The sequence below is a fragment of the Glycine max genome, chromosome 2, assembly GCF_000004515.6.
Source record: "Glycine max cultivar Williams 82 chromosome 2, Glycine_max_v4.0, whole genome shotgun sequence".
NCBI classification, from domain to species: domain Eukaryota; kingdom Viridiplantae; phylum Streptophyta; class Magnoliopsida; order Fabales; family Fabaceae; genus Glycine; species Glycine max.
This window is the reverse complement of record NC_016089.4, coordinates 37850063-37994241: the sequence shown is the minus strand read 5'-3', so window position 1 is coordinate 37994241 and position 144179 is coordinate 37850063. Positions and strand designations below refer to the sequence as shown.

The window sequence follows — 144179 nt, the reverse complement described above, 5'->3', positions numbered from 1 at the left end:
TTATGCACCTTCACTTGAGGAGTGGAATCAAGTTGAGAAAGTTTGTAAGCTGCTGGAAGTTTTTAATCTTGCTACTCATGTCATCTCAGGTACAATAACAATTTTTTTTTGTATTTTATTAGATCACTCTGTTATCCCTAAAAGTCTTTAATATAACTATTATTTAAACGCAGGTAGTGAGTATCCGACTGCAAATTTGTATTTGGCAGAAGTTTGGAAGGTTAAACAAATACTTGATAAGGAGATTGAAGACGAAGATCTCTTCATAAGGGAAATGGCAGGTCCAATGAAGAAAAATTTTGACAAATATTGGGGGGAATGTAATATGTTGATGGCTATCGCAAGTGTTTTGGATCCTAGGTGCAAATTTCATATGGTGAGTACATGTTTTCCCTTGATATATTCTAAAGAAGTTGCTAATGAGAATATAAAGAAGGTGAAAAGTTCATTATCCTCCTAATTGAATACTTCAGTTGTCACTAGTTTTGACAAAATTATGAGCATGCTTTGTGAAAAGGAGGTAGTTTCTCCTATAAAATCAGAATTGCAAGATTATCTTGATGAAGGTATTTATGTTCCTAACACTAATTCCTTTACTGTTTTGGACTGGTGGAGGAACAATAGCATGAAATATAAGATATTATCCATAGCAGTTGTGCACAACAACTAGCAGTTGAGATATATTCTACTTCAGTAGTAGATAAGGTAATTATGCCTTGTTTCTTGCAAATTTAATGACTAAGTTTCCATTAATGAAGTGACAACTTCTTCTTGTGCTTTTCCCTTCAAGCTTGTCACCGGCATAATCATTATCATAGTAACTTTACTAACCTAACATATTTTCTTTTCTTAAAGCAAAAACCAAGGTTAGGAGTTCCAATACGATATTTAAAGATTCTCTTATCAACAATTAAGTCAAATTCTCTTGGTTTTTTTCTTGAAACCTAGCACACATGCATACACTAAACATGATATTAGGTCTAGACACAATGAGATATAGGAGTAATCCTATCATAGCTCTATATTGGGTACCTTCTTTGATTCCTCATCCATTCCAAGATATGTGGTTGGGGTTCTTGTAACCCCAACTTCTTATACACAGAATAAGGTATCAGATTAATGTTGGCACCGAAATCACATAAAACTCTATTAATTTGCATGTTTTTGATAATACAAGGAATTAAAAAAATCCCTGAATCCTTAATCTTAGGTGGCAACTTCCTTAAAACTATACCAGAGCATTCTTCGTTGAGACCAATTGTAGCAAAGTTTGTCAACTTTCCTTTATTTGAAATAATTTCTATTAAATATTTGGCATACTTTGGCATTTGAGAAATTGCCTCAACGAATGGGATATTAATATGGACCCTTTTAAGCATCTCAAAAAATCTATCAAATTGTCCATCCTCACTCTTGTTTTTCAATCTTTGAGGGAAAGGGACACTTGCCTGAGGAGGTTTCAGTACCTCATTCTCATCCTCTTTGTTTGCCATTGGATTCTCATCAGTAGGAACCTCAACTTTCATAGATGCTTGGTCTTTCTCAATAAGGACATCATCTACAACTTTTAGGAAAAAAACCTTCCTTCTCTTTGAAGTCTTCTTAAGCATTCTTGCTTCTAGTCATCACATCATTAACATCCTTCTTCTTAGGATTTGATTCAGGTTATGAAGGAAGGTTGCCCGAATGTCTTTGTGACAAGAGGGATTATATGTTGGTGGGTTGAGACTCCACCAGTTTCTTCTTTGATTATTCTGGGCCATATATTGAAGCATGGTCTCTTGAAGAATCAATTGTCTTTTCTCTTGTCTAGGCCTCTGCTTTTACATGGGTTGAGGCCTATACATCCCTTGACTTTGCCTAAAGCCTTGTTCTTGATTGAAGTTGTTGGGGTATTGATTATAAGAATTATTTCTTCCCCAATAAAGTTTATCTCATTCATGGTTGCATCAAGCTCTTCATCAATAGTGCATTCTCCCACATCTATCATAGTTTGGGAATAAAGCTATAGTGATGGGGCTTGGTCTTGAGATCTCATGAGTTTCTTAATCTTCAGTGTCAAAGCTTGCATTTGTTTTCCCAATTCAGTTTGGGAATCATTTTCCACTTGGTTGATGCCTCTCTTCATAATCCTCCTATCCCCTGAGTTGTTGTAGGGATGAAAGCACAAATCTTCAAGAATCCTAATGGAATCAGCCAGGGGTTTTAAATGAGGTTAGCCCCACATGCAACATCTAAACTTTTCATATTATGTGAGGACACTCCACCATAGAATATGTGAACTAGCCTCTATGTGGAAAAGCCATGACGTGGACATCTTCTGATCATCACTTGCAATCTTTCTTAGGTAGACTCTCTTGTTCCCTCTGTACAAAGTTCCCAATGTCCTTAAGAAGGCACTTGTGCACTAGTTTCATGTAGTGATGTTGTTCTCAGATAGTGAGCGCATCCAATCCCATGCCTTCCCATTTAGAGAGAAAGGAAAGCCATAGAGGCTAATGTACTCTGTTGGTACATGGTTCTATCTCACCATGTTGGTCAACTTGATGAACTTCCTTAGGTGCTGCATAAGATCTTCATGGGCAACATCACTAAACAGGTTGTTCTCCAACATTTATAGGAACCTATGCTTGAAGTCAAAATTGACTCCTGGTAGCTCGAGCAATAAGATGGGATTAATGTCCCCCAAGGTAGAGTGAGTTAATCCATTAGGGTTTGAGCTTGATTAGTTGCTATTGTTTTTTCTCTCTCTTCACAGACCTGTACATGAAGTTTTCGGATTCGCTTGTCAATATCAGATTCATATTGCAGTGGTGGATTTTGGGACCTAGTTTGCATGCACTACAAAACAGAGGAGAAGGTCAAGTGCAATGAGAAATAAAAATATAAATAGCAGAAAATTAAATAAAAAATAAAAGAAAAATATGTTTGGCTCACACAATGGAAAGTGTATCCTACGCAATAGTAACAATGGACTCGAAAGTTGAGATATCGAATTCCATTAAGAACAAGAAAAGCACTACATTTGGACAGTTACATCATAATCCCTGGACTAGAGGGACTAGCCACTCATGATCAAAGAAAAACTAGGAAACTTATTGTTAACGCGTTGGCAAGTGCACCAATTTGTCTAAAGTAGTAAAGTACTTGGAAGTCCAAGTGTCGAATCCATAGGGACTGATGTAGCTCCATGTGGAGCTTGTAGGCCTTGGATCTTCTTCATCAATGGAGTCATTTGCTTCTTGAAGATCAATGGTAGTGAAATGGAGAAGGAAGAAAAATGATTGGAGATGCCACTTCAAGGAGAAGATGAGTCAAGAATAAGCTTACCACCATAGGAAGCCATGGATAAGAGCTTGAAGGTAGGAGAAGATGAATGGAGGGAGAAGGAGAGGAGCACAAAATTGTGCCTCAAATGAGGTCTAAACTTTGAAGTGTAATTCTCAAATGATCAAAGTTGAAAAAATACACACACAAGGCCTCTATTTATAGCCTAAGTGTCACACAAAATTGAAGGGAAATTTGAATTTTTATTCAATTTTCACTTGAATTTAAATTTGAATTGGTGGAGCTAAATTTGGAGCAAAAATTTCACTAATTATGATTAGTGAATTTTAGCTATGGTTCAGCCCACTAATCCAAGATCAAGTCCAAGATTCTCCACTAAGTGTGCTTAGGTGTCATGAGGCATGTAAAGCATGAAGGACATGCACAAAGTGTGACTATATGATGTGGCAACAGGGTGTAGCAAGCAAATGCTCACCTTCCCCTTAAGGTGGTCCAAAATTTAATTGGATTGGGCTTCTACCAATCCAATTAAATTTATCTTCCAACACACACATCAAATAGTGCATTTAATGCATGTGAAATTACAAATCTACCCCTAATACAAAAACTAGTCTAGGTGCCCTAAAATAGAAGGGCTAAAAAATCCTACATTACTAAGGTACCATCCCTACACTATGGAGCCCTAAATACAATGCCCAAAAATAATGAAACCATAATCTAATATGTAGAAAGATAAGGGGGCTCATACTTAGCCCATAGCCCCAAAATCTACCCTAAGACTCATGATAATCCTAGGGCCTTCTTCAGTAGCTCTGGCCCAATCTTCTTGGAGTCTTCTATCCAATGCCTTTGGGGGGTTGGATTGCATCAAGGACTTTGTTTATACTTATATTGACGCAAACCCACTTTACAAGTAAGAGATAAGAAATTTAAATGTAAAATTTAAAGAAAGTAAGAGAGAGGAAGGATAAGAAATTTAAAATAGAAGATTAGGAGATAAGATAAAAATTAAAGAGATAAGAGATTAAAGTAAAAGATAAGAAAATTAAACGATAAAGATAATGATAAAAAGATGAATTTAGAATTTAAAGTATGTTGGGGCCTAGGATGCCTAACTACCTTTGATGCAATATTAATATTTTTCTCTATTTAATGCTTTCCCAATTTCCACCCACATCTGCTAAGACACTCAACCTTGATCCCTCACAATGAAAAGCCTAATTTATCTATTCTCTCTCCCAAATCCCTTTGCAAAGATAGAATAGTAAATCGCATGGAGATGTATGCAGAGGCAAAACAATGTCACTCTATCCCTAGCAATGAATTGTTTAGATGCCCTTTCCCAGTTCTTTAGAAATTACCATTTCCTAATGTATATCCCTTAAAACTAATGTATGGATGATCAGGCCACACAACAACAATAAAACACATGAAAGAAATAATAAAAATTGGCATTGCTTTAAATATATAATAAGGAAAAATTACATTACAAGGGCATTTGGCTGCTAGGCTCCTAACAATGGGGGTTTTAGCCTCTCATTGTCATGAGAGGCTTTTACACTTTAGGGGCTGATGTGAATAGAAGAAGAAGGATGGATAGAGGAAGAGAGGGGGATAATGGACATAGAAAGAGGGTTTTCCCTATTAAAGACACTCAAGCTTAGGATGTATTCATTAGAGAGCTCTGAGTCTTTGTGTCTCGGTGTGTAGGGATTGGTATCCCGGTGTGTATTTCTCCTTTGCTTTCTACTCCTTTTATAGGCCTAAGGTTGCTTAATTTCCATGCGACCTCGTGCTTAGCATGGGCATTCACGTTAACCGCACCTTTGGGCTTTTTGGTGGGCCTTCTTCATGCTAAGCGAGAAGACGCACTAGGCTTGTCTTGCTCACTAAGCGAGTTGTCCCAATCTTCAACTTTTTCTTCACATTTTTGCATCAATTTTCCTCCAAAGCACTTGAAATTTTCTTCTTATAATTCCTGCTGGTAAAAAATTACAATGATATTAATTTCTTCATTATTTCATTAAAAACAACAATAAAGTGAAGAAATTATAATCATTCTTAGCCAGAATTGACTATCAAATTAACTCAAATTTCGCAGTTATAACCTACAAAAGGTAAACATAGACATACCAATAGTTACATCATAAACGTAGACAATGATCATGATCTGTCCTAATGGTGTTGTACATGCTCTCCAATTATCAAAAGCCTTCAAGGTTCTCTCAAAATCATAAAAGACAAGAATAAAACTGAATTATCAAAATCCCCTTTTACAAAGATAGATACCTCTATATATAGTTTCCTAAAAATATTTCACGAAAAGGCACACTATGGCTCTCTTGGGTTGACAACAATTATGGTGAGATGACCACAACCGTTATTGGATCCTTGACATTGTTTTGGGAGGGTTGTTATCTTCTTAGAATGGTCATGCTGATTACCATGGCCATAGTGAATGAACCATGTTGATTATCAAGTGCAAGTCTTCAAATCTTCATAAATTTGTGCAATTTCCAACTCATTCACTCAATTGAGCAACTATACTTTTACAATAAAAAAAATAGTGTCCAAACATGAGTTTTGCCAAGAAATGCATGCATAATGGCACAAAAACAAACACCAAATATCACCCAGAAAGTGGTTTATTAATGACCTTGTTTGGATTCTTTCTATAGGGTCACCAATGATTTGGCTTTCTGGGTGGTTCTTCCTCATGTTTCATCCAGTGGGTCCTCTTACTTCTAGCTAATGATCATCCAGTGGTGGATTGGATGTTGTAGCTTCTATGTTTTGATTGGATAGAACTGAGATACTTATCCAATCTTTCATCTGCAAAAGACTTTTCCAGCTCTAATAATTTTTTATCTGGCTTAGTGTCATTAAACTTCACATGGATAACTTCCTCAACTACTAAGGATCTAGAGTTGTATACTCTATATGCCTTGGATGTTTCAGAGTACCCAAGCAATATTCCACCATCACTCTTAGAATCAATCCTCTCATTTTGGAGTGATTCCTCTCTGCCAAAGTGAGCTTACAGACAAAAAGTAGTTTGCTTCTTTGATTCAATTTTGCTATGGCGACATCCCTCTCTGCCAAGGCAAAATGACTTATAGTGCTTACTTTGAATTTAAGAGGTCCATTTGCCACGGCGAGATCCCTCTCCTCCAAGGCAAATGTATGAAATCTCAAAACATCAAGGTAAAGAAGGTTAAATAGCAACAATGAGGTGTCAATTCACTGGGGTGATTTATCCTTTTGCACTCTTACCTCAGAGAATGCAAATTTACTAGTAGGTTAGATGTAGTTGAGAATAAGAGATTTGAGGATCTCTTTCTTTGATGCCCTATGGATTTTCTTCAGTCACAGCTGAGAATGTCTTGTTGTTTATCTCAACTAATTGTTTTCACAGTTAGCCTACTTGAAATTCTAAGCATTTAATGGAGGCTTTAGTACTCTTATGGTTGGAAAGTATGCCTAGGCATGGAATTGGAACTACATCCTTGGTCTTGACCTTGTCCTGTGCTAGGGGTGATATTTGTATCCTTGATTTTTGTAGTTGTTGTATTTCCCTTGCCTTTGGTTGTTCATGTGTTGAAGTTCCTCATGAATCATGGCACACTGTTTTGTTGCATGGCCTCTTCCACATGATTCACAAACAAAACATTTAAGTTTGGGAGTAGAGGTAGCTAATTCCAACTTGAATTCCTGACATAAATCAGTAATTTGTTGAGTAAGCTCTTCAATTTGCCTAATGAGAAGCTATTGTTGGGCTAAGATATGATCTTGGGTATTGACTTCCAGTAGTCTCTTTGATGGAACCATGGCTTTATCATCTTTAAATTCAATAACATTGGCAATCATGTTTTCAATGATCTTTATTGCCTCCCTATGAGTTTTTAGAGATATTTTCCCACCAGTTGATGCATCATGCATCACCTTGCTTTGAGCCCTCAACCTAATGCAATCCTACCCAAGGGCACTGGATAGAAGACTCCAAGAAGATTAAGCCAGAGAGGCAAGAAAAAGCCCTAGGGTTCTCATGAGCCTTAGGGTAGATTTTGGGCCCATGGGCTAAGTATGAGCCCACTTATATTTGTACATATTAGATTAGGATTTCATTATTTTTGGGGCTTGTATTTAGGGCTCCATAATATAGGTAGGGTACTCTAGTAATGTAGGATTTTTTTAGTCCTTGTATTTTAGGGCACCTACACTAGTTTTTGTATTAGGGGTAGTTTTGTAATTTTAGATGCATAAAGTGAATATTTGATGTGTGTGTTGGGAGATAAATTTAATTGAATTCGTAGAAGCCCAACCCCATTAAAATTTAGAGTGGGAGGTGAGCATTTGTTTGCTACACCCCATTGTCACATCATATAGTCACACTTTGTGCATGTCCTTCATGCTTTACATGCCTCATAACACCTAAGCACACTTAGTGGAGAATCTTGGACTTGATCTTGGATTAGTGGGCTGAACCATAGCTAAAATTCACTAATCATAATTAGTGAAATTTTGGCTCCAAATTTGGCTCCACAGATTCAAATTCAAGTGAAATTTGAATAGAAATTCAAATTTCCCTTCAATTTTGTGTGACACTTAAGCTACAAATAGAGGCCTTGTGTGTGCATTTTTTAAACTTTTCTCATTTAAGAATTACACTTCAAAGTTCAAACCTCATTTGAGGCATAAAATTTTGTGCTCCTTCTCCCTCCACTCATCTTCTCCTACCTTCAATCTCTTATTCATGGCTTCCTATGGTGGTGAGCTTGTTCTTGAGTCATCTTCTCCTTGAAGTGGCATCTCCAATCATCTTTATTCCTTCTCTATTCCACTTCCATTGATATTTAAGAAGCAAAGGACTCCATTGATGAAGAAGATCCAAGGCCTACAAACTCCACATGGAGCTACATCATGTGGTATCAAGAGCATCTTCGTCTAGGTGATGTTCTTTTGCTTCCTCTATCTTTTTGTTCAATCAATTCACTTTAATTCCTTGTTCTTCATCTTATTCTCCATGTATATCCTCCATTGTCTTGTGGTTTGGTTTTGTTTAGAGTAGATTCAAAAAAATAAACTGATTAAATCTTAGATCTACACGTGTTCTTGCATTTCTATGGTTCAAATTTTATAGATCTACTCTTGAATCATGTTTTTGTGTTGATTTTAGGTTCTATCATTTTTCAGTCATAATCTTGTTGTGCTAAACCTTTTAGATCTCAATTTTCTTTCAAAATATTGATTAGAAAAGAAAACACAAAAATCTAAGTGTAAATCACTTCATTCATGTTGTCTTAGAGTCATGTTTAGTCATAATAATTGTCACATTATGTTCTAAGTTTGTGTTCGATTTTGATTTTGATGGTTGAATTCTAGATACATTTGTTCATGTATTCCTGCAATTCTTATCCTATCATTTGAATTTTGAGTCTAGTTCATGCATGTTATTTAGTTCATAACATGTTCTAAATCAATTCCTAGAAGTAGTCTTGTTGTTGAATTTTATTTTTCTTTCTAAGTTTCCTATACGAAGCCTATGAAGAAATTAAGTTGTGGTGCTGAGTTGTAGCTGGATTTTTGAATCAAAATAAGTCTTAAGCTCTCTTGAATTGTTTTATTCAAGACAATTGAGCATAAGCAAACACAAATTGTAACTATCTAAGCCTTAAGCAACATAAACAATACTCTTGATTTCAAGGTTGAAATCGTTGGTACGGGCAACTTGAACATACGAACTTGTACAAATTATTGGGAATTGGTCACAACTAATTTTAAGCTGAAATTTTTACTCAAGTTTCTAGATATCTGGACAAAAATTAGTAAAAAAGAACGTGATTTGGATAAAAGAAAAACATACAAAAATCACACAAGTTGGCAGGAAAATCAGTGTCCAGGAAAAAAAAGTGAAAGGGAAGTGTGCTTGTCGTTTTGGCTCAAAATTTGTTCTGTAATTGGTGTCTATTTTATACCAATCTTAGTTCTAAAATTTCAATTGAAAATTATTGTGAAAACAAGTGCCAAAACTAGAGGTTTCTTCAGTCTTTTTTTTTTATAGTTTTTTTACTCTACTCTAGAGTCATTCTACTTTTCTCTTTGAGTCCTAACTTGCTTTTATGTGCTTTTCATTGCTTTAATTGTTGAATAATCCTTGAAAATTTGTCTTGTTAAAAATCTACTGGGTTAGATTTCATTTCATTTTTTGGTCTTTGGTTATTGTTTGTCTCTTTGTTTCCTTGTTTGTGAGTTGCCATAGCGGGAACTGGAAAAGAGGATTGGTGCCATCCTTTGAAGAATTTGAGTCAAGAAGCAAGGGGCCAACCACATTAAAAGCCATTGGAATAAGAAGCACTCCAAATTGAGTGAATCACCAAAGAGAGCATAACCACCAAAATTGAGGACTGTTTTTGTAATTTTGTAATTGGCAATTTACTTACCTTCATTGCTTTCAGATTTTGTAACAAAAAGGCATTTCATTAGAAGTGTGTTGGGAGCCTCCAATAGGTTACCAAACATCCATTTGTGTGTAATAATTTTAGGCAATTTTCCCTTAGGATAGTGAGTGTATTGTTGGGAACCTTAAATGTGGTCATCCAAACACTCTTAGGGTTCACCTAGTTTACATTTCTTGCACTTTAATTTGTTGCTTACTTTCATAGCTTATTTTCTTTGCTAGTCACGCCTAGTGTATCTTGTAATTACATAATACTTTCTTCTTGCTTATCACGCTTATCTTGAGTTCTTTTGAACCCTAGCTTTTACCTTTTACAAACTCCAAACAAGAAAGAACCACGACTTAAGAACCAACATGAGTCATCATTCATCTAGTGTTAATGGTGAGGGTACTAGTCATAGGGACCCTCTATCTAGAATCTTCGATGAGTTGAGTTCCCTCAAGTTATGAAAAGAAAAACTAGAAAGAAAAGAGAGGGTAGAAATAAATCAAGATGAAAGGGAGCAAATAAGGGATGAAGAAAGAAGGAAAATACTAAAAGAGTTAAGAAAAGAAAAAACATGCCACCTATAGTAGTTATGACTCTTGTAAGAGCCTAAGTGAAGAACTTTGTGACTATTATGAAGGAAGGCATAGGTCACATCTTAGACCTCACTCCCATAGGAGAGAAAAGGAAAGAAAGCCTCAGGAGGCTAACATTAACCTCCCATACTTCCAAGGGAAGGACAATGTAGAATCTTACTTAGATTAGGAAATAAGGGTAGAGCAACAACTTAAAAGAAAGTCTACTTCAAAATCTTATGGCTCTCACTCTTATCCAAAGAAAAGCCAAAGTCTAGGCATCTTAGGGGCGACACCTTCTAAGCCCAAAGATGATAAGGGGAAGACAATAGAAAAGCAACACCCTAAGGCTAGTATGCAAGAGAAGACTAGCTCTATAATGTGCCTTAAATGTATTGGAAGAGGACAAATTACTTCTCAATGCCCTACCAAGAAAACTATGATTTTGAGGGGCAAAGACATTTATAGTAGCCAAGATGAGGCTACTACTTCACCTTTCTCTTGTGAAAGTGAAGAAGCAAAAGGGGAAGGATCTAGCGAAGAAATCTACCCCCAAGAAGAATGACAACCTTTAATGGTTAAGGAGGAGCGTAAGGAGGTAAGTGTCTCCTCCAAGATGTTAGCTAAGAAGGAAAGTCATTTTGCAATAAAGACAAATATTAAAGAAACTTCCCCTCTTAGACAACCTCCACATCTTCTACTTTGTAAAAAGAAACTTGTTAGCACTGCCAGACCTCTTGGGTTTGATATTATTCCTCAAGTAAAGGAGTTGTTGGATGAGGGTTTGGTTCATAAGAGCTTAAATCCTTGTGCTTTGTTGGTGCCCAAAAAAGGTATTATTAGGCATTAAATCCCTAAAATAGGTGATATGATGAATGTGTTGAGTGCTACAACCCTCTTTTGTAAAATCACTCATGCGCCCAACATCTTTAAGATTCGTGTAGATAGGGACTTATTAGGTAGGTTTGTTCTTATTTTTGGTTTCAATACAAACCTAGGTGCTCATATGGGACACCTTAGGTTTGTTGTAATTTTTTGTAGGAATAATCATCATGAAAATAAAGAAAAAGGTATGTTTTATTCCATTGCTTTCCTTAACTTTTAAATAGTGATGAAGGGGTTGCCATAGACCCTAAGAGAATAAAGGTCATTCATGTGTGGCCCACTCGACCAAGTAAAAGGGAAATTTGGGGCTTCAATGACTTATCAAACTTTTACAAAAGGTTTGTCCCATACTTTTCTATACTTGTAGCACCACTCATTGAGTTGGTGAGGAACCATGTTCTCTCATGGGAAGATAGCCAGGAAAGGGGTTTCAGTCCTTATCCTACTCTAACATACCCAACACCACTAATACATATGTTTTTATTCTTTTTACAGGTGTTGAGGAAAGAATCCCGGAGTTTCAAGAACCTTTATATTTGAGGTCAAATCCTTTTCAAGGGGGTAAGGGGAATGATGCATTCTAACCCCCCAAGGGCATTGGATAGAAGACTCCAAGAAGATTGAGCCAGAGAGACAAGAGAATGCCCTAGGGTTGTTATGAGCCTTGGGGTAGATTTTGGGCCCATGGGCTAAGTATGAGCCAACTTATCTTTGTACATATTAGATTAGGAATTCATTATTTTTGGGCCTTGTATTTAGGACTCCATAATGTAAGTAGGGTACTCTAGTAATGTAGGATTTTTCAACCCTAGTATTTTAGGGCAACTAGACTAATTTTTGTATTATGGATAGTTTTGTAATTTCACGTGCATTAAGTGAATATTTGATGTGTGTGTTCGGAGATAAATTTAATTGAATTGGGAGAAGCCCAATCCAATTAAATTTTAGAGGGGGAGGTGAGCATTTGCTTGCTACACCCCATTGCCACATCATATAGTCACACTTTGTGCATGTCTTTCATGCTTTACATGCCTCATGATACCTAAGCACCTTTAGTGGAGAATCTTGGACTTAATCTTGGATTAGTGGGTTGAACCATAGCTAAAATTCACTAATCATAATTAGTGAAATTTTGGCTCCAAATTTGACTCCACAAATTCAAATTCAAGTGAAATTTGAATAGAAATTCAAATTTTCCTCCAATTTTGTGTGACACTTAAGCTATAAATAGAGGTCTTGTGTGTGCATTTTTTCAACTTTGATCATTTGAGAATTGCACTTCAAAGTTAAGACCTCATTTGAGGCATAAAATTCCATGCTCCTTCTCCCTCCACTCATCTTCTTCTACCTTCAAGCTCTTATCCATGGCTTCCTATGGTGGTGAGCTTGTTCTTGACTCATCTTCTCCTTGAAGTGGCATCTCCAATCATCTTTATCATTGATATTCAGGAAGCAAAGGACTCCATTGATGAAGAAGATCCAAGGCCTACAAGCTCCACATGGAGCCACATCATGATTAGTGATTAGTGAATTTTAGTTATGGTTCAGCCCACTAATCCAAGATCAAGTTCAAGATTCTTCACTAGGTGTGCTTAGGTGTCATGAGGCATGTAAAACATGAAGTACATGCACAAAGTGTGACTATATGATGTGACAATGGGGTGTAGCAAGCAAATGCTCACCTCCCCCTCTAAAAACCTAGAGATAAATGGACGGAAGAGGATAGAAGAAGAATCCAATATAATCTTAAAGCCAAAAACATTATTACTTCTGCCCTAGGAATGGATGAATATTTTAGAGTGTCAAACTGTTCAAATGCAAAGGAGATGTGGGATACTCTCCAACTTACACATGAAGGCACCACTAATGTGAAAAGATCTAGAGTCAACACCCTTACACATGAATATAAATTATTTAGGATGAACACTAATGAGAACATCCAAAGCATGCATAAAAGATTCATGCACATAGTCAATCACCTTGCCTCCTCAAGAAAAGCCTTTCCTAATGAAGATTTAATTAATAAAGTTTTGAGATGCTTAAGTAGGGAATGGAAGCCCAAGGTAACTGCCATTTCTGAAAGTAAAGATCTTTCTTCTATGTCTCCTGCCACTCTTTTTGGCAAATTGCAGGAACATGAAATGGAACTTCAACATCTCAACCAAAATGAAGAGACCGACAAAAGGAAAAGAAGCATAGCACTTGAAGCCTCCTCCTCAATGCAAGAAGAAGAAGAAAAAAAAGAATTTGATGATGAAGAGAAATTCTCACTCTTTGTGAAGAAGTTTCATAAATTTGTTAAAAATAAAAGAATGGAGAGATGCCATAACTTCGATAATGGGAAGAGATCTCAAGAAGGTTCCCCAACACTTAAATGCTATAAGTGTAATCGACCCGGTCACATAAAGGCACACAGTCCCACAAATGAATCATGGCCAGAGAAGAATGAGAAGAAAACCCATAAAGAAAGAAGATCCAAGAAGGCGTATATTGCTTGGGATGACAATGACTCATCCGATGGTTCGGAGAAGGAGATTAACCTTCTATCCAAGGAATATGAGAGCGATGAGAACATCTCTCAAGAAGATTAAGCAAAAAGAAAAAGTCTGACTTTCATCTTTGAAGATCTAGGCACTTAAATCATGAAAAAGGTAACATCAAAACCATTCTCTTTTAAATTAAGTTGATTGAATCTTTGCTTTCAATTAACTTGTTTATATGATGACTAACAAAATTTTATTTGTTTGTCTTGGTTGATTGCTATTGTGAATTTTGTGCTTATATGTTTGTTTGAGTTAATTTTCTTTCTCAAAGCATGAAGTTGTTTTTACAAATGTTTGATAATGTCTGTGTTCTATATCCTTCAATCCTTGTTTGATTCTTGTTTGGTATATTTGAATATACATGATTAATTTAATTTATTTTTAAAGATTATGTTTGAAATGATTATGCATAGTTTGACATGATTGAATTTTTTAGAATTATATTGGTATGCAAAATAGTTGTATTAAGTAAAGAATTACCATGATATGTGTTGATAAGTTTTACTTAGATTTTAGGGGATAGTTCTCTGGTAATCGATTACAGTCTACATGTAATCGATTACATGAAAAATTTTAGTTCTGGTAATCGATTATAGGATCTATGTAATCGATTACAGCGCGTCTCCCTCTATAAATTCAAAACGTCAAAAACGCAGTCATTCGCGATTTCTTCTCCACGACGAACCATTTTCTCCCAAATTTCAAAATCACATAACTTCCTCATTTCTCAACCAAATCACGTCCCACAAAGCCCAAAATTCATCATTTTTTATTCTCTTTCATATCCACCGATCAAAACTTCCAAAAAATCCTTCAAATGGCAGAACCATCAAAGAAGCGAAAGGGCGTTTCGACTTCATCCATAATCATCGGAACTCGAATTCACGGATCATCCAAGGCGCAGACAACCCAAATTCCTCCCTCCATATCATCTCCTACGTTGTTTTCCTCAGAAGAACAATGTATCCTATACAATTCTCTATTTTCTTCTTGTTCCATTATCGACCCTAAGTTCGTTGACTTAGCTTTCTTTGATGATGAAGTGTTTGATTGCTTTCAAGCATTTCTAAATTCTAGTTTAATTTAGTTTATCTCCATGAAACATCCTTTTTACCGTGAATTGGTTAAAGCCTTTTATTCTAACTTGGAAATTCAAGAAGATTCCTTGATTTCCAAAGTTTATGGGATTAAGATGGTCATAGATCAGTCCCTTTTCTTTGAACTCACTCAATTATCCAGTGACGGTGTACCATTTGAGGGTACACTTGATGATGAGTGGAAGTTCAATTTTTGTGTTTCTGATGCCCGCCAGATGGTTTGCACCAACCAAGTGGATATGACTGGAAGGCTTCTTGCTGGTTCATTGGCATTCGAATGCCGCATCATACACTTCTTGATTGTGCGTATCCTACTCCCTAGATCATCCAATCTTGCACATGTTTTTGAGGAAGATTTAATAGTTATGTGGGTTTTCTTAACCGGTCGTCAAATCGATTGGGCCCATCTTGTGAGATATCGCATGCATAAGGCATTGCGATCAAATGCTCCACTTCCATATCATCATTTGATCACCTTGTTCTTACAACATTTTAATGTCCCTCTTGACTCTGAACCTTTTGTTAAAGTCAAGAGATCTTTCTCTATCGGTGAGAATGTGGTCTCCTCTTTTGGATACCGCAAAGAGAGAGATGTTTCTTGGGTGAAGAAAGACGCTTCAGTACAGGTCGTTGAAGACCGTTCTCCATCACCACCTCCGCACAACATTCTTGACAGGTTGGATGGACTCCACACCTTCGTCTGTGAATGCTTTGACTCATTGGACAGTCGTATTGATGTCATGGATGCATGGTTTGCAGGAATGGATACACGCATCACCAAGCTTGAGGAGGATGTGAGTTATGTTCGTCAGTGCTTCGACCTTCCACCTCCATCCTCATAGATTTAGTTTATTATTATTATATTTTAATCTTAAGCCTTGTATTTGGCTATGTTTTTATGACATTATTCTCTGAACATTTGGGATTTTTTTTAGTATTTGCTACGTAGTTAATTATGACTGAACATGGTGATTATATTTATTTGCTCTTAGATGTTTACGATTATGTGTTAGTTATTTTCATGATATATGTCTAGTTGTATGTACTTGCATTTGGTATTATGCTTTGTGTATGTTTTAAAATTATTTATGTATGATTTTATTTTACGCACTTTGGCTTTTTGATGATGCCAAAGGGGGAGAGAAAATGGGTATTTTAAAAATCAAGATATTATATTTTCAAAGCTTTAAAAATAAGCATAAATTCAAAAAGAAAGGAGGAGAAAGAGATGAGTGAACGGTAGAACAAAACTTGTATGTATCCTCTTGATTTCAGGATTGTCTTCATCAAAAAGGGGGAGATTGTGGAAGCAATGCCTTCCAAGATTATTTTGATGATGCCAAAAAATCAAGAGTCAAGAAAGTTTCAAAGAATCAAGAGTCAAACAAGTTTCAAGAATCAAGATCAAGATCAAGATTCAAGAATAATCAAGATCAAGATTCAAAAATCAAGATTCAAGATTCAAGTAAAGAATCAAGACTCAAGATTCAAGAATCAAGAGAAGACTCAATCAAGATAAATATTAAAAGAGTTTTTCAAAAGCTATTGAATAGCATAATTTTGTTCAAAAGAATTTTTCAAAAGAAAATTTTTACCAAAGAGTTTTACTCTCTGGTAATCGATTACCAGAAGGCGGTAATCGATTACCAGTAGCCAACATTGTTTTCAAACTGATTTACAAAGCTGTAATTGATTACCATAATCATGTAATCGATTACCAATGTTTTAAAACATTAGATTTCAAATTTCAAGAGTCGCAACTTGTGATAAAACATTTTCAAATTATTTCAAACTTGTGTAATCGATTACACAATACTTGTAATCGATTACCAGTGTTTCTAAACGTTTTGATTTTCAAATTTAAACATGAAGTGTCACATCTGTTGATGTGTAATCGATTACACTATGATGGTAATCGATTACCAGTGACTTGTTTTGAAAAATAAATTACCAAAAGTCACAATTCTTAAGGTGACTTGTTTCTGAAGATTTTTTCAAATGTCACAACTTTTTAAGTGACTAGTTTTCACAAAAGTCGCAACTCTTAAAATGACTAGTTTTAAAGAAATTGCCAAGAGTCACAAACTTTAACTTGAGTCATCAAATGATTATAAATATATGACCATGGCACGAATTTCAAATACTGATTCCTTTTATGCATAACAGATTTCTTTCATCTTTCTAAAAGTTTTTGTTCAATACTTTCTCTTTTCAGAAAAGTTCATTGACCAAAAACTTGTGTTATTCTTCTTCTTCATTCCTTCTCTCTTGTCAAAAGATTCAAAGGACTAACCACCTGAGATATCTTCTGTTTCTTACAAAATATTTCAAAGGACTAACCGCCTGAGATATCTTTTTCCTTTCCCTTTAAACAAAATATTTCAAAGGTCTAATTGCTTGAGATATCTTTTGTTTCCCCTTACAAAGATTCAAGGGACTAACCGCGTAAGAATTCTTTGTCTTAACACATTGGAGCGTACATCTACTTAGGTTGTGATATTGATAACAAGAGAGGGTACATCTCCTGTGGATCAGTTCAAGTAGAGCGTACATCCACTTGGTTGTTCAAAGAGAACAAGGGAGGGTACATCCCTTGTGGATCTTTGCTTGTAAAGGATTTTACAAGGTTATTGGAAATCTCAAGAACTGGTGGTTGCTTGGGGACTGGATGTAGGCACGAGTTGTTGCCGAACCAATATAAATCTTGTGTTTGTCTTCTTCTTCCCTACACTCTTTATTTTCCACTGTGTACATTTTATTTCTACTTTACTTTTGTCTAAGTTATTGTTTCTGTTCATTACTTTCTCTTAACTTAGTAGTAAAGCCTAATTGAATCTAGTAATATTAAGAAGGATAAATTTTTAATTAGTCAAGACACGTTCATAATTAATTTAACCCCCCCCCCCCCCCCTTCTTAATTATTCCAAGGCCACTTGATCCAACACTTCTCAATGCCCCACAAAGAAAATCATGATCATGAGGGGTCAAGACATTTATAGTAGTCAAGAAGAGACTACTTCTTCTCCTTCCTCAAGTGGAAGTGAGTGTGAAGCCAAGGGTGATGAGCATATTGAAGAGGTTTACCCCTATGAATAAGGTGATCTTCTAATGGTGAGAAGGCTCCTTGGGAGTCAATCTTGTGACCTAACCCAAACCCAAAGAGAGAACATATTTCATACAAGATGCAAGGTTTTAAACAAAAATTGTTCTCTCATTGTGGATAGTGGGTCTTCCTGCAATTGTTGTAGCACAAATTTGGTATCCAAGTTGAGTCTCACTATTATTTCCCACCCAAAGCCTTATAAACTTCAATGGCTCAATGAGCAAGGGAAAATGATAGTCAATCAACAAGTAAAGATACCCTTTTCTGTAGGAGACTATTGTGATGAAGTTTTATGTGATATAATCCCTATGGAAGCAAAGTACATATTGTTGGGTAGACCATGGCAATTTGACAAGAAAGTAATCCAGAATGGTCTCACCAATGAAATAACCGTCACCCATGGAAGCAAAAAGTTCAAACTTGTTCCCTTGACAACTTCACTAGTGGCTGGGGATCAAGTACAAATAAAACTCAAACAGGATGATGAAAAGAATAGAAAAAGAAAAGAAGAACAACCTTTAATGGTTAAGGAGAAATGTAAGGAGGTAAGTGTCTCCTCCAAGAGGTTAGTTGAGGAGGAAAGTCATTCTGCAATAAAGATAAATATTAAAGAAACTTACCTTCTTAGACAACCTCCACATCTTCTCCTTTGTAAAAGGACACTTGTTAGCATCGCCACACCTCTGTGGCTTGAGGTTATTCCTCAAGTAAAGAAGTTGTTGGATGAGAGTTTGGTTCGTAAGAGCTTAAATCCTTATGCTTTGTTGGTGCCCAAAATAGGTATTATTAGGCACCAAATCCCTAAGATGGTGGTATGATGAATGTGTTGAGTGGTACAACCCTCTTTTGTAAAATCACTCATGCACCTAACATCTTCATGATTCGCGTACATATGGACTCTTTAGGTAGGTTTGCTCTTATTTTTGGTTTCAATACAAACCTAGTTGCTCATATGGGACGCCTTAGGTTTGTTGTGCTTTTTGGTAGGAATAATCAACATGAAAATACAGAAAAATGTATGGTTTATTGCATTACTTTCCTAAATTTTTTAAATAGTGATAAAGGGGTTCTCATGGGCCCTAAGAGAATAAAGGTCATTCTTGAGTGGCCCACTCCACCAAGTATAAGGGAAATTTGGGGTTTCCATGACTTAACAAACTTTTACAAAAGGTTTGTCCCATATTTTTCTATACTTGTAGCACTATTCATTGAGTTGGTGAGGAAAAATTTTCCCTCATGGGAAGATGCCCAAGAAAGGGGCTTTCAGACTTTACCCTACTTTAACATACCCAATAATATATATGTTTTTATTCTTTTTATAGGTGTTGAGGGAAGAAGCCCAGAGTTTCAAGAACCTCTGGATTTGAGGTCAAATCCTTTTCAAGGGGAGGGGATGATGCAATCCTTTCCCCAAGGGCATTGGATAGAAGACTCCAAGAAGATTGGGTCAGAGAAGCAGGAGAAGGCCCTAGGGTTCTCATGAGCCTTAGGATAGATTTTGGGCTCATAGGCTAAGTATGAACCCACTTATCTTTGTACATAATAGATTAGGATTTCATTATTTTTGGGCCTTGTATTTAGGGCTCATTAGTGTAGGGAGAGTACCCTAGTAATGTAGGATTTTTCAGCCCTTGTATTAGGGCACCTAGACTTGTTTTTGTATTATGGGTAGTTTTTTAATTTCACATGCATTAAGTGCACTATTTGATGTATGTGTTGAGAGAGAAATTTAATTGAATTAGGAGAAGTCCAATCCAATTAAATTTCATACCAACCTAAGGGGGAGGTGAGCATTTGCTTGCTACACCCCATTGCCATATCATATAGTAACACTTTGTGCATGTCTTTCATGATTTACATGCCTCGTGACACCTAAGCACACTTGTGGAAAATATTGGATTTGATCTTGGATTAGTGGGTTGAACCATAGCTGAAATTCACTAATTATAATTAGTGAAATTTTGGCTCCAAATTTGGCTCCACAAATTGAAATTCAAATTCAAGTGAAATTTGAATAGAAATTCAAATTTCCCTCCAATTTTGTGTCACACTTAGGCTATGAATAGAGGCCTTGTGTGTGCATTTTGCAACTTTGATGATTTGAGAAATTGAACATCAAAGTTCAGACCTCATTCTCCCTTTTCTCTCTCTCAAAATTTCATTCCCCTCTCCCCCTCTCCCTCCACTCATCTTCTCCTACCTTCAAGCTCTTATCTATGGCTTCTTATGGTGGTGAGCTTGTTCTTGGCTCATATTCTCCTTGAAGTGGCATCTCCAATCACCTTCCTCCTTCTCCATTATGCTACCATTGTTCTTCAAGAAGCAAAGGACTTCATTGATGAAGAAGATCCAAGGCCTACAAGCTCTACATGGAGTTACATCATTGTATGTACTTGCGGTCATAAGATTTCTATCATATGTATTTTGGGACTTACCTACACTATGGTATATCATCGGTTTCAAACTTAGTACTTACTATAATGAATCAGTCTTTATTATATATTTCAACAACTTAAGTTTATAATACTTCTTTTTCCCTTCATTAAAAAAATGTATGGTTTACTTTTGAAACACATTTGTTTGTATTGAATGATTTATATTTTTTTCATGACTTGTATGCAAAAAGGAAAAAAATCACTCACATTTTCTTTAGGTTAGATATTTTCTGAAAGTGGATTAATGAACATCACTACATTAACAATGAATTTACTTTAAAGGAAAAGTGTATGTTTATTCGTAATAGATTTTAGGGTGTTGCATGCTCTCTCCAAACGACCCTTTACAAAATTGTTTTAAGAAACTCAATACACGAAATTATATCAACAAGCTTTTAACTTAATAAAGAGAGTTAAGCTAAAGCTCTAAGCTAACTATCTTGCTTTCCAAAAACTATTAAGTTTTTGTTCCGATCTTGAAATAGTTCTTCATTCTGAACTAATACTTTTGAATTGATTTCATATTAACTTGTTTTTATTAAAAAGAATCCTAAATTTATGAAAACACAATTCAATCTCCCCTTCTTGTGTCATTTTATTCACGTCAACAATCCTAAGTAAAACTGGAAACAATGGATTGGTGCAATTAGAAGATTGTACCAATCATCTTTAAGTACACAAGAGTTGTATTTTTTTTTTATTCTTAACCCTCTGATTCATTAGGGGAAAGGGACCCTAACTAATCTGAAGTTCAGTTAGGAGGTAAGTAAAGTTTGGTCAAGAATTATTTCCGCCAAAGATCAAACCCAAATACTACTCAAACGATTCAACTTTAATTTTAATATATCAACCACTTGTATCCAATCACTTGGTTCACAAGATAGTTGTATAAATCATTTTTTTATGGATTGTTTAACACTATTTTTACTTGGATTAAGATGGATAACCCATTAAGAAGTATCTGCAGTGTCATTTGAGCATGTTGATAACCCATTAAGAAGTATTTTCAGTGTCATTTGAGCATGTTGACATAATTTTTGTAATGAATATAGCATGAAGATGTTCAATAATGGAATTGTGGTGAATTAAAGGGGTTAGTCGCCCCCTCACTACTACAAAAAAGGCATTTAACAACGGTTAAAAGACACTTTTAACTATGGTTTCTAACCGTCTTTATAGTCAGTGTCGTAGAAAAGTCTAACTTTCTACGATGGTTGTTAATTATAATTGTTCTAAGACGATTGTTAGCTGGAACCGTCTTAGAAAATGAACATTCTAAGACGGTTTCCAACTAACAACCGTCTTAGAAAGTATACCTTGGTCATAGTTAACAACCGTCTTAGAATATTCACTTTCTAAGACGGTCTCAAATAAGAACCGTCTTAAAAAGTTTTTTCTTCATTATGTTTAGCACTGATAAGAATTTTGCACCTAAGTTGTACTAACTAATAAAGTCAAAGCAAAAAACAACAATTAACTTTTTGACATTCAGACAATATATATACAATAGTTAAAGAAAAGTTTTAAAAAAATAAGGAAAAAAATCATGAGACATCAGGGGTAATTTATCTTTTACCACCAATTCAAACACACAAATAGGATAAATAAACAAGAGACTCACAGTACTATGCATCCTTTGAGGGCTGATGCACTCACTTTTCTTCTTATAACTCAATCTAAGTCATATTTTAAATATGCTCTTGTGACATGTTTGTGAGATCATCCAAACTCAATAAATTCTCTCCATTAATTTAATAAACACGCAACATCTAGAATATCAAGAGTAAAAAATAAACTCAGAATAATAATCATTATAATTTAGGAGTCCTCAACACCAATATATATCAAAGGGTCCTAATTTTTCACACTTGTCACATATTTGAGGAGCATGGCGACAACATCATCCAATATTCTTGCAACCTCCGTTTTTAGGTGATGAATTTTTTCTTCAGTCTCTTGCTCAAGTCGCTTGACATTAGCTCTAGAATCTCCAGTACTCTGTAGTAATAATAAGAAAGCACCCACAAAGGTTGGAGTGGGAGAATACACCATAAATTAAAATAATGTAATGGGATAGTCTTAACAGCAACAAAATATAATCATATAAGATAATGCTAGTGTTTAAAGTAGCAAGTAGATGCAGTTTTTATGTTGTTTTCTAATTAAAATTAAATTTTTATAATTTAAGGATATTTTAATATAATTTTTAAGGCAAGACTCTAATTTTAATTAGAGAATATAATACCAAAAGTATTCAAAGAAACTTTCTAAATTTATCTTTTAAAAATACAGCATGCACAGTGCACACTTTTTGTAATAACTAAAAATTACAGCTTGCATGCACTTGCTCCTTTTTTAGATTAGTAATATTATGTGCTAAAATTTAATTAAGATATAATTTATAAATTTCTCATATAAAGGGTTATAGTATAATATTCGTTTTCTTAAATAAAAATAAGAAATAAGTAGTTAAAAGGGATTTTATCTCCTAAATGTTGTTGTCCTAAAAGTAAAAAAAATAAAATTTAAGAAAATACTGTTTGGAATATAAATACAAGTAAATATATTTATTAAATTATTATTTTTGGAATCATTAACCATTTGATTGAAAATAATAAACAAAAAATTTAACATTTTTTCATCTTGTAACCAAATGTTTCTAATAACTTGTTCTTTTTTATCAAATAATTTGGTTGACTAACTTATAGATTAACTAAATCAATGTCTTGTCAAAATTAAATACACGCATAAACTCATTCATCAAAGTTTTTTCTTCTAGTCGAATAAAGTTATAAATTAAACAAATGAGCTACTATAAGTTAATTGAAATGACTTGTTAAATATTAGAATTTTTCCTGTATGTAGTGGGGGAAAAAATAAAAGGAAAGAAATGGGTGAGGGAGAAAGTAACCAATGATATTGAAATGGGTTTAATTTAGCCAAAAAAAAAATGAAATGTGAGGGAAAAAAATCGTGCCCACGTATTTTTTTCAGTCTCAACTTATATGGCAAGAAAGTCGGGAAGAAGAGCTGGTTTTTTCTTACCTTCCACTTATGTCACTTTTGGACTACTTTTAAAGGAAAAGAAAAATATTGTTCTTGTGAGAGCAAAGGGGTAGTGCATGTCAACATGAGAAAGTGGGGAACAAAAGAGAATCTTTTTACATCGAAGAAAAAACAAAACTAAAATAAAAATAAATTATCAATAATATATTATAGTTTTTTATACTAAAAAAAAATAAGGAAATGGGTTGAGCCTTAGCCCTCCACTATAACAAAATATAATATTAATATTATATTACAAACCTTATAAAGACATGGTTATTTATTTAAGAAAATATCATTTTTTGCTATCTGTTATTTATTTTACTATATAAATAAATAAGATTTTCACTTTTTCCTTATATTTTCTTTTTTAGATGAGTGTTTATAATATTCTATGTTAATAATAAATTATTAGTTAAAATTTATTAAAAACTACAAAATAAAAAAAGAAATTTATCATATAAGATGAGAGACCCAGAATCTAATTCATTCAATCAATTATAAAGCAATAATCTAGGCCTAAAAACTTACATGTTTATTAGAACAATATCTGATATTGTCAAAGCAAAAATAGCACTCTATTTCTCGAAAGCAGTGTTATCCTGAGAGTTATAATTAAAAAAGAAAAAGAAAGCAAGACAATAGTGAGTTCTAATGTACATATACAAAGCCCAGTGTTATTTTGGTATCATTCACACTGGTTAATTGTTGAAAGCCCCAGTGTATCCTACAATACTTCCAACCCAATGACTAAAGTGAATTAACATATTCACAAAATTATTGATATTAACAGTGATAATACCAAAAAATAATCCAAAATTAACAAATTGTGTTGATGTAAAGGAACTTTGTTAATCATGTTCCTAGTTGACTTAGAAAAGAAATTACCATTGTCACAGGAAACATGCAAATGGAATAAGGCTGGCAACCCAGACAACTGAATGATCAAATAATAAAAACATAAAGTGACTACATATATAGAAGTAGAACTACCATATAGCAATCGATACAAATAAAAATAAAACAACCTACCTGCACAATGGAACCTTTTATGATCTGATGGAAGAAAGAACCCTTGTAGTGCAGTGATTTTCCAGTATTTGGACTGACGCCTTTTTCTCCTGAACATGGAATGAAAATGAAAATTTGATACAAATGCAACAAGGAAGGAACTAATGGCTCATTAATCAGATAAAAACAATCTTCAACAAATGATCCACTCTCAACCAAAAGCACACAAGCATGTCTAAGTACATCTTTGATTGTTGAATAATTGTGGTGGTAGAAAATGTCCAATAAACAAAACTAAGTGATGAAATTTCCCATGCAAATCAAACCAATTAACGAATAGAAAAACAAGCGTTTAACAAGAGCCAGGGAAGACAGATCAAACGACACAGATACAGCAAAGAGCATTAAATTAAACAAACATTTCTAGTAGAAAAGTGCTTTCTAGTAGTTTTAGTACTATTAGTAATATAGAAATTGAACAAGCATTCTTAATAGATATACATTTTATTTTTTTTATATATGTCCATACTATAAAGTTTTTATATTTAATGGTACTCAATTTTTCCATTATTATTTAACATGAGACTTTATCTCATACTTATATTTAAAAAAATTCTCCTTCAAGTATAAATCTCTTCCACGTATCGATCTTGTTTTTGTTGTTTTAATAATAAACTGATAAATACTTCACATTAATAATATAATAACCTAAAACATTGTCCTGTTTTAATTAAATAATTTTTTGTGTTAATTTTATATATTATATTTTAATAATGGTAAGTTTTATGCTTTTTAAAATTTTAACAAAAAAAATAAAAAATGATCATATCTCCAAGTTTGTGTGTATTACAGTATATCAATAACCTCTGCCATATTTGTTGACTTTAATATATATATATATATATATATATATATATATATATATATATATATATATATATATATATATATATATATATATATATGTATGACAATATAAGCTTATTAAATATACTTCTGTATTTTTTTTATTAATAATTGATTATTTATTTCTCATGAAAATCAAACTTCTTTTCTTGAAAAAGATGAAAAACAAACTTCTAATTCTAATGCAATTAAATCCTTTGAGTTCAAACACCTGAGGTACGAAGGATTTCTACATTTTCATTATTATTTTTACCTCCTAGCCATTCCTAAGGCTTCATGCACAAACACAATCCCAACAACACTCCACTACACTAGTGGTCTAATTTGGATAGGGGGTGGCTATAGGATTCCAAGCTATAGCAAATCCAAGGCCTCAAAAGCAGCATGGGGCAAAAAACCTCATTTCTGGATGGTTATTGACTTTTTAATTAAAACTAATCTTTAGTTAACCAAGGCACTAAACACATGGTTACCAAGACATTGACATTATGCTCCAATCTCCAAAATGGCTAATCCAACAACAGGTATTCTTTGTTAGGGAATCTGCGCTGCTTCTGCACAAGGACAAAGTAGAAAGTTACAAGACCAATTGTGAATAAACTAATGATAATGACATAGATGCAGGAAGCAGGCACCAGAAAAGATCAAAGGTTATAAATGGGCTAAACTTGTAATTTATTCTTAAGAAAAAAATAAATCTATACAGAACATTTACAAAGAGAAGGCACCTTACCATTTTTAGTTGTAAATGTTCTCCTATATGTGTTGACATACTTCCTCACATCATCCTTAGACAGATTGAAGAGCTTGCGAATCTTGGAAGCTCTCTTTGGACCCCTCATCCTTGGCTTTTCAACATCTGTCAAGCCAGGTAAATCACTTTCACCCTTCTTCACAATTACCAAGTTGAGAACAGAGAGATCAGGGCTGACAATGCACCCACGAACAGACTTCCTCCTACGCTCTCCATTACGCCTTCCATAACCACGGAAACAAGGAGTTCCTGCATGGGTAAGCAACAAATGAAAATTAACATTGAACAAATAACAAAGGTTGGCTAAAAGTTTCCTGAGTCCAATTATAAAAAAAAAACAGTACCTCAAAAACAAATAAACATGACCTTGCTTGAAAGGAACCAAACAACACAAGTTGTTAAACAAAGAGGTATGATTTAAAAAATATTCAAGGCATATCCAATTCCAAATATAAAACACATGAGTTGAATGAATGCTTCAAACTAATAAATATGATGTATTTATAATCAACAGAAAACAAAATTCTTCAGAATAGACAAACCTCTATGCAGCAAGAGGCGAACACGACCAGGGGTCAACACTCCTTGCTTAATTGGAAATCCTTGCTTGTCACAACCTCCAGTAATTATGAAGACATAGCCTTTGAATTCCTGTAAGTAGAAAATATAAAAAAGGAAGGATAAGCCAATCATTGATCAATGTTTCTCAGGAAACTTCAGGAAACACTGCACTATGGAAGGGTTCCAGCAAAAACCATACCTCACCCAGAGCATCACCAACAACCTCTTGTGAGATCCTCTTGTTCCAAAATGCTCGTTTGCAATTAAAATGAAATTATTATAATAGGAAAACACATCCCAAAACCAATCAAAACAAAACAACACATATTCCCACTCCCATTAATTACCAGTGCGAGCATAGAAATGCCACTATACATTTTAACAAGCTGCATAGCCCAATAACATCAAGGAACACAATCTCTTCAGATAGCTTATACAGAATAACATATAAATCAAATTTATATTTTTTTATTATTAAGTTAGCAATATGTCCTAGAACACTGGTGGTAATTACACAACAAAGGGAAAATAGATTAAAACTCTGACATTTTTTCATTTATTTCTTTCTATGGAGGCTAGATCTTTGAGCTTCAATGAGGTCCTTCAATGGTGATTTTCCACCATGGAGATGTAGCTGAAGGGAAAGGAGAAGAAGAGAGGAGAGACACCATCCACTAGGGGATAAGCCATGGAAGAAGGAGCTTCACCACCAAGAATGTGTCTTAGATAAAAAGCTTGAATAGGATGCTTTAATGGAGGAAAAGAAAAAGAGAAGGGGGGAGTACGAAATTGAAGGAATAAAAGAGGGAGAAAAGTGGAACTTTGAAGTGTGTCTCATAAGACTTTTATTCATCAAAGTTACAATAAGTGTTACACATGCTTCTATTTATAGACTAGGTAACTTTCTTGGGAAGCTTTCTTGAGAAGCTTCTTTGAGAAAACTTTCTTGAGAAGCTAGAGCTTAGCTACACACACCCCTCTAATAACTAAGCTCACCTCCTTGAGCTTCCTTGAGAAGATTCCTAAAAAAGCTAAAGCTTAGCTGCACATACCCCTCTAATAACTAAGCTCACCTCCTTGAGAAGCTTCCTTGAGAAGATTCCTAGAGAAGCTAGAGCTTAGCTAGTGATGCAATCCTCCCTAGGAAAGGACCAGTTACCAGAGCCATGAGCAAGAGGCTCCAAGAGGATTGGGCTAGAGTTGATAAAGAAGGCCTTAGGGTTCTCATGAACCTTAGGGTAGACTTTTGAGCCCATGGGCCAAGGTTGGGTCCACTCTTCTTTGTAAATAGTAGAATAGGTTGTTTTCTTATTTTGGGCCTTGTATTTTGGCCATTCTAGTAGTATAGGGTTTTAGGATTTTTTTTGTATTTTCATGTTTTTTTGTCATGGGGGTGAGCTTAGCTATTATAGGGGTGTGTAGCTAAGCTCTAGCTTCTATTATAGGGGTGTGTAGCTAAGCTCTAGCTTCTCAAGAAAGCTTCTCAAGGAGGTGAGCTTAGTTTTTAGATGGGTGTGTGTAGCTAAGCTCTAGCTTCTCAAGGAGGTGAGCTTAGTTTTTAGATGGGTGTGTGTAGCTAAACTCTAGCTTCTCAAGGAAGAAAGTTTCTCAAGGAAGTTTTCTTAAGAAAGCTTCTCAAGGAAGCTACCTAGTCTATAAATAGAAGCATGTGTAACACTTGTTGTAACTTTGATGAATGAAAGTCTTATGAGATACACTTCAAAGTTCCACTTCTTTCCTTCTTTTATTCCTTCAATTTCGTGCTCCCCCCTTCTCTCTTTCTTTTCCTCCATTAAAGCATCCTCTTCAAGCTTCTTATCCAAGGCAATTCTTGGTGGTGAAGCTCCTTCTTCCTTGGTTTATTCCCTAGTGGATGGTGCCTCCCCTATCCTCTTCTCCTTTTCCTTCCGCTGCATCTCCATGGTGAAAAATCACCATTGAAGGACCTCATTGAAGCTCAAAGATCCAGCCTCCATAGAAGCTCCACAAGCAAGCTTCCATCAGCTAGACACACCTCTCTAATAACTAAGCTCACCTCTTTAAGATGAGAAGCTAGAGCTTAGCTACACATGTTAGTATAGAGCAATAAAAGAAGAGAAAGAAATAAAGGGAAGAAAGAAAAAGACACAAAGTTTAACATGGTTCAGCACACAATGTATGTGCCTACGTCCACGGCTACACTAGGAGAACTTTTTATTACTTACACATAAAAGCTTACAAGGTGTCTCTATATATAACACTAATGAGACACAAGTTTTTACAAACCAAGCGATGTGGGACTAAGACCACACAAGTTTTACAGACCAAGCGATGAGGGACAAAGGAACTAAGACCACAAACTCTAACAATTCTCCCACTTGGGGTCTAAGTTCCAAACTCTAGTAGTTCCTTGTAAGCAATGAGTTCATCGACTCTTTACCTAGTGTAGCGCCTTCATCTTCAATTATCCTTGAAGGCCAACTGAGGCAATGCAAAACCTCAGTTTGTCAGTTGTAACAGCTTTAGTCAACATATCTGCTGGATTCTCTGATCCTAAGATCTTCAATAAAGATAAGTCTCCATCATTTATCAACTCCCTGATAAAATGGTATCTTAATTGAATATGCTTGCATCTAGAATGGAAGACTGGATTCTTAGCAAGACTAATAGCACTTTGACTGTCACTAAACATTGGAGCATCATCTTGTTCTTTCCCTAATTCATTGAGAAAATTCTTTAGCCAAATCATCTCCTTAGCTACTTCTGAGATAGTTATGTACTCGGCTTCCGTGGTTGAGAGAGCAACTCTATCTTGAAGTTTAGACTTCCAACTCACAGCAGTACCTCCCAAGGTAAAAATGTAGCCTGTGGTGCTTTTCTTGGTATCAAAATCTCCTCCCAAGTCTGCATCTGAAAATCCCTGTAAAGTGAGATTGTCTTTTGTGAAAGCACAAACACATCTCTGAAGTACCCTTCAGATATCTGAGTATCCACTTTACGCCTTCCCAATGCTTCTTTGCTGGATTTGATAGGAACCTACTGACAAATCCCACTGCATGTGCTATGTCAGGTCTGGTACACACCATAGCATACATCAAACTCCCAACTGCTGATGCATATGGTACCCTTGACATGTAACATTTTTCTTCATCTGTCTGCAAAGATTGCTTCTTTGAAAACTTCAAATGAGATCCCAAAAGGGCATTCCTGGTCTTAGAATCTCCAAGGTAAAACCTGTCAAGCAATTTGTGTATATATTTCTCCTGAGACGGCTTCAAGATTCCTTCTTATCTATTTCTAAGAATTCTCATACCAAGGATTTGTTTAGCTGGACCAAGATCCTTCATTTCAAAGTTTTCTGCCAACTGCTGCTTCAACTTGTTAATTTTTGCCATACTAGATCCTGCAATCAACATGTCATTAACATACACGACAAGAATAACATAACTATTAGTATATTTCTTAACATAGCAGCAATGGTCCATGTCACATCTTTTGAATCCTGAGTTGCTCATAAACTCATTAAACTTCTTGTACCACTGCCTCGGTGCTTGTTTCAAGTCATATAAACTTTTGTGAAGCTTGCATACAAGATTCTCCTTGCCTGGCACTTCAAAACCTTCTGGTTAGGTCATATAGATGTCTTCCTCTAAATCCCCATGCAAGAATGCAGTTTTAACATCTAACTGCTCCAAGTGAAGATTCTATGCAGCTACTATGCTCAAAATAACTCTGATGGTAGTCATCTTTACAACTGGAGAGAAGATCTCTGTGAAATCAATTCCTTGTTTCTGCTGAAACCCTTTCACCACAAGTCTCGCCTTGTATCTTCTTCTACCGTCAGATTCTTCCTTTAGCCTATAGACCCACCTATTCTGTAACGCTTTCTTTCCTTCTGGCAATTTAGTTAAAGACCACGTCTTATTCTTCTGAAGGGATGTCATCTCATCTTTCATCGCTAACTCCCACTCAATAGTGTCATTCCCCTGTGTAGCCTCACTGAAACATTATGGCTCACCAGCATCAGTTAACAACAAATAATGCAATGAAGGGGAATACCTATCTGGTGGTACTGAAATTCTGCTAGATTTTCTTGGAGGAGTTGATGGTTCTGGTTCTGACTCAACCTCTACGCCTGTACTCTGGTTTCTGTTGGCTACATCACTTTCTGAAATTTCTTCAAGTGTTTTTTTCTCATAAATTTCTGATAGTTTACCTGCACATGTAGATTCTGCAGAAAATTTGTCCTTATAAAATAAGTTCTCATTAAAAGTAACATTTCTGCTTCTGATAACTTTCTTGGTTTGGTCATCCCAAAACTTGTAGCCATACATGTCAGATCCATAACCAATAAAATAACACTTCCTCGCCTTCGGATCCAATTTATCTCTACTATTAGAGTCTGTCAGTATATATGAAACACAACCAAAAATTTTCAAATGTGAAAGTTTTATCTCCTTTCCAGACCATACTTCTTCGGGCAACTGATAATTCAAAGGAACTGATGGTCCTCTATTGATGAGATATGCTGCTGTGTTTATTGCTTCTGCCCAGAATGCTTTAGGCAAGCTAGATTGGATCCGCATACACCTTGCTCTCTCGTTCAAGGTTCTATTCATCCTTTCTGCAACACCGTTTTGCTCAGGTGTTCCTGGTATTGTCTTGATCATTCTGATCCTATGTTCTGAACAGAAGTCTTTAAACTCCTGACTATCATACTCCCTGCCATTATCAGATTTCAGACTTTTAACCTTTAAACCTATCTGATTTTCAACTTCTGTTTTCCACCTCTTAAACACAGAAAACACATCAGATTTATTTTTAAGAAAATAAACCCATACCTTTCTGGTAGAGTCGTCGATAAGGGTGACATAATAGCATGAGTTTCCAATAGATTTCACTGGGGCTGGCCCCCAAACATCTGTGTGCACCAATTCTAGCTTTTCAGCTTTAAGAGACTTCCCTGCCCTTGAGAAACTAACCTTTTTTTTGCTTTCCAAGGATACAATGTTCACAAGCACCAACATCAACATGCTTGAGGCTTGATAGCTTACCCTTTGCCGCCATAAGCTTTATTCCTTTTTCACTCATGTGTCCAAGTCTTTGATGCCACATGGTTGAATTATTGACAGTCTCAGCAACTGCTACCATATCCTTATCTGCAATCATGTGAAGAGATCCTCGCTTCTTTCCACGAGCCACAATGAGATTGCCTTTTGTTACCTTCCAAGCTCCATCTCCAAAAGTGGTGTGATGTCCCTCATCATCCAACTGCCCTATAGATATTAAATTTCTCTTTAAGGCAGGAATATGTCTGACATTGTGCAATGTCCATAGGGATCCACTGGAGGTCTTGATGTTGATATCACCTCTTCCGACAATGTCAAGAGATTTTCCATCTGCAAGGTAAACTTTTCCAAATATTCCAGAAACATAGTTAGACAATAAATCTTTAGAGGGAGTAGTGTGGAACGACGCACCTGAGTCCATGATCCATGAATCAACAGGACTATCCAAACTGCAAATTAATGCATCATCAAGTTCATCAGTTGTTGCATTTGCGGATTCATCATCATCGCGCTTCTTGTTTTTGTGCGACTTGTTCTTCTTTGGTGCCTTGCACTGATTGCTAAAGTGACCTCTCTTGTCACAATTCCAGCAAGTAACGTCACTTTGAAATTTTCTCTGACCTTTCCCTCTTGACTTTGATCTGCCTCGACCATTCTGACCTTTCTGGGTAGTCCTTCCCCTGCCTTCAGTATTCAATGTTGAATTGGAAACATGACTGGAAGATTCTCCTGAGTCTCTCTTGCGAACATCTTCGCTTAAGATCAAGTCACGAATGTCACTAAGCTTTAATGTGTTCTCCCTTGTAGAACTACTAACTGCAGTAACAGTTGCAACCTAACTATCCGGTAGTGATGACAATAGAATCAATGCCTTCACCTCATCCTCAAATTTAATCTGCACTGATTCCAACTGGGCAAGAATAGTATTAAATTCATTAATATGATCAGTTACAGAGATACCTTCTCCCATCTTGAGGTTGAACAACCGGCGCATCAAGTATACTTTGTTGGCTGTCGATGACTTCTCGTACATATCTGATAACGCCTTCATTAAGCCTGCAGTAGTCTTCTCGTTCACGATGTTGAACGCGATGTTCTTGGCTAATGTTAATCAGATCACGCCAAGAGCCTGTCGATCTAGCAAGTTCCATTCTTCTTGCTTCATGTCTTCTGTCTTAACCCCTGATAAGGGCTGATACAACTTCTTCTGATATAGATAATCCTCTATCTACATCTTCCAAAAGCTGAAATCTCTGCCATCGAACTTCTCGATCTTTACCTTCCCCTCTTCTAATGCCATTGCTCCCACTGCCTCCTCTAAACTGAGAAGACTCCCACTAATTCCTTTAAACTAAGGAAATCTCGTGGAGTAACCAAAAGCTCTGATACCAGTTGTTAGTATAGAGCAATAAAAGAAGAGAAAGAAATAAAGGGAAGAAAGAAAAAGACACAAAGTTTAACATGGTTCAGCACACAATGTATGTGCCTACGTCCACGGCTACACTAGGAGAAATTTTTATTACTTACGCATAAAAGCTTACAAGGTGTCTCTATATATAACACTAATGAGACACAAGTTTTTACAAACCAAGCGATGTGGGACTAAGACCACACAAGTTTTACAGACCAAGCGATGTGGGACAAAGGAACTAAGACCACAAACTCTAACAACACACCCCCTATAATAGCTAAGCTCACCCCTATACCAAAATACATGAAAATACAAAAAAAATCCCTACTTGCTAGAAACTATAGCTTCAGGTCATCATCGATCTCCAGCTTCTTCTGACAACCAGTGGTGGGATTCGCAATGTTGAACTGCAAAACAAGTTGTGTGTGTACATAATTAATCCCAATAGCAAGAAATCAAAGCAGAGAGCAAAACAAGTTAAATAAGACACACTAAACAACATACTTGATGAAATCCTGGAACCAATTATTTTGTAGACGAAACACAAAGTTGAGATCCAGGTCCTTGAGGGTGGTAGTTTCATCAATCTCCTTGGTCTTATCTGTTGTCTGGCCATGTGAAGATCCCTTCAAGTCAAATCGTTTATGGATTTGATATTCTGAGCAGAAAAGATTGCCCATCACAATAACTTCCTCAATACAAAGCTTCCTCAATTGTCTGCCATACAAAAACAGAATCCAGCCAATAACAAAACAGAATAAAAAAGGCAGATAAAGCTGTTATGAAACTCAAATAGACTAAACAGTAATCACCAAAATTTGCACATGTAATTATCAGTGGAATATTAGAGTAAAAAATATTCATTCACTGTAGTACCAATTGGGTCTATAGAGTAAAATAAAATCAGAAAACCAGAAGGAAAAGGCTAACCTAAAAACCATAGGGCAGTAGTCCTTCCAGCGGAACTCCACTGATTGATCCGGCAGCGTAATCTTAGATCCTTCAGTCGGAAACCTTGTCCAGAACTTCTCCTTCAGATCAAAATCACTCGGTTTAAGCTCTCACGAAATGGAAGCTTCCTTCCCAACTGAGTACCTAAACACAACACAAACCAAAAATCCCTGAATCAAGAAACAGTAAAACACAATCAATGAAAACCCCTTGGTGAAAACCCCTTGTCCCTTGGGAACCCCGTTCTCCCATTGGCCCTCGTAACGGTTCCTGCTAGCCAAAATGAGCGTCCCACGGCGGCAAATGACGCCACTCTTCTACTCCCCGTAGTACTCATTCTCATTCTTCCACACGTAGCGCCCCTCCCCCTCCTGCACGTTCCGCTTCCACGACCTCTCGTACAAGTCCCCGTTCGCATAACGCTTTTGACCTTACCCGTGCTTTTTGTCGGAGCTCCACAACCCGCGGTATGTGTCGCGGTCAGATTTGGTGAACTTTCTGAAGCCATCCATTCGACCTGATTTGAATTCGCACTCGTAGGTCGCTCTAGAAGGCCACAAGAATTTTCCTTGTAGTATCATCGATTATTGGATGTAGGACATGGTCTGGGAAATCGAGGAGGCGAAGCTCGCTGGAGACACATCACTACCGTAGGTGAGGTGGTAAGGTCGCTGGAGTGAGGCTCGTGGTCCCTGAGAGAGAAACGGCGCTGGTCTTGGAATTTAAGGTTTTAATTTGCAAAACAAATCAATACGATTTTAAAATAAAGGTATACTGATAGAGGCGGTTCGCATTCCCTCTCGCATTCTACATCTATTCTACAAGAACCGATGTCATAATACATTTTCAAAGACGGGTTTATCAAAACCGTCTTTAAAATTTTTTAATTATTTACAAAAATGTCACCACTTTACTTGCGACATCGATTTTCATATAACCGATGTAAAACTGCGTCATAAAATACCATTTTTGTGGTAATGCCTACTTTATAAGAGATTTTCAATATATTAGTTAATATTATAATTTGGGTTTTGATAACCAATACCCTTGAGACATTGGTTAAGAAATTAAAAGAGTTTTCTACCGTTCTTTTTCTTAGTACTTATTTATATATAACTTAACGTTAGAAGCTATAAGTTTTTTATGCAAATTTTGTGTCAAGTCAAAATTTAAAAAATAATAAACTTTATCTATTAAACATATTTAGCCGTCTATTGGAAACTATGCTAGTACTCATTATACTATAATCAAATATTGAACATTTCACGTTTGAACTCTTTTTTTTATTTAGGATTTAATTTAATTTATTTTATAAATAAATTTATTTATTATAATAGTCATTGATAGAAAGAATATGCTTTTTCTTTGAATTCTAGATTTCTATTAATTAGTTTTATAAATATTTTGAGAGTAAATTATACTAATTACTTCGAGAGTTTTAATTCTAGATTTCTTTTAATTAGTTTTATAAATATTTTTAGAATAAATTATACTAATCACTTTGGAGATTTTGTAAACTTCCACAAATTTTTCATTGCTTTTTAACATTTGTAGTAACCTTGGTTATAGGGAAACCCAATATAATGGTTAATAATTGAACACAAATAATTAATATGATAAAATTAAGGTTGAATTCTTTTTAACATTTTTAGTCATATTTTACTTATCTTCTGGTCGAAATCCAGATTACTGGGTCAGGAGGTTGAGACAAGAAAAAGGTGTGATGGTTAGTGAAAATGTATAAGGGATATTGATATAATATTTTTTAAACAATTAAGAGATGTTAGTATAGGAGTAAAAAAAAAGAAGGAAAACTTGTTTAATTTTACAAAACTCATTTTTAATTTTGTTAAGATTGTTTTTGCTCGGCATTATTTACGTTAAGAATAAGGTATACATTTTAACGATTATCCATTTTATACTTAAATATGTTTTCCTAAAATGGATGGATTTTATTTTATTTCTTGTAAAAGGAAGTCCTTTAATTTTTATCTCTCAAAAAATCTAAAATTGTGTTTTTAATTGGTCTTTATTATTATGTGACACTTTTTGATTTTTATCTCTCAATTTTAATTATAATAAATTACCTCTTATAATGAAGTTGAAGTATGACAACTCAAAAATTTCTTTCTCCGTTCTTTAAGAAAAAAAGAAGGCAATGATTTTGCTTTCTCTCACCATACTCTTGTATCACAATCTTCAAAAATTTCACTACTAACTTGCATTATAGGTAATTTACATGTAATTTTATAACACCCTAATTTCATATTTTCACATAATCAATATTTAAACTTATCTTAGTTTGATAAACATGTTACTTCACTACTAAAAAAATGAGTTTTAACATCGTCCTATTAACATCGGTTATTTGAAAACCGATGTTGTAAGTGCTTAACGACATTAGTTTTCAAATAACTGATGTTAATATAATTTTTTTAATTGTTTACATATTTTAAAAAAAAATCATATATTGCGTTATTAATTATATTTTAATTAAAAAATATATAATAATTAATAAACAATAATAAATTCAAAAGGTAAACATTTAAAAATTAAACTAAATTTTTAAAATGAATTTCGTAATTTTAATTTTATTATTTCATGATTATCATTTAAATATAACACATATTTATATAAATTATTTGATATTAATTAATTTTAAAAAAAAATTGTTTTTAATAATAGAGTTTAACTTTTATAGAATTTTTATAGAATGTTGGTAAAAATAATTATATAGTAAAAAAATTAAAATTTATTATTAATATATTATTATTTAATTATTATATTTGAAAAAAAATGATATTTTTATTATTTTTAAACAAATTTTTCAGAACAAAAATAAAATTATTTTCATGAGACATGGAAATTATGTTTTAAGTCTTTAAATATAGAGTTAATTATAATCCACATGTAATTTATTTTTATTATATTTGTCATTTTTTTATTATTTTTAACTTCATTTGTTAATTATGTGAATTTTTTGTTAATAAATTTAATAAAAAAATTATTTAGGAAAGAAGAAACAAAGAAAAAAATTATATTTAAATAGTGATGAATATTTTTTGTCAAAAGTTATTTTAATACTCAATTAAATATTTTTTTTTTAGATTTACTTAATAAAACTTTAAATTTTAATTCACGAACTAAGTTTGAGAACATGAATAACATATTTGGTCTGGTAACCACGACACACTCAAATTTAGTATGATTATCATTTATGAAATGATTATCACCGAGTTCTTATTATAAAAAAGTCATCCTTATTAATATTTAATATTGTATTAAAACTTAAATTTAAAATCACTAGTTAAATTAAAACAATCTTATTAATTGATTTATATACTTAGTAGCAAACAAAAATTGTTACAATTTTTTTATAATATCAATTAATTGAAAAATATTTTGATATAATTTTTAATATAATTATTACAGAAATTTACGATACTATAACTTACTGTCAAAAAAGTCATAGAATGTATGCATACATTATTTATTTGATTAAAACGTATTTTTCGTTCATCTAGTTTTTAAAAACTATAGTTTAGTAAAGGTATATCCTAATAAACATTAACAATTTTAGGACAAAATGAATCATAAGATAAATTCATTTTCTGTCTCGTGTGAGGATGGAAGAAAGTGACTATCATATATATATATATATATATATATATATATATATATATATATACACGTCAATCAATTAATGAGTTGAAAAATAATAAAGTAAAAACACAAGATAATGAATCTTAATAATTTTCAGAGTAATTTTTAAAGAATAAAACAAATTATTTAATCACATTTCTTAAAAAATTTGAATGACATAAAAAAAATCACGTATTGTATTAAGAATACAAATAATAAAATTTAATGATGATATTTTAATAATGTAAAATAATTTAATTTTATTATTTAACCATAAATTAATATTGATATGATTTCTAAAATAATTTAAAATTCATATACCATATTAAATTATGTACACAGCTAATGCATAGTAAATTTTCTAAATCATAATTGTTTTAGAAAAAGTGTATTAGATAGTACCAACACTCCAAGGTACATCCACGCTTCTATATAAACTCCGAGTTCATGATTTTTGTTTTTTTATTATTTAATTTATTGATTTATTGCTAGCTGCGTGAAGTGCACCTAACTAACGGGTTGATATGAATTTTATTAAACTTGGGGAATATACTATTGGGATTTGAAATGTTAAAAATGCTTGTTTGATATTTGAAATTAATCATAAAATTGAAATTAGATTTATTAATTTAAATTTATATAGTTGAAACTTGAAAGTCTTTAAAAATCAAAATTATAATTTAATATCACGATTTTATCAATTAATAAAAAAATATTAATTTTAATTATCTAGCTGAAAGTCTTTAAAATCAAAGTTATAATTTAATATCATGATTTATCAAATAATAAAATAATTTTTTCACGTTCTTTCTAATTCTTACTTATGTTTGTTTCAGATTATCAAGAATTGATTTTGAAGAAATATATATTACATTAAAAATTCTTGTAAACATTTTACTAATTTTTAAAAAGTTTTTAAAATTTAAAAAAGGTTATCCTATATTAGGTTCAGTTGGGTCTACGTTAAATAAGACCCGAAACCAATTATAAAAATCATGGTGTCCAATTTTTGTCAAACCAAATTCTTAAATTGGGCCTATACGTCATTTCTCCTGTAAAACCCTAAACCCTCAAATTGGTCCCACAATTACTGCAAGAGTAGTATTCACAAATTCAAATTTAATACCTCTCCTCGAAGAACTCAGGTGCGCTTCCAGGTGCGCTTCTCTTTCCCCCCTCTTCTGTTGTCTTTTACAGTTTTTAGAATTCATTTTTATATATTACTCTGCCATTTGCATTAATTTAATTTTTGTTTGGTGTTCTCCGTAATTCATGAAAATGTCACATGTTTTCTTAATTGTGGAGCATTTTGGGGATATCCCCTCCCTGGTTGCGCTTGAGGTGATTATTAGGAGAAAAGCACGTGTGTGTTTTTCTTGCTTATTGTTTATTTTATTTTTCCAACAATTTGGGGTGTGTGAATGAAAATGCCTCTATAATAGGAGATTCAAGTTGACCAACTGTTGAAATTCTGGAGTTATATGGGAAAAGGAAAAATTGATGCCACTGACGTGTTTAGATTGTAACAATATATAGTTAAATTGATGCCAACTGTTGAAATTCTGGGGTTATATGGGAAAAGGAAAAATGTATCCACATGATTTATAACAATATATAGTTAAATTGTTTTTAAGAGTAGTAGAAATAGAAATTACGTTAATAATAATATATAGTTAAATTGTTTTTATTGGAGTTGCAATTATTTTTATAAAATATAATTGGAAAATCTACGTTAAGCCCAAGCTTAATAATATTTATAGTTAAATTACGTTAAGTTGATAAGTTGTAAAGGAAAGTCTACTTTTTTTTTTCAGGCACGTTAAGCCCAAGCTACTTAACTTTAGATAAAAAATAATAAATTATTGGAAAAAGGATGATTTTGCTGAATTGATCCTGATAGACTTTCGTTGCGTATAGAAGAAGTTTGAATTGAAAAATTCTTTCTTCAACAAAAAGTTCCCTTCCCAATTCCTCCATCTCTCTTTCACAAAAAAAGTTCTTCTCACCGCAAACTGTCGTTTCTTAGCAATTCGAAGAATGGTAGTATGATTTCTGTTCAAATACATTTTACTTGATTGATCCATTAATTTGTTTTATCTTAACTCTTCTAGTTTCTGAAGCTAAAACAAAAATTAAAGATCATTTTCAGCAATAAAAATAATTGAAACTTAATAGAATGAAAGATGAATTTTTTTATAGATAATAGCTGAAACCTTGTGCCCAGACTATGGTGGATAGGATTTTCTTGCTATCTTCGAATGGGCTAGTCACTTGTTTATTAAAGTTTGCATGTGGGTAGGAAGGTTGCTATTAATTGGATGGTCTTCGATGGTGCAGAATTGTGATCTGGTTGCTATTAATTGGATTTCATAGTTGCTATTAATTGGATTTCTCTTAGCACCTAGCATTTTGCTTGAGAGAATGAGTGGGGCAGGCTCATGGTGAGTGTCTTTCTTAAATCAGTGAAAGTAGAGTAAATAATGTCATTTGTAGATAGAAAAAAAAAGGTCAATATCCTATTATAATTATAATTTGACATATACGTGATATGGTGCAGTAAAAAAATATACATAATATTTTTTTTTTGGTGCTGATATATATGATGTTGATTTTTTTTCATCAATAATTAATATTTGTTATTCTATCATATAAAGTTACTTAGTTTAGATAAATTTATCCTTAATGATATAATTAAATATTAAAATCATTTTTATTGATATAATCTTTATCTGACAGAAAATAAAATATTAATATAAATATTATGAACTAGGCTAACAATCTAACATACTATATTAGTAATATTTATTAAGCAAAGAAAATATTGTGTCCCATGGGTATGGAGTATCAGAAGATTCATGCTTGCCCGAATGATTGCATATTATACAGACATCAATTTCAAGAAATGTCGAAATGCCCTAGGTGTGGGGTATCACGGTACAAACTCAAGGATGATGAGGAGTGTAGTAGTGATGAAAACTCAAACAAGGGCCCCCCAGCGAAGGTGTTGTGGTATCTTCCGATCATTCCAAGGTTTAAGCGTATGTTTGCTAATGGAGACGACGCAAAAGACCTTACATGGCATGCAAATGGGAGAAACTGTGATGGAATGCTTCGTCATCCGGCTGATTCCTTGCAATGGAAGAAGATAGACCGTTTGTATCCGGATTTTGGCAAAGAGGCAAGAAATCTTAGGCTTGGACTAGCCACTGATGGAATGAATCCATATGGCAGTTTAAGCACGCAACACAGTTCGTGGCCAGTTTTGCTAGTGATTTACAATTTGCCTCCTTGGTTGTGTATGAAACGAAAATACATGATGTTGTCTATGATGATAACGGGCCCAAGACAGCCAGGAAATGACATCGATGTTTATCTCAATCCCTTGATTGAAGACCTTACAAAGTTGTGGGACGAAGGAGTTTTAGTGTTTGATGGGTTTCGGAATGAGACATTTAATTTACGTGCAATGCTTTTTTGTACCATTAATGATTTTCCAGCATATGGGAATTTGAGCGGTTACAGTGTTAAAGGCCATCGTGCATGCCCCATCTGTGAAGAAGACACAAGCTACATACAACTGAAACATGGAAGAAAAATAGTTTACACTAGGCATCGACGTTTTCTTAAACCTCATCATCCTTACCGACGATTGAAAAAAGCATTTAATGGAAGTCAAGAGCATGAAAATGCACCGGTACCGTTGACTGGTGACCAGATTTTCCAGCGGGTTCAACACCTAAATACAATATTTGGAAAGGTCCAAAAGAAAGACAAAAATAAGACTTGCATATGGAAGAAAAGGTCGATTTTGTTTGATCTTCCGTACTGGGTTGATCTAGATGTTAGACATTGTATTGATGTTATGCATGTGGAGAAAAATGTATGTGATAGTCTCATTGGGACGCTCCTTAACATTCACGGCAAGACAAAAGATGGTTTGAATACTCGTCAAGATCTAGCTGAGATGGGTATTCGAGCGTCGTTACATCCAAGGTCTGATGGTAGAAAAATATACTTGCCTCCAGCTTGTCATACTTTGTCCAGAAAGGAAAAGTTCAGTTTTTGTCAATGCCTACGACGGGTCAAAGTTCCACAAGGATACTCTTCAAATATTAAGAGCCTTGTGCATTTGAAGGATCTTAAGTTGGTAGGCTTAAAGTCTCATGATTGTCACGTCTTGATGCAACAATTGTTATCGGTGGCCATACGAGACATTTTGCCTAACAAAGTCAGGCTTGCCATAACTCGGCTGTGCTTTTTCTTCAATTCTATATGTAGCAAAGTTCTTGATCCTGTGAAGTTAGACGAACTGGAAAATGAGGCTGCTATTATATTGTGTGAGTTGGAGATGTATTTTCCGCCTGCATTCTTTGACATCATGGTTCACTTAATTATTCATCTAGTCAGAGAAATCAAATGTTGTGGTCCTGTTTATTTGCGGTGGATGTATCCGGTTGAGCGATACATGAAGATCTTAAAAGGGTATACCAAAAATCTACACCGTCCTGAAGCATCTATTGTTGAAAGGTACATTGCAGAAGAAGCCATTGAATTTTGTTCAGAGTATATTGAAAAAGCTAAACCTGTTGGGCTTCCCGAGTCTCGGCATGACAAAAGAGTAAGAGGTAAGGGTTCAAGAGGACTGCATGTCATCACTCCAAGTGTAGAAGATTTGCAACAAGCTCACTTGTATGTGTTGAATAATAGTAATGAAGTTTTGCCATACATAGTTCGTCATGAAAATTTAGTCAAACAAAGTAATCCAAAAATGTCGAAGAACTCAGTGTTGAAAAAACATAACAAGACTTTCCTAGATTGGTTTAAACACACAATCTTGGCTGATGATAATGCTTCTGAAATGTTGAGAAAGCTAGCAGATGGGCCTAAAAGAAATGTTATAACTTGGCAAGGATATGATATAAACAAGTATTCCTTCTATACAAAAGCACAAGACCAAAAAAGTACAATGCAAAACAGTGGGGTTACCTTAAGGGCTGAATCTCAACACTTCGCTAGTGTACATGATGACAATCCTTGTGTAGCTTTCATCCCTTACTTTGGTTTCATTGAAGAAATTTGGGAGCTTAACTATGTCAAATTCACTGTCTGTGTTTTCAAATGTAAGTGGGTTGACAGTAATATCGGTGTGCGGACCGATGATGTGGGATTTACGTTGGTGGATCTTAACAAACTCGCATACCAGAATGATCCTTTCATTATGGCAGAACAAGCGAAACAAGTATTTTATGTCGAAGACCCTTGTGATCAAAGGTGGTCAGTGGTTTTACATGGAAAAACAATAGGTGTCAATGTTGAAGATGATTATTCATACATTGATACTTATGTTAGTCCTTTGTCCACACAATTGTCACCTAATGTCGTCAGAGAAGAAACTGACGATGTTCATGCTAATCGTAATGATCACGATGAAGGAGAATTAATTAACATCGTCTAATGTAATTTTTTTTTATTTTGTACTTAATTTCAATTCATTTAATTACATTCATACGCATTTATTTTTGATAACATATTGAATTAATGTTTTTTTTTTCACAGCCAAATGGCTACACAGTCAAACTCTCCTCCGCCTCCTCCTCCTTCTACTGGTGTAGCATCGCATTCGTCGTCACCACCATTGAAGCGGACTAGAAAGGCCTCACGCCTAAGATTATTGGCGACTAGACCAGTTAGGGCAGAGAGACCCCTTGTCCATGTGGATCCTGTTACTCTCAAAGCAGACGGTCCCCACAGCAAGAAATTTAGAACATATTTAGGGATCGTTGCTCGTGATAAGGTGGATGTCACATACGAAAATTGGAAGCATGTCCCTATTACTCAGAAGGATTTGATATGGGAGGATATTCAGGTATCATGTATTATTTCATGTTCCATATTGTTTGTTAGCCAAATATTTGAATTTAGTATTAATAAAACCTAATTTACTCTTTGTTAGGCTGAATTTGATATCCCTGAAGCATCTGATTTAAGGACAAAAAAGAAAATACTTCAGACTGTGGGGGAGCGGTGGAGACAGTTTAAGTCTGATTTGACGTCGAAATGAGCACTTGCAGCTGACAAGGATAGTGTTGATGACACTGTATGCAAAATGTACGGCATTAGCAAGGAGAAATGGACCCAATTTTGCCAGAGCCATAGAGACCCTTCATGGGAGGTAACTAATTTGGGATTTTCATTTTTTTAACTTTAAATGAACTTATTATAATACATTGTAATCATGAGTTTCATTAATGTTTCATTTTTACAGAATGTGCGAAAAAAAGCACAGGCCGTCCAAAAACAAAACACTGCCCCTCACGTGATGTCTCGTGGGGGTTATGAATATTTAGAAAAAAAGTTGATGGATGAGAAGAGAAAGAAAAAACTAGAGGAAGCAACTCAATCCGGAAGCACTGACACCGTCATTGATCCTCCATCTCCCATCAAACGACACGTGAAGTGGAAGCTAGCCCGCACCAAGAAAACTGGTGACATGACATCTGAAGCAGCAAAGGAAATTGCTGACAAGATTGTAAGTCACTTTCAATTCATAATTGTAATTATTTTTTTTATTGTGTGATTAAGTATAGAATAAATGTGTTCTTCACAGGATGCGCTTGAGGAGCAGGCCTCACAGGGTTCCTTTGTTACCCATGGACGTCATGATATACTGACTGCTGCCATTGGGCGACCAGAACACCCTGGTCGTGTGCGTGCTATAGGAGCCGGTATAACCATCAAACAATACTTTGGATCAGTTTCAAGGACCTCCTCCATTGCTCCCGAATACCTGCAACAGTTGACGCAACAAATCAAGGACCAACTAGAGGATTCAATCACAGAAAAAGTCACTCGACGACTAATGTTATCCCTCAGCCAAATGCAATCACAGGGACTCGCACTGCCTCCTGAACCTGATGTTGGTCCTTCAGCTGCTCGTGTCAGCACAAAGGAGAGTTGTGTTGATCCCTCAGGGAACGATCTAGACACCGGTGACTCATACAAATGTGGGTTGTATATTGAAGAATATCCTTCTCGCCTGGTTGCCCTGGGAAGAGTTTATGAGGGATCTACAACAATTCACAACATTCCTTTGCTGCATGATCAAGTTAAGGTTGGTGTTGAGGAGATTAGAGATGTAGATGCTCCCATTCCTGTACCCACTAAAGAGGTTAAGGTCATGGGACAGGCTCTTAACACATTCCTTGCTTGGCCGACACATCTAGTCAAGCGTTTATCAGAACATGTATTTTAGTGTCATTAAAAGCTTATTTTTCCAATTAAAATGTTTACTGTGATTAAATTATGTCAATTAATTATGTTGGATAAACAGGGAGCTGTGAGACCCGCGAAACCTGCAGATAGGCCGGATGATGAGGTCGATGATCCGCTATATCTAATGACATTGACCATTCCACAGCTTTTTCTGAAGCCATTGCAGGTTATGTGGGATGCTATCTTGTTTGGCCTATTTAATGAAAACTTTCCCTTGTACATAAAGCATGAAGATCTGTCTGAAATTGCACATGGTGGTCAATGTCTCAGCATATCTGTTATACAGTTGTGGATTCTGTAAGTCAATTTAGATTATTGTTAGTTACCTAATTTATTGTTTTACCTTCATGCATAATTTACTTTGTGTTAACAACAATAGGCATATGACTGAGACAAGTATGCGAGCTGGGAATATCGATGTGTATGGATTCCTCGAGCCACAGTCTATCCAGAGATCTGGCCAATCACAATTTGAATCAGAAAATTACATTAAGGACTAGATGCAAAATTCAAAACGGGATGTGTACCTAGGAGCCTACTTGAATGGGTAACTTAAACTCAACAAATGAATTTAAATAATGTATAATAGTATAATAACATATATTGGTCTCCACTGCAGTGCACATTGGCAAATGGTCGTCATTTTGCCTAAGGAAAATGTTGTCATTTGGTTTTGTTCGTTGCATAATAAGCCAGACAACTACCTCAAAGGCATAATTAATAGGTCAGTGTTGTTTTTTAATACATTTGCATTAGCATTAGTCAGGTAAATCAAAATTTTAAATATACAATAAGAATCTATGTTTGTATTCAATAGTGCTTTGAAAGGACTTGACGATACTCAACAAAGTAAATCCAAGCCTCCTGCTAGGTGGATTGTTGTTAAAGTAAGTTATTTAAACAATATGTTTTCACTTATATTTTAGTATTGTGTAGACTAATTTGTACTGAACGTTGCATATCTAAATTTCATAATGTATTTAGTGTAATAGACAAAAAGGAAGCACTGAATGTGGGTATTACGTCATGCATTGGATGTCAACTATAATCTTAGGAAATTTCCAGAATAATTGGGAAATGGTAATTTTTGATTCACCAAATTTCATATTATTATGATTGCTAATATATTATTAACTTATGTTTTATTATATCATGCAGTATTTCACTGATCCTAGACCATTGGAACCAGAAAGATTGAAGGCGCTTCGCAACCAGTGGGCAAAGTACTATTTGAAAGTGAAAAATGAAACTTAGGATGTTTAGACAATCTTGTAATTGTAGTTTATATTTACTTGCTTAATTTACAATTCATGTCTCAACATTAAATATGTTTTAAATTCATAGTAATTAGTAAATTTCTTATTGAATTTTCTGGTAAAAACTGTTTCAAAATAGAATGAAAATTATATGTTGTGTGGTCTGATTTTAAAATTTGCAGGTTATTTTTGGGATTTATTGAAAAAACAGACATCATGTTAAAAGTAAATTTCTAAACAACATCGGTCTTTAAAAAAACTGATGTGAAATGTTACCTACAACATCAGTTTTTTTAAAACTGATGTTAAATGTCACTTACCTCAACATTTCTTAACATCGGTTTTAAAAAAACTGATGTTGTAGGTGACATTTCACATCAGTTTTTTTAAAAACCGATGTGAAATGTCACCTACAACATCAGTTTTTTAAAAACCGATGTCAAATATCACATTTAACATCGGTTATTTAAAAAACCGATGTTAAATGTCACTTACAACATCAGTTTTTTTAAAAATCGATGTTGATTTATAGATTTATAACTTTTTTTTCATAATTCATATCATATAACATCGCCTATTTAAATAATCGATGTTAAATATCACTTACAAACATCAGATTTTTAAAAAATCGATGTGAAATGTTACTTACAACATTAATTTTTAAAAAACCGATGTCACATGTCACATTTAACATTGGTTATTTAAAAAACCGATGTTAAATGTCACTTACAACATTAGTTTTTTAAAAAACCGATGTTGATTTATAGATTTGTAATTTTTTTTCCATAATTCGTATCATATAACATCGCCTATTTAACTAACCGATGTTAAATATCACTTACAACATCAGTTTTTTAAAAAACCGATGTTGATTTATAGATTTATAATTTTTTTTTCATAATTCGTATCATATAACATCGCTTATTTAAATAACCAATGTTGTATTTATTAGTTAACATCGGTTTTGAAAAACCGATGTTAATGATACTACTTTCCACATCGGTACTTTCAACATCAATTAATAACCGATGTTGAAAGTCTTAAATAACCGATGTTAAAACCTTATTTTCTAGTAGTGCTTCCACTATTTGATTGCTCAAATACAGTAAATTAAGAAACCGTAGGTTGAAAGTTTAAAAACTTTTCATTGATTAATTTCAAAAGTTGGTATCGTGTAACAAAATGAATAAAAATAAGATATTTCTAGCTACAAAACATACATATATAATAAGGAGTGTTATAACATAGATGTTTTCCTAAGCAAAGGGAAATAGATACAACCCCAAAGTATAAACAAAAAGACTTATGGTGATAAAGTAAGATGATTGAATATGCATGTGCCAAAAGTCCTAAAGTCTAGGTCTACTCTAGTATCAAAATACATAAAAAGAAAAAGATCCTAGTAGTTATCACAAAACTGCATGTCAAACTAAACCCCAAAAGAAACATGATGAAGGTGAAGAAAATGATATCTCCATCATCTCCATAGGTGCTGCCATTTGAGCCTAAGAATTAAAATAAAAGGGTGAATCTTCCTATTTCATTAAACAACACATAGAAGGACTCAAGAAGTCACACACAATTTATTAACCAAAGTGATGTGGTTGTTTACCGGGTCTCACAGGATTATAGTTAGGATGATTATTGGAAGTACACCTTTCCACCATGGTACAATGATAGACTCTCACCAATCGATAATGACTTGCTTCAATCAGGGTTGCCAAGCTGGCTTTGTGACAATAGTCACTACTCGATGCCACATCCCCAAGGACAGATACATCTTGTGATCATTTCCCAAGTACTAATATGTGGTCATCCAACAACTCTAAAGAATGACTCCTCAACAACTCTCTCGAGTGAGATTGTCTTATAAATCAATGTGGGTTTCATTGTCACAATACAATATGGTGTTTCACAAGCTTTACGAATTCTTTAATGACAATCTCTCCTCTTATATGAACACAATTGTCTCAACATAGTCACACCTCACAAAATATAATCACAAGGCGGAAAATCCCAAAAGACTCACTTCACTTTTGTGATCACACATCACATGCGTCTCCAATTAATCACCAAATATATTTGATTATTCAACCTACATCTTTTTCTTATTAAAAACAATAAAAGTCCAATTATATCCTAACCAAATAACCCACACATCTACTTGTTAGGTTTTAATTTTTGGGGTGTTGATATTTTTTATGAAACTAAATTTTAAATAATTATTAATAGTAAAAACTAGTCATTATTAGTTTTGTTTATCATTTTTGTTAAAATTTTGTCTGGTTCCGTTCTTGAAGACATTATTTTAAAATACGCTTAAACCTAAACACGTTGAATGTGATTTGTCAAAACTCTTATTGAAGTTTTTTCTTTCTTTTTTTACTTTTACATTTATAAGAATTTAAGAATGTCTTAGCATTCCTTTTTTTTTTCTTGGGCGGGGGGTAAAAGTCTTGGCATTATAATAGTACTCAAGAGATCTCTATTGAAACCGAAATGTCTGAACTTATTAGTAAATATTTCGATTTCGATCAATTTAATTAGTTATATAGACTGGATATTTTTTTTCTTTGATTTTCACAAAAAAGGCTGATTGAAAATTCCCTAAAAAGTTAGAAAACAAAAAAGTTTAACAACCATAATAATCACTGAATATATTCTTTGAATTTAACAAAAGAGCTGGTTGAAAATTCTCAAAAATAAAATAAATTAAAAGAGTTTACGAACCAGAATATAAATGAAAAAGCACAAAAAAAGGCTAGGAGGAGGGCTTGAAACTCCGACTTTATGATTGCCAGCCACACGAACTAACAAACCGAGCTACTCCAGATTTAATATTAATTAATACTACATTAGATACTTCTAAATATTGTTTGCGTTATGAAAGAAAGAATATTTTTTTATATTAAAAAAAGAATATTTTTATATTAAAAAAGAATTTTTTTTATATTAAAAAAATATTTTTTATATTAAAACAGAACATTACTTTAAACCGAGTTCTCATGTAGTATTATTCATTGTATTCTTAAATTTTGTGATGTTAAAAAAAGATCATTTTTAAATTACGGTTCATAAATAAATATTAAGATATTAAATTTATGTTAATTTATCAATATATTTTTATCTTAACAATTACTAAATTGGAGAACATTTATTTGAAATGAAAATTTGTCTTTTATTTTGGACATGATATAATTGTGAATATTTATTATATTTAAGCGTTAATCAGAATTCTTGAGTTTGAATGTTGAGTATACAACTATATTAAATATTTAGATGAAGATTTTTTTTTTATGATGATCTTATTCAGATCAAACAAAATTATCTCTAATAGAGAATATTTGTGGTCTATAAAAAATTATTATATTTAAGTTTAAATATAATTTTGATCTTCTTATTTTATTCAATCTATAATTTTAGTTCTTTTATTTTAAAATAATGATATTTAGTCAAACCTATAATTTTGGCTCAATCCTAAATTTTGCTTTAAGTTTTTTTTTATCCAATTGAATCCTAGATACTTAGATATAACATTGTATTCATTTAAGCTACCACTAAGAAATGATTTAATTAAAATGTAAGAAATAAAATAAATAATTATCATGAAAATTAAAGATTGAAACAAAATTATGAAAATTTTAAAATAGAAAAACCAATTTTTTTGTCTTAAGTTTGAGACCATAATGTTCCCTTATCTATTAGGTTGGATACTAATTCTACTCGCCATCAATGAAATTTAAAATATAATGAGAATTGAAACTGATGTTCTTACACACATATAAATGCAACTAGGTCTTATACCACTATATTAATTCTTTGAATTCCAAATATTTTTATTGTAAAATAAGAGATAAAACTTACATATTTAACAAAATAGAAAAAAAAATATTATTATCTAAAAATTGAGAGACTAAGATTAGGTATTAAATAATATAAAGCCAAAATTAATGAAAACACATGAATTAGAGGTAAAAAGTGTTAACAATACACTCTCTAATACAGTTTAGCATTGATTAGAATTTATTAAAAATTATAAAATAGTAGAAAATCATTAAATAAAAAGAGATATATAAAAAAAATATGATTTTTAATAAATAAATTTTAGTTAACCGTAAAAACTTGTTCAAAATAGCATATTAGACACTTTTCATAACATTTCTGATTGAAGTTTGATTCCTCTATTTTAGTTCTGTGCCCTTTCTCATTTCTCAGTCCTTTCGTTCTCTGTTCGGTGTTTTACCTCCCATGAAACACCTCCTGCAATTCGTGTCTACCACTTCTGTCAATCTCACCAGGTTTCTCTTTCGCCGTGTCTTTTATCCATTCTCCACTTTAAAATCCACGTAAATAAAAAAAATGCATATTATGTTGTGTACTTTTTCTTGAAAGGTTACATTTTTAATTTTCCTTGTGTTAATTGATTTTTTGAATAAATTTAAAATGTTGCACCATACTTGTTGGAGCATGTTAATCGAATCTAAATCCATCTGGGGTACCTGAACTGACTAAGAATGTTGTAGCTTTGCAGTGTTTCTGAAGCATTTGAATGCTAAGACATTGGTTTGTCCAACTGTGAAAGCAATGGGGTCTAAAAGACCCTTTTCAAATTCATCAAAACCCTTGTCACCATTTGTTGAGGACACGAAGAATGTGAAGCTTAAAGGGTTGGAAGCAAGCCCTGGTTCCAAGAAGCTTGTTGTTGAGGTCTAATTGATGTTTCAGTAACATTGTCTTTGTTATCTACCTTTGCGTATTGTAATCCTGTTCCCCCCCCTTTTTTTCGCTTTTTCACTATACATTAATAATGTAGGAGAATGATGTTAATAGCTATTCGATTGAGATTCAGAGGTTAAGAAATGACCCAACAATAGTAGACACAATGACTGTTCATGAACTCCGGAAAACCTTGAAGTAAGGAGATGTGTATTTTTCTTACCAAGTAGCTACCTATTGTTTTAGTTTTAGTAATATGCAATATTGTTGATGTTATATATCTTGGGAATGGTTTGAATTCTCAGGAGATTTAAAGTCCCTGCCAAAGGTCGTAAAGATGATCTTTTGTCTGCCTTGAAGAGTTTCATGGACAATAACATGTGCGGTATACATTCTCTTACTGCTTCTGGGGGAAGGATGGAAATGAAGAGTTTTTTTTTTTTTTTCGACATCAATTATTGTCTCCAAACAGTTTCTTCCTTTCTTTACTTCTTATCCTTTGTGTTGCTCTTTAGAAACAAGCTCAAGCTGTGTAATTCTAAATTTCTAATGGTTAGAAAGTATGTTCATTTGCAGAACAAGATTCTCATTTACAAGAAAAACAAGGGCTTTTAATTTCTTCTGAAAATGCATCTGTAGAAGTGAAGGCTAAAACAGTATTGGATGAAGACCATATTGAAAATGTCAATGAAACTCCAGAGATATCTGAACTTAACCAGGGTAAGAGAAGGTTAAACCAATCAGAATCTGAGAGAAAAACTATCAAAGTGACAACCAAGAAGAAAGTTTCATTGAAATCAGATGAGGATTCAGGTACTTCTGCATAATACATAGAGTCGTTAACTTTCTTCATCTAAAAAACATTACTCAAATTTTACTTTTTAACGCCTTTCTTTTTCTGAATTGTCAATTGACTCAATTTTGGTTCAAATGTCGCTCATTTAGCTAAGGATCAATCATCAATATTATATGGTTTTTTCCCCCCCAGATTTTAAGCCTTCCAGGGCAAAGAAAAAAGTATCTTCAGATTTTGCTAGCATTGTTGTACAGTCAGAGGAAATCAGTACAGCTACTATTCAAACTGAACCATGGACAGTTCTTGCCCACAAGAAGCCTCAAAAAGGTTGGATTGCATATAATCCTAGAACTATGAGACCCCCATCGCTTGCTCAGGATACGAAATTTGTCAAGCTTTTGTCATGGAATGTCAATGGATTGAGAGCATTGCTAAAATTAGAAGGATTCTCAGCACTTCAACTTGCCCAAAGGGAAGACTTTGATGTATTGTGTTTGCAAGAGACTAAACTGCAGGTAGAATATTGGCAGTCTTTTTATGCTTCAGAGTTATATTTTCCAAGAGTCCTCGGTTTCAGTTTTGTTAGACATGTATAGAGAATAATTGCAAAGTTGGTTCTTTTTTTCTTGTGTTTGACTATTTGAGCTAGTTTATAAGTGCTTCTTTGTGTTACATTGTAGTAAAGTTATGTATATTTTGATGCTTGTTGAAGGATTATGCTAAATATTGGTATTTATAGAGAATAGCAAAGAATGTATATCTGAAAATTGTGAAAGATGTGAATCATGAGAAGCTATTCCTAACAGCCATAGTTGCTGCCTTTTATTATCTATCAACCATGATGAAGATGTTTCTTGTTTGTATGAAAATCCATGGTGCTCATGTTCTGGTTTGCCTACAGGAGAAGGATATTGAGGAAATCAAACAGCGTCTAATAGATGGTTATGCTAACAGCTTTTGGACATGTAGTGTTTCTAAGCTTGGTTATTCTGGAACAGCAATTATCTCAAGGGTATGTTGACTGTGTTCATCCTGCCTCTTCATATTTAATGGAAACTTTTAAGTTTTAACACATAATATTAAATTATGTTTTCTACTTTTAGAAGAAAAAGCTGTTTATAGTAGTGATTATTCCTTGTACAATATACTCATGCCATTTTTGTGGAAACTTAATGCTTAAGGCTGCATAATGTTTATGTGATGATGTGTTGTACACATTTTTTAGTTAAATTTTTAGCAATGAGATTAATGATAATGGAAAAAAATGATTCTGTATATAATTGAGGTGAAGCCCTTGCTGCCTACTTTAGTAATATTCTTTTTCAACCAAGCTAAATACTAATTACATTTTTTTTCATACTGATTGACATGATTTTCATTCTGTTTGATAGCCTGGACATTTGCATCCTCATTTTATAAATTGCAAGAATGGTGTTCATATTAATAACTTTTTCTAATATTGTTCAATTCTGGCAGATCAAGCCACTTTCAGTTAGATATGGTCTAGGTATACCAGATCATGATAGTGAGGGTAGACTTGTAACTGCTGAGTTTGATACATTTTATTTGATATGTGGATACGTCCCTAATTCTGGAGATGGCTTGAAAAGATTGGTAATTGTATTAAAGTACTTTTCTTTCATTATATTATGCCCATTTCATTCTGAAAATGTATCCTCATCCAACTAATCTTTCTGTATTTGAATCTAGTCTTACAGGGTGACTGAATGGGATCCATCTCTCAGCAATTATTTGAAAGTATGTGTAGCTTCTTTCACTCACCTAGTAGGATAAGGCTTAATGTGGTGTTGTATGTATAATGGCTCCTTTAACACTTATACTTTCTTGTCTTGTCAGAATACACCATCCATCTTATGATTCGTCTTTTCCTTTGTCAACATAGACATAATTTTTTCTCATGTTGGCATCTGCTGGAAAAATTTGTAATGTTATTGTTGTTACATTAAATTACTTACCAAATTATCTAATAATGTTGGGCATTTGGAGCATGATTCTTGTTTCAGCTTCAGCTATGATCTGTGTGATCTTAGAGTAACAAATTCTTCTACGTAGTAGTTCTATATCTGAAAATCCTAGTATTGTGATTCTATAAGTATGAGCCCAAAATATTAATAATGTTTGGAAAGCATCACTTTATTTTTACAAAAAATTTGAAGAAGAGCAGGATGATGTCCAATGTTGTATACCCTTTTTCCATCTTTTTTTCCTTGGTCATTGCTTACTATTCTTTTCAGGTAAAAATGCTTCTCTCAGAAGGATTATTACCATTTTATTAAAATAATTTTGTTATGTATTATTAGGATTAATGATTCTTTTTATGCTGGATACAGGAGCTGGAGAAGTCAAAACCTGTAATTTTGACTGGTGATCTAAATTGTGCTCATGAAGAGATAGATATATACAACCCTGCTGTAAGTGATTCCGATTTACTATTATCCCTGATAACCGTATCAGATTTAAGCCTTAGTAAATAATAGCAATAAAACCAGACACTTATTTCTGGTAGAAATTACTGGATTTAGAAGAAGTAATCAAGAAGCTAGTATGCATCGTCAAATTTCATTTCAAATATAATTCGATCTTCTCATTATGGCTTGCTATAAAATTCGAAATCAAATTTCAGTATTACATTTTTTAATATTTACTTTGAAGAGTTTTACATGTAAATATTTACAGATGTATACCGAGTCACCTGATGGGATATCCTTGTGATTGTTAGGTTACAAGCTTAAGCTGTTAGCATTTTCTGTTCAATCATTTTTAGAATTTGCTTGATATTTTCCCTGATGAAAAGGTGGACTGATTTTGTCTTAAATTAAGTGGCCTGCTGTGATAACTGATACTCCAAGTCTCATCGTTCTGACTAGTGAGAGCAAGACATCTAGTATGCCATTCAGTATGTTTGAAATGTGAATGCCAAGTGCATAAAATCTGTATTGATTGTTACTTATATCCATAGGGTAACAAGAGAAGTGCTGGGTTTACAGATGAAGAGAGGAAATCATTTGCAAAGAACTTCTTATCTAGGGGATTTGTAGATACCTTTAGAAGGCAGCATCCTGGTGTTATTGGATATACATATTGGGGTTACCGTCATGGTGGACGCAAGTTTAACAGAGGTATTTCTAGCACACTCTTAAAATTGATTTATTATATAATTTACTGTGTGTGTAGAATCTAGTGGTATTATGTATAGATATTAATAAGATTCCAATTCAACTGCTTCACTTATCTTTTACATGATTGTGTTACGCTTTTATATGAGCACAAGCACATGCATATTTTGCTCACATGGTATTGCTAGTTCTCCATTGCTCCTTAGTCCTTACCCTTTGCATATGTTCCTCAATTTGTTTGCTCCTTCTAGATGGGAGTCGGGTATTCCAGAGACAAATGCACTCAATAGGATTTCACAATTCTACACAAAAGAAAATGCATGAGTTTCCATTAGTCAATTTCTGTTCTGTGGATAGATTTATGCATTATAACTGTGTTCTTCCATCCCTCACATGCCATAAGTCACCCCTGTGGGGGTCTTTACCATTTTTTTCATGTCTATGATTATCTAATTAAAATTTGCTTGTTATGAGAATTACTTTTGAGGAAGTACATACATGACACAGGTAATGGTGCGTATTTCTTCAATTAGTCTAATAAAATACTTAAGTTCCTTTTTCTCAGTTTTGATTGCCTTTCATGTAAACTTCCTTCTTTGTTCTCTCGTTGATTTGTTTCAAAATTTAAAAACAGGGTGGCGTCTTGACTATTTCCTTGTCTCAGAATCCATTGCTGACAAAGTTCACGATTCATACATTCTTCCTGATGTTACCGGTAGTGATCATTGTCCTATTGGCCTTGTTGTCAAGCTTTAGTTTTGCTATCCAAGCACCAAGTTATGGGCAAGCCTATATTATATACTGCAAGCAGGGATTTTTGCTTTTTTGTCTAGAAGCTTCAACTTGGAAAAATCTGTAATCCTTGTACATACTATATCTTGATTTTGACTTGGCTAACAGATTTTGACAGGGAATCAAGTCCTGTTATGTTAATGAAATGAACTTGCAGAAATTTGAACCTCCCAACAGATTGAGAATAAGTGTATAATTGCTTTAGTCACGTAGATGTCGATCCACGTCTTTTAAAAGTATTTTATTGTAGCCTGTTTTATCATTTGAGTGGTTTAACACGGTTTTGGTCTCTCACACGGTCCCTAAACGTCCTCCTAGACATGCTATAAGCAGTAGATGTGTTAGTCTTCTAATGACTCATGAAAAGGAATTTGACATTTTCCAAATATTTCAAATTGAGGGAAAACGTCTGAGGCAGTTACATTTTTGTTTTTCTGTACCTGAGGTGACCTTGAGAGTTTGATCACCTTTGAGAGTTTCATGATTGTCAGCAATGGTGGACCATCCTTTGGTCATACATTTTTCTTTATGCTTTCGAACTTGTGTTACACAAATTCAATATAATTTCCCTAGACCGTCTAATTCATTTTATGTATCCTCGATAAATTTTGCAGGCATTATGTTTTCCTGAGTTCAAATTCAAATTGCGATGAGAATAGAAAATACTAGCATGAAAATGTTTGTAGAGTGAGAAACGGAAACTAAGTTAGTCAGCGGGTCAAGAGGTGTTAAGGAGAGCCATAGCAATGCCCTCTAATGAAAGTCGGAGTGGCAATAGCGGCCTAGTCATATTAAAGATATTGAAGATGTTGTTGACGGGTAATTAATTGATGCACTCCTCTTTTTTTTTTTTTTTTTTTTTTTTTTTTTTTTTTTGTTTTCTTGGTGCATCTCCAAAATTTCTAATATTCCCTTCTTACTCTTCCTCTCTCAAGCAAACCCTAACTGTTTCTCCCCCAAGCCTTCATGACCTCCGCACGCAACCACCACCAACACTGCAACAACCAACGCCACTTCCACATTGCACCAAACCTTCCATTGTGCTGCCACCCAAACTACCCACCACCGCCACGTGACCCATGGACCTCCAAGCATTGCATCTCATCACTTTCATAGTTACATATTGAGTAGTTTATAATACAAATGTATTAAGGATTATTCAATTCATAATACATTTTTATGAGTCACTTGAAAAGATCAAATCAGGTGAGTTTCAACCATCTAATTAATTTGTTTAAGTGGAAAAGTAAAGCTTAGTGAAAAATAAATCAGGAGCAGAGGACATGTATATCAGAAAAGATAGCGAGGACATTTCAGCCTTGAACTCTGATTACAAAGATTACTAGCGACGTTTCTCTGTTATGATTACTGTGAGAGGGTTGTAGTTGTGCCACTTTTTGTGAGTGCGAAAACTTCTTTTTGTAGTTGTGGCACAGTAGGAATAAACTTGTTTTCAATTCTAGAACTCCTTGTTGCGAGTAGACCCTTCAAAAGATGTTTCCAAACTCGAGAAACTTGTTCCAAGGTGACAGTATCCCTCAAGAGCAAGCTCAGATTCCAGTATTGTGGAAAGCTCCACAGAAAGGGTTATATAAGATACATGTCGAGATAAAGAATAACATAGGTAGGAGCATGAGTTTGATAGTTTGTGATTCTCAAGGGGAAGTAATAACCACCACAATAAAATTTATGGAGTCAGAGCTCGAGCCGAGGGTAGTTGAAGCTTATGCTTTTCGTTGGGCATCTTCTATGGTTGTAGATCTTTGCCTCCAGGGAGTAACTTTTGAGACAAATTGTTTACACCTTAGTCAAGCATAGAGCTCGGGGGATAGGGGGAGGAAATCTATTCCACTGCATAGTTGAAGATGCTAGAACATCAAGTTTAAATACTGAGCAGCGCTAGTATTAAGAAAACCATGATAAGTATAACATCAAGTTTTATGTTATCTGCAAAGGGCATAACACAACCCTCCTCCTTAATCCGGCCTTCAGACCTGCTATGAAAAGACACTGGTCGAGTTGTATGTTTTTTTTTTTTTTTTTTTAAAGATTAGGGCTGGTGTCCCTTAAGAAAGAGAATTGCTTGGGGCACCGGACACCTAACGAATTTCCTAAATGCTGAAAATATGGTATTTTCGGTTATAAATAGCAGTAGAATTTTTTTATTTCTGCTTTTTTTGTAAAATTTCTGTAAGTCAGTGTATGTTGCTTCCATTAAGGGCTGTTTGGAAGCCTATTTGTTCTCTGGTGGTGTACGTGTGTTGGTGAGGAGTATACGGTAAATTTTGGTTGGTTTTCATTGCCAGAGAAGAAGAGGTACGCGAAAAAATTACGGATTGGCGATCCGTATGGGTCATACAGATTATCTGTATTACCATACAATTGTTTTTTTTTTTGTTTTCAATTGTTAAATTAATTATTAATTATTTAGTTAATTTATGTTTTTAGTAATTTTTGTAATATTACATTGCTTAAAAATGAATATACTAATGATTAATAATTAAATAAATTTATATGAGAATGATTATGTGTTTAATGTTTTTTATTGAAGGATGTATTTATTAGATTTATATGATATTTTAATGAAAAAGTCCTGAAAAATATTTATTGTGTAAACAACTATATTTGAGTGAATTGTATTTGAATTTGTTGTTATTGAATTTGTTAAATGGTTTATTAAGATGGATGAAGGCCAGTGGATGTATGATAGTATCATGTCTGAAGAAGTTGAAATGAATGTCGAAAATGAGGAAGATGTTGGTGTTAAAGTTGATTGCTCTGATGCCTTTAATACTTCTGAGGTATTTGTGCAATTTGTTGTTGTTGGTAAAGTAATTATATTACATAGATGTTTACTCATGGCAAACCTGATTTGAATTGTGGTGTAGTTGTTTGGTAGCCATGAGGAAGTTTTACAATGGGCTCGATCATTGGCTCATGACATCGGATTTGTTGCCGTTATAATGAGGTTCGACACCAATACCGGTGATCGAGGAAGAGTCTCATTTCTGTTGATAGCTTGTGAAAGGAGTGGGTAATATAGGCCTAAGAAACATAATTTGGTAAGAGCATGCAGTGGCAGTAGAAAATGTGAATTCCCGTTTAAGTTACATGCGAAGCTAGTTTCGGGATGAGACGACTGGATGGTGAAGTTAATTTGTGGGATTCACAATCACGAAATGACAAAGTCATTGGATGGGCATCCATATGCAGGTCGACTGACAAAGGATGAGAAGAATGTTGTTGTCGATATCCATGGTGAAACCAAGAAATATTTTGTTGACGTTGAAGGAGCACGATGATAACAATTATACAACAATCAAACAAATTTACAATGCAAGACATGCTTGCCGTTCTTCCATAAGAGGGAGTAGCACCGAAATGCAACAATTGATGATGTTGCTTGATCGAGATCAGTATATTCACTGGCTTAGGGTGAAGGATGATAGTGTTGTACATGACTTGTTTTGGAGTCATCCAGATGCAGTAAAGTTAACCAATTCTTGTAATTTGGTTTTCTTGATCGACAGTACCTACAAAACAAATAGGTACAAACTGTCGTTGCTTGATATTGTTGGTGTTACACCAACAGGAATGACATTCTCCGCTGGTTTTGTTTACTTGGAAGGAGAACTTCTTAATAATGTTGTTTGGGCTCTAGAGCGGTTTCAGGGTCTTTTCATGAGAGTTGATACACTCCCCGGGGTTATTGTGACTGACAGAGATTTGTCTTTGATGAATGTAGTGAAAATTGTATTCGCAGATGCTACGAACTTGCTGTGTCGGTTCCACATTGACAAGAATGTCAAGGCAAAGTGCAAAACCCTAGTTGCTCAAAAGAATGCATGGGATTATGTGATGGAGGCTTGGGGGAGTTTGGTTAATTGTCCCAATGAGAGTTCTCTTGATGAGTACCTTAAAAACTTTGAAATGGCTTGCTCTTCGTGGCCTATGTTTGTGGACTATGTGTGTCAAACATGGGTCATTCCACACAAAGAAAGATTTGTGAAAGGATGGACAAACAAAGTGATGCATCTAGGAAACACAATCACTAATAGGTATGAATATTGATTTTTGTTTGTTTTCATTTGTTGAAGTGAATATTTAAATGACAATGATGTGATTGTTTACATGTTTTTGTATATTTCATCTATAGGGTTAAGAGTGCTCATTGGTCACTAAAAAGACTCCTACAAAACTCTGGGGGTGACATATGCAGTGTTTGGGAGGCAATGAATAATACGATGACACTTCAACACACCCAGATTAAAGCATCTTTTGAGACAAGCACGCATGTGGTTGGACATGTGTTTAAAGTAACCTTGTACAAAAAACTACTTGGCATGGTATCAAGGTATGCTTTAAATGAAATTGCTGTTGAGTTTGAGCGTGTAGCTTATACGGACAAAAATCCTTCACGATGTGGATGTGTCATGAGGAGTACCCACTGGAGACAATTCTCATTTTTTGGAGGAGACTTAGTTTTTCAGATCAAGGGTTAAGTGAGACACAGGTGACCATAACTGAGGAGATGGAAACCATATCGAAACGCTTTGAGCAGCTCGATGTTTGTGGTAAAATACATTTGAAGTCAAAGCTACGAGATATTGCTTACCCTGATATGAACTCCATGTGTCCTCCTCCATGGAAAGTGAAGACTAAGGGTGCTCCAAAAAATCCGCTTGCCAAAAATCAAAAGTCAACAAAACGCGATCCGTCTTATTGGGAGTATGTTGATGCGTTACACTCTGTGCAAAATAATAATTCCTCAGTGAAACATAGTGCATCGTCATCTTAGGACCCAATACAGAGACAAAATATTCCAATGTTGAATCAATTTCATCCTTGCATCTAGGATTCTATTGAAAACATTATTGATGTCAAAGCAGATGATAATTGGGTTATCATGCAATAGCTGTGTTATTGGGTATGAGTGAAGAATCGTGGACATTGGTGAGGAACCATCTGCATAAAGAATTGAGTAGCTGGTTCGAATAGTATATGAACCTGGTTGGTGACAGAGAGATTTGAAGAATCAAAGCGTTCTCTACTTGTTGACGAGTTATCTAAGGTGCGTAATTTTATTATTATGTAATTTTTTGTTAAAATAACATTTTAACTAACCACTATTTGTTGTCTGTTACATGTAGGTTACGATGGACAAGTGGATGAATATTACGGATATGGGATACGTCATTGCTTCACGATACAACGTGATCGTTGTTTATCTTTCACGACAACAAAGCATGACATTTTTTCCTCTTAGAAGTCAGTCGTCGCCAGCTTCTTTTGTTCATTGTGTAATATGCATTGGTCATGTGTATGGAAATCATTTTGTACAGGTAATTGCATAGTTATGAATTTAGTTAACATGCTAAAAATGTAGTTGCGTATCTAACTCGTAAGATACGCAAATTCATGGTGAAGTGATTCAAAGGTGTTTTGATGATAACAATGATGACAACAAGACAAAAATCTCAAAGATCAAAGAACAACTCAAGTGAATCAAAGAACATCTCAAGTGAATCAAGAACAAGTCAAGAGTTCAAGAATCAAGAAGAATTCAAGACTCAAGAAGAAAGCCTAGAATCAAGAATCAAGATTCAAGGTTCAAGATCTCAAGAATCAAGATCAAGATTCAAGACTCAAGATTCAAGAATGAAGAAAAGACTCAATCAAGATAAGTATTAAAAAGTTTTTTTCAAAACTTTGAATAGCACGAGTTTTTGACCAAAACCTTTACCAAAGAGTTTTTGCTCTCTGGTAATCGATTACCATATTGTTGTAATCGATTACCAGTAGCAAAATGAGTTTGAAAAAGTTTTCAAACTTAATTTACAACGTTCCAATTATTTTCAAAAAGTTGTAATCGATTACAATGTTTTGGTAATCGATTACCAATGCCCTTGAACGTTGAAATTCAAATTCAAATGTGAAGAGTCACATCCTTTCACTTAAAAGCCTTGTGTAATCGATTACACTAATTTGGTAATCGATTACCAGTGACTGTTTCTGATAAATCAAAAGATGTAACTCTTCAAAAGGTTTTTGACTTTTTCAAATTGGTTTTAAGTTTTTCTAAAAGTTATAACTCTTCTAAATGGTCTTCTTGACTAGACACGAAGAGTCTATAAAAGCAAGGCTTTGTTTTGCAAATTCAATTAATTCATTCAATACTTTTACTTTTCCAATCAATCCTTTACAAGCCTTGAATCTCTTTGAACTTCTTCTTCTTCTTTGTACCAAGAACTTTCTGAAGTTTTCTGGTTTTCCAAACCTTGAAAACTTGTACTATTCATCTTTTCATTCTCTTCTCCCTTTGCCAAAAAGAATTCGCCAAGGACTAACCGCCTAAATTCTTTTGTGTCTCTCTTCTCCCTTTTCCAAAAGAACAAAGGACTAACCGCCTGAATTCTTTTGTGTCTCCCTTCTCCCTTGTCAAAGAATTCAAAACGACACAGTCTGAGAATTCTTTTGATTCTTCCCATTCCCTAATACAAAAGTGTTCAAAGGACTAACCGCTTGAGAATTCTTTTGTATCCCCATTCACAAAGTATCAAAGGTTTAACAGCCTGAGATCTTTTTCTTAACACATTGGAGGGTACATCCTTTGTGGTACAAGTAGAGGGTACATCTACTTGGATTTGGCTGAGAACAAGAGAGGGTACATCTCTTGTGGATCAGTTCTAGTGGAGGGTACATCCACTAGGTTCAAAGAGAACAAGGGAGGGTACATCCCTTGTGGATCTTTGCTTGTAAAAGGATTTTTACAAGGTTGAAATAAATCTCAAGGACCGCAGGTTGCTTGGGGACTGGATGTAGGCACGGGTTGTTGTCGAACTAGTATAAAAACTCTTGTGTGTTTGTTTCCTTCTTCCCTACTCTTTTACTTTCCGTTGTGCATTTAATTTCCGCTTTTACTTTCTGTTAAGTTTCTCTTCTACTCCATATTCTCTTAACAACAAAAGTAAAAGCCTTAAAAGAGTAATTTTTTTAATTGGCAAAGGTTTAGGAATAATTAATTCAACCACCCTTCTTAATTATGCTGAGGCCACTCGATCCAACAAGTGGTATCAGAGCAGGTTTCTTATAGAATGGCCTCTTTAGATTCTTTGTCTTTAAAAAGTATTTTCAGGAACAGGTTACTCAAAGATCATGATGAAGACCAAGTCAACTTGTGTCTCATGACAAAATATGATGAAAATAACAAAGAAGATTCTATAAGGAAGAAATGGTACATAGACAGTGGATGTTCCAAGTACATGACTGGTGATGTATCCAAATTCACAACTATTTCTCCCAAGAAAAGTGGACATGTTACATACGACGACAACAACAAGGGCAAAATTATTGGAGTCGGTAAAATAGGTAAGAGTTCTTCTACTCCTATTGAAAATGTGTTGCTTGTAGAAGGTTTGAAGCATAGTTTATTAAGTGTTAGTCAATTATGTGATAAAGGATATAAAGTATCTTTTGATTCTGAAAAATGTGTTATTAAGCATGAGCATGACAAAGATATTGAACATATAGGTTTTAGAGAAAATAATGTCTACATGATTGATCTAAAACAAAAATCTATAAATGATAGATGCTTTTTAAGTAAAGATTGTGATCCATGGTTATGGCATAAGAGAATTGCTCATATTAACATGGATCATCTAAATAGGTTAATTTTAAAAGATCTAGTTATTGGATTGCCTAGATTAAAATTTGAAAAAGATAAGTTATGTGATGCATGCCAAAAAGGTAAACAAAAAAAGGTATCCTTTAAATCTAAAAATATTGTTTCTACCACTCAACTATTGCAATTATTACACATGGATTTGTTTGGACCATCTAGGGTAATGAGTTTCGGTGGAAGTTACTATGCATTAGTAATTGTTGATGATTATTCTAGATATACTTGGACTTTATTTCTTACTCATAAGAATGATGCATTTCATGCATTTAGAAGGCTTGCCAAAGTCATTCAAAACAAAAAGAATCTCAAAATCATCTCCATCAGAAGTGATCATGGAGGTGAATTTGAAAATAATGATTTTGAAATGTTTTGTGATGAGTATGGCATAGAACACAACTTTTCTGCACCAAGGACACCCCAACAAAATGGAGTAGTAGAAAGGAAAAATAGAGCCCTAGAAGAAATTGCTAGAACTCTTTTAAATGACACACTTCTTCCAAAATACTTTTGGGCAGAAGCAGTTAACACCGCATGTTATATTATGAACAGAGCCTTAATTAGACCTATTCTTAAGAAAACCCCATATGAACTTTTTAACAAAAGAAAACCAAATATTGCACATTTACATGTGTTTGGATATAAATGTTTTGTTCTAAACAATGGTAAAGAAAGTCTAGGAAAGTTTGATGCCAAGGCAGATGAGGGTATCTTCCTTGGGTATTCCTTACATAGTAAAGCATTTAGAATATACAACAAAAGAACTATGACGATTGAGGAATCAATACATGTTACTTTTGATGAAGCTAACATTACCGCCCCGAGAAAGGAGTTTGTTGATGATATTGCAGATACTTTGGAAGATACTCAAAATGAAAAGAAAGAGAGATGATGAAGAAAAGGATGATCAAGATGACACAACACAAGAAAATGATAATCTTCCTAAAGAATGGAAAACTTCAAGAAATCATCCTCTTGATAACATCACCGGTGATATCTCAAAAGGGGTAACAACTAGACACTCTCTTAAAGATTTATGCAATAATATGGCATTTGTTTCATTAATAGAACCTAAAAACTTTAAAGAAGCTATTATAGATGACCATTGGATAGTAGCTATGCAAGAAGAATTAAATCAATTTGAAAGAAATAATGTATGGGAATTAGTAGAAAAACCTTCAGATTATCCAATCATAGGAACTAAATGGGTATTTAGAAATAAATTGGATGAAAATGGTATAGTAATTAGGAATAAAGCTAGACTTGTAGCAAAAGGATATAACCAAGAAGAAGGTATAGACTATGAAGAAACTTTTGCACCTGTAGCTAGATTAGAAGCCATTAGGATGTTATTAGCATATACATCTATTATGAATTTTAAACTATATCAAATGGATGTCAAAAGTGCTTTCTTAAATGGTCTAATTCAGGAGGAGGTATATGTGGAACAACCTCCTGGGTTTGAAGATTCACAAAAACTAGACCATGTCTATAGATTAAAGAAGACACTTTATGGCCTAAAACAAGCACCTAGGGCTTGGTATGAAAGATTAAGTAAATTCCTATTAGAAAAGAATTTTACTAAAGGGAAAGTAGATACTACCTTATTCATAAAAAAGAAGGATAATGATATCTTGTTAGTACAAATTTATGTTGATGATATAATTTTTGGATCTACTAATGTATCTTTGTGCAAGGAGTTTTCTATTGATATGCAAAGTGAGTTTGAGATGTCCATGATGGGTGATTTAAATTACTTTCTTGGACTACAAATCAAACAAACAAATGATGGGATCTTCGTCAATCAAGCAAAATATTGCAAAGAACTCATTAAGAGATTTGGAATGGAAAACTCAAAACACTTGGCTACCCCTATGAATACAAGTTGTTATCTTGACAAAGATGAATCCGGTCAACCTATTGATCCAAAGCAATACAGAGGTATGATTGGATCTCTACTTTATTTATCTGCAAGTAGGCCAGACATTATGTTTAGTGTATGCATGTGTGCAAGATTTCAATCAGATCCAAAGTTTTCACATTTAATGGTAGTAAAAAGAATTATAAGATATTTATTAGGAACAATTAGTTTAGGATTATGGTATCCTAAGAATTCTTTATGCAACCTAGTAGGATACTCAGATTCAGATTTTGCTGGATCAAAAACAGATAGGAAGAGCACTAGTGGTACATGTCAATTCATAGGATCTGCACTTGTTTCTTGGAATAGCAAGAAACAAAATAGTGTAGCATTATCCACAGCAGAAGCAGAATCTATTCCTGCTGGTAGTTGTTGCACACAGATTTTGTGGATGAAGCAACAACTATCTGACTATGGAATAGTATTAGATCACATTTCCATAAAATGTGACAACACAAGTGCCATAAACATATCTAAAAATCCAGTTCTTCACTTTAGAACCAAGCATTTAGAAATTAGGCATCATTTTATTAGAGATCATGTTTTAAAAGGTGATGTTGTTTTAGAGTTTGTAGATACTAAAAATCAACTTGCAGACATCTTTACAAAACCACTAAGTAAAGATACCTTCTATAACATTAGAAGAGAATTAGGACTAATAGATGTTAGTGACTTATCAAAATAATTCTCTATATTACTATGGTATTTGAACAATTTACTATTTCCTATTTTGCATGGTATGTTTGAACAAGTTTTAAGAATGTTATTTGACTATATGGGTTTTATAGTTAATCTATTTATGATTGTTACTTCATGATTCTTGCTTCATAGTTGGTTGTTAGTTTCTCAATGAATGTTGTATGGATGTTTAGTTATTTTAAATTAAATTTATTTGATACGCACTTTGGCTTTTTGTTGATGCCAAAGAGGGAGAGAAATGGGATTAAATCAAGAATTCACATGAGTAATCAACATATTTTTAAGATAAGCATAAATTCAAAAACAAAGGGGGAGAATTTATGAGAATAATCGACTAGGAAAAAATGTGTGTGTGTTTCTTGATTTCAGAAGATTGTCATCATCAAAAAGGGGGAGATTGTAGAAGCAAGGCTTCATGGTGAAGTGATTCAAAGGTGTTTTGATGATAACAATGATGACAACAAGACAAAAAGCTCAAAGATCAAAGAACAACTCAAGTGAATCAAAGAACATCTCAAGTGAATCAAGAACAAGTCAAGAGTTCAAGAATCAAGAAGAATTCAAGACTCAAGAAGAAAGCCTAGAATCAAGAATCAAGATTCAAGGTTCAAGATCTCAAGAATCAAGATCAAGATTCAAGACTCAAGATTCAAGAATGAAGAAAAGACTCAATCAAGATAAGTATTAAAAAGTTTTTTTCAAAACTTTGAATAGCACATGAATTTTTGACAAAAACCTTTACCAAAGAGTTTTTACTCTCTGGTAATCGATTACCATATTGTTGTAATCGATTACCAGTAGCAAAATGAGTTTGAAAAAGTTTTCAAACTGAATTTACAACATTCCAATTATTTTCAAAAAGTTGTAATCAATTACAATGTTTTGGTAATCGATTACCAATGCCCTTGAACGTTGAAATTCAAATTCAAATGTGAAGAGTCACATCCATTCACTTAAAAGTCTTGTGTAATCGATTACACTAATTTGGTAATCGATTACCAGTGTCTGTTTCTGATAAATCAAAAGATGTAACTCTTCAAAAAGTTTTTGACTTTTTCAAATTGGTTTTAAGTTTTTCTAAAAGTTATAACTCTTCTAAATGGTCTTCTTGACTAGACACGAAGAGTCTATAAAAGCAAGGCTTTGTTTTGCAAATTCAATTAATTCATTCAATACTTTTACTTTTCCAATCAATCCTTTACAAGCCTTGAATCTCTTTGAACTTCTTCTTCTTCTTTGTACCAAAAACTTTCTGAAGTTTTCTGGTTTTCCAAACCTTGAAAACTTGTGCTATTCATCTTTTCATTCTCTTCTCCCTTTGCCTAAAAGAATTCGCCAAGGACAAAGGACTAACCGCCTGAATTCTTTTTGTGTCTCTCTTCTCCCTTTTCCAAAAGAACAAAGGACTAACCGCCTGAATTCTTTTGTGTCTCCCTTCTCCCTTGTCAAAGAATTCAAAACGACACAGTCTGAGAATTCCTTTGATTCTTCCCATTCCCTAATACAAAAGTGTTCAAAGGACTAACCGCCTGAGAATTCTTTTGTATCCCCATTCACAAAGTATCAAAGGTTTAACAGCCTGAGATCTTTGTCTTAACACATTGGAGGGTACATTCTTTATGGTACAAGTAAAGGGTACATCTACTTGGGTTTGACTGAGAACATGAGAGGGTACATCTCTTGTGGATCAGTTCTAGTGGAGGGTACATCCACTAGGTTCAAAGAGAACAAGGGAGGGTACATCTCTTGTGGATCTTTGCTTGTAAAAGGATTTTTACAAGGTTGAAATAAATCTCAAGGACCGCAGGTCGCTTGGGGACTGGATGTAGGCACGGGTTGTTGCCGAACCAGTATAAAAACTCTTGTGTGTTTGTTTCCTTCTTCCCTACTCTTTTACTTTCCGTTGTGCATTTAATTCCCGCTTTTACTTTCTATTAAGTTTCTCTTCTACTCCATATTCTCTTAACAACAAAAGTAAAAGCCTTAAAAGAGTAATTTTTTTAATTGGTAAAGGTTTAGGAATAATTAATTCAACCCCCCTTCTTAATTATTCTGAGGCCACTCGATCCAATAGTGGGGCTTCTATGGAGGTTGGATCTTTGAGCTTCAATGATGTCCTTTAATGGTGATTTTCCACCATGGAGATGCAGCGGAAGACAAAGGAGAAGAGGTGAGAGAAGGCGCCATCCACTAGGGAATAAGCCATGGAAGAAGGAGCTTCACCACCAAGATGAGCCTTGGATAAAAAGCTTGGAAGGATGCTTCAATGGAGGAAAAGAAAGAGGGAGAGAAAGAGAGAGGGGGGAGCACGAAATTGAAGGAATAAAAGAGGGAGAGAAGTGGAACTTTGAAGTATGTCTAATAAGATTCTCATTCATCAAAGTTACAATAAGTGTTACACATGCTTCTATTTATAGACTAGGTAGCTTCCTTGAGAAGCTTTCTTGAGAAAACTTCCTTGAGAAGCTTCTTTGAGAAAACTTCCTTGAGAAGCTAGAGCTTAGCTACACACACCCCTCTCATAACTAAGCTCACCTCCTAGAGAAACTTCCTTAAGAAGATTCCTAAAGAAGCTAGAGCTTAGCTACACATACCTCTCTAATAGCTAAGCTCACCTCCTTGAGATGAGAAGCTATAGCTTAGCTATACACCCCCTATAATAGCTAAGCTCACCCCCATGACAAAAAACATGAAAATACAAAAAAAGTCCTTACTACAAAGACTACTCAAAATGCCCCGAAATACAAGGCTAAAACCCTATACTACTAGAATGGCCAAAATACAAGGCCCAGACGAAGGAAAAACCTATTCTAATATTTACAAAGATAAGCGGGCTCATACTTAGCCCATAGGCTCGAAATCTACCCTAAGGCTCATGAGAACCCTAGGGCCTTCCCTTGGATCTCTAGCCCAATCTACTTGGAGTCTTCTACCCAATGCCCTTGCGGAGTAGGATTGCATCAAGGCATCCCAAACTTAACCATTTTCCTTCCATAGGAAGATAGCTTCAACTCAGGACGTTCCTGCAAACAATTTTACGACTGACGTAAACAAATAATGAACTTGTCAACTATGTTCTTTATGTTTTTTAAAAATTACATATCTCTCCATTCCATAATTTGAAAGCAATGTGATTTTCAAAATAACTCAGAACGGATGTGTCATGGGGTTTATCGGGAAAACCCTCAACATAAGCAGCACCTTCTTCAACAGGTGCTTCTGGCTGGTCGTCGACCAATTCCTCCTCGGTCGTAGGAGGGTCCTCCATAGAACCTTCATCGCGGGAAACATCGTCACTCTCGTCTCTCCTCCCCAAGACTTCTAGTTTTAACCATTATCTACATAATAATTATCCTATTTTTTATATTCAGTGGCCCAAACTATAATAAACGATTTCAATCATTTTTAATTTTCACATCAAAATTACTTTTTAGAACAAATTTTAATTAATTTAAATATAGTATTATTTTCGAAATTTTAGGTAATCTAATCTTAGTTTTAATTTAAAAAATCTAATCTAATCTAATCTTAGTCTTAAGTTATGAAATCTAATCTAATCTTACTATTAATATAGGATTTCTAATATAATCTTAGTAATCTAGTCTTACTCTTCATATGGGATATCTAATCTATTATTCCTAATCTAATCAAATGTAATGTTATATTAACAAACATAATTAAATAAAACAACAAGCCAATTAATCAACAACACTAACCAAATTAGGCCATACATAATTGATTTTCATTAATCATTAAATTTCAAAAATGATTACCACACTACAAAAAATAATTACAATTTATTAACAAAATGAGTAAATTATTTTTTTTAAAATAAATACAAAATTAAATTAATGAACTGCATTTTTTATTTATTCTAAACAAATGTATTTGAAAAGATCTGGCCTTCTTTTATAAATTTCAAAATAACAAAACAAACCATACGGATAAAACAATTTTTTTTAAAACATTTTACCTTCAAAAAATTTTAATACAAAAATTTTAAAATTTTTTTAAAAACATTTTTTTTATAAAAAACCATACGGATGGCTTGTAATTTTTTTAAATAATCATATAGATTAGTGATCCGTATGGGTTAAAAAATAACCTTTTAAAAAAAACTATACGGATCAATTTTTTTAAAAAATACATACGGATCATTGATCCGTATGGGTTATAATTTTTTTTTAAAAAAACCATACGGATCAATGATCTGTATGGGTTATAATTTTTTTTTTAAAAAAATCATATGGGTCAATGATGTGTATGGGTTATAATTTTTTTTAAAAAAACCATACGGATCAATGATCTGTATGGGTTATAATTTTTTTTTCAAAAAAAACCACACGGATCAATGATCCGTATGGGTTATATTTTTTTTAAAAAAACCATACAGATGACTTGTAATTTTTTTTAAATAATCCTACAGATTAGTGATTCATATGAGTTAAAAAATAACTTTTTTAAAAAAACCATATGGATCAGTGATCCGTATGGGTTTTAAATTTTTTTTTTAAAAAAAAACCATACTGATCAGGTTAAACTAAATTTTTAAAAAAATAAACATACAGATCATTGATCCGTATGCTTTATCACAAAAAATAAAAAAAAAACCATATGGATCACTGGTTCAGATGGATTAACAATCCGTATGAACCATACTGATTCGTATGGAAAAGTTAAAAAAAATTAAATTTATCAAAATTTCAGCACAATATTAAAATTATTAAAAAATAAAAAAATATATTGAAAAAATATTAAAAAAAAACCCATAAGGATCACTAATCTGTATGGTTCATATAGATCGTCAATCTGTGTGAACCATATGGATCACTGATCCGTATAGATTTTTGTCGGCAAAACGCCATTTTTTTCGACAGAGTACAATTTTTCCGGCAAGGCTTCGAAATAAACCAAAACAACAACAACAAACACAAAAAACAATCACATACAACAATATCTTCATGCAACAAACTCAACATAACAAAATGCCATTTTGTTAGCAAAATGACATTTTTCCGGCAAAGCTTTGAAATGAACCAACAACAGTAGCAACAAACACCAAAAAACAATTACATACAACAATTTCATCATGCAACAAACTCAACATAACAAAAACTCATTCAACGAACACGAAGATTTTCCAACCAGCAACAACGGTCACTCAACGAACAGGAAGAAGCGGCACCAACAGGCAACAACAACGCTCACTACCACGGAGGAAGGCAAACGATGACCGAAATATGGAACAAGCACTGCTCACAGGAAGACGAAGAAGCAAATGCAAAGAGGAAGAGGAAGAAATGGCGTCAGGAAATGAAGAGAAGAAGCAAATGTGTCGTACGGACGAAACTTATGCTTTTATATTATTAGGGTGAAGGGCTTTTATGCCTTTTCACCACACCTACTGGGTGCCCCAGCAAAATTGTTAGGTGCACAAAGTAACTCCCCTCAAGAAACTATATTAAAAACCAGGGTGTTGCTAGGTGCACCAAGTTGTATTGTTGGTGTACCCAACATTTTTTTATTAATGCCCAAAATGTTCATGACTTGTTTTTTTTAAGTTTCTTTTTCTGGCTGAGTGGTGATCCGTAAATAAATTTTTCACATATGGATCAACTTGATCCATATGAATTATACGGATAAAGTTGATCCGTAAGTATAAAGTTCATCCGTATAAAGCATATGAATGAACATCATCCGTATTAATCATACAGATGAACTTGATCCGTATACTTTATACGGATGAACTTGATCCATATTAGTTTTTTGTTTTTTTTAATTTCTTAAATTTTTATTTTTTTAATTTTTAATATGTTACATTACTCATTTGTGCATTTAGAAAATTTTACTATTACAAAATTTAACATATATTAAATTTTGTAATAGTAAATATTTTTTATTTATAAAAAAACATACGGATTAAATAATTCGTATGAGTTATATCAAAATTAATTGTCACAAAATTTATTATTCAAATTTACATACGCATTAAATATACATTAGAAATTTTAGTATTATATATAATAACATTATTTATTTTATAATGTAATTGACTTATTAGCTGTTAGAGCGTTGTGATAAGTTACAGGTTAGATTCTTCCACGAGGAAAATAAATAGTAGCTACATAAGCTAAAATAGCCAAACTTAAAAAAGAAGGAACAAAATAAAAAATAAAAAGACCATTAATGTCAATATTGAGACCATACTTCGACAGAAGATCTACTACTTGGTTTGCCTCTCGGTGTATACGCCGCCATGGAAAAAATTTCTCGCATGCGCACAAGATTTTTCACCAGGCTCACTAGCTGGAATGCTGATTGAGTAGATACGCATTTATGTTTCAGAAGTCCAATTGACGGGATTTTTATTTTATTTTATCTACTTTATTTCTGATTTATCTCTAAGACACTTATTGACAAGGCACCAACCCTTTTACTTTCTAGCTACTTATTAATTTTCGTGACTGAGGCAGAACAATAGTGTGTAACATACACTATGCATCGGTTATTTGACTTAAGTTTTTAACAACTTGATTTCTGTATATAACTTGAATGTTGGAAATTTAACAAGTCAATATTTAACCCTGGTAGTATTTAATTAGCTACAAATGTTTTTTAGTCAATATTTAAGCATAGAAAATTTTTTTTGCCCAAAAAAAGTCAACAAAGTGACCAATATTGTTGCATTTTTATTGTTTGGAATATTCCCAAAGTACTGTTTAAAAAGAAATTTTAAGTGCAGCATCTGATTCATGGATGCAGTTTTCTATTTCGTATTCATTGATGGTTTCACCTAATATAATACAACTAAGCCAACCAAAAAGAAAGTTACGCTATCAACTAAAAAGGACAACTTTGAGCCTTAGTAGAAATATCAACATAAGCAATCAGAACACTTGCAAACAATTTTGGTTTGTTAGTTGCACACGAAGTACGAAGAGATGACAACCGTAAGTTCAAATGTTTTAAGTGTATATAAATTAAACTCACGCAAAGTGTTTAACTTATATACAATGTAAATGTAAAATATTTTTACACAAACATTTAATACAAATTTATCTTATCACCATATCATGCTAATGAATAAGATAACAAGATAACATGTTTGTATAAAAAGATTTCATGTTGACACTATATATGAATTAAATTCATATGCAAATAGAGAGAACATAAAGATAAATCACATTGATAACATTCATTAGTTGTCATCTCTTTTATATATCTCAATAATGAAATCATATATTCTGAAATCTTCATCCAACCATGGTCCTCTTCCGTCCTCTTTGCTGCACTACAGGTTGTGAAAATGTATGGAGGTCAGTAGTGTTGAAGAAAATGTGTTAATTAAACAAGTATAAAAGGGAGGGTATAACCTTGTGCTAGTTTGTTCAATGTGGATGAGCACTGCTTTGATGACTTGCGGTATGCAGCAAGTATCTAATCCATCTGCCCAGATAAAAACTCAAATATTATATGTCACTTAATTGATTACCTGTTCATAACATGTTTGTCAAAGCAGAAAGCATATTATAGAAGAATATGGATTCAGTCTTTCTCACTAGATTGGCATGAATTTCTGGGCTAGTTAAGTAATCTCAGCCTCTTTGGTAAAAAGGAAAACCTTTGTGAGATGAGGCGTTCATCCTATTTAATACTCTGTCTCTTTAGCCCCAACATATCCTATGGTATTACTTACAATCATAAGGCTTCAAATTTGACATCGGTGAGAAGGGATAAACTTTATCCCCTAAAGTTTTTGCCCAGATCAACTTTAGTGCGCAAACTATAAAATCCGGATTGTAAACAGTAGAAAACAAGATAGAAAAGGCCTTTATGTATTCCATTGGTAAAGTTTTGGCCAAAAAACTAATCCCAAGCTTGGCAGAAAACCTCTTCATTGTCAGCTTTAATAAAAATGTAGAACAAAATGCAATTTTATGAAAATTAAGATGTAAAGTCTGAGGCTTTAAAATTGGGTGTACTAAAATTGATTTTCTGTGTTCACAGAAAAATTAAGGTAAAATGTACCACAATTTGTGTTATATGCTATCTTTTACCACTAACTCTGTGGAGTGCACTTGAATTCAAATTCTCACAATAGACAAATAAAACCCTCGTATCATCTTCTTAATTTTATATGGCATGATGACAGTTAGGAGGAAACAACAAGTTGACTTACCACATTCCCACATGAAGAATGCATTGACAGAATAGCTCTTTCAAGAACACACAAATACACAAAATCCACTTGACTTCTGTAACACAGATTGATAATATTTCTCATGCTGCATAATATGAATGAAGGATAATTGGACATCGCAGGACCTAAGAAGACGTGAATGAACTCACCAACTGATTGGTACCACTCTTTGAGAATGTTTGATGTTGTTAAATCACCATGAACAAGACCACAATCATGTAGCTTTCCAATTGCATGACCAATTTGGGATGCAATGTTGTCCATACACTCTTTGTCAACATCACGTGACCCAAACTCAAGAAATACATCTTTGACTGAAGGGCCCTCAACATACTCAAATGTCAAAGTGTGCAACACAGGACCCACAATATACAACATGGGAGTACAAACCCCAAGTTTCCTTGCTTTGGTCTTGCACCTCGCATCTTGCTCCAAAAAATTGGTGAAACAAAGACAATGATTTAATATTGGGGAAAGAATACAATTTTTTTAAATCTGACCGCGTTTAAGTGCTTGAGTGTCAGTTTAGAATCCAAAGTTGGATGGCTGTACTTCTTTGAGAAGTGTTCCTTGACAACACATCTCTTTCTCACAAAAAGAAGAGTCAAAAACCCTCTTCGAAAGGTAACATAATAAAAGGCATAAGGATTTGCAAAACAAGATAAACCAGGATTTCATAAAAGAAAAAAAAAAAACATAAAGGTGGGTAGAATAAGTGAAAAAGATGATGGAACTCACAAACCAAGAGTGGGGTGAATTCGCTTTGGAAACAAATCGAAATTAAAAAAGAGTTTTGAAAAACTTTTACTTCTAAGGATTGCATCGCAAACTTTTTATTTAAAACCAATTATTGAATCAATAACCCATACACAATATCTGTTTGTTAAAGCACTTCAAAAAGAAATTTCTTTAAACATAACATAAAAAATGCAATGGAAGAGAGATAAGATTCAAGAGAAGATAGACAACAAGATTTATACTAGTTTATTTTCTATTTCTAGAGAAGTTACTCCAGTTATCTAATTCAACCTGAATTAGATTTCCACTATGCACTTTGAGTTCTTACAAGAAATCACAATCAATCTCAATTCCTACCCAGAAAGTGAGACAAAGGCACCTAACCTTAGGGTCCTTTGTGAATAAAAGCTAAGACACACCTATTTTTAGCTCAAACTAGAAAACCCTATTCTAGTATGCTTTAGAAACTCATGCATATGTTGTAACAATATGTTAAAACATATGAGAACAGAGTCAAAGAGATACACAACCTTGTCATGGAACTCTCTGCAAACTTCTCAAAAGACTTGTGTATTCGATTATAGATAGATGGTAATCGATTAAAATAGAGAGTTTATGCACTGAAGAAGTTTCTAACCTTAGAAACAATCTTCCTGTTGGACAAGTGGCCTCAATAACTTAAGAGGGGGGGGGGGGGGGAGGGTGAATTAAGTTTCAAAATTTCCCACTAACAAACTTTTAACCCCCTTCTAAATGATAGGCTTAGAATGCAGAAGAAGAAGCAACAATCAATTTAATAATGTTCTTTAAACATGCAAGACAAAATTGATTGCAATAACCCACTTGAGATTTTCACTAACTTTGTAAAAATCCTTTACAGACTTTGAACACACCTTGGGATCCCACACCCTTGTGTTCAAGATTCTCCAAGAGACAACCCGTCTCTTGATTACAACTGACTTTCTGAAATGAACAGAAAAATTTCTCTCCTTTAGAGTGGATGAAACAAATTGAAGTTTCTAGAGAAATTTCTCTCTTTTAGAGATGATAATACAATTTGAAGTTCCTGGATCAATTCTCAAAATATTTGCAAGTGTTTTCCCAAGAGTTGTTGAGCGAGCATTTGACAATGAAGTTCTCTTAGAATATCTCTCGCTTTTCGAAGTTAGACACACATATATATAGGTCCTTCGTGCCTTTTCAAAATGGTTTGAAGAGATGTGTCTTTTCAAAAAGCTTTTTATGAAATTCTTTACTAGTAATCGATTACAGGTTTCTGGTAATCGATTACACAGTTATATTTTGAAGGGTCATGATTTTTCAAATTGAATTTCAAGAGTTCTGTTGCTGGTAATTGATTACACATCAATGGTAATCGGTTACAACTTTTAAATTCAAATTTCAAAACCCTTCTAAAAGCTATTTTTCAAAATTGTCTTCTGGTAATCGATTACACTGCCTAGTAATTGATTACCAGAGCCTTGGATGTCTTGGAAACACTTTGTTTTGAGGCAAAACCTTGATCTTTAATTAATCTTGAAGCAATGTTTGTTTGTTGAAGCAACCTTGTATTAATCTTGAAGCAATGCTTAATCTTTGAATGTTTGTTGAAGTAATCTTGAAAGCAACCTTGTTTGATTATTCTTTGGCATCATCAAAATCATGTATTCATACATTCACATTCTCCCCCTTTTTGATGATGACAATCATTATCAAGTGAATTTCTTTTCAGCATCATCAGAACCTGCATGATTCACATTCTTCCCCTTTTTGATGATGGCAATCATTATCAAGCAAATTCTTTTTGACATCATCAAATCCTGCATGATTCACATTCACCCCCTTGATTTTGCAATGATTGCTTATATGAAACAATTTGAAGATGTCATAGATTTCATATATATATAAAAACTCTCATAAAAAATAGATAATCCCCTTACTATCTTATCTTTTATCTATCTCCCCCCCTTTGTCAACATAAAAAATAAATCATGAGCAGAGAGAATAAAAACATTCAGCAATATATAATGAATTAAAGAAGTAGAGCATGTGTCGCAACCTACCCTTTGGCGGGCGAGTGAGGCGAGGCTCACGGGTGCATCTTCCAAAGGAGGAAAATGGGCGGAGTCGCCACCAACGTTTATTTGTGGAAAACGTCGGAAAAACCGAAGGAAACCGGTCATGAAGAATATTCCAGATTCGGGAGTTGTATTTACGTTTGAGGAAGGTATTAGCACCTCTCACGTTTGTCTCAAAGGACAACAACCTTAATTTTAGAATTGTGTGAAATTATGTACCTAAACTTTTATTTCTTTTTTATTTTTGAGGTCGACAAAAGCGGATCTCTTGCTCCTACGTACCCTCCATCGAAGAGGAAATCAGACCTACGTAGTTCTTTCTAAAGGGAAAGTCAAGCGATTCTTTTTACTTGGAAGGAGGTCCTTTTAAGGCGTTGGACCTTAAAATGACCCATTTTTACTTGGTGAGAAAAACTGAGGTATCGAACCTTAAAATCCTTTTTAGTGATTTTTTACGGACGAGCTTGACTTTGCGAGTTGATTTTAGCCTTAGTTTCACTTTAGTTATTAGTCAATTCAATTAAGAAAGAGAAATCCCAAAGAGAAACATCCGATTGATTTTTTTGGTTTATTTTACTAAAAGATATTTTTGATTATTATATTATTATTTTACCTCTTTTTGGTTTCCAACGTGGTTACGGCATGACCGAACGGTCGGATTTCATTTTAACATAAATTAATGGTTATTACAAATCAAATGATCGGTGGAAATTTATTTTATTTTTTGATTAGGCGAGAAAATGACTTAAGTAAATGACTAAAGCACGTTAAAAAGGGGGTACGAAAAGTAAATGAAATGAGAATAAAAGTACACGAAACAAATGAGGACCACCACGAGTACATAGAATGAATTGAAAAGTTCGATTTCGGGAACTTACCGGTTGAAGACCGAAGAACGACGAAGAACAAACGAAGAACGGTTGAAAATCTTCGCGAAATCACCCACGGAAACGTTACAGAAGCGCCTCGGCTTGGATTTTCTTCACGGAAAAAATTTTCCTCACCAATTTCAAGTGAATACGAAGTGCCAAGAAGGCTGAACCCCTTCCTTCTTCACTCCTCACTCTATTTATAGCAAAATAGGGGAGGAGCTTGCCACCCAGCTCGCCCAGGCGAGCTAGGCTGCTTCCTCTAGAAGCAACCGCCTTCTGGAGGAAGAATCAGGAAGGCCCAAGTGGTCTGGTTGCTATTTGTACCCCTTTTTTTTACTAAATACGCCCCCTTTGCTTTTTTTTGGTGATTCTTTTTCCGTAACGTTACGAAACTTTACGAATTTCGTAACGATACTTGTTTTCTTTCCGTAATGTTATGGAACCTTACGGATCACGTAATTACTCCTTTTTTAGCTTTTGGAAAGTTACGAAAACTCACGGATTGCGTAACAATACTTCCTTTTAATTTTCGGCACGTTACGAAATTTCACGGGTTGCATAAAAATGCTTCCTTTTGATTTCCGGCATGTCTCGGAACTTCACGTATTGTGCAAGAAAGGGTGCCAAGGACCTTGAAGCGGTCAACCAAAGGTTGCATGCCCTCAAACAATAGTCCCCGGACGAAATTAGGGTATGACAGTTGCCCCTATTTACTTACCTTTTATCGGAGATAAGAGGAAAGCAAAGACAGAACACTGATTTTGTCCGTCTTTTCCCTTTCCGTGATTAGTCTATGACGACTTCCGTCTCTCCTTCTTCTTTCTCTGTACAACACAAAACAAACACAAACAACAACAAAAAATACCAACAACATAATATACACATACACATGTTTGGCGAAGGAACTGATCGGGAAAATAACAAAAACCACATTTCCCAACCACCGGAGGCTCCGCGCTTGATAACGGAGGACACATGAACAGCGCTAGGCAATCAATTCATGTGACTCCAAATAAGATTTGAGGGTCGAGGAAAGGCGAACAGCGCTAGGCAATCAATTCGCGGGGCTCCAGACTCGATGGTGGAGGACGCATGAATAGCGCTAGGCAATCAATTCATGGGTCTTCGAATAAGATTTGAGGGTGGAGGATAGGCGAACAGCGCTAGACAATCAATTCGCGGGGCTCCAGACTCGATGGTGGAGGACGCATGAACAGCGCTAGGCAATCAATTCATGGGTCTCCGAATAAGATTTGAGGATGGAGGATAAACGAACAGCGCTAGACAATCAACTCACGGGACTCCAGACTCGATGGTGGAGGACGCATCAAAAGCGCTAGGCAATCAATTCATGGGTCTCCGAATAAGATTTGAGGCTGGAGGATAGGCGAACAGCGCTAGGCAATCAATTCGCGGGGTTCTAGACTCGATGGTGGATGACGCATGAACAACGCTAGGCAATCAATTCATGGGTCTCCGAATAAGATTTGAGGGTGGAGGATAGGCGAACAGCACTAGGCAATCAATTCGCAGGGCTCCAGACTCGTTGGTGGAGGATGCATGAATGACAATCAATTCATGGGGCTCCGAATAAGATTTGAGGGTGGAGGATAGGCGAACAGCGCTAGGCAATCAATTCGTGGGGCTCTAGACTCGATGGTGGAGGACGCATGAACAACGCTAGGCAATCAATTCATGGGTCTCCAAATAAGATTTGAGGGTGGAGGATAGGCGAACAGCGCTAGGCAATCAATTTGCAAGGCTCCAGACTCGTTGGTGGAGGATGCATGAATGACAATCAATTCATGGGGCTCCGAATAAGATTTGAGGGTGGAGGATAGGCGAACAACGCTAGGCAATCAATTCGCGGGGCTCCAGACTCGATGGTGGAGGACGCATGAACAACGCTAGACAATCAATTCATGGGTCTTCGAATAAGATTTGAGGGTGGAGGATAGGCGAACAACGCTAGGCAATCAATTCGCGGGGCTCCAGACTCGTTGGTGGAGGATGCATGAATGACAATCAATTCATGGGGCTCCGAATAAGATTTGAGGGTGGAGGATAGGCATACAGTACTAGGAAATCAATTTGCGGGGCACCAGACTCGATGGTGGAGGACGCATGAACAGCGCTTGGCAATCAATTCATGGGTCTCCGAATAAGATTTGAGGGTGGAGGATAGGCGAATAGCGATAGGCAATCAATTCACGGGGCTCCAGACTCGTTGGTGGAGGATGCATGAATGACAATCAATTCATGGGGCTTCGAATAAGATTTGAGGGTGGAGGATAGGCAAACAGCGCTAGGCAACGAATTCGCGGGGCTCCAGACTCGTTGGTGTAGGATGCATGAATGACAATCAATTCATGGGGCTCTGAATAAGATTTGAGGGTGGATGATAGGCGAACAGCGCTAGGCAATCAATTCGCGGGGCTCCAGACTCGTTGGTGGAGAATGCATGAATGCCAATCAATTCATGGGGCTCCGAATAAGATTTGTTGGCAGGACTGAATGGTCCACCGATTTTTTTCCATCTAAAAAGGCAAGCATACTTTTAGCAAAGAAAAATAAATCATTCGGGAGAGCACCATATCTTAGAGAAACAATATACCCATGCCAAAGGTAATTTTCCTTGTAACTGAAAATGAAGGGCAGGATGTCAACATTTAGCTTTTAAATGAACATTCAGGGGAAACGTCGGGTCAAACTGAAACTGGGAATAAAATCACTCATAGTGTATAAAAACTCACACAGACAAGTGTTTTACCCTAATCCCAAACCATAACTGCACCATGACTTTATTTTGCACACGATTTCCTATCGAACCAAAAGATCACACGCACGATCACGGATCAATAGGATTTTCTCGAGGGTAGATTTTTTGGAGAGGAAGCTGGGTGTTTCGGTCTTTTCCTCTTTGTTTATGTGGGGCAGGATACTGCCAGCCGGGAACGACCTCGAATTGCAATCCCAAAGGAAGAACCACTTAAAAAATGGGTTTTCCCTTTGTCGGGGGTCTTTTACCTCGCCGAAAATTTATCTGGTCTGAAGATCCTCTGTTCTCTTTCTTTTATTGATTGGGAATTATTCAGTTTTCCTCTGATCTTTTCCTTTTTACTTTCTTCCGATCTTTGATCGGGAATCCTTCTTTTCCTTTCTTCTCATTTCTTCCTTTTCTTTCTTTTCATTTCTCCCTTTCCATTTCTTTCTTTGGGAATTCGGGTTTTAGCATTCGTTATTTGCTCTCCCTTGAGGAGATTCTGCTGTCCTTTTCTTCGGGGGAAAGGATGAGGATTCTTTTCATAGGCCAAGGTTCAAAGTAGCCTAAGGTTGTGTTTCAACATGGTCTTTTCATCGTGCGAGCCCGATTTTGATATCTGGGGCAAAACAAATTCGTGTGTCAAGGTGTCGGTCTCGGGTTGAATTTCCATATTATTTCCACGAGGCACGCGTAACAATGATGATTTGGGAACAACATGCAAAATTAGTCATGGCTACAGCTAGGTGGGTACTCAAGCATCCAGTTTATGGCATTGTGATACTAAGGCTTGGGATTTACACAAGTAGAACCAATATTTCCAAATTATGTTCTTTCATCGGTTCAACGAATCCATCCATTCTTATCTCGGTTATTCTGGAAAATAAACTCTTAGCGTCAGTCTCTTGTTTCCAAAAGATATGTTTGCTCTCTACGAATGATTTATGCTTCCTATGACCATAACATGACGACCTTTGAGGTCTTTCTTTCTTTTTCTTTTTGTTTCATTTTTTTTTCGTTTGCAAAAACTATACATCCATCGTTATCTATGAGAAAAACTTTTTCTTTGTACACCTACATTCCTATACACGGTAAACTTTTTCTGTATACACATGCATTAAAAACTCTTTCTCTTCATATCAACACGGTCTACATAAAAACTCTATTCCTGTTCAAAGATTTCTTTTTCGTTTTTTGAACATACACTCGTGGTTTATACAAAAATTACTTTATATACCCTCATTACTCACACACAAGAATTTCTTTTCACACCTTATTTACACACACACAAAATCTTTCCATACATTTTTTACATATAAAAACTCTTTTCTTTTCTTTATATATAGACACGGCATTTGTTTACAACGCCTCTTTCTTTTTTTCTATTCTTGGCGTTATCATGATTTTTTTGTTCGTTTTATTTTTAGGATGATGTTCCTAAAGGAAAACTCTACAAGGTTCCGGAATTTCAACAAACATTATCGCCCATAACAAAGTAAGCACTAACGCAACAGTCCAAACAAAATGTATGCACAAAACAAAGGACAATCGAAAAAAACAACTAAAACAAACGTTAGTCCCTCAAGTCATAGAAACAAGATAACATACAAATGATAAATGATGGAACATACGAATTTGGGGATCCCACGGTCATGTGGCTCCGCATGCCACCGGACTCTTGGGTCACGGTAACAAAAGGTGGGGTGGTCGACAAAAGCAGGGCTTTTGCTCCTACATATCCTCAATTTGTGATGAGGAACTCAGACCTACGTAGTTCTTGATAACTGTGAGACTAAAAATAGTCTCGGTGTTTTTCTTCACTAAAATGCGAACATGCTTTAGTAAAGAGACAAAACTTCCAACTGATCAGAGCAACATATGCTTTTTGGACGAAAAACAATGTGTCTATCGGGGAAGGAGAGTATGCTGATGAATTTTTCTCATAACCGTAAATGAGATTTTGGATGTTAGCATTTCGTTTCTAAACGACCATCTAGAGGAACACTGGGTCCAACAAAAATAAGAGAAAATCACTCAAAGTGTATCAATCTCACACAGGTAAGTGTTTTATCCTAATTCTGAACCATAGATATGTCATGACTTGATTTTGAAAATCATTTCCTATCAAATCAAAGATTACATGCATGATCATAGATCAATAGGACTTTTTCTTGGGAATGGTTTTTTTTTTGTGGGGAATTTGGCTTTGAGTGTTTTTGCCTTTTCTTTTTCTGTTTTTGTTTAGTGCGGGGCGAGAAAGTCGCTAGCGCATAGGATTTTGGTTGGCAATCAAAGGGAGAGGACCACTTTAGGTCGTGGTTTCCTTTCTTTTTCTTGTTTACTTAGTGACAATTCTGTATTGTTCAGATATTGTCTGGTCCAAAGACCTTTCTGCATATTTCTTCTGTTTTCTTCCGATCTTTGATCAGGAACTTTCTTTCTTTTTTTGCTTTCTCCCACTCTTTGATTGGGAATTTTCCTATTTTTTTTTTGTTTTCTTCCGAGGGCAAGGATTGACATTCTCACCCTGGGTCAAGGTTTATGATAAGCTGGGATTTTGGCTTTAAGGCTTGTAGAATGGCTGGTCATGATATATGTCAGGGTTTGGACAGCGGTTCGGGGATAAAGGGGATGCCCCACATTATTTCCATGACACACATGCAACGATGACGATTAGGAAATTTTATGCAAAACTGGTCATGCATGCACCTATGAGGACACTCAAGCATCAAGTTTTTATGGTTATGTGACACTAGGGCTCAGGATTCATTTTCCCTATTTAAGTCAACCTAGTGTTTCCAAAATATGTTCTTTTATCAATTCATGCATTCATCCAAGTCTATTTTGGGCGTTCGGGAAAATTTTCACAGCATTCACCCTTCAGGTGCATACACATTTTTTTTTCAAAAATTGGTTATGATCAGTGAATTTTTCAAAGAAAAGCTGGAAGTTATCTCTTTTCAAAAGCATGTTGGTTTTTTTAGTTGAAAGATACATTTTTTGGTTTTCTTTTTCTTGTTTGTTTTTTTTGTTTTTTTTTTCATTAGGTATTATGCTACCTAAACATGTGTATATTTTTTGTGAGGTATTTTTGCTATATACATGCATATCCAAGGTATCTTGCTACCTAAACATACATATATATATATTGTGAGGTATTTTTTTCCACATACATGCATATCCAAGGTATCTTGCTATCTAAACATACATACATACATATGTGTATATATATATATATATATATATTGTGAAGTATGACTACCTTTTGAGCTTGTGCTTGTTTTATTTATATATATATAACAAGCAGAGATTTAAAAGGTACTAGGTTGCCTCCTAGTAGCGCTTCTTTAACGTCTTGAGCTGGACGCCTTATGACTTGTCGGTCACTGACCCAGTGCTTTGCTTACCTTTGGCTTTGGACTTGGTCGCCTATTGGTCGGCCATGTATCGTAGGCAACACTCTAACCTTTTTGTGGATGAGCTGAGGTGAACTCTAGAGGTGGTGGCGGTGCATCTGTTGCCCGTTGCCGGCCATCCCCAGGCTGCTGTGGTGTTTCACCCTGCGCCTGCCTGGGGGCGTAGTACTTCTTGATGAAAGCTCGATTAGTAGTGGGCCTGATGACCTTGCTGGAGGCGACAGGCACTCCGTAGAACTGACAGAGGCCCGTAATCAGAGTTGGCAACTCCAAGACCCTGTTGGACTTCTTCGGGTCCACTGGGTGTCTTGCGGGCGCGATCCCTGCAAACAATAGATGACATCAGAAATCAGTTGAGCGATGTGCATACTTACCTATGTCATGATGGCGTGACCTTGCTGGGGGGAACGGGCACCCTGTAGGACTAACAGAGGCCCGTAACCAGAGCTGGAAACCCCAGGGCCCTGTTGGACTTCTCCTGGTCCACTGGGTGTCTTTGTGGGTGTGATTCCTGCAAACAATAGATGGTATCAAAAATCAGTTGAACCATATGCATACTTACCTATGTCGGGACGACACAGACCAACTGATACCTCCGCAAGGGAGATCCGTATTGTGGCCGCTGGACGGAATGTTGCTAAGTAGCAACGTCATCCATATCTGTGTAAGAGTGGTCATGTTGGTGCGCATGATCCAAACTCGTCTCTTTGCAGTGGCACGGGTGAAATCTTGTCCTGGTATGCACAGTAGCTATGCGATAGCCTCCTCCTCTGGTTGTGTTCGCATAGTTGGTCGCCCTCCAATATCAGGGGGTGGCCCAGGAACTGATAAAAGGAAGCTACTGGCCCCTTAACCGGGAGCGTAAGTCTCGGTTAAGCATTAAGGGTAGAGGACCTCAAATTCTCTTAAGGTGCGGATGTGGAGCCCACTGAAGGCGAGAGCGCGTAGCCCTCTTGAAGGCGAGGACGTGTAGTCCTCTAACGTGGAGGACGTGTAGTCCTTTGAAGGCGAGGACGTCTAGTCCTCTGAAGGTGAGGGCGTGAAACCCTCTGAAGGTGAGGACGTGAAGCCCTCTGAAGGTGGGGACGTGCAATCCTCTGAAGGTGAGGCCGTGTAGCCTTTTGATGGCGAAGGCGTACAACCCTTTGAAGGCGAGGACATGTAGTCCTCTAAAGGCGAGGGCGTGTAGCCCTCTGAAAGGGAAGACATGTAGTCCTCTGAAGGTAAGGGCATGTAGCCCTCTGAAGGCGAGGACGTCCAGTCCTCTGAAGGCGAGCGCGTGCAACCCTCTTAAGGCGAGGACGTGTAGTCCTCTAAAGGTGAGGGCGTGTAGCCCTTTGAAGGCGAGGACGTGTAGCCCTTTGAAGGTGAGGACGTGTAGTCCTCTGAAGGCGAGGACGTGTAGTCCTCTGACGTGGAGGACGTGTAGTCCTCTGAAGGCGAGGACGTCTAGTCCTCTGAAGGCGAGGGCATGCAGCCCTCTGAAGGTGAGGACGTGCAGCCCTCTGAAGGTGAGGACGTGCAGTCCTCTGAAGGTGAGGCCGTGTAGCCTTCTGATGGCGAAGGCGTACAATCCTTTGAAGGAGAGGACATGTAGTCTTCTAAAGGCGAGGGCGTGTAGCCCTCTAAAAGGGAAGACGTGTAGTCCTTTGAAGGTAAAGACATGTAGCCCTCCGAAGGCGAGGATGTCCAGTCCTCTGAAGGCGATGGTGTGCAACCCTCTTAAGGCGAGGACGTGTAGTCCTCTGAAGGTGAGGGCGTGTAGCCCTCTGAAGGCGAGGACCTGTAGCCCTCTGAAGGCGAGGACGTGTAGTCCTCTGAAGGCGAGGACGTGTAATCCTCTGAAGGTGAGGATGTGTAGTCCTCTGAAGGTGAGGATGTGCAAGTCCTTTGAAAGTGAGGACATGTAGTCCTTTGAAAGTGAGGACGTGTAGTCCTTTGAAAGTGAGGACATGTAGTCCTCTGAAAGTGAGGATGTGTAGTCCTCTGAAAGTGAGGACATGTAGTCCTCTGAAGGTGAGGACGTGTAGTCCTTTGAAAGTGAGGAGATGTAGTCCTCTGAAAGTGAGAACGTGTAGTCCTCTGAAAGTGAGGACATGTAGTCCTCTGAAGGTGAGGACGTGTAGTCCTCTGAAGGCGAGGGCGTGTACCCAAGGGTCCACCCTTATGAAAAAGCAAGAGATTGAGTCATCGAGAGTGCCGATCATCCCAAATTCAAAAGATTGGATATTAGATGTAGGAAATCTATGTAGTTAACATGATTTTTAGGGATGTAGATGCATGCAACCTTTGTCATGAAATTTGGTTAATGCGGACCTCATATGAAACAATGCAATGCAATGGAAAGTTGTACAATGTTCATGACATTCTTTCCCTATTTTGTGATTTTGATTTTGATTAAATTTTTTTTGGAAAACACAGATTGACTGTCCTTTTGAAAGAGGTGATAATTCATGCAACCTTATCCTATCTTTTGCGAATCTCTCTGGGAACTCCCTCAGAGTGTATGTTCTGTTTGATTTAGTCACTTGACCATTTTGGAGTGGCGGCAATGGAGCCGTTTGAAGTTTAATCAATCCATTGAAATTTCGGGGTTTGCCCCATTTTTTTTTTGGTTTAAAAACATTGACGGGTGAGAATTTTTTATCTGCCCTTATGTTCACTCGATGCCCCTCATTGCCCCAGTGTAAGGCTTTGAGGTACTAATTGTTATCTTTCGTCATGACCTTGTAGCTGGGAACCTATTGGGTGAGAACTTCTAATCTGCCCCTACGTTCGCTTAAGGTTTTTGCATGGTGCCTTTCATTGCCCTAGTGTAAGGCTTTGAGGTACCAATTGTTGTCTTTCGTCATGACCTTGTAGCAAGGAACCTATTGGGTGAGAACTTCTAATCTGCCCCTAGGTTTGCTTGAGGTTTATGCATGGTGCCTTTCATTGCCCCAGTGTAGGGCTCTAAGGTTTTGTTTTCACAACCTTGTAGCAAGGGAGAATGAAAGAAGTAGTTGATTTTTGCAAAAAGAATTTTCCAAGGACGAGCAATAGTTGAAAGATTTTTTTAGTTGATGGATTAAGTCAAACGACTCCTATGTAGAAGCAAGATATTTTGATGTTTTGATGATGCCAAAGGATCAAGTGCTTCTAAGTTTTATTCAAGACAAGAATCCAAGAATCCAAGAAAATCAAGATAAATGATCAAGTTGATCTCTATAATCTTAGGAAGAAGTTTCCAAATTGAAAAAGCAAAAGGTTTGGCCAAAGAATTCTATCTAAATCATTTCAAATTGTGATTTACTCTCTGGTAATCGATTACCAGCAGCTGAAAATGTTTATAACAGTCACTAGAAATTTGAATTCAAAATTTATAATGTGTAATTGATTACACATGGATGGTAATTGATTACCAGCAGTTTATTGAACGTTTTAATTCAAATTTCAAAACCTGTAATTGTTTACACAAGTCTTGTAATCGATTACCAGAGGGGATTTTCAGAAAATAATTTCCAAGAGTCACATCTATTCAAATGTTTTATGAATGGCCATCAAAGGTGACTTGGAAACACAGATTTAAAGAGAGTTTTCATTGCCCAAAAGGTTTTATCCTCTCAAAAGATTAAGAGTTTTTCTGAACTGAAATGTCTTATCCTCTCAAAAAGATTCCTTGGTCAACCACTTGTATATTCAATAAGGAATTTTGATTGATCTTCATTGTACAATCTATCTCTTTTAAGAGAGATTTCTTCTTCTCTTCTTCTTATTTCTGAAAAGGGATTAAGAGATCGTGGGTCTCTTGTTGTAGAGGATTCTTGAACACAAGGGAAGGGTTGTCCCTGTGTGGTTTAGACTTTGTAGAAGGAGTTTTACAAAGAGAGTGGAAAATCTCAAGTGGGTTGCTTGAGGACTGGACGTAGGCCCGGGAAGTGGCCAAACCAATATAAATCAAGTTTGCATTCTTCTCTTCCCTTGAACTTCTTTTATTTATTGCTATTTATCTTTTGCTAGAAAGAAGTTTATTTTGAATTGTCTTTTGAGTAATTCATGTTAAGGGTGCATTGTTAATCTAAAAAGAGAGAGTGAAAGTTTAATTGGGGAATAGTCTTTGTATCTTAATTCAACCCCCCCTTCTTAAGATAACTGAGGCCATTTGCCCCACATCCTATTCTTGATAACTCACTTCTCTCTAAAAAGACAAACTTTCCGAAATGATAAAATGAGGTCACATGAACGTTTTGGAAACACAGTCAGTCAAATGCTTTTTTTTTTCTTTTTCCTTTGGAACTTTTTTTTTATTTTGAAACTTATTTGTTTTGAACTTTACTCGTTGTTTTACGGCACCCCCACCTACGTGCAAGACGAGTAATTTCTGATTGAACGGTCTTGGAAGTCAGCACTCAGGAGCGCATGTCGCTCGAGCAAACAAACCAATGGCTTGCACCCACATTCCAGTGGAAGTTGAATAAGCAAAGCTGCGTTTTAGAGAGGATGAGGGACAAAGATATCAAATTTATCCATTTTATTTAGCATTGTAACTGTGGTTTACAATAATGGTATAAACTTGAAAATCCTGATGAGTCATTAGAGACATCTAACAACAGGTTTCAAAATTGCCCCATGTGTGGCATCTCTTGTCAATGTCAGGATTTACACGCGATCCTCCTCAAATTTCAGCCAGCCCACATCAATTAGACCTTGCACCTTACGCTTCAGGGCCCTACAATGCTCAATGGAATGTCTCGGGGCTTCTCCATGACAAGCACACGTTGCGTTCGAGTCGTATTCTCAGAGAAACGAAGGTTGATGAACCTTGGCTAGGGTTATGGCTTCCATTGAATTATCAAGTAGATATGGGAGCAAGTCAGCATAGGACACCAGAATTGGGGTGAATTCTAAGGCTTTTTCGCTGCAAAATTCATTTCATGGTTGGTGTTTTGGTTTGTGCTAAAGGTGGTGTTTAGCATTGGTCGTGTGGTAGGTGAGTTTTGTGGTTGATTTAGGGATGGCCTTTGTGGATAACTGGGTGGTGGGTAAGGAGAAGGTTTGTTATTGGCTGAGTAATGACATTGTTGGGTTGGTGGGAAACTTGGCTGTATAGGAATGGCAGTCACAGTATGGATTTCTCCCTCATTCTCACCCTCTTCATTTGCCCCAGTTTTTTTTTGCATTTATCCAAGCAGGATGATTAAATTTGCCTCTTTTCATACCTACTTTGATCCATTCGTTGGTGAAAACTAAATTAGTGAAGCTTGAAGGTGTGTAACCCACCTTTTCCATAATAGAACACAGTTAATATGTCTACTACCATTGTGATAATCTCTTTCTCTATCATTGAGAGAAACACTTGGGTTGCCAGGTCCCTCCACCTTTGGGCGTACTCTTTGAAAGATCCGTGCCCCTTTTTTGCACATATTTTGTAGTTGCATCCTATCCGAAGTCATTATACTGACACCGCCTAATGAAGGCAACCATTAGGTCCTTCCAAGAATGGACTCGGGAAGGTTCCAAGCTAGTGTACCAGGTAACAGCTACCCCAGTAAGACTTTCTTGGAAGGAATGTATAAGCAATTTCTCATCTTTTGCGTATGCCCCCATCTTCCGACAATACGTCTTTAGATGGTTCTTGGGGAAAGTAGTCCCCTTGTACTTGTCAAAGTCCAACACCTTGAACTTGGGAGGGCTGATGATATTGGGTACTAGGAACAACTCTTCTAGGTTAGCAAAGGCATAATCTTCACCTCCTTTAATGGCCCTGAGCCTTTCCTCTAGATAATCCAACTTTCCCATTTCCACCATAGCATGAGGGTTTTTACTTGTTATGGAATGCAAGAGGTGTAGTTGTGGGTGATACTGAGGGCCCTCCAAAGTGTTGTGCAGGGGTATATCACCAACTGCTTGCCCTTCAGTGGAATATCCAAGGCAAGGCTCGAAGTTGGCTAGATTGTGGTGGGGAATTTCATGTGTCTCCCCCACGGCTTAAGAGACATGTTCATGATAGCTCGGGGTTGTTGGCTCTCAAGGGGTATAGGAGTGGAGTTATTGACATTCTCATTGGGAGTGTATGCCACATTGGGTGGTGTATAGTTGGGAGACAAGCCATATGGTGGGAAGGCGTGCTCGTTTTGAATTTGCACATCATGGGGTCATCCGTACTTCCCAAATCTTTGCCTACCATATCTGAGGTTGGATGATTCATTTGGTTGAGGCCAGATGGGGGCATCGGGTTCACCTTAGCAACAGTGTTGGTAGCGGTAACTGCAACCGCATTGGCTTCCATTATCTTCTTCATGCTCATCATGGCCTCCATCATTGTGGCCATTTGCTCTTTCATGGCCTCCATGTCGGCCTTCATCTGCTCTTGTACCTTCTCTACATTACCCATTACTCTAGCTCTAGCACGGGTTCGGTAAGGGCACCGTAAAACATGTTCTTTTCTTTTTTATAACAATGATTTTTTTTCAAGGAAAGAATGCAATGAGCAATGCAACCAATGAAAAGCATGGATGTATGCGAATGATGCACAGTTGAAGTATTGCGAATTTTTATGTGGGATATGGGGTTGAATCAATTTAGATTTTCAACATGGTCCATGACATCTTTGTCAAGGTGAACTGGAAGTAACAAGGACATCAACAATCCTAAATGTGTTTGGCAGTAGACGAAGCGGCGATGTAACTCGATCCATCTTTTGCCCCAATTTTTTGCAAGATGGTTACTTCCATGCTTCCACTTGACTTGATGAACCTTTTCGTAAAAGCATGAGCTTGGTTCAACCCCATAATCCAAAGAATGACAATTTTGATCGCCAATACTTCGACTCATTTCATAGAGATGAAAGACTCGGGCATACGTATGCTATGCATGAAAAATGTAATTATGAAATTGAGATGCCCGGATAAACATCTTTTCTTAGTTAACCATGCATTTGGTACCATGTTTAATCATTTTGTTTTGTTTTGTTTTTTTTATATTTTTAGAAATGGGTTTATGATCCCAACATGGTTGGCTCATGGTACCTAACACATGCAACTAAGAATGCATCATGAATTTTCATGCTTCCCTTTTTTTGTTTTTGTTTTGTAGAGGAAAACGCAAGGATCATGCATGAGCAAACATGAAAATAAAAGGTATTCAATTTGTAGAACAAAAAGTATGTTGAACACATATGCATGATGATGCAATGACTCATGCAAAATGTGAGGCTGGAAAATGATAATGGACGATTGCAGGAACAATATGTTCATTATGATGCCATGAAGAGATGTTTATGTGATGCATGATATGAATGCATTTACGGACACGAGAGCCCGAAAAATTATTTCTTCTTACTTGTGCATTTGGGGGCGCAGTGCCCCATGTGTGCAGTTTAAGAAGGTGATATGGATCTTCCGACTTCCCATGACAAAAGACGAGACCAATATACAACGCGTGCGTGGCGACATGATGTAGACGCGCAAAAGCATAACACGGGGATGCACAGAGTACGACAATATCCACAAATAATTACAAGCAAAGGCGTACATGACATTTAGGACTACATGCATGGCAGTGTTTAAAACGGCACGTAGCGCGTTTGCTCTGTGCCCCTATTTTAGGGACCTATAGGATAATATATAGGGGTCTCTAATAACTACTCCCAACGATCCATATCTCACATGGCTGTTTTCTAGAGGTATCATTACTCAAGATAATAATATTGCGGCGGTATGGAATACCAGCGACAACACATTATAAAGAGAGAAAGCTCTAGACGAGGTTTCACTATTATCAAGCAAGTCGGAGACCTAGCATGACCATAGATCCACCTCCACTCCTTAGATTTCCATGGACCCGGGTATAGGGCCCCTTTTTTACTCAAACCCGTGGGTGCTTAGAATGTGGTGTAAAAATGTGGAAAAGACAACATTTATTATTTTTACATAGTTCAAGAAATTTTTACACCCTTTTTTACACAGTTGTATTTACATTTGAGGAAGGTATTAGCACCTCTCACATTTGTCTCAAAGGACAACAGCCTTAATTTTAGAATTGTGTGAAATTGTGTACCTAAACTTTTATTTCTTTTTTATTTTTGAGGTCGACAAAAGCGGGGCTCTTGCTCCTACGTACCCTCCATCGAAGAGGAAATCAGACCTACGTAGTTCTTTCTAAAGGGCAAATCAAGCGATTCTTTTTACTTGGAAGGAGGTCCTTTTAAGGCGTTGGACCTTAAAATGACCCATTTTTACTTGGTGAGAAAAACTGAGGTATCGAACCTTAAAATCCTTTTTAGTGATTTTTTTGCAGACGAGCTTGACTTTGCGAGTTGATTTTAGCCTTAGTTTCACTTTAGTTATTAGTCAATTCAATTAAGAAAGAGAAATCCCAAAGAGAAACGTCCGATTGATTTTTTTGGTTTATTTTACTAAAATATATTTTTTGTTTATTATATTATTATTTTACCTCTTTTTGGTTTCCAACGTGGCTACGGCATGACCGAACGGTCGGATTTCATTTTAACAGAAATTAACGGATATTACAAATCAAATGATCGGTGGAAATTTATTTTATTTTTTGATTAGGCGAGAAAATGACTTAAGTAAATGACTAAAGCATGTTAAAAAGGGGGTACGGAAAGTAAATGAAATGAGAATAAAAGTACACGAAACAAATGAGGACCACCACGAGTACATAGAATGAATTGAAAAATTCGATTTCAGGAACTTACCGGTTGAAGACCGAAGAACGACGAAGAACGAACGAAGAATGGTTGAAAATCTTCGCGAAATCACCCACAGAAACCTTACGGAAGCGCCTCGGCTTGAATTTTCTTCATGGAAACAATTTTCCTCACTAATTTCAAGTGAATACGAAGTGCCAAGAAGGCTGAACCCCTTCCTTCTTCACTCCTCCCTCTATTTATGGCAAAATAGGGGAGGAGCTTGCCACCCAGCTCGCCCAGGCGAGTCAGGTTGCTTCCTACAACAGCAACCGCCTTCTGGAGGAAGAATCTGGAAGGCCCAAGTGGGCCTAGTTGCTATTTGCACCCCCCGTTATACTAAATACACCCTTTTGCTTTTTTTGGTGATTCTTTTTCCGTAATGTTACGAAACTTTACGAATTTCGTAACGATACTTGTTTTCTTTCCATAAGGTTACAGAACCTTATGGATCACGTAATTACTCCTTTTTTAGCTTTTGGAAAGCTACGGAAACTCACGGATTGCGTAACAATACTTCCTTTTGATTTCCGGCACGTTACGGAATTTCACGGATTGCGTAACAATGCTTCCTTTTGATTTCCAGCATGTCTCGGAACTTCACGTATTGTGCAACAAAGGGTGCCAAGGACCTCGAAGCGGTCAACCAAAGGTTGCATGCCCTCAAACAATAGTCCCCGGGCGAAATTAGGGTATGACAGCATGCCATACCGTTCAAGTATCATTTCATGGCTTCAAAGAAATTGTTACCGCTTGTTGGTGTAACATCCTGAAATATTATAAGTTATAAATCGATATTTAATTGTATTTATCTTGTTATTGGACTATATGGTTGACTTGAATGATTTGAGATATGACTTGAGTTAGTCATGTGTGAATTTCTTGATATGGATGTTGAGTTATGTGGAATTTTGTTGAGCTAAGTTGAAATTATGAGATTTTAGATTTTTGCCTAAACCTAGTTTAGTAAATTTGCGATCCCGGATTTGTTAACCGTTGGATTGTCTTCAAATTTTGTTTGGAGCTTCCTAAGACATGTGTCCACAGTCTGACCGTTGGGACTTTTAAAATAACAACTTTTGGTCTCTTGCTAAGCGCGAATGGCGGACTAAGCGCAATTCGAACAAAGAGGGAATTGCGCAGAGCACCCAGAGGTGCGCTAAGCCCAATTCCAACAGAGAGGGAATTGCGCTGAGCGCCTAGAGGTGCGCTAAGCAAGCCCTAGTCCAGAGGGGGCTGTGCTAAGCCTAAATTCTTGCGCTAAGCGCAAGAAGTGGACTTCGACTTAGCGCGACAGGCTTGCTAAGCGCAATTTGCAGGTTATAAATACATTTTTAGCATGAAAACACAATTTTTTCACTCTCTGCTTCTCCAAAATGCCACCCAAACCCTAAAACCTCATATTTCCACCACCCAAGACCACTGGTGGCCGCCGTAAGCCGCCATTGCTTGCCATTGGACCCCCACCCCAAGAGGAACACTTTAATCGAAGTAGAATCCTCCTCAAAGATTCGATGGAGAAAATCCCTCAATCCTCTATTTCAAAGTTTCTCTGAGGTAATCTTGACTTCTAAACCTTCTCCTAGCTATTTTGAGTTCCTCTTAGTGTCTCTTATGTGTTGGGTACTGTAATAGGGTGTTTTTACACTTCCTTTGAAAACCCCTAGAGAATGAGATATTGTAAAAGTTATCTTTTTATAACATTGAGGTTATTTTTGTGGCATTCACTGAACCCCAATCATATTGGAGTGATCGGAATTTCAAAACGATGCTTCCTTTTTGTAGAATCCGAAATACCCCTTAGCCCTTTATGTTTTGACAGGGGTATTTGACCCCGAATGTTGTCATTGACCTTGCTTTTGAAATCTATATTGAATTTCCTTCAATTTGGCATATAGAGACTTGCGTTTGGATGGACGAGCGTGAACGAGAGAGACCTCTGAGTAATGCAAAGGGGAACTGACGGAGAGCTCACGGTAGGTGAGGGGAGTTTATTATAAATTTACCATTTTTACACCATGGTTAGGGTCAGGGAACCTAGCTATGAGAATATATGGTTGTCCCTGCTGCATGCTGATTTTTTTTTCTAGAAAACCATGTTTTCGACGAATGGGATGTGATATATATATATATATATATATATATATATATATATAGTTGATGAATAAAATTATTGTCCTTATTTGACTTGTGTTGTTTGAAGACTTGAGGAGTGTGAATCTCAGGCATGAAAGATATATGTACATGCGGAATGTGACTTAGTGTTGATGTTGCTATTGCTATTGATGACTTTAAATGATATGTGGTGAGGTTAACATTTATGATGATATTGATTTGAGATGACATTGTTAATGTTGATCATGTCAACATGGGTTGATGTTATTATTGATGATTATGTTAATATGAAATGAAGTTGTTGTTGTTGTTGGTAATGTCATTGAGATAAGATCATGTTATGTTGAGAATGATATTGGAATGAAATGTTGATGATGTTGGAAATGCATTGAGATGATGCATGTTGTGTATGTTCATGGGGGGGGGGGGGTGCATTGACCTTGTCAGATGTCCCTGGTGGGGGAAAATAGAGTGGTTAAGCAGTTTAAACATCTCTGAGGGGATGTTTAGGATCTTTAATTCATCCATGGTCTTTGTACTTGATGGTGCTTGTTAGTCGATGAATATGACTAACTTTTGTGTATAAAACCTGTGTAAATTGTATCAAACTTCCCCAATTTATGGTTATTTTGTAGAGTTATAAGTACTTTCTATTAAGTATAGGTAATAAATACTTAGTATTTCCATTTTGTGTGTTTAATAATCATTTTCTCTCAATTTCAGGTTAATTAGGCGACTCTAAAAAGTGTTGCTTTCACCTTTTCGCTAAGCCAATCTGTTGGCTTAGCAAACGTCCGCTAAGCGTAACACTCATTGGCTAAGCGTGAGGAAGAATTTGGAAGAAGATGAGCTGTACAGGTTCGCTAAGCACACCACTTAATCTCACTAAGCGCACCGCTTTAGTCCATCTGCTAAGCAACAAAAACACGCGCTAAGCTGAAATTCACTAATGTGCGCTAACCGCACGAGCACGGACAAGGCCACCTATTTAAGCCTGAAATCAGATTTTGTGAAGGGAGTTTGGGCTAAGAGCTGAAGCTTTGCATGTCTAGTGATTCTAGAGAAAGAAAGGTCCAAGTTCCAGAGAGTTTTGAGAGATTTTGTTGTGTGAAGATCTGCTAGAGCTTGAAGAGGAAGCCGTCTGAGAGCTTGAGATGAGTTTGTGAGTGGTTGTGAGATCCTAAAGGTGAAGGAGGCATCCTCACCACTTGTATTTTTGCAATCTTTCATCTTGTTCTTCTCTATGTTGTAAAGGAGGCTTCCTGGTTATGGAAAGCTAAACTCCTCTATTGAATCATCCTTTTAGGTATTTGATGTAAATATCTTTCTATCTATTTAATGATGTTTTGTGTGTTCTCTATGCTATCTACTTTTCATTCTTGTATGCCTTTACCTTGATCACGTAGATGCATGCTTTGTTAGGGTCATTCAACAGTGGAAACTGGTCTGATTCTGATGACCTTGATAGGACAGGACTAAGTTGTCGTACTATCACGAAGGGGTGCGATAATTTAGTTGTAGTATGTTTGTATTAATACGGTCCTGGTCGAGTTTAGTCCAACAAGAGGAATCTGAGGACGATACTTTATCAAGATTGGGCTAAACTATCATGAGGAATCGGGGTTTAGCATCTCAAGAGACACCATAGGAACACATAAACATTGCTAGATAGAAAATATCCTTTTAGCATCAAGCACCTATTAGGAAGACCAACGCGTTTTCTACTTGTTTTTACACATCATTTCTCTCGTGTGATTTTCCTTTTGGCATATATAGTTTACATACCTGTTCATATTGACACTTAGATTTTCACACCAGACACCTATTCACTGAAATAGCTTACCAAGTAACATAAGTTCCCCGAGAGTTCGATACTCGATTCTTACCGCTTTATACTACTTGTGCGATCTGGTGCACTTGCCGGAAGCGAATAAGTTTTTGGCGCTATTGCCAGGGAACTTCTTTTTATTTGGAAAATTAGATCGTTTTTAGGTGTCTATTCTTTATTATTTATTATTTGATTATTTGTTAATATTTGTTCTTAATTCATATTTATCTTCTCTTATTGGGTTGGATAACCGCTGTGTCTGTTAGTATTTTATATGCATAGATCTCCCACAGACAATTTAGTTCCTCTGGACTTAGAAATTGAAGCTACATTGAGAAGGAACAAGGCCGAGAGAAGAAGGAAACTTCTGCAAGACAGTATAGTTGCATCCATTCTTGAGGAAGAAACTCATTTTTCTGATTTATTATCACCTGATTCACCATCATTAAGGGAATCCGCTACTCAATTGCCTAAAACCGCTAGCATGGCAGACGAGCAGCACCGGAGGATCACCCTTGAGGATTATTCAAGCAGCTCAATACCGCAATTCTTTACTAGCATTGCACGTCCTAAAGTGCAAGCTCACAACATCAACTACCCGCATTCTTTAATTCATTTAAAATACGGAAATTTATTCCAAGGATTACCTAATGAAGACCCCTATGCACATTTGGCAATGTTCATTAAAATATGCAACACTGTTAAGATTTCCGGTGTGCCTGATGAAGCTATTAGACTCAGCCTATTCTCATTCTCATTGGTAGGAAAGGCCAAAAGGTGGCTTCACTCATTTAAGGGTAACAGTATGAAAACCTGGGATGAAGTTGTTGAAAAGTTCCTAAAGAAGTACTTCCCAGAGTCCAAGACTGCGGAAGGGAAAGCTGCAATTTCTTCATTTCATCAGTTCCATGATGAATCTCTGAGTGAAGCATTTGAGAGGTTCAGAGGTTTATTGAGAAGAACTACCACCCATAGGTTTTCCAAGCCAATTCAATTGAATATGTTTATAGATGGGCTGAGACCACAAACCAAGCAACTGCTAGATGCTTCTACAGGGGGAAAGATAAAACTGAAGACCCCGGAAGAAGCAACTAAGCTAATTAAGAACATATCAGCCAGTGATCATGCCATTCTACGAGACAGAACCCATCAAATCACGAAGAAAAGCTTGTTAGAGCTATAATCACATGACGCTTTATTAGCACAGAACAAATTGCTTTCTAAGCAACTTGAGATTTTAACAAAAACACTCGGTAAGCTGCTGATGTGTCATCATTTTCTCCTATTTCTTAACTCTTTTTGTCACCATTTTAATTACTGATTAGCCTTAATTGTCAAATTAATTATGTAGTTTTATCATTTGGGCATACTGGATTTATTTTGTGTTTTTAATTTAATTTCAGGAGAATTATAGGCAATTAGGCTTGAATCCAGAATTGGGCTTGGAATTGAAGAGAGCAGACTATTTTATTTCACCAAATCTTATCTTATCTAGATTTTATCTCATCTAGATATTATTTAGATTTGATCTCATCTAGATCTTATCTAGATTTAATCTCATCTTGATTTTATCTTATCTTATCTTATCTAGATTTGATCTCATCTAGATATTATTTCATCTAGATCTTATCTTATCTTATCTAGATTTTATTTTATTTATGGGCTTGGATTTAAAACAAATTTGTAAAGCTTTGGGGCTGAAAACTATATAACAGCACCAAGGTTCTAGTTTAAGCTCTCGCTCCTTCCCCTCTTCTTCCTCTCTCTTTCGTCTCTCTCTTCTCCCCTCTCTCTCTTTTTCGTTTTAGTTTTTAGAGTGCTACTCTCTTTTTCGTTTTAGTCACTTTTCATTTTAGCAATAAAATTTCGTTCTTGCTTCAATCTACATTTTCGTTCTCTATTGATTAATGGAAGGCTAAGTCTCCAGCGTTGTTTTCTCTTGAGGATCAAGCACAGTTCTCTTTGAGGTTCTATTATTACTATTAAATTCTGATCAGTTTTTCCTCTTCACCAATTACTCTGTATTTGTTGCTATTAACCCATGGATGCTTAGTGCTTGATTAATTGTCTCTGTGCTTAATTTACGTTCATGCTTAATGATCGTTCATGATTAATTGGTGTATGTGTTGCTTAATCACATATTGAATGCCTTATGTTAAATTTTGCTTAGTAATTTAATTTAGGGTTGGATTAAGTGGTTGAACTGATAAAGGATAAATTCTCGTAACCTAGGATAAGAGACTTGCTTGTGAATCAAGGGGAAGCAACGTGTTTTAATTTCGATATTTTCTAATTCAAATTTATTCGCTGTTTAATTTACAAAAACAAACAACCCCCCCCCCCAATTCGTTACTGTTTTATTACTATTTGTTATGAACGTTTGGTTGACCATTGCTCGTTGGGAGACAACCTAGGGTCACTTCCTATATACTGCATTTTTAATGTTTATTTGATTCGAGTACGACTGATCAGTTGCCAACTAAGTTATCTATTGGTCAACCTACGCACTCTTCTGTTTTGCAGGTTACAGGTTATACCATCTGTGGTAAGGCTTATGAAACAGGCCAATGTATTCCCACTGAAGAAAACACTCAAGAAATTCATTATATGGGAAATCAACAACGACAAGGGTATACTCAAGGAGGATTTTCAAGCTTCCAGCAGGGTCCCTATAATCAACAATGACAATGGAGGACACACCATGGCAACCAGTTCAACAAAGACCAGAGTGGGCCTTCAAACAGGCTAATCCAACAAGGGCCTAACATATTCTAGAGGACTACTAAGCTGGAGGAGACCTTGACTCAGTTTATGCTGGTAACAATGTCAAATCATAAAAGCACCGAGTCAGCACTGAAGAACCTTGAGGTCCAGATGGGACAACTGGCTAAGCAGATAGCTGATAAGTCATCCTACAATTTTGTGGCAAATATAGAACAAAATCCCAAGGAGGAATGCAAAGCTGTGATGACAAGGAGTAAGAGGTTTGTGGAAGCTGAGGTTGAAGAAAATGTAGTGCACAAGGAGAAAGCAACTGAAAAGAAAGGTACTGAAATTAAGAAAAATGATGTGAGAGGTGAAGGCAATAAGGAAAAAGAGACACAAATAATGGTCCAAAATAAAGAATTGAAAGACCAAGTAAAAGAAAAAGAAGTAGAAAAAGAAAAAGAAGAAGAAAAAGAAAAAAAAAAGAAAAAGAAGAAAAAAAATAAGAATGCAAAGAAGAGTAGAAGTGAAAAAGCTATGGATGAAGGTGTGGAAGTACCATATCCTGTGGTACCTTCCAAGAAGGAAAAAGATCGTCATCTGGTGAGATTTTTAGATATTTTCAGGAAATTGGAATTAACCATGCCCTTCGGAGAAGCTTTGCAACAGATGCCACTCTACTCCAAATTCTTGAAGGATATGTTAACAAGGAAACATAAGTATATTCACCAGGAAAACATCATAGTGGAAGGAAATTGCAGTGCAGTGATTCAAAAGATCCTTCCACCCAAGCATAAAGATCTTGGGAATGTAACTATTCCTTGTTCAATTGGAGAAGTCATTGTGGGAAAAACACTTATTGACCTGGGAGCCAGCATTAATCTAATGCCACTCTCCATGTGCAGAAGATTGGGAGAGTTGGAGATAATGCCCACTAGAATGACTTTACAACTAGTTGACCACTCCATTACCAGGCCATATGGAGTAATTGAAGATGTGTTGGTCAGAGTGAAACATTTTATCTTCCCGACAGATGTTGTGGTAATGGATATCTGCAAAGATACTGACATTCCTATAATATTGGGATGGCCATTCATGTTGACTGCAAGCTACATAGTTGATATGGGTAGGAGGAAGCTGGAGTTGGGTTTTGAAGATCAGAAAATTGATTTTGATTTATTTGTTGAAGACAAGCCTGCTTCAGAACAAAATGTTTGCTTACAAGTAATGGAAAGAGGTCAAGAGGTTCTGACGGTAAGAAACAAAACATAAGATCACCCAGTGAGGTAAATGCGTCAAGCTAATGACGTTAAAGAAGCGCTTCTTGGGAGGCAACCCAATTTTAATTTCTGCTATCTTTGTTTTTCATGCATATATCATATGGAACTTGCTTTTTAATCTGTACATTGGAGTATATCAGCTTATCCTTGAATGTTAGATATAAGGATTTCAATTTGTCAAGGAAGGGACTGAAAAATAACTTAGAAAACATTTTCTAAAAACAGTCCTTTCGCTAAACTCAAGCCTCGCGCTAAGCACACCTTTCTTCATGCACTAAGCCATGAGTCTCAAGCGCTTAGCGCTCAACACTTGCATCTGAGGCTGATTTGATCTGCTAAGCTGGCCAAGACTGAGCTAAGCCAACTTCAATTCAATCTGAATTCGGCCAAGCTGCAGTCTAATCGCTAAGCCCATCATACACTTTGGCTAAGCGCGAGTCATTTCCGCCAAGCTCAGTTCTTTGCGGCCAGAACTGGGGTTCATGAAGCTAAGCGCCAGTCATGGCGGCTAAGCTGAATTCCTTGCGGCAATGTGAGTGCAAAGCGAGTCCTTATCAGCTAAGCGCATACTTCTCTGTACTCAAGATGCATAATTTTAGCTAAGCCGGCCCAGAGCCCGGCTTAGCGAGAGTTGCAGGTTTTCTGATCTGCAGACCTCGCTAAGCAATCTTATCCTCGCGCTAAGCCAAGCCTGTGTGCTAAAAAACATTGATTTTGAATTTCAAACGTCGGCTAAGCGAGCGGATATGCTAAGCGAGCCTCATTGAGAAACCAAACATCTCTCTGGATCACTTAGCGCAACGATTCGCTAAGCGAGAGTGTCGAAAACTGCTTAAGTGAGTGTAACAACAATTACAATCACAATTGCCAAATTTCGTAAACTTCGTCTCTGCATTCTCTCTCTCCAAAATTTCACACATTTTGCATCTGTGCTTTCTTTTTGCATAATCAACTTCCAAGCAATAACCATCCACCATCCAAGTAAGTTCCTTGTTTCCTTTTCTCTTTTTCTTGTCTAAACTTTAGGGTAGAAGACTTCACATGTAGTTTTAGATTTTTAGGGTTTTAATGTTTTGTTAGAATTAGTTTAAGATTAGGACTGTATATACGTGTATACTGTATTTAGTATGTTGCACACATTTCATGTTTGATATGCCTTTTAGAGGCTTGAAAAGTGCAAGAAAATGAACTGCGTTTTCTGCATTTTCTGGAAAACACGATGAACTCACTAAGCGAGCATGCTGCGTTAAGCGAGTTCATCAGTACTCATTGAATATATGCATTCTCTGAAGAACTCGCTAAGCGTGCCTGCTGTGCTAAGCGAGGCTGAATCGCTAAGCCCAGGTAACTTAGACAATTTTTTTGTTGATAGCCACACGCTAAGCCGAGCTTTCCTGGGCAAAGCGCGATTCGTTGTGGCATCCACTGAGCTAAGCGAGCCTCACTCGCTGGGCTCCCTATACTTAGTGAATATTTTGAATTATTGGTGTCGCTAAGCGCAGCCTTTGAGGAGCTTAGCGCATATCCTTGTGGCAGACCTTAGGCTTAGCGGGTACTTTCCAGCTAAGCCAATTTTGCAGAAGCTGAATTTCTGTAACTTCCGCTAAGCGGCCCCACATGTCGCTAAGCGGTAGTGTGTTTTTTGTGAAGGCCAATTAAGCGGACCATGTCTCGCTAAGCCACCTATTCCTTTTTCAGTTTTATTTTTCAGTTGTTGAATTTGAATAACTTATGTCCTGATTGATTGTTTGGTTTCTTTATTTGCAGATGGCTTCTAGGAAACGTAAAAGTATTAGTTCAAGACCCACAACGCAGTATGACACAAGGAGATTCTCTTCCTTAAATGCTTGGACCAGATACACAGATAATGTCCTGGGGAGAAACATTTTACCAAAGAGGAAAGTAGAGATATATCACTCAAAGATAGATGAGTTTAAGGCTGAACTAGAGAGGCGTAATTTCCATAAACACCTCACCAATTTAGTCGATGGGAGCATAGACCTGGCTTTGGTGAAAGAGTTCTATGCAAATTTATACAGTTCTGAGGACCGTCCACCAAAGTAGTCCAGAGTCAGAGGTCATTTAGTGAAGATTGATGCTAACAGTCTTAACACATTCTTGGAGACACCTGTGGTATTAGTTGAAGGGGAGACCTTACTCGCTTACTCCAGATACTGCAGGTTGCCTACAGACTACAGAGAGATAGAGGCTGCCTTATGCATACCTGGTCGAGGGTTCATCTTGAACTCTGAGGACCATCCTGGGAAGATTCTTAGGAAGGATCTGACTACACTAGCTCGGGTGTGGAGTGTCCTCTCATACTCCAACTTGGCCCCCACATCACACACTTCTGACTTGATAGTGGATAGAGCTAAGCTGATCTTTGGCCTAGTCTCTCGCATGGATATGAACATAGGAGCACTGATCTCTGGCCAGATGACCTCTATAGCCTAGTCTAACATTTCTAGACTTAGGTTCCCTGCTCTGATCACCGCATTATGTAGAGCCAGAAGGGTTGTCTCTGATAGCCTCACTTTTGAGTGCCTGAGCCCGGTCATTAACTTGGCCTACATTAGGAAGAACTGTTGGAACCCCGAGGGTCTAACAGTTTCTATCCGAGGGGCTAGGAGGGCAAGGGCGAGGCTAGTTGAGCTTCCTTCTACTTCTGCAGCTCCTACTCCAGCATCTACTTCAGCAGCCTCTTCTGTCCCAGCTTAGATAGATTCTCAGCATTTTGAAGCCATGCTTTAGAGCATTCATCAGGGACATATCATTTTATTATAGAGTTTACAGGTGGTGGCACCTCCAGGATCTATTCCTTCAGTTGAGCAGTTCAAGGAGATGGTAGCCTGGCCCGGGACCCAACCTTCTCTTCACAAGGAAGATGAAGGTCCCACAACCCAGGTACTTCAGCATGTGGAGGATGAGTCATCTGAGGCCACCATCCCAAAGCCATTTGTTATAGGAGAAGAGGCAGAGGAGACACAGGTGAGACAAGTAGCTGCTGCCACTCTTGAGCGATCCCTTGAGGCTACTTCAGAGCCTTCTGCACCAGTGGTGAACCTACCCTCACCTCAGCTTGCAGCAGACCCCTCCACTCCTCTTCTAGAGATGCTAGAGGACCCGACTACACCAATCCTAGCTATGGACACTTCTCCTCCAGCTACTCCAGTATTGCATCTGACAGATGAGGAGGATGTTCAGACACAGGACACCTAGGACTAGTCACAGGAATTTTGATTCTTGATGACACTTTTTGCTTTTTGGTTTATTATTATTGTATTTATGGTTTTAGTACAATATCTCTTTTATGTTTATATACACTACTAGTTTTATTTATGGGTAATTGGTTTGCTTATTCTGAAGCATATGGAATAGTTTGACTTGATTTTGATTATATGGCAGTAAAACACTTTTATTGATTTGTGAAAATTGGTGTATGACTTTATTTTGAATTGAATGCATGATTGTGATGGAGTTTATGTTCCTTTTCATGAGTTTGAACAAGTATGTATGCTAGACAAAGAAAGAACAAGAATGTGAACTTGCAATTAGAATTGTTAGTCAGTAGACAGATTGATTGAGAAAGAAAAGCTTGAACCAAAACCGGTGAGAGTGTGATCTTACACTGTGAGTGAACAACTAGTTGTGAGTACTAATCTTTGCATGAATCTATGAATTTTAGAATGAAATGTATAAATGAGGACATGATGAAGGCCATGATTATGCATATACAAGCCTTTTGACCAAAAAGCTTACCTTGAATGATAATTATATCCTTTGCACCCTTTTTGAGCTGAATGATATTGTCAAAAATTTGAACCTTGAACTTAAATAATTATCTCCAGATACCTTGCTTAGATTCTAGGAGAGCATATGGTTCAAGGCAAATTTACCACAAATTTGGGGGAGTGGAACTAATTGGGATGCAAAGAAAGAGATAATGCATTAGCACACACAACACATAAGTTGTGTATAAAAAAAGGAAAAATGTGTTGATGTAACAAGGTCAAAAGCAAATGAAAGTGAAAAGCTAGTGAGCAAGTTGAGCGCATGAAAAAAATCACTTGGATAAGTCTAGGATTTATGCTCTCTTAGAATCTAAGCCTTTGAATCCTAGAAAAACCAATGAATTTTTGTAGCCAAGCCTCACTACAAGCCTGGGAAAGTCCTTCTAATTCTGTTTATACATTTTTGACTTTATGGCATGAGATGAAGTGCAAAGATTGGACCTCTTGCTAGTTGTTATTAATGAATAGCTTAAACACTTGTGCTTGAGTGAAACAGTAGCCATGAGACTGTGGTTTAAGCTACTTTCTTTAATATCTATCTTATGATTAACTTAATCTAATGATACAACTTACATTTTATTCTTCTCTTTGAATAGCTGCATATTTTGTGAAAAACAAGCGATGAGTACATAATGCTTCATTTTTCTTATCATTTAATCAGTAATTTTTGCTGCATACACCTTTGTACATGACCACTGCATGTTTTGTCACTTAAGGACAAGTGAGCTGTTCTCTTTTTGCTTGAGGACAAGCAAAACTATAAATTTGGGGGAGTTGTTAGTCGATGAATACGACTAACTTTTGTGTATAAAACCTGTGTAAATTGTATCAAACTTCCCCAATTTATGGTTATTTTGTAGTGTTATAAGTACTTTTTGTTATAAATACTTAGTACTTCCATTTTGTGTGTTTAATAATCATTTTCTCTCAATTTCAGGTTAATTAGGCGACTTTGAAAAGTGTTGTTTTCACCTTCTCGCTAAGCCAATCTGCTGGCTTAGCGAACGTCTGCTAAGCGCAACACTCATTGGCTAAGCACGAGGAAGAATTTGGAAGAAGATGAGTTGTACAGGTTCGTTGAGCGCACCGCTTCGAGTCCAACAAGAGGAATCTGAGGACGATACTTGATCAAGATTAGGCTAAACTATCATGAGGAATCGGGGTTTAGCATCTCAGGAGACACCATAGGAACACATGAACATTGTTAGATAGAAAATATCATTTTAGCATTAGGCACCTATTAGGAAGACCAACGTGTTTTCTACTTGTTTTTACACATCATTTCTCTCGCGTGATTTTCCTTTTTGCATATATAGTTTACATAGCTGTTCATATTCACACTTAGATTTTCACACCAGACACCTATTCACTGAAATAGCTTACCAAGTAACACAAGTTCCCCGAGAGTTCGATACTCGGTTCTTACCGTTTTATACTACTTGTGCGATCCGGTGCACTTGCTGGAAGCAAACAGTACTCACGTTCATACGTTGTATGTTGTTTATGTTCATGGGGGGTGCATTGACCTTGTCGGATGTCCCTGGTAGGGGAAAATAGAGTGGTTAAAGAGTTTAAGCATCTCTGAGGGGATGGCTTAGGATCTTTAACTCATCCATGGTCATTGTACTTGATGGTACCTATGTTTCATGCCTCATATGACACGGGAAATAGTATAAACTATGGCAGTTGTATGTACTTTGTACTAGGGGTGTCACCTGGTAAGGAAATCCCTTGTGGCCCAGGCTGATCACCGAGGGGGGGGGGGAGTTACGGTGCACGACTGGGTGGCCTCAACAATTACTGCATAGTTTCCCCAAGTGAGGTGTCGTGTGGACACGCTTAGGCTATTTCCTTGGTTGATGGTACGTACCACATTGCATCTGAGAGTTGAGGTTATGTGCATGCATCATTTTGGGCAGTATTGATTGGATCCATGGATGGATGATGAATAATTGTTGAATGTGGATGTTGAATAATTATTGAATGTGGGTGTTGAATATTGAATGTTGTGTAAGCTCATGATGTTTGCCTATGTTTTCTTGCTAATTGTGATTATTTAGATTTAGCATTGGTTCTTTTATAATGAACTCACCCTTGCAATTTTGTATCGTGTGGTTGATATCTGTGATGATCGTGAATCTTATTTGTGGGAGCAGAATGACAGCAGTAGGGTGCAGGAAGTGAGATTCTGTTGAGGAGCCGCCGAACCGACTTGATGATCATGAATCTTCATGTTGATGGAGTCTCATAAGTTCCATTTCATGTTCTTGAAGTTTTCCAAAGAGAGTGGCAAGAGACATATTAGTGAGATCTCTTGATTCTGCAATTGCTGTTACTTTTGGTTGTCATTTCCTGCTTAAACATCTTAGCACTTTGTTAATGAAATCTTCATTAGGAAATATTTTTCCCAATGATGCAAGATGATTAACTATATGAGTAAATCTCTTTTGCATATCTTGTATGGTTTCATATTGATTCATTCTAAACAGTTCATATTCATGTGTGAGAGTGTTTATTCTAGATCTCTTGACATCAGCAGTGCCTTCATGGGTTACTTGTAATGTATCCCACATTTCTTTTTCATTTTTATAATTTGAGACTCTAAAATATTGATCCATGCCTAATGCAGAAGTGATTATATTTTTGGCCTTTAAATTGCATTGAACCTTTCTTCTTTCATCATCATCTCATTCTTCTCTGGGTTTTTCTATAGTTGCATTTTCCACTACCATTGTAAGAATGAAGGGACCAATTTCAATGGCTTCCCATATATTTAAATCTATGGCTTCAATAAAGATCTACATTTGGGTTTTCCAATAGTGCTAACCCTCGCCATTGAAAACTAGAGGCCTATTAATAGAATTTTCCTCAGGAAATGGAAAATTAGATGAACCCATATCTATTTTTGAAGTTTTTAAACTTTAGACAAGAATCCTGCTCTGGTACCACTTGTTGGACAAGTGGCCTCTATAACTTAAGAGGGGGGGGGGGTGTGAATTAAGTTTCAAAATTTCCCACTAACAAACTTTTAACCCCCTTCTAAATGATAAGCTTAGAATGCAGAAGAAGAAGCAACAATCAATTTAATAATGTTCTTTAAACATGCAAGACAAAATTAATTATAATAACATAAATGAGATAAGGGAAGAGAGAAATGCAAACTCGATTTATACAGGTTCGGCTACTTACCGTGCCTATGTCCAGTCCTCAAGCAACCCACTTGAGATTTTCGCTAACTTTGTAAAAATCTTTTACAGACTTTGAACACACCTTGGGATCCCACACTCTATTGTTCAAGATTCTCCAAGAGACAATCAGTCTCTTGATTACAACTGACTTTCTAAGATGAACAGAAAGATTTCTCTCCTTTAGAGTGGATGATACAAATTGAAGTTCCTAGAGGAATTTCTCTCTTTTAGAAATGATAATACAATTTGAAGTTCCTAGATGAATTCTCAATAGATTTGCAAGTGTTTTCCCAAGAGTTGTTGAGAGAGCATTTGGCAATGAAGTTCTCTTAGAATATCTCTCTCTTGCTTTACGAAGTCAGACACACATATATATAGGCCCTTCGTGCCTTTTCAAAAATGGTTTGAAGAGATGTGTCTTTTCAAAAAGCTTTTTCTAAAATTGTTCGCTGGTAATCAATTACAGGTTTCTGGTAATCGATTACACAGTTATATTTTGAAGGGTCATGAATTTTCAAATTGAATTTCAAGGATTCCGTTGCTTGTAGCATATGGTTTTTACACGATCTTGTGTTGATGCATGAATTGCTTATAGCATGCTAGAGTATGGTTTTCTAGTTTGGGCTAAGAGTAGGATTCTCTTAGGCTTATATTCACAAAGGGCCCTGGTGTTGGATGGCTTAGTCTCTTTTTTCAGGTTGGGAATTGTAGATTGATCATGATTGCTTGTAAGAATTCTTGATGCATAGTGGAAATCTAATTCAGGTTGTGGATTAGATAACTGGATTAGCTTCTCTAGAAATAAAGAGTGAACCAATATAAAAGATTGTGTCTTTTTCTCTCATTCATATCTTTCTTTCATTCAAGTTTTTATTAAGGTTTTAAAGATTCAAGTTTTATGATTGTGAAAGAAAGGAAGTTAATGAAGGATCATGTGTAAGGAAGGATTGATTAAGTATTGATTATGTTCGATTCATATTTGTTTTGTGATATGATCCGTATAGAAAAGATTTTTGTTGCAACTCTATTTTTAAAAGTACATTGTGTTTTTGAAAACCAATTCACCCGCCCTCTTGGTTTATTAAGTTCCATTATCTTTTTTTTTTAGAAACACACATTTTGTTCCGATTGGCTTGTGAGAGGCAGGTCGAGGGACTAAATCCCATAGTTCATTCCTTTTAAACTCATTTAGTTGTTCATGCATAGCCAACAACCAATGCTCATCATGAATTGCTTCATCTATATTTCTAGGTTCAATTTGAGAAACAAATGCCATGTGATTGCATAAAATTCTAAGTCTAGAGTGAGTGGATACTACCTTAGATATTTCACCTATGATGTTGTGCAAGGAGAGGTCTCTTTGAGTTCTACATTCCCTTGGGAGGTCTTTAGGAGGTGTGGTAGTGATTTCCTTGCTTTGTTCAAGATCCTTAACCTTGGATTCTTCTTCAAGTGTAGTGTCCTTATCCTGAAAACCTGTATCTTCAGTTTCCAAAGCATTTTTTTTTAACAAGAGAGTTAGTTTCATCACACATAGCATGTACGGATTCTTCCACACACAATGTTCTCCTATTAAACACTTTATATGCTTGTTTTGTAACGAATAACCAAGAAAAATTGCCTCTTTGACTTTTGCATTAAACTTACAAAGAAATTCTTTTCCATTGTTTAAAACAAAGCATTTACATCCAAAATCCCTAAAATGAGAAATATTTGGTTTCCTTCCTTTGTAAAGCTCATAAGGATTTTTCTTTAAAATAGGTCTTATTAGAAGCCTATTGAGAGTATAACAAACAATACTCACAACATCAGCCAAAAAATACTGTGGTGAATTCCATTTTCTTCACAAAACTTTTCAAAATACTCATTTTGAAATTCACCTCCATCATCACTTCTAATTAAAATAATGTTAAGACCTTTCTCATTTTGAACAACTCTAGCAAGTTTGCAAAAAGCATCATTTTTGGTTCTCAAAAACAAAGTCCAAGTGTACCTAGAATAATCATCAACAATTACTAAGCCATAGTACTTTCCACCTAAACTCATACTTCTTGATGGTCCAAATAAATCCATATGAGGTAGTTCAAGGGGTTTTGAAGTAGAAACAATGATTTACTTTGAAAAGAGTTTTTAACTTGTTTCCCCTTTTGACATGCTTCACATAATTTATTTTTCTCAAACTTGAGTTTTGGAATACCAATTGCTAAGTTCTTTTTAACTTGATGATTGAGATGATGCATGTGTACATGTACATTCCTATGATGCCATAGCCAAGAATCATAAATCTTACTTACCAAGCAACTAAGCTCATGAAATTATGCATGTTCAATATTAAGCATGTAGATATTACCTATTCTTTTACCTATGTGAACAACCTCACCAGGTTTAGCTTGATAAATAAGACAAAAATTCTTGTTGAATTCAATTTTGAAGCCTTTGTCACATAGTTGACTTATGTGTAAGAGATTGTGCTTAAGTCCATTGAAATACAAAACATTTTTATTTGAGTCTTATGCTGATTTCCAATATTCCATTCTCCCATAATTCTTCCCTTATTGTTGTCTCCAAAAGTGACATATCCTCCTTCCTTTAACACAAAGTCAATAAGTTTGGACTTGTCACCCGTTATGTGCCTAGAAAAATCACTATCCAAATACCATAGTGAGTCTCTTGCTTTTAGGAACATCTACAAGACAAAATCAATTAGAAAGTGGGGGTACCAAATTAAGGTTGGGTCCAATGGGGTTAATTTCCACAATTAAATCTTTAGGAATCCAAAGACATATTTACCTTTAGGAACATCAAATCTCCTAACATAGCATTTATAGGATGTGTGCCCTGTTTTCATGCAATAATGACAAGTCTTTGCATTAGGATTAGGATGCAATATGTTTTTCTTTTTGGAGACTTTGTCTGGGTTCACCTTTTTGGAGGATGCAAACTTAGTTTTCTTGGATAAGCTAGTTTGCATGTTATACCCCAAACCAATCTTATCGGTAGTATGCTTTTGCATACTAAGTAAGTGACTATGATCACTCTTTCCTTTATTCATTTTCCTAAAAAGATCTTTAAGATAGGAAAGCTCATTTTGCAACTTCATATGTTCTTCATAGTGATCCTTTTAAAAATTTTCAAACTCATTTTGCAAAGATTTGTAATCATCCATATTGAGAGAAGTAGAAGCAAAAACACAACCAGTGGCTTTATAAATTGAAACAAGTTTTTCATTTTCATGCTTCAATTTATCAAGCTCACTTTGTGTTGAAGCCAATTTAGTGATATGCCATTTTAGATTGCTTCTCAACTTATTGTTTGAAACAACAAGCCTTTGCACTTCCTCGTGCATTTCGTTAAAGGCTTCCAAAACTTCTTCAAATTCAGAATTTACCTCAATTTCTTCAATAGTTGAGGAGTCATCCTTTGAATCAGCCATTAAGCACACATTTGCAACTTCTTCGCTAGAAGCATTGAAGGATGTTGATGCATTCTCTTCCCAAGCTATGTAGGACTTTCTTTGATTTTCTATCTTTCTTTCCTTTCTTTTCAACAAGTTGTTTTCTAAGGTAGATAGGACAAACTGATTTGATGCGGCCTTGCTTTTCGCATTTGAAGCATGTGAAGGTGTTGTTGCTTTCCACCTTCTTTAAAGGTTTAGAGAATTTTCTGTCTTTGGACCTCTTGAGGAATTTTCCAAATTTCTTCACCATCAAGGTCAGATTCTCTACATCTTCATCATCATTAGAGATTTCTTTGCAATCTTCCTTTGTGGAACTAACCTTGAGGGAAATCACTTTCCTTTACTTTTGTAATGCCCTGAAATTTTGCTAGCCGTAAATCGATGTTTAACTGTATTTATCATGTTATTTGATTAGATGATTGACTTGGATGTTGAGTTATGTGGAGTTTTATTGACTTAGGTTGAAATTATGAGATTTCAAGTTTCACCTAAATGTGTCCAGGTAAAACCGTGATCCCAAATCCATTAACCATTGGATCTCCTTCAAATTTGGATTGTAGCTTCAAAACCCACATCTTCACATTTTAACCTTGAGATTTGAAAATAATAATTTTCAAAATCTCTCTTAGCGCGATAAGCGCGCTAAGCACAATTCCAACCTGAGAGGGAATTGCGCTCAACGAAAATGTTGCGCTCAGCACGAATTATTGTGCTTAGTGCAAGATGAATTGCGCTCAACGTGAATTGTCGCGCTCAGCACAAATCCTAACCTGAGAGGAAATTACACTTAGTGCGAAATGTTGTTCTCTGCGTCAAAAGTGGATTCTTAGCGAGATGAGCTTACTCGCTTAGAGGGATCTGCAAATTATAAATACATTATTCAATGTAAAAATTATGATTTTCACACCTCCCTCTCTCAAAACTTCACCAAACTACCCTAGAAACTCCTCCTCCACCACCCACAACCACCAGTGGCTACCATGAGCTGTCGTTGTTTGCCGCCAAATCACCATACTGAGAGAAACGTTTTAATTGAAGCGAAATCCTCAGAATCCACCTCAAGGATTCAATGGAGAACAAGCTCTCAATCCTTTCTTTTGTAGCTTCTTTGAGGTAACCTTGACTTCTATGTCTTTCTCCTTGATAGTTTGAGCTTCCCTTAGTGTCTCTTGTGTTTTGGGTACCTTAATAGGATGTTTTTACACTTCCTTTGAAAAACCCTTGAAAATGAGACGCTGTAAAAGTTATCTTTTTATAAAATTGATATTGTTTCCGTGACCTTCGTTGAGCCCTAGTCACATTGATGTGCTCATAATTTCAAAATGATGTCTCCTTGTAGTAGAACCTGAAACACCCCTCAGCCCATTTTTTTTACAGGGGTAATTGACCCTGAATGTTATTGTTAACCTTGATTTTGAAATCTACACTAAATTCCCTTTGATTTGGTATATAGAACCTTGTGTTTGGATGAACAAACGTGAATGAGATAGGTCTCTAAGCGACGCTGAGAGGAGCTGACGGAGAACTCATGATTGGGGAGAGGAGTTTTTTATAATTTTATGGCTTTGATACCATAACTGGGGTCAGGGAACCCAATTATGAGAATGTATGTTTGTCCCTATGTATGCTGGTTTTCAAGAAAAATAATGTTTTTGACTAATGGGATGTGATACGCCAGTTATTGATAAATGACATTATTGTTTTTATTAGACTTGTGTTGTCTAAAGACCTGGGGTGTGTGAATCTCAGGCATGAACTATATATGTATGTATGTGCGGAATTTGATTTATTGATGATATTGTTATTGACGATACTAATTGATATGATATGATGTTGATGTTTATGATAATGTTGATAGAGAATGATGTTATTATTGAAGATGATATTGATAATAATTGATATGAGACTGTGTTGATGTTTATGATAATATTGATATCAAAGGATGTTGTTATTGATGATAATATTGATATGAGATGATGATGTTATTGTTGATAATGTCATTGAGATGAGATGATGTTGATGTTGATAATGTCATTGAGATTGGATGATGTTGATGTTGAGAATGACATTGAGATGGGATGATGTTGATGTTGATAATGACATTTAGATGAGATGTTGATGTTGATGTTGATAATGTCATTGTGATGATATATGTTGTGTATGTACATGGGGGGTGCACTGACCAAGTTGGATATCCTTGGTGGGGAAAATAGAGTGATTAAAGAGTTTTAAGCATCTCTAGAGTAAAGGGGTGGCTTAGAATCTTTAATTATCCATGGTCAATGCATTAATGGTGGCTATATGTCATACTTCATACTATATGTAAATAGTATAAACTTTGTCAATAAGTAATTGCAGTTTCTCATGAGGGGGAATACTTGTACTTGGGGGCATGTCACTAGGTTTGAAACTCCCTTGAGACTTAGGCTAATTACCATGGGGGAGGGGGAGTTGTCTGTGCACAACAGGATGACCTTGACACTCACTGCCTAGTTTTCCTAAGTGAGAGTGTCGCGTGGACACACTTAGGCTATTTCCCGACAAATGGTACCACATTGCATTTGAGCGTTAAGGTCAGGCGCATGCATCATATTGAGTATGATTAATTGGAATTGTGGAAGATTGATGACTACCTGTTGAGTGTATGTTGGACTAATGAATGTTTATGGTATTTGTTAATGTTTTCTTACTAATCATGGTCATTTGATTTTTGTGTTGATTTCTTTTATAATAAAGTCACCCTTTCAATTTTTGTACCATGTGGTTGGTACTTGTGATGATCGCAAACCTTCATTTGTAGGAGTAGATGGACAACAGTAGAGTACGTGAAGTGAGATTCTTTTGTAGAGTCGCCAAGCCGACATGATGATGTTGGGATTATTTTGGGAGAGAGTTGTGTTTTGTTAATCAACTCCTTCGTAGCTGGTTCTATAATTATTTTTGAATTAAGGATGTAAATCATAGATTTAATTATATATATGAACTAAGTTACTTTCTGTTATGTGAATCATGTGTAATGAGTTAATATATATATATATATATATATATATATATATATATATATATATATATATATATATATTCCTCTAAGTAATTATGTGTTCATTTGGTGAACGTATATTACAAAAAATTTACTCTTATTTTTCATAAGCAAATTAATGGAGTTTTCAATTAAAAATTGAAATTTATGCAGTTTAGAGTAGTGATATCGTAGCGATAAAGCGGGTTGTTACAACTTTTCTGTATCTTCTGCATGAGATTTCTGAATCAATTCATGTTCATATGTAAGCAATTTTCCGAAGAGAGTTTCCATTGACATTGATGCCAAGTCCTTGGATTCCTTGATCGCTATGATTTTTAGTTCCTAAGTTCTTGTTAGACAGTTGAGGATCTTGATGTTTAGCTCATAATCTTCTAACATTTTTTCGAGACCAAGCAAGTGATTCACTATATGGGTGAATCTTGTTTGAAGTTTTGAGATGGTTTCACTATTCTTCATTCGGAAAGCTTTATATTCGGATACAAGAGTGTTTTTTCTTGCTCTTCTCACATCCACAATGCCTTCGTGAGTGACTTCAAGCATTTTCCATATCTTATTTGCACTTTTACACCTTGTCGTACGAAAGAATTTATCAAAAGATAAACTAGTAGTTAAAATGTTTTTAGCTTTTCAATCATCTTGCGCTTTTCTTTTCTTGTCATATTTCATCTCATCCCATTCTTTACGAACCAATTCAGGATTGACTTCTTTAGTTGATATAAATGGTCCTTTAACAATAGCATTCCATGCACCAAGATCAATTGATTGAATAAAGATTTTCATTCTCTTTTGCCAAAACAAAAAATTCTCTCCCTTAAACAGTGGTGGTCGATTAAGAGAAACACTGATGCAATCCTTCCAAGGAGGAGACCCATCACCAGAGCCATGACTAGGAGACTCCAGAAAGATTGGGCTAAGGATACAGCAGAAGGATCTAGGGTTCTCGTGAGCCTTAGGGTAGATTTTGGGTCCATGGGCTAAGTATGAGCCCACTTATCTTTGTACATATTATATTAGGGTTTCATTATTTTTTTGGGCCTTGTATTTAGAACTCCATAGTGTAGGGAAGGTACCCCACAAGTTTAGGGTACCCTAGTCATGTAGGATTTTCAGCCTTTGTATTTTAGGGCACCTACACTAGTTTTTTTAATGGGATAGTTTTGTAATTTCACATGCTTTAAGTGCACTATTTGATGTGTTTTAGGAGAGAAATTTAATTGAATTGGGAAGAAGCTCAATCCAATTATATTTCGGACGCTTAAGGGGGAGGTGAGGATTTGCTTGCTACATCCCATTGTCACATCATATAGTAACACTTTGTGCATGTCCTTCATGCTTTACATGCCTCATGACACCTAAGCACAGTTAGTGGAGAATCTTGGATTTGATCTTGGATTAGTGGGTTGAACCATAGATGAAATTCTCTAATCATAATTAGTGAAATTTTGGCTCCAAATTTGGCTCCATAAATTCAAATTCAAATTCAAGTGAAATTTGAATAGAAATTCAAATTTCCTTCTAATTTTGTATGACACTTATGCTATAAATAGAGACCTTGTATGTGTATTTTGCAACTTTTATTTTTGAGAAATTAGACTTCAAAGTTCAGACCTCATTCTCCCTCTTTTCTCTCTCAAAATTTCATTCCCTTCTTTCCCTCTCCCTCTACTCATTTTCTCCTACCTTCAAGCTTTTATCCATGGCTTCCGATGGTGCTAAGCTTGTTCTTGACTCATCTTCTCCTTGAAGTGACATCTCCAATCACCTTTCCTCCTTCTCCATTCTGCTGCCATTGATCTTCAAGAAGCAAAGGACATCCTTTTTGCAAAAGACTCTACATGGAGCTACATTAAACACCCTTTTTGAAGGTGATTTATTTAGAGCCCATTTTGCAAAAAACTGTGATCTTGAGAAACTTTCAAGATGTAGCTCTGATACCAATTGAAAAAGATGTTGGAACTCACAAATCAAGAGGAGGGGTGAATTGGTTTTGAAAACAAATCGAAATTAGAAAACAGAGTTTTGAAAAACTTTCGCTTCCAAGGATCGTATGACAAACTTTTTATTTAAAACCAATTATTGAACCAATCATCCTACATAATATCCTTTTGTTAAAGCACTTCAAAAAGAAATATCAAGAGAAGATGGACAACAAGATTTATATTGGTTCACTCTCAATTTTTAGAGAATTTTGTCTAGTTATCTAATTCAACCTAAATTAGATTTCCACTATGCACTTTGAGTTCTTACAAGAAATCACAATCAATTTCAATTCCTACCCAAAAAAAGAGACTAAGGCACCCACCCTAGGGTCCTTTGTGCCTAAGAGACACCTACCCTTAGCTCAAACTAGAAAACCTTATTCTAGTATGCTTTAGAAACTCATGCATATGTTGTACAATATGTAAAAACATATGAGAACAGAGTTAAAGAGATACACAACCTTGTCATTCAAATGCAAGAACCGAAGCTTGATTGAATGAATCTCTTCTTGATCTCATTGTAACGACCCGCCTCTTCGCACAATATCGCTAACTCTAAAATGTGTAATTTCAATTTTTAAATGAAATTTCCATTAATTTGATTATGAAAATGAGAGTGAATTTTTCGTAATATACATTCACCAAACAACGCACAAACACTTAAATAAACACATATATATGTTTATCTTAAACCATTACACACCATTCACATGATAGAAAATAATTTAGTTTTTACATGCCCAAATCAAAAAGAATCATGGAACCACTACAGAGGAGTTGATAACAAAACACAACTTTCTCCCAAAATATTCCCAACGTCATCACATCAGCTTGGTGGCTTCCACAAAAAAAAATCTCCCTCCACGTCATTTATTGTTGTTCATCTGCTGCCATGAACGATGGTTCGCGATCATCAATAACAAGTACCATGACCATACACAATTATCCATCAATTCAACATACACTTAACAACTATTGATCAAATTTTCCACAATTTCAATCAATGATGCTTAGTATGATGCATGCACATGACCTCAACTTTTAAATGCAATGTGGTACCATTTGTCAGGAAATAGCATGAGCGTGTCCATGTGACACTCACAATCAGGAAAACAATAAGTGTCGAGGTCACCCTATCGTGCACAGACAACTCCTCTCTATGGTGATCAACCTGAGTCACAAGAGAGTTCCAAACCGAGTGATATGCCTTTCCCTTATGAAAAACTACAAGTACTTACTAAAAAAAATTATACTATTTCCATGCAATATGAAGTATGACACATGGGCACCGTCAATGCATTGACTATGGATAATTAAATATTCTAAGCCACTCCTTCACTCCAGAGATGCTTAAAATTCTTTAATCACTCTATTTCCCCCACCAAGGATATCTAACTTGGTTAGTGCACCCTCCATGTACATACGCAACATACATCATCACAATGACATTATCAACATCAACATCAACTTCTCATCTCAATGTCATTATCAACATCAACATCATCGCATCTCAATGTCATTATCAACATCAACATCATCCCATCTCAATGTCATTTTCAACATCAACATCATCTCATCTCAATGACATTACCAACAATAACAACATCATCTCATAATATTATCATCAATAACAAGATCATCAATAATCACATTCCACACATACATACATATAAATTTCATGCTTGAGATTCACACTCTCCAGGTCTTCAGACAACATAGTCTAATAAAATGATAATGTCATTTATCAATAACAGATGTGTCGCATCCCATTAGTCGAAAACATTGTCTTTCTTGAAAACCAACATGCATAGAGACAAACATACATTCCATAATTGGGTTCCCTAACCCCAATTATGGTATCAAAGTCATAAATTATAATAAACTCCCCTCACCTTTCATGAGCTCTCTGTCAGCTTCTTTTTGCGTCACTCAGAGGCCTCTCATGCTCACATTCGTCAGTCCAAACGCAGAGTTCTATATGCCAAATCGAAGATGATTTAGTATAGATTTAAAAAACAAGGTTAATATCAACTTTCAGGGTCAAATACCCCTATCAAAATAAAAGGGGCTACGGTGTGTTTTGGGTTCTACTACAAAGTGAATCATTTTGAAATTTCGATCACGCCAATGTGATTGCAGTTCAGTGAAGGTAACGAAAACAAAATCAATTTTATAAAAAGGTAACTTTTACAATGTCTCATTTTCAAGGGTTTTTCAAAGGAAGTGTAAAAACATCCTATTTCGGTACCTAAAACCTAAGAGATACTATTAGAAGCTCAAAATAATTTGGAGAAAGGCATAGAAGTCAAGGTTACCTCAGAGAAACTACGAAAGAAAGGATTGAGAGCTTGTTTCTCTACTAAATCCTTGAGGTGAATTTTGAGGATTCCGTTCCGATTAAAACATTCCTCTCTGTGTGGTGGTTCGACAGCAAGCAATGGCGGCTTGTGGTGGCCACCGGTGGTCGTGAGTGGTAGAGAAGAATGTGTTAGGGTTTGAGTAGGTGTTTAGAGAAAAGAAGAGTGAAAAATCGTGTTTTCATGCTGAAGAACATATTTATAATCTACAGATCTCGCTAAGTGAAATTCAACTTTTGGCGTTGAGCATGACATTTCACGATGAGCGCAATTTATCCTCAGGATGGAATTGTGCTTAGCACGCTTGTCTCACTGTGCGAGATGTCTGAAAGCTTTTTATTTAAATCCCAACTATGAAAGTGTGAAGACATGGGTTATGAACCTATAGTCCAAATTTGAAGGCGATCCAATAGTTAATGAGTCCGAGATCGCGGTTATACCATAACAGGTTTGGGTAAAACTTAAAATCTCACAATTTCAAGATAGGTCAATCAAACTCCACATAACCTAGCATCCACATCAAGAAATCACACATATCTAATTCACACAATACCCCAACTCATCCAAATAAATGAAATAATCAAATAACAGAAGAAATACATTAAATATCGATTTTCAGTTAGCGAAATTTCAAGATGTTACAGTGACAACATGTTAACAACTCACTTTAACCTTTGAAAGCTTCAAAAACCTAGACTAGAATGTGAGTTGTAAAATCTTTGTTAAAAGTGAGAACACAAGGTGGCTATTTATAGAGAAAACAATTATAACTGCCTTAAATGCCAATGTAATTGATTATCTCAAAGAAGTAATTGATTAGATTCTCATTTCAATCGATTAAAGTGTTCCTTCCAACACTTGGAAAGATTTCAAGAACAATGTAATCGATTACTATACCCTCGTAATAAATTAAAGTAGAGACCTTGAGAAAATAGACATGGTCTAAACAAAACTGAGTAGTCGATTACGGATAACTAGTAATCGATTAAACCAGAATAAAGATTTCTCTACAAACATCTCAAAAGACCTGTGCAATCGATTATAGATAGATGATAATCAATTAAAATAGAGAGTTTAAGCACTGAAGAAGTTTCTAACCTTAGAAACAATCTTTCTACTTCTACATGATGATGCATGATGCACACATGGATAGATTAAGACTAAAAAGGAAACAATCAATACAAATGTCACTCAATGAGTCGGGCATATAAAAAGACAAACTCTTCAAAGCTTGATCTTCATGTTGCTCCCCCTATCTCTAACAATAAGAATAAGAAAAGATTGAAACTTTACACATCAATTGCTATCTATGGAGTGGTACTATTAACAAGGTGGGTGAAACAATACAGAGAGAAAAAGATTGAAATTTTTATGTAAAGGGTAGGTGTTAATTGCTTCAACAAATCTAGGGAGAGATTACAGTTATACTTACAACTTCAGCTCCTTGTTTGAGAAGAATGAGAGAGTTATCTCTTGAGTCAATTTCAGTCACCATAATGTTGAACATTTCTGGCAATGAAATTCTTGGTGTATTTAGTCCAAAAAGGAAAAGAAAAATATTATAAAATGGAAAAGAAAAAATAAACGCGTTGCTAGAAGAAAACTTGGAGGGTGTATTGTTTGTTTGTCCCTTCGTTGCTATGATGTGATGACTGATAAAAGATGGAATTAAAGAGATAACAAAATGTGAAGATTGGTAGAAGAACATGTGGAAATCTAGAAAGAAAATTGATTCACTATATTCAACCGACTAAACAATATATAAGAAATGCATGCCCTTGAAGAAAGAACCAGAAATGAACAAGAAAATTACATGCTTCGAGACACGGTCAAATACAAAGCCATTCAAGATTTTCCATCAAACACATAGTGTGCACAATTGTAGTAGAACCAAACATCGTGCCACAAAGTGTCAGCCTGAGTCATAAGTCATAATTTATCAGTCATAGTTTTTATTGTAATTAATAGTACACGGCGTGCAAAACCAATAATGAGTTTATCACACTTTTATTTGGGGGGGGGGGGGGGGGGGGGGGCGATAAAATAAATGATGAAATAAAACAAAGAAATAATCGAGGTTAAGAATTTTTTTTCTCTCCTTGTGAGAAGATCTCTCTATGAGTAGTTCCTATAATCTTCCTAAGAATCATTGACTATCTTTTCCTTTTGTATGAGATTTTTTTCCTTTTTTGAGTTATTTATCCTTCCTTATTTACACCATGAAGGGACCTAGTATACACGACCTCAACCTAGAAGATAACGACGCAGAGATGCAGATTTGGAGTTTTCAACCAATCAAAATCCTAAAAATTCCTTCAATCCAACCTTGTGTTCAGTGGAAAGATTTCTCACAAACAAGGCCATTAGAGTCCACATAATGAAGGATCGTTTATCGAATATCTGGAAACCTCTCGAAGGAGTCACTATTATAGAGATTCATACTAGAACTTTCCTTTTCCAATATATCATCGCGTGGGCATACAAAAAATGCTTAAGGGAGGCCTTGGAGTTTTGATAAGCATCTCCTGATTCTCAAAATCATTAAGGATGGGGAAAATCCAGAAAGTATCTTGTTATTTCATCTACCAATTTGGATTCAAATTCACAATCTCCCAATTGGCTTTATGACACAGGAAGTAGGGCAAAGCATCGAAAATTTTCTAGGAAAGCTTCTTGAATATGATGAAAAGAATAATGCTTAAGTCTACCGTCCTTTCATGTGCATTCAAGTCCTTTTAGATGTCCGAAAAACTCTTGAAGAGTCTAAGAAGATTAAGAAACCTGGTGGGGAGTCAACCGAAGTTTTCTTCAAATATGAAAGATTGACCACTTTTTGTTACCTACGTGGATTGTTGGGCCACATAGATGATAGATGTACAAAATTACTGATGATGGGAGAAGATGATAGTGATCACCATTGGGGTCCTGAATTGAGAGTTGACCCTCGTAATCCAATGTTTGTGGGTACCTCTACATACCTTTGAAATGATGTTAATGGTGGATCAACATTCTAGTATAGGAATTTTCACTTAATGGTTCTATTAACAAATAAATATGTTTAAAAGTGAGACATAGAATCCACTTTTGATTATGAGTTCTTTTTAGTCAAATAAGCAAGTTCCTAATTTTTAACTTAATAGAGAATTGTTTAATATTTAATGCAAATTATGATAATAATTTTGATAAATATATCCATTTTAGTTAAAATAAGGTTGTAATTCATAAGATAATAGAATAAGTTTTGATAAAAGTATTTTCGATTTAGTAATTAGTTTGTAAGTAATTTTGATAATAATAAGAAATAAGGATCGGACAAGTCAAGTTTTTAGAAGAAATGAAGATTAGAAATAGTCAAGGATTTAGAAATGTGTAGTAAAATAAACAAACATGTATTCGTAAAAGTGGGAAATGGAATACATACATGATGACCTGCTAAAATTTTGCCAATTTCAATGGTAGGCGTGTTGGTGTTTTGAGGAATTAAGTGATTATGTATCAACCCCCCGAAATTGGCAGTCAACAATTTTATGTAACTGTCTTCGCATAACTCCTCCCAAACCATATCAATTGGTACTTTGATTTGTCAAAAATACTTTACTTTCTAACGCTTTCCAATCCCACATGTGGATGAAGTTATTGAAATCAACATTCTTAATCGAAATAAGTTATTTCAATTGCATAATCAAGTTTCTCAAATTTTTGACACATTCTGCTTGTTTTTGAATGGATTCCTCTATTCATCTTTGGACAAGTAAATTGAAATTTAATTCTCATAACTTAATCCAATTTCACATAACAGAGGTAACAGATGCCCCAAAAAATAATGTATGTGATTAATATCTTTTGAGAATGCAATATTTTTGTAACAAATATTCAGATATTACTTTATTATCTTGTCTAATCAGTATTTAATGAGTTGGGAATGTGTATTTCAGTTATCATTGGTCTATATGTTTTTAAGTACTTCCCATTTATCGAACCAATATAACTATTTGTGTTTATTTCTTGAATCGCATAGGCATTTCCTAATAAAATCTTTTTGATAACATAAGGTCCATCCTAATTTGTTGACCATTCACCAAGGACTTTTGATTTTTTGTCCATTGGTAATATAACTTTCCAAACTAAATATGCAATTCAAAAAGATTTTTTCTTAACTTTTTTCAAATAATGCTTTACAACTTTTTCTTTTTTACGAATAATATTTTCTAAGGCAGTTAAACACTTTTCATTTAAAAGATTCAACTTGTCATACATCATATCCCAATAGACTTGAACCGAGATCTCATTTTGTCTTTAAATTCGAATTGAATTTAGATTTATTTCGATAGGCAAAACTGCCTCATGCCCATAAACCAACTTAAACGAGGTAACACTAGTAGCCCCTTTTTGGTGAATTTTGATAAACCCAAAGAACTTGGTCTAAACTTTCATGCCAACTTCTAGGTTTTTGGCCTACTTGTTTCTTAATCAAACTTATCAAAATCTTATTTATGGCTTCTACTTGGCCATTAGCTTGAGTGTAATAAGGAGTACAGGTTACTAACTTAATATTTCTAGAGCTAGCATATTGAACCACTTTTCAATAAGTAAAAATAGTACCTTGATTTGTTGTAAGTGTTTATGTGATACCAAATTAAAAAAATAATATTTTTTTATATGAAATTAAATATATCCCTTGATCAACATTTTTTAAGGGAATTGCCTCTACCCACTTGGTATAATAATCAATAGCAACTAAGATATACATATGTCCTTTCAAAGAAGATGAATGAATTTGACCTATTAATCTAATTCACATCCTAAAAAAGGCCATGGTTTTGTTATCAAATGTAAGTCACTTGTTGGAACTTGTTGTATAGGACCATGTTTTTGGCACTCTTCACCTGATTTTTCATAATTAATGCAATCTTTCAAAATAGTTAGCCAATAATAACCTTGTCGAAATAACATCAATTTCATCTTTTCACCAGCTTGGTAAGAACCACAAATCCCTTCATGGGTTTCAGCCAAAGCTAAATAAGCTTCTAATTCTCCCAGTATGACGTAATTAACAACCTTATATTTTGTTTTTCGATCAACTAATAGATTGGAATTTAGAAGATATTCCAACAGAGGTTTTCTCCAAACATGAGTCGTTGCTGCATCAATATTTAAAATTTCTATTTCTTCCTGTAATTTCTCTTTGATAGTTATCATTGCTTTGCAATTTTGTTTTCTCAACTTATAACCAAATGCAATTTGAGCTAAGACATTAGCTTCCTTATTTTGTTCTCAAAACACATGTTCGAATTCAACCTCTTTGAATCAAGTCAATAACTTAGATGCATATGAAAAATAGTTCAGTAAATTACTTTTGATGCATTTAAATTTATGAGTTAATTGATTAATGACCAATTCAGAATCTCCTCTAATCAAAACATTTTTTGCACCTAAGTTTAGTAATGTTTCCAAACCAACTATTAAAGCCTCATATTATGCTTCATTGTTGGAACACACACGTTGGATTTTGAAAAAAATCCTCAAAGGTTTATTACTTGGAGATATTAAAACAATAATAATTCCTGCCCCATTTACATGTTTTGATCCATCAAAATATAATATCAAAGTTTTAATCCCTATATAGCATTCCAATATTTCGATGTTCAAATGATCAACCAAGAAATCCGCTGCAACCTGCCTTTAATAGCTTTTAATGGCACAAAAGTAAGGGAAAACTCAGTTAAAACAAGGGTCCATTTCCCTATTCTATTGTGTAGAATAGATTTAGACAACATAAATTTAATAACATTATTATCAGAAAGTACTTGAACTTTGAAAAGTTTTATATAATACTTAAGTTTAGTTTAAGAATACTACAAGCATAAGCACAATTATTCTATTGCACTGTATCTAATTTCAACATCATTAAGAATTCGACTTAGATAATAAACAACACGTTCTATGTCATTGTCATCCTTTTGCACTAGCATGCTTGCAATAGTTGAATTTGATTTTGCAATGTACAATCTCAAGTCTTTTCCTTTCACTAGAGGCACTAGAACTGGTGGATTTGCAAAATATCTCTTAATGTCATCAAAAGCTTCTTGGTGTTTGATAAAGATTATTGAATCATTCCAAAACAAACTAGGATTAATTTTGCAGTACAGGAATAACCTAGGTTGACTCAAAGATACAATCCAGTTTGGTTCTAACTTCAATCCACTTATAAATAGTATAGGGGATTTCAACAAACAGTTTGCAGACAATTGAAAGAAATAAAGAAACAAAAATGCAAAATTTGACAGAATTATGAAACATATTTAAGAGCATCAATCCAATTCACCAAATCCAAGCAATTCGAATTATCATAGTTTGCTACAGAGGGTGATCTCATTATGAAAGTTCAGTCAATCTCATTAGAGGTAATTCAATCAAACTAATCCCTAAATTCATTGAGATCATAAATCAGATTGAAATATCATTCAATTAATCTGTAATTAGATTTAAATTCAGAAATTAATCAATAACCTGATTCCTTTTCAATTCTAAACACATTCAGAATCATGAATACAAAAATAGGATTGGAGAAAAGGATGAACAATCACAACAAAATTAAAAATACTTAACCAGAACTCAAATTCCTCATAGCTTGAACTGGATCCTTGACTTAATTAGTTGTTTAGCCTTTCATAGTCATCATCAATGAAAGAACAATGAAAATTAAGCAAGAGAAGAAAAGAACAAAGTTGAAGAGATGAATAACAGTTGAGAGAAAAAGAGAGAAAAAAGTTTGATTTAAAACTTGCACTAGAAGTTTCTAAGAATCTGTTTTGTACAAAATGACTCTAACTAACTAACTAACTCTGAAAATACACTAAGTAGACTAATATATATTGTAACTAATAAGAATAAATGAACGGGCCTTGATTAGGCCCAACTAATCTCTCTGATTAAGCTAATTACACAATGCAAAGGCCCAAAATTCGTAGCCTAAAATCCAAGTGTAGAGGCTCTGATTTCCAAGCCTAAAATGGTAGATTTGGCTTAAGCTTATTTCTGACAAAAGTGTAGCTCTTTTCCTTAGCGTTCTAAGGATTACTTATATGCTCTATTTGGAGTTTTGTAGCGTCCTATTGGTCCTACACAAGATAGATAGGTCAAGTAAGCACAAAATCCAAAATAAGCAACAATTATCAATTAAGACCAAAAATGAGTTAAGGTGAGAAAATAAGAGTCAAAGAGAGGTCAAATAAGCTAATAATAATAGGAAAATACTAAACTAAAAATGCTCAATCAAATTCCCCCACACTTTATCTTTTGCACTTTGGGACAAAACTAAAAGAAAGACTAATAAAAAAATAAAACTAAAGTAAAGCCACAAACTAAAAGAGGTATGAACAAGGCACACACATTTTTCAATGGATCCTAACAATGCACAAAAGTGAGAAAGATGGAAAATGGAGGAATAATATCAATGTAACAAGTAATCCATGAACACATGATTACAAAATGAAAAGTGGAAAAGTAGTCAAGTCAAATTTAAGAATGCACCAAGGTGATATAAATCTCTTAAAGAACAACACCCAACCTCACCAAATGTTTATGGGTTTGTGTTTACACTCAAGCACCACATGCACTAGCACATCCAAATTTTGAGAAGACTTTAATCCAAATGTTGTCAAAATATCAAAAAAGGACTTTTATTGGTTTGTAATGCATGGATTGGGTAAGGGTGGATATGAGAAGTTTATTTAGGCTAAAACTAAGAGAAAATAGGGACAATAGGGAGTAAGCAAACAAGCAAAAAAAGGGGTGGAAGAAAACAAAGTGGAGAACAAAAAAATTAAAATAAAAAGAACTTACAAGAATGAAAATGAACCATGACACACTTTTATTGCATTTTTTCTTCTTTCTTCTTCTTTGTTTGTACACTTTTTCTTTATTTTTCTTTGAACTTTTGCTTTTATACTTTTCTTTTCTTTTATTTTTCTTTTTCTCTTTGTTTTGCTTTTTCAAGAAATCAAAATAAAATGAAAAGACAAAAATAAAAACAATTCCAAAATGAAATAAGGGGTTAAAGGCTCAAAGAGAGTGACAATGGATGTCAATGCAAGGTAGGTTTATTTGGCTAGTAGCTAAAAGAAAGAAGGCCTAAATTATTTCAATCGATGCATGTGAAACAAGGAATAACAAGATAGGCAAGGCAAAACCTAGAGTAATCTAGCACAAGGGTGAAATCACACATGAAATAGTGCAATCCAACTGCTATGGCCCAAAAACTCATAAGGCATATTTCTATCACCCATGATCCACCTTAAATTTTATTTCTCAAGCCTACTTATCACTTCAACAATTGCAACAATGGTTCATATCAAGCATGAAACCTCTCAACTAAAAATGGTACATCTATCACAATTTATACAAGTTAGAAATCCTATGAAAAACATGAAAAGTGCCTAAATTCAACAAAACATTAGAAAACAATAACTACAAAATCTTTATTTTTTTATTTTCTGTATGTAAAAACAATAAAAATAGTAAAACAACAAAACAAAACCAATACAACAAAAAAAAATAGAAAAATCAAATAGACAGAAACAAAAAACAACTAAACAAAAATAGAAATAGGGAACAACAACATATACAAAAAACAACAAACAAAAAACAAAAAACATATTTTTTTTACTTTTCTAAACCCTTCCCCCCACACTTGAAGTGCACATTGTCCTCAATATAAGCAGGCAATGAAATGCAAACAAAGAGAAATCATATAAAAGAAGGGAGAAGGCAACTCCTTAAGAGCCACTCAAGGCACATCATCACATAAAATTGGCAAGACCAAAGACAGGTTTGCCACAAACTCTTGTTCCACTTGAGGGCTCTCATGAAAAAGCTTGAGTTGGTGACCATTCACTTTGAAGACGTTGCTGGTAACTTTATTTTTAATCTGAACTGCACCATGGGGAAAGGTGGCATGCCTTATCGAAAACCACCCTATAGGGAGATATCCTCAAACGTGTTCGGTAAGCGATCCTGTGAGCCCATAGAGCATCTTCAAGATGCTAGCTCTAGTCCTTCCTGTTGGGCTGCACTACTTTCTACAACAATTGTTTGATGATCTCTCTATTGAAAACCTTCGCTAGTCCATTAGTTTGGGGATGATACGTTGAAACAACTCTATGCAAAACTCAATATTTCTAGAACAAGAATGCCAATGACCTATTATAGAAATGGCTCCCTTGGTCATTGCTAATGGCTCTAGACACACCAAACTTGCAAAAAATGTTAGATCTCACAAAATCCACAACAACTTTATAATCATTAGTTATAGTGGCCTTAGCTTCAACCCATCTAGAAACATAATCAACAACAAGCAAGATATATGAAAAAACATGAGAAATAGGAAATAGACCCATAAAATCAATACCCCAAACATAAAAAAATCTCACAGAAAATAATAGGCTGTCGGGGCATGTCATGCCTATGTGCAATAGATGTTTGATGTTTTTCTTGTGTTATTTGATTACTTTATTAATTTGGATGAGTTAATGTATTGTGTGAATTAGCCATGTGCGATTTTCTTGATGTGGATGTTGAGTTATGTTGGCTTTTATTGATTTAGGTTGAAATTATGAGATTTCAAGTTTTACCTAAACCTATTTCACTAAAACTGAAATCCTGGATTCATTAACCGTTGGATCGCCTTCAAATTTTAACTGTTAGCTTACAACCCAATTCTGCGCATTCTAACCGTTGCGATTTGATATATAACATCTTAAATATGAGTAATAATATTTTCACCGAAGCAGTAAAATTTGTTGCAGCAGAATTCACCCAGGCAAGTCAAATTTCGCCCAGGTGAGCCAAATTTCTCTTGGACAAGTCTTGAAGGCTACAAATAGGTCCAGCAGCATAAAACAACCATTTCCACCTCCATCTCTTCCCCTAAACCCTCCCCCAGCACCCCTAACCTCCTCCTCCACCACCACTGACTAGCGATGACCGCCACAACCTGCCTTTGCTTGCCGCCGGACCACCGCATGGAGAAGAAGAGTTTAATCGGAGCAAAATCTTCAAAACTCAACTCAAGGATTCGGTAGAGAATGAATCCTCCAATCCTTCCTTCGCGGTTTCTTCTAGGTAACCGCAATTTCTAAGCCTTCTCCTTGTTAGTTTGAGCCTATCTTTGCATCTCTTCTGACTTGGGTACAATTATTTGATGTTTTACACTTCCTTTAAAAAAACCCTTGAAAAAGAGATGTTGTAAAAGTTGCCTTTTCATAAAATAGACTTTTTTTTAACATTTGTTGAACCCTGGTCACAGTGGCATGATCAGAATTTCAAAATGACCTCTCTTTGATATGGATCTCGAAACACCCTTTTAACCCCTTTTTAAATTGAATGGGTATTTGACCCCAAAAGTTAATATTAACCTTGCCTTTGAAATCTATATTGAATTATCTTTGATTTGGTATATAGAGCTCTGCGTTTGAACGAACGAACGTGAACCTAAGAGATCTTAGAATAATGCCACAAGGAACTAACAGATATATATATATATATATATATATATATATATATATAGATAGATAGATAGATAGGTGAAGGGAGTTTATTGTTTGTTTACAACTTTTGATACCATAGTTGGGGTCAGGGAACCTAATTCTGGGGATGTATGTTTGTCCCTGTACATGGTGGTTTTCAAGAAAAACTATGTTTTTAACTAATGGGATGTGATATATTTGTTATTGATGTGCATGCTGGTTTTCAAGAAAAATGGTGTTTTTAACTAATGGGATGTGATATGTTTGTTATTGATGATTGAAATTGTCAATGATGTTGTTGTTGTACTGATTGGAATTTTTTAGAAAAGTCTTAATTATATAGGGGACTCTGCCCAAAATTTTATATTTTTTCTTCTATTTACTTCTTTATTAAATTTTAAATAGGCATAAGAGTTTGTTTTGAATACCATAATTCTCCTCTTTAATTTATAATTTTCCTTAAAAATATGAGTCTCGTGATATTATGGATTGTTGTTGTATGTATGAGGTTTATGTTGCCTGAAGACCTGGGGAATGTGAATCCTGGGCATGAATTTATATGTATGTATGCGGAATGTGATTGCTTGTGATGTTGATGATGATAATGATACTGAGATGAGATGGTGTTGATGTTGATAATGACATTGAGATGAGATGATGTTATTGTGATGATGTGTGTTGGGTATGTACATGAGGGGTGTGGTGATCATGTTGGATATCCCTAGAAGGGGAAATAAAGTGTTTTAAAGAGTTTTAAGCATCCCTGGAGAAAGAAGGGGATGGCTTCGAATCTTTAACTATTCATGATCAGTGCATTGATGATGCTCATGTTTCATACTTCATATTGTATGGAAATAGTACAAACTTTGTCACTAAGTACTAGTAGTTTTTTATGAGGAAAAATACTTGTACTCTGGGACATGTCACTCAGTTTGGAACTTCCTTAAGACTCAGGTTGATCACCATGGGGGGGGGGAGTTGTTTGTGCACGACAGGGTGACCTCGACACTTGCTACGTAGTTTTCCTAAGTGAGAGTGTCATGTGGACACGCTTAGGCTATTTCCTGATAAATGGTACCCCATTGCATTTTAGAGTTGAGTCAGGTACATGCATCATTCTGAGCATAATTGATTTGAATTATGGAAAAGTTGATGACTAGTTTGTTAAGTGTATGTTGAATCGATGGGTTATTGAGAATGATTGTGGTTATTGTTATTGTATTCTTTTTAATCATTGTCTTTTGGTGTTTGTTGATCTTTTATATTAAACTCGCCCTTGCAATTTTTGTACCGTGTGATTGGTGCCTGTGATGATCTCGAAATTTTGTTCGTGGGAGCAGATGAGCTGCAGTAGGTGACATGGAGGGAAGTCTTTTGTTGGAGCCGCCAAGCCGATGTGATAACATTGGAATTTATTTTGGGGGACAGTTGTGTTTTGTTATGAACTCTTCCTTAGTTGGTTCCTTGACTCTTTTTGATTGGGCATGTAAGTCCCAAGTTTAGATATATGTAAAAACTGAATTAGGTTCTAACATTTGAAAGATGTGCAGTCGTGTAACATATATATATATATATATATATATATATATGTGTGTGTGTGTGTGTGTGTGTGTGTGTGTGTGTGTGTGTGTGTGTGTGTGTGTGTGTGTATTTGTTCACGTGTTTGTGTGTTGTTTGATGAATGTAGATAAAAAAAAAATTTACCATCGTTTTCATAATCAAATTAATGAAGCTTTCACTTAAATATTGAAATGTCACATTTTATAGTAAGTGATATTGTAGCGACGGGGCGGGTCATTACATTAATGGTGTCAAAGCCGGTCAAACCTTTCGGCTAGTGAGTTATGAGTCTGTTGTGTTTCTTTGTGCATTCTCTGGTTACCTTGTTGAATGCTTGGTGTTTGTTGTTTGGATTTGGAACTTCCTCACTTTGTTGTGTTTCCATGAGTGATAGAGATTTGAACGATGTAGTCATAACATGTTTGTATCCCTGAAGTATGTTATACCAAGAGTTTCAATGCCTTGTCATGAGTTATCAAACTAACCATTTGTATAATTTGTGAAGTGCAATGGGACAACCTGGCAAGTAGTTAGGATTTAGAAATACAAAGGATGGAAAATGAGTGTTAATGTCTCAATGGAAGACTATTTTAGAGGAGTATTTTCTTGAGGCATCAACTCTCAAGAGTAACTTAAGTAGGGACTTGAGATAGATGTGAAGTCATCTTATTCTTTTTATTATGTGTTTTTTCCATGTTCTTGTGAATCATGTAGGTTTTGATGATGTCAAAAAGAATATACTTGATAATGGTTGTCATCATAAAAAAGGGGGAGAATGTGAATAATGCAGGTTTTGATGATGCTAAAAAGAATTCACTTGATAATTATTGTCATCATCAAAAAAGGGGAAGAATGTGAGTGTATGAATACATGGTTTTGATGATGTCAAAGAATAATCAAACAAGGTTGCTTTCAAGATTACTTCAACAAACATTCAAAGGTGAAGCATTGCTTCAAGATTAATACAAGGTTGCTTCAACAAACAAGCATTACTTCAAGATCAAGCTTTTGCCTCAAAACAAAGTGTTTCCAAGAGATCAAGGCTCTGGTAATCAATTACCAGGCAGTGTAATCGATTACCAGAAGACAATTTTGAAAAACCACTTTTAAAAAGGGTTTTGAATCATGTAATTAATTACCAGATGTTTGTAATCGATTACCAGCAACGGCACTTCAAAAAACACTTTGAAAAGTCATGACCCTTCAAAATAAAACTGTGTAATCGATTACCAGAAACCTGTAATCGATTACTAGTGAAGAATTTCATAAAAATCTTTTTGAAAAGATATATCTCTTCAAACCACTTTTAAAAGGCATGAAGGGCCTATATATGTGTGTGTTTGACTTCGAAAAGCAAGAGAGAGATATTCTAAGAGAACTTAATTGCCAAATGCTCTCTTAACAACTCTTGGACAAACACTTGCAAATTTATTGATAATTCATCCAAGAAATTTAAATTGTATTATCATCTCTAAAAGAGAGAAATTCGTCTAGGAACTTCAATTTGTATCATCCACTCTAAAGGAGAGAAATCTTTTTGTTAATCTCAGAAAGTCAGTTGTAATCAAGAGACTGGTTGTCTCTTGGATTGTGAGAATTGTAATCAAGAGACGGGTTGTCTCTTGGAGAATCTTTGAACACAAGGGTGAGGGATCCCAAGGTGTGTTCAAAGTCTGTAAAGGATTTACAGAGATAGTGGAAAATCTCAAGTGGGTTGCTTGAGGACTAGACGTAGGCACGGGAAGTGGTCGAACCAGTATAAATTGAGTTTGCATTTCTCTCTTCCCTTATCTCATTTATGTTATTGCAATCAATTTTTTCTTGCATATTTAAACAACATTATTAAATTGATTGATTCTTCTTCTTTTGCATTCTAAGCCTATCATTTAGAATGGGGTTAAAAGTTTGTTAGTGAGAAATGTAGAAACTTAATTCACCCCCCCCCCCCCCTTTTAAGTTATTGAGGCCACTTGTCCAACAAGTGGTATCAGAGCAAGATTCTTGTCTATAGTTTAAAAACTTCAAGAATAATTATGGCCTCATCTAACTTTCTATTTCCTAAGGGAAATTCCATTAATAGGCCTCCTATATTTAATGGTGAGGGTTATCACTATTGGAAAACCCGAATGCAGATCTTTATTGAAGCCATAGATTTAAATATATAGGAAGCTATTCAAATTGGTCCCTTCATTCTTACAATGGTAGTGAGAAATGCAACTATAGAAAAACCTAGAGAAGAATAGAATGATGATGAAAGAAGAAGGGTTCAATACAATTTAAAGGCCAAAAATATAATCACTTTTGCATTGAGCATGGATGAATATTTTAGAGTCTCAAATTGTAAAAATGCAAAAGAAATGTGTGATACATTACAAGTAACCCATGAAGGCACAACTGATGTCAAGAGATCAAGAATAAACACTCTCACACATGAATATGAACTATTTAGAATGAATCAATATGAGACCATACAAGATATGAAAAAGATATTTACTCATATAGTTAATCATCTTGCATCATTGGGAAAATATTTCCTTATGAAGATATCATTAACAAAGTGCTGAGATGTTTAAGCAGGCAATGACAACCAAAAGTAACAACAATTGCAGAATCAAGAGATCTCACTAATATGTCTCTTGCCACTCTCTTTGGAAAACTTCAAGAACATGAAATTGAACTTATGAGACTCCATCAACATGAAGAGAGTGATAAAAAAAGGAAAGGAATAGCACTCAAATCCTTATCATCTTCTATTCAAGAAGAAAGTGACAAAGATGACTTGAATGAAATAGAAGAAGATAATGATTTTAGATTTTTTTTGTGAAGAGATTCAATAAATTTTTGAGAAACAAAGGAAATCAAAGGAGATCAAATATCAATCCAAAGAATAAAGGAGAAGATCCCTCCTTAGCCCTAAAATGCTATGAATGCGATCAACCTGGGCACTTGAGATTCGATTGTCCTCTCTTTAAAAAAAGAATGGAAAAATCTGACAAAAGGAATTTCAAAGAAAAGAAAGCATACATCACTTGGGAAGATAATGACTGGATTCTTCAAGTGATTCAGAAAATGAAATCATAAATCTGGGTCTCATGGCAAAAGACTATGAAAGCGGAGAAGAGGTAACGTCTTCTAACTATGACTTATCTATTTCTTTTGATGAACTTCAAGATGCATTCAATGATTTGCATAAAGAATCTGTCAAACTTGCCAAAATAGTTTCATATTCTAAGAAAACTATTTCAAGTTTAGAAAATGAAATTTTGAAATTAAATTTAGATTTAGAAAATCTTAAATCTGAAGTTAAAATTTTAAAATCAGTAGATAAAAATCAATTTTCAACAAAATGCTTAATACAAGAAAACAATAAAGCATCTCATTCATGTGAATGTTGTGATAAATTCAAAGAAGAAATTGAAGATTTAAAAATTGCTCTTTCCAAATTTACTCTTGGTAAAAATAATTTAGATATTATATTTGGCAAACAAAGATGTGTTTTTGATGAAGCTGTATTAGGATATAATCCTGAAAATGAACAAAAGATGCATAAAAATTTCTTTGCCTCCACTCAAAAGGCTAGTTCTCCCATGTTAACATGTTTTTACTGTGGTAAGAATAATCATAGTGCATTAACATGTTAAATTAGAAAGAATGGTAGTACCATTGGAAAAATGGTATGGGTTCTAAAAGGATCCTTACTAAAAACTAACATACAAGGACCCAAGAAAATTTGGGTACCAAAATAAAAATATGATTATATGAATGATGAACTCCTTGAAGCAAAGTTGATACATTGACAGCGATTGCTCCAAACACATGGCGGGAGATGCATCAAAGTTTATTCATATTTCTCCCAAAAATAATGAACATGTGACCTATGGAGGCAACAACAAAGGTAAAATTGTTGGAGTTGGAAAAATAGGTACGAATCCCTCTACCTCCACAGAAAATGTTTTACTTATTGATGGTCTTAAGCATAATTTATTAAGTATTTATCAATTATGTGAGAAAGACCTTTTGATATCATTTGATTCTCATATATTCCAACAAGAAATAACATTTTCTTTTGGGCCAAGAAATGATACTTTGAACGATATGGAATGCTCAACTCTTTTAATTCATTATAAATTGTTGAATGCTTTTACTATCTCTGCTCATGATTTATTTTTGATGTTGACAAAAGGGGAGAGATAGATAAAAGATAAGATAGTAAGGAGATTATCTATTTTTTATGAGACAACTTTTTATATATGAAATATTTGAAATCTTCCACTGTTTCATATAAGCAATCATTGCAAAATCAAGGGGGATTAAACGACCAAAATAGATATTCTTTTTACTCCTAACCTACAAATGGTTGTCAACATCAAAAAGGGGGAGAATGTGAATCATTCAGGTTTTGATGATGTCAAAAAGAATATACTTGATAATGATTGTCATCATTAAAAAGGGGAAGAATATGAATAATATAGGTTTTGATGATGCGGAAAAAATTCACTTGATAATGATTGTCATCATCAAATAGGAGGAGAATGTGAATGTATGAATACATGGTTTTGATCATCCACTCTAAAGGAAAGAAATCTTTCTGTTCATTTCAGAAAGTCAGTTGTAATCAAGAGACTGGTTGTCTCTTGGATTGTGAGAATTGTAATCAAGAGACGGGTTATCTCTTGGAGAATCTTTGAACACAAAGGTGAGGGATCCCAAGGTGTGTTCAAAGTCTATAAAGGATTTACAGAGATAGTGGAAAATCTCAAGTGGGTTGCTTGAGGACTAGACGTAGGCACGAGAAATGGTCGAACCAGTATAAATTGAGTTTGCATTTCTCTTTGCCCTTATCTCGTGTATGTTATTGCAATCAATTTTGTCTTGCATGTTTAAACAACATTATTAAATTGATTGTTGCTTCTTCTTCAGCATTCTGAGTCTATTATTTAGAAGGGGGTTAAAAGTTTGTTAGTGGGAAATTTTGAAACTTAATTCACCCCCCTCCTCTTAAGTTATTGAGGCCACTTATCCAACAATTCTCACTTCCTGGTGTGTATAGGGAGTAATGCTTGGACAGAATGATTGTGCGATAGCTGATGCTCTCCAAGCCTTAGCCCAGGCTATGGGGAACCAGAATAGAAGAGAAGCTACAAGAGCTGCCGAGTATCAAGGGTAGATCGCTTCCAAACAAACAACCCACCTGCTTTCAATGGAGGATACAACCCCGATGGTGCTCCGAATTGGGTACGGGACTGATGCTCTCCAAGCCTTAGCTCAGGCTATGGGGAACCAGAATAGAAGAGAAGCTACAAGAGCTGTCGAGTATCAAGGGTAGATCGCTTCCAAACAAATAACCCACCTGCTTTCAATGGAGGATACAACCCCGATGGTGCTCCGAATTGGGTACGGGAGATTTAGAAAATCTTTCGAGTGATGGCATGACCTAAGGAGCAAAAGGTTGCTTTTGGCACCTACACTCTAGTAGAACAAGCTAAGTATTGGTGGGAGAACACTCACCAATGCTGGGAGGCTGAAGGTCAAGTTGTGACTTGGGAAACCTTCAAGAGGGTATTTTTGGAGAAATACTTCCCTAAAGATGTTAGGAATAAGAAGCAGATGGAATACCTTACGCTCAAGCAAGGGAACATGACTATAGCTGAATACGCAGCCAAGTTTGAAGAGCTAATGAGGTATTTTCCTCATTACCAAGGAAGGGATGGTGAAAGCTCAAAATGTGTGAAGTTTTTGAATGGCTTGTGACCTGAGGTGAAGCAAGTTGTGAATTATCAAGGTGTTCGTCAATTCCCACTATTGGTGAACATGTGTAGAATCTAGGATGAAGATTCCCTAGACAGGGCAATGTATTATCAGAGTACGGTGAAGAACAAGAAGAAAGGATCCCAAAATTGGTGAAAACCATACCCGACCCCTCCTAAGCATTATGTTAATCACCCCAACAATTAGAGGACTATTGCTATGGGGTTTTCTGGTGGTAGTGGTAGCAAACCCTCTACTTTCTCAACTTAGATAGTTTGTTACAGGTGTGGTAAGCTAGGCCATATTTCTTCAAATTGTGCAGACAAAGACATGACCTGTTTCAACTGCAAACAGAAGGGCCATATTCAGAAGGATTGCCCATATCCCAAGAAGGAACAAAATGGTAGAGGTCTAAATGACCAAAATGGACATCTGAAAGCCATGGGAAGAGTTTTTACTCTTAATGGCATTGAAGCTTCAAAATCCAAAGATCTAATCCAAGGTAAATGTTTCATAAGTGGTGTTGTCGCAACCTACCCTTCGGCGGGAGGGCGACGCGAGACTCGCGGGATGCGTGTTCCACGAAAGGAATACGCGCGGAGTCGCCACCAACGTTTATTTGAGGAAAACGTCGGAAAAACCGGAAAAGACGCGATCTACGAACTTTTAAGTGAAAGGTTCGGGAGTTGTATTTATGCACGGGGAAGGTATTAGCACCCCACACGTCCATCCCAAGGGACGACAGCCTTTAATCGAATGTGCGAACGTGACTTTGATTTTTATGTTCCCTTTTTATGTCTTTATATCTTTTATACCCTTTTTATATTTTTCTCTTTTTGTGGTCGACAAGGGTGTTTCCCTTTGCTCCTACGTATTCCTCAATTGCGATGAGAAAATCAGACCTACGTAGTTCTTTCTTATCAAGTGATTCTTTTTTACTTAAAAGGTGATCATTTTAAGGCGTTGGACCTTGATAATGATCCATTTTACTTTAGTAAGAAATTGAAATGAAAAACTTCAAAAACCTATTTTTATGGACGAGCTTGACTAGGCGAGTTGATTTTAGCCTTAGTTTCACTTTAGTTATTAGTCGATTCGATTAAGAATGAGAAATCCCAAAGAGAAAACGTCCGATTGATTTTTCGCTTTATTTTACTAAAAGGTATATTTTTGTTATTATATTATTATTTTACCTCTTTTTGATTTCCAACGTGGTTACGGCACGACCGAACGGTCGGAATTTATTTTAACCGAAGTTAACGGATAATACAATTCAAACGATCGGTGGAAATTTATTTTATTTTTAGTTTAAGCGAGAAATGACTTAAATAAAATGGCTTAAGCACGTCAAAAGGGGGTATAAAAAGTAACTGAAACGAGAATAAAAATACACGAAACACAATGTGGACCACCACGGGTACATAGAATGAATCGAAAAGCTTGGTTCGAGGTACTTACCCGTTGAAGATCGAAGAACGAATGAAGAACGTCGAAGAACGGTTGAAACCTTTGCAAAATTCTTCACGGAAAACGTTACGGAAGCGCCTCGGCTTAGATTTTTTTCACGGAAACAATTTTTCCAAGCAAATTCGAAAGAGAGCGAAGTGCCTAAGGGGCTGAACCCTTTTCTTCTTCACTTCCTCCCCTATTTATAGCAAAATAGGGGAGATGCTTGCCGCCCAGCTCGCCCAGGCGAGCCAGGTTGCTTCCTCCAGAAGCAACAGCCTTCTGGAGGAATCTTCTGGAGGGCCCAAGTGGGCCTGGGTGCTATTTGCACCCCCATTTTTACTAAGTACACCCCCCTCTGCTTTTTTTGGTGATTCTTTTTTCGTAAAGTTACGGAAACTTACAAATTTCGTAACGATACTTGTTTTCTTTTCGTAATGTTACGGAACCTTGCGGATTACATAATCATCCCCTTTTTGACTTACGGAATGTTACAGAACCTCACTTAATTATGCAACGATGCTTCCATTTGATTTCCGGTGTGTCACGGAAACTTACGGATTGTGCATCAATATTTTTTTGGTTTTCCGGCATGTCCTGGAATTTCACAAATTGCCTAATGATGGGTGCCAAGAACCTCACAAGGACCAAAGAAAAGTCGCATGTCATCAAGCAAAGGTCCCTGAACGAAATTAGGGTATGACAGTTGCCCCTCTTTACTTGTCTTTTATTGGAGATAAAAGGAAAGTAAAGATAAGACACTAATTTCGTTCCTCTCGATTTGACGAGAGTCGCGGGTGACCATAAAATCTCCACATGCAAATGACTTGTTGTTCCCGGAATATCACAAATTGCCTAATGATGGGTGCCAAGCACCTCACAAGGACCAAAGAAAGGTCGCATGTCATCAAGCAAAGGTCCCCAGACGAAATTAGGGTATGACACTAATTTCGTTCCTCTCGGTTGACGAGAGTCGCGGGTGACCATAAAATTTCCGCATGCAAATGACTTGTTGTTCCCGGAGGAACAAAAAGTGCAGAAGACTATGTCAGTCTCTGCATGTCATCGGACACGACTGTGTCTGAATGGCAAAGGGGTGCGGAATGACCAAATTTTGTCTCCGCATGTCATCGGGCACGCCGCCTCTGGATGACAAAGGGTGTAGAATGACCAATTTTTGTCTCTGCGCGCCATCGGACACGACTGTGTCTGAATGGCAAAGGGGTGCGGAATGACCAAATTTTGTCTCCGCGTGCCATCGGGCCCGCCGCCTCTGGATGACAAAGGGTGCAGAATGACCAAATTTTGTCTCTGCGCGCCATCGGACACGACTGTGTCTGAATGGCAAAGGGGTGCGGAATGACCAAATTTTGTGTCTGCGTGTCATCGGGCCCGCCGCCTCTAGATGACAAAGGGTGCAAAATGACCAAATTTTGTCTCTGCGTGCCATCGGACACGACTGTGTCTGAATGGCAAAGGGGTGCGGAATGACCAAATATTGTCTCTGCGTGTCATCGGGCCCGCCGCCTCTGGATGACAAAGGGTGCAGAATGACCAATTTTGTCTCTGCGTGCCATCGGACACGACTGTGTCTGAATGGCAAAGGGGTGCGGAATGACCAAATTTTGTCTCCGCGTGTCATCGGGCCCGCCGCCTGTGGATGACAAAGGGTGCAGAATGACCAATTTTTGTCTCTGCGTGCCATCGGACACGACTGTGTCTGAATGGCAAAGGGGTGCGGAATGACCAAATTTTGTCTCCGCATGTCACATGACCTCAGGGTCGATATGACAGATCTTGTGGGGTGGCCGAAAAAAGCAAGGCTCTTGCTCCTACGTATCCTCCAATGAGGAACTCAGACCTACGTAGTTCTAGATAACTTGTGAGACTTGAAAAAGTCTCCACCGGAAGATGCCGACATCTCCGGAAAGGGCGCAGATGACCACATTGGCCTCTGCTCATCAATCACAGTTGGGGTCACTGAATGACAAGGTGCGGATAACCGTAAGGTGTCTCCGCGGGCTACCAGCTCTTGGGTCATGGTAACAAAAAGCGGTGCGGTCGACAAAAGCGAGGCTCTTGCTCCTACGTATCCTCCAATGAGGAACTCAGACCTACGTAGTTCTGGATAACTTGTGAGACTTGAAAAAGTCTTGGTGTTTTCTCCACTAAAAATGCAAACATGCTTTAGCAAAAAGACAAATATTCCAACTGATTAGAGCAGCATATGCTTTTTTGAGTGAAAAACAATGCGTCCACCGGGGAAGGAGAGTATGTTGATGAAATCCCCCATAACCATAAATGAGATTTTGGATGTTTAGCATTTCATTTCTAAATGACCATTTAGAGGAAACACTGGGTTCGACAAAACAGAAGAAATCCACTCAAAGTGTATCAATATCGCACAGGTAAGTGTTTTATCCTAATTCCGAACCATAGATATGTCATGACTTGACTTTGCAAATTATTTCCTATCAAATCAAAAATTACATGCGTGATCATGGATCAATAGGACTTCCCTTGGGAATGGGTTCTTTTGGTGGGCTTTTCGGCTTTTGTGTGTTTTTGGCTTTTTCCTTTTTTGGTTTTGCGCGAGGCGAACAAGTCACCGACGCACAGGATTTTGGTTGGTAATCAAAGGGAGAAGACCACTTTTAGGTCATGGTTTCCTTTTCTTTCTTTTGTTCATTTGGTGACAATTCTGTATTGTTCAGATATTGTCTGGTCCAAGGACCTCTCTGCACATTTCTTCTAGTTTCTTTGATCAGGAACTTTCTTTCCTTCCTTTTTTACTTTCTCTCATTCTTTGGTTGGGAATTTTCTTTCTTTCCTTTTTTCTTTCTCCCACTCTTTGATTGGGAATTTCCTTGCTTCCTTTTTTCCTTTGATTGGAAATTTTCCTTCTTTTTTTTTTCTTTGATTGGAAATTTCCCTTCTATTCTTTTTTGCTTCCGAGGGTAAGGATTGACATTCTCACCTTGGGTCAAGGTTTATGGTGAGTCAGGATTTTGGCTCAAGACTTGTAGAATGGCTAGGCATGATACATGTCAGGGCTTGGTTTGGTTCAAGGATAAAAGGGATGCCCCACATTATTTCCATGACACAAATGCAAAAATGATGATTTGGAAACTTTATGCAAAACTGGTCATGCATGCACCTATGTGGACACTCAAGTGTCAAATTTTTATGGTCATGTGATGCTAGGGCTCAGGATTCATTTCCTCTATTTTAGTCAACCCAATGCTTCCAAAATATGTTCTTTTATCCATTTGTGCATTCATCCGAGTCCATTTTGGGTACTCGGGAAAATTTCACAGCATTCACCCTTCAGGTGTACACACATTTTTTTTCCAAAAACTAGCTATGATCAGCGAATTTTTCTTTAAAGAAAAGTTGGAAGTCATCTCTTTTCACAAGCATGTTGGTTTTTCAGCTAGACAACTTCTTTTTTTTTTTATCATTATCATTTGTTTATTTCTTTTTCTTGTTTGTTTTTTTTTCCTTTTTTTCATGAGGTATTTTGCTACCTAAACATGTGTATATTTTTGTGAGGTATTTTTGCTATATACATGCATATCCAAGGTATCTTGCTACCTAATCATACATATATATATTTTGTGAAGTATTTTTTGTTTACATACATGCATATCTAAGGTATCTTTCTACCTAAACATACATATATATATATTTTGTGAAGTGTTTTTTTGTTTACATACATGCATATCTAAGGTATTTTCACCACCTAAACATACATATATATATTTTGTGAGGTATGACTACCTTCCGAGCTTGCGCTTGTTTTATTTAAATTCCCAGGATCATGAGCAACTAGGTGCGTCCTACTATAAAAAGTGATCAAATAACAAGCATAGATTCAAAAGGTACTAGGTTGCCTCCTAGTAGTGCTTCTTTAACGTCTTGAGCTGGACGCCTTATGACTTGTCGGTCACTGACCTAGTACTTTGCTTACCTTTGGCTTTCGACTTGGTCGCCTATTGGTCGGCCATGTGGTGTAGGCAATACTCAAACCTTTTTTGTGGATGAGGAGAGGTGAACTCTAGAGGTGATAGCGGTGCGTCTGTTGCCCGCTGCCGGCCATCCCCAGGCTACTGTGGTGTTTCGCCCTGCGCCTGCCTAGAGACGCAGTACTTCTTGATGAAAGCTTGATTAGTAGGGGGCCTGATGACCTTGTTGGGGCGGCGGGCACTCCGTAGAACTGACAGAGACCCGTATTTAGAGTTGGCAACTCCAAGACCCTTTTGGCCTTCTTCGGGTCCACTAGGTGTCTTGCGGGCACAATCCCTGCGAACAATAGATGACATCAGAAATCAGTTGGGGGAAGTGCATACTTACCTATGCCACGACAGAGGCCCGTAACCAGAGCTGGAAACCCCAGGGCCCTGTTGGACTTCTTCAGGTCCACTGGGTGTCTTTATGGGTGCGATCCCTGCAAACAATAGATGGTATCAGAAATCAGTTGAACCATATGCATACTTACCCATGTCGGGACGACACAGACCAACTGATACTTTTGCAGGGGGAGATTGGCATTGCGGTCGCTGGGCAGAATATTGCTAAGTAGCAATGTCATCTATATCTGTGTAAGAGTGGTCATGTTGGTGCTTATGATCCGCACTCGTCTCTTTGCAGCGGCACGGGTGAAATCTTGCCCCGGTGTGCATAGTAGCTGTGTGATAGCCTCCCTCTCTGGTTGTGCTCGCACAGTTGGCCCTTCTCTAATATCAGGGGGTGGCCAAGGAACCGTTAAAAGGAAACTACTGGCCCCTTAACCGAGAGTGCGACTCTCGGTTAAGCATTTAAGGGTAGAGGACCTTAAATTCTCTTAAGGTGCGGATGTGGAGCACACTGAAAATTAGGACACGTAGCCCTCTAAAGGTGAGGGTGTGCAGCCCTCTCAAGGCGAGGAGGTGTAGTCCTCTGGAGGTGAGGGCGTGCAGCCCTCTGATGGCGAGGGCGTGTAGCCCTCTAAAGGTGAGGGCGTGCAGCCTTCTGATGGCGAGGACGTGTAGTCCTCTCAAGGTGAGGACGCGTAGTCCTCTGACAGTGAGGGTAACTAGTACCCAAGGTGAGGGCGTGTAGGCCTCTCAAGGCAAGGACATGTAGTCCTCTAGAGGTGAGGGCGTGTAGCCCTCTGATGGTGAGGACGTGTAGTCCTCTCAAGGCGAGGACGTGTAGTCCTTTCATCGGTGAGGGTAACTAGTACCCAAGGTGAGGGCGTGTAGCCCTCTCAAGGCGAGGACATGTAGTCCTCTGGAGGTGAGGGAGTGCAACCCTCTGATGGTGAGGACGTGTAGTCCTCTCAAGGCGAGGACGTATAGTCCTCTGACGGTGAGGGTAACTAGTAGCCCTCTGAAAGTGAGGACATGCAATCCTCTGAAGGCGAGGGCGTGTAGCCCTCTGAAGGTGAGGACATGCAGTCCTCTGATGGTGAGGACGTGTAGTCCTCTGACGGTGAGGGTAACTAGTACCCAAGGTGAGGGCGTGTAGCCCTCTCAAGGCGAGGACATGTAGTCCTCTGGAGGTGAGGGCGTGCAGCCCTCTGATGGTGAGGACGTGTAGTCCTCTCAAGGCGAGGACATGTAGTCCTTTCATCGGTGAGGGTAACTAGTACCCAAGGTGAGGGCGTGTAGCCCTCTCAAGGCGAGGACATGTAGTCCTCTGGAGGTGAGGGCATGCAGCCCTCTGATGGTGAGGACGTGTAGTCCTTTCAAGGCGAGGACGTGTAGTCATGTCAACGGTGAGGGTAACTAGTACCCAAGGTGAGGGCGTGTAGCCTTCTCAAGGCGAGGACATGTAGTCCTCTGGAGGTGAGGGCGTGCAGCCCTCTCAAGGCAAGGACATGTAGTCCTCTGGAGGTGAGGGCGTGCAGCCCTCTGATGGTGAGGACGTGTAGTCCTCTCAAGGCGAGGACGTGTAATCCTCTCAACGGTGAGGGTAACTAGTACCCAAGGTTAGGGCGTGTAGCCCTCTCAAGGCGAGGACGTGTAGTCCTCTGATGGCGAGGGCGTGTAGCCCTCTCAAGGCGAGGACATGTAGTCCTCTGGAGGTGAGGGCGTGCAGCCCTCTGATGGTGAGGGCGTGTAGTCCTCTCAAGGCGAGGACGTGTAGTCCTCTGACGGTGAGGGTAACTAGTACCCAAGGTGAGGGCGTGTAGCCCTCTCAAGGCGAGGACATGTAGTCCTCTCAACGGTGAGGGTAACTAGTACCCAAGGTGAGGGCGTGTAGCCCTCTCAAGGCGAGGACATGTAGTCCTCTGGAGGTGTGGGCGTGCAGCCCTCTGATGGTGAGGACGTGTAGTCCTCTCAAGGCAAGGACGTGTAGTCCTCTCAAGGCGAGGGCGTGCAGCCCTCTGTTGGCGAGGACGTGTAGTCCTCTAAAGGTGAGGGCGTGTAGCCCTACGAAGGTGAGGACGTGT

The 144179-nt window shown here is 35.9% G+C and overlaps 4 protein-coding genes and 1 pseudogene across 7 annotated transcripts in view; 3 read left to right on the top strand and 2 right to left on the bottom strand.

Annotated features, from left to right (window-relative positions):
• Positions 1-670, top strand: part of LOC106797560 (zinc finger BED domain-containing protein DAYSLEEPER) — a 1687-nt gene extending 1017 nt beyond the window's left edge. Inside the window, exons 2-4 of the mRNA XM_014772361.1 lie at positions 1-89; positions 174-281; positions 474-670. The exon at positions 1-89 is cut by the window's left edge and continues 244 nt beyond it. Of these exons, the coding sequence (XP_014627847.1) occupies positions 1-89; positions 174-281; positions 474-670 (394 nt within the window). The remainder of the gene's footprint in view (positions 90-173; positions 282-473) is intronic.
• A 25170-nt stretch (positions 671-25840) lies between these two features.
• LOC121174260 (40S ribosomal protein S6-like) lies at positions 25841-34568 on the bottom strand. Its single transcript, XM_041013122.1, has 7 exons — positions 34492-34568; positions 33603-33822; positions 33448-33512; positions 26846-26903; positions 26628-26736; positions 26060-26334; positions 25841-25885 (listed from the first exon to the last, which is right to left on the bottom strand). Exons 1-7 carry the CDS (start codon positions 34566-34568, stop codon positions 25841-25843), a joined length of 849 nt encoding a protein of 282 aa, XP_040869056.1.
• Positions 34569-44967: 10399 nt separating this feature from the next.
• Positions 44968-45613, top strand: LOC113000794 (uncharacterized). The gene is made up of 2 exons (XM_026127569.2): positions 44968-45267; positions 45350-45613. The coding sequence occupies exons 1-2, from the start codon at positions 44981-44983 to the stop codon at positions 45468-45470; spliced, it is 408 nt and encodes a 135-aa protein (XP_025983354.1). The 5' UTR covers positions 44968-44980; the 3' UTR covers positions 45471-45613.
• Positions 45614-50375: 4762 nt separating this feature from the next.
• On the top strand, positions 50376-55827 carry LOC100776653 (DNA-(apurinic or apyrimidinic site) endonuclease, chloroplastic). Of its 4 annotated transcripts, none has more exons than XR_001385255.3 (12): positions 50376-50524; positions 50750-50933; positions 51040-51140; positions 51248-51327; positions 51519-51755; positions 51931-52253; positions 52640-52750; positions 53215-53352; positions 53449-53496; positions 54090-54170; positions 54747-54878; positions 55510-55647. XR_001385255.3 is itself a non-coding variant. In XM_014768301.3 (12 exons), the coding sequence occupies exons 1-12, from the start codon at positions 50475-50477 to the stop codon at positions 55629-55631; spliced, it is 1635 nt and encodes a 544-aa protein (XP_014623787.1). In that variant the 5' UTR covers positions 50376-50474; the 3' UTR covers positions 55632-55827. The 4 variants fall into 4 exon arrangements, 3 of the variants coding, with proteins under 3 accessions (XP_014623787.1, XP_014623790.1, XP_003518153.1); XM_014768301.3 differs by having other exon boundaries at positions 54719-54878; positions 55510-55827; XM_003518105.5 differs by having other exon boundaries at positions 50390-50524; positions 50758-50933; positions 54719-54878; positions 55510-55827.
• Positions 55828-73218: 17391 nt separating this feature from the next.
• LOC100776121 (EKC/KEOPS complex subunit bud32-like) lies at positions 73219-120267 on the bottom strand (annotated as a pseudogene).
• Between the last annotated feature and the right edge of the window lie 23912 nt (positions 120268-144179).

Coding starts and splice junctions, on each gene's coding strand:
- LOC121174260 (XM_041013122.1), bottom strand. CDS start 34,568: ATGGATGGCTTCAGAAAGTTCACCAAATCTGACCGCGACACATACCGC. Junction 33,513..33,602: donor AGGATTTCATCAAGTATGTT/GTTTAGTGTGTC, acceptor CTTGTTTTGCAG/TTCAACATTGCGAATCCCAC. Junction 26,335..26,627: donor TCGCCTCTTGCTGCATAGAG/GTTTGTCTATTC, acceptor TTACCCATGCAG/GAACTCCTTGTTTCCGTGGT.
- LOC113000794 (XM_026127569.2), top strand. CDS start 44,981: ATGTTTACTGTGATTAAATTATGTCAATTAATTATGTTGGATAAACAG. Junction 45,268..45,349: donor GTTATACAGTTGTGGATTCT/GTAAGTCAATTT, acceptor TAACAACAATAG/GCATATGACTGAGACAAGTA.
- LOC100776653 (XM_014768301.3), top strand. CDS start 50,475: ATGAAACACCTCCTGCAATTCGTGTCTACCACTTCTGTCAATCTCACC. Junction 50,525..50,749: donor ACTTCTGTCAATCTCACCAG/GTTTCTCTTTCG, acceptor AGAATGTTGTAG/CTTTGCAGTGTTTCTGAAGC. Junction 53,497..54,089: donor CTCTCAGCAATTATTTGAAA/GTATGTGTAGCT, acceptor TGCTGGATACAG/GAGCTGGAGAAGTCAAAACC.